Below are 144179 nucleotides of genomic sequence, written 5' to 3' on the forward strand. Positions count from 1 at the left end.
AAGAGTGAGTTTTGCTCAAATATTTACCTCATTTACGTAGTAATTTTGTATAAGTGAATTGTCGTTTGTTGTTGAGTTAGTATAGAATTGAGTTTCTTATTTTCTTTTTTTTGGATTTTAGTTTGTTAGAGTTTCATCCTTGAAATTTTTTGAAGCATGATTTTTTTTGGTAATAACCGCTCATTGTATGGCTTGCTGATTATTTTGCCCCCATGTTAATTCCTTGTAGCTCTCTTAAGTCATGTTTATGACCTCGGCTTTGAAGCAAAGGAAAAGATCAAATTATGCCTAGTTGTTTACCAATAATGTGTAAAAATAAAAAAAATAAAAAAATGAGACTTTATAAGTGCCTTTGTGCTAGGTTGTATTATCAAATTTTATTATCTTTTCAACCTAAAAGTGGAGATTTTATTGTAAGCAACCTATTGTCAACATACATAGTCATTCATTTGATTAAAAGCTAATAACAATTGCATGTTCTATTTCAATGGCTATTGTCAAGAATGCCTTCTCTGATTATTGTTGTTTACTGTCTGGTCTAGGTATTTAATATATGTTTATCCTATTCATGCATGCTAGATTATAGGGTTGCCCCCATTTGGTTGATTATTAATACCAATGTGATATTCCCTAGTGGAATGAACATGTGTGATGCATTTTCTTAGTATAATAGGCAGTGATGTCTCTTGGTTGATCAACTTAAGTAAAATGTGGTTTCTTATTGTCAAGTGTATGCTTCTTCTTTTCTTAATTTGTGTCTCTTTGAAATCTACTAAGTAACATTGGCTGTAGCTTTATTTTGTTGTGAAGTGTCTAGTTGACTTTGTTATAAATTAAAGTCATGCCTTTTAATTTTTTTTTACTAAGGATGCTATTCTTGTGAATAAGTTTAAGTGTGAATGCTAATCTTATGACTCTTTCTTTGCATGTGAAACCTACCTCGAGTCTATTTTGGACTCTCATCTCCTATCCTTGCATCTCCTCGTTGGGCCGAAGGCCCAACTTTACATCTTATCGAGTCAGCCAAAGCAATAGAACAAAAATGCAGGGTTGGAAATCCAGATTGCAGGTGTCCGAAAGTCCTAAGATGGACTGTATACTGAATGTATACACTATATACATTCAGTATACATCAATATACATGTCAAAAATGTGGGAATACAGGACTGAGGCGAAACACAAGTGTTCGTAAGCAGGAAATACATGAAAAGAGTTGATATATATGCTCATATATACTAATATACATCCGTTGTATATGCAAAAATGGGAATTGGGTTGAAGCCCAAAAATTTGCAGCGAAATTGGCCCAAGAAGGGGACCAATTTCCTTATCTCTTTTATTGTTCTAATTGTTTTGATTATGCTTGACTAATTTTATTTAACTCTGACCATAGAATATATTAACTAACTTAATTAGATTCCCAAAAAGATGAGTTATTTTCTTTGTGTTGGTTTGCTTTAAATACTTTTTTTGTGTTGTGGTCATTTATTTTATTAATCAAATATTGGTCAAATTTTACATCCTCAATTAAGTTAAATCGTTTGTTCTTAAAAAAAATGTGTTATTTTAGGTCCCTTTCTCTAATAAAATAAAATGCGTCATTTATTTAATTATTTTCCCAAAGTTAATCAAATATTGTAAAATATTATTTTAAAATCATTTCTCCAAAAAATAGTTAAATATTTAATCTAAGTCGTGGGATAACCGCGTGTTAGTGGGCGCTTCAAATACCTTAAAAACCTTTTTGAAGCGTAAATAAGAACCTCTTACCCATTTTCTCTAAATTTATAAAGATTCAATCTGTTATAGTGTTTTTAAATTAAGTTTTCTTAATTTCTTTAAAAAATTAAGTGGCGACTCTTTTCTAAGTATTTTTCTCAATTTGTTTTATACTTAGAACATTTCAAAAAGTGATTTTTCTAAAGTTAGTAAAATTATGGCATAACAGAAATGGAGACTCTGCTGGGAAATTAATAGGTTCTAACCATAACAGACTTAGGTTAATTATTAAGGTTTTTAGCATATGCTTACTTGCTTGCTTTATTTTACATGCCTAATGCTTTATTTTTCACGCTTATGTGATATAAATTGCTTATTTGTTATTGTTTATCTAAAATGTTTATTTGTTACTGCTTTATATAAAATATATATTTGTTACTGCTTTATAAACTGCCATTTCGTTCATACTTCCTCCAATTCTGGAAAATTTACACAATCACACGTACACGCGAGCTGTGTTTGTGCACCCGCAAATTTCTTTCAAAATCCCAAAAGTTAGGAGAGTTGGCATATGTGCGGGGTGTCTGGATCTTTTTTCGTGTGATCGCGTAGCCTCCTAACTCGAGTTGTCCACTCGGTAACCTTGTGTCTAGTAAGCCAAATCTTAGAAAACATAAGATAGAGCTAAACCACCTCTCAATTTAAGTCATGCATGCATATACCTTAGGTGGATCAATCCTGGGTATCGATTCCATATTTAAGAAGTCCACCCTCATGTCGACGGGTTTCATGACCCAACGACCAAGAGCATGTTTTGTGCAACGTGATAATGATAGACGGATCCAAGACTAATTTTGACATAGTGAGTTTGGAAATTATGTGTTCATTTTATTTTGATTTGTAGGATGGATTCAGTCCCCCCAAGTGCCCATTATTAGAATGGTCGAGGGTTTCTAGCACAAAGTGAGGGCATGGTGGGAAAATTTCACTCCAAGTGAAAAACTAGCAATTGCAAGATGGTTGGGGTTCCTCCCTAAGCTATTCAAGGTTAACCTGGACAAACATGTGATTAGAGCATTAATTCAGTTTTGGGATCCAGACCGTGTTGTGTTCGCATTCAAAGACTTTGAACTAACACCTACATTGGAGGAAATCTGTTATTTCACCAGTTTGAAGTATCAAGGAAGAGGTCAAATTATTCCACACAATCAATCAAGGAAGAAATTTCTTCGCTACTTAGGATTGAAAAATGAAAAGAAATTTTGATGCTTCGAACATAATTGGGTTTCTTTGGATTACTTATATGAAAGGTAAGGACACTCGGATAGTTACAAAGTGTTCAGGAAATAATTCTCTTGCACTTATGTTCATTGGAAAGTTACACGTCCTATCGCATTTGTTGTGGCTTTACTAGGGACTTTTGTGTTTCCACGAGAACATGGTCATATTAGCACCTGCATATGTTCTGTGGCTTGAGTACTTTTTGAAGGTGTTAATGGCGAAGAACTCACTCTGGTTCCCATGATTTTAGCAGAAATATTTCCAACTCTTGGGAAATGTAAAAGAGGGGAAGCAAACTTCTTTTACAAATGTGGGCAATGGAACATTTTCACCAGCGTAAAAATATGGATGACATATGCTTTAGTAACGCAAATCATATTGACAGTTTTTACGACAGGATGAGAAGGTTTGTGTCTTCGATTAGTATTGATGACCGGTATGGATATCTGGCCTCCCACACCAGTAACCAAATTCAGTAGAAATATCCATTACTCCCACGTTCCCCGGCCTATATAAGATGCATGAGATTTTACTACATCTAGCTTATTGGGTTGAAAGGTCTCTACTTATTGGGTTGAAAGGTCTCTAGCCATATGCTCCGGTGTGCGTACTTCAACAGTTTGGTCAAGCACAAGTAATCCCTCTTCGAGCAAACATGAGGATTTTTGAAATTTCCTTCGGACCAAACTTTGAAGTCCCTAGAGCCAGAGAGATTCTTCATGAATGGAACAATATTCTCACGATAGATATAGGAAATGGGCCAGAAACAGAAATTCCAGAATATCAGGTGTGACTTCAAGAAGATCGCAATAACATGAGTCTAGAAGGTGAACAAGGTTTTGAGGATATTGGGATGACGATCTGGATAAGACATTCTCATCTTGGAGCCAAAGTGGTCACTCCTGAAATGTGGGCTCAAATGGAAAATATAACGCAATATTTGGACAATGCGGGAGGAGGGCCTAGCAACGTGGGAGCGTCATCTTCACTTCCTCCACCAGCGTGATTGATAGCAAGATTTAGGCAAAGTCTTAGATTTGTTTATTCTCTCTTCGATGTACTCTTTTATTAGTATTTAATGAAAACTTGGGGGGTCTTTGTTTTCCAAACTCGAGTTGTCAAAAATTAATGGTTTGGATCAACCTATCATAATCATGTTATGTTTGACGTTTAGGTCTACCTCTGGCATAAAAAGGTCACAAATCTAGGGCGCGATATAAACTGTTTGTGTGTTGCTTGATATAATTGCTTTGTGTTGTGATGTATCATTTTGTCTAAGGCAGAATTAATCCACTCTTGTTTCTTAGAACACCATAAGCATATATTAAATCCATAGCAACAAAGTCCGTCCAAATTACTCCTGAAGTGTTGCCCAAGTTTCTCATAAATGTATAAACCATTTACTCTAAATATCTTCTAAATTTCCATTCGTCTGTCTCAGGAAGGTTGACTTGGTAGATTTCGAACTACTTCGGGCCTGAATTCCTTGGAGGGATACGTAGGCAGCCTATTTAAGGCTCGGTCCCTATTTTTAAAAATTTTATTCTCCCTTATTAATGAAGGATTCTGAAGATCTCACTTACAAAAGCATATGAGTGGAAGAAGTTAGCATGACTCTATGCAAGTTGACTTTCCTAATTCAATCAAATAAATTAGCATACAAAAAAAAAATCTTCCCTTTGAGTCCTCTTTTCATTGAAAATACATTTGTGGATTAGTCTGCTATTGAAGCAAAATGACACTTATATGTTTTTATTATGTCATTTTACTTGCATATCTCGTTTAAAACAAAAACTAACATATATGTCTTTTGAGTTGTTCTCTAACATATATGTCTTTTGAGTTGTTCTTCTCTACAGGTAAAAACTAATCTGTGTTGAAATCAAACTGGTCGACCAGCCTTACTTCACAAGATCTAAGACAATCATACCATCCTTCCTTGATCATTCTTTGGATAAAGGCAAAAGCAAAATGACTGGTACTTCTTAGGAAACAGGAATATTGGATGTGACCATTAGAAATGTTGAACTCACCGATCAAAGTGAGTTGATCTCTCAATTAATGCAACGAATTGCAGACATGTAGGAAGAGCTTCAACAGACCAAAGGTCTGGCCAAACTGGCTATTGCATCGAATGAACCCCCCTCGAAACTAGAAAACCTCTTCCTCCTTTTCCATCACTAAGTTCTCCATTACCCAATTACTTTCCTACCCATATGACATGACCCATCACTTCCACTCCTAACCCTCCTACCATCAACTTTATTGCATCCAATGCTCTTTACGTTAGCACTTCCTACCAAACACCACCACTGCTACCAAATCAGAACCAAGCACCCAACACTAATCACTCCCAAAATTTCACACCAACCTACCAAATCCCACCCCAGTATCGAATAATCCACATGTTTTACCTAGCCAACCTATACACCCTTCCGTAACATTCCAAACTCCACCAGCCTATATAATTCCTGAGCCATGTTCAATCGAAGCTGGATCACTATGAAGAAATGGAGAAGGAGTGGAGGTTGAGAGAAGAAAAATGTGAACAAGAAATGAATGTCACGAAGGAGGCCATATCTGAAGCAGTTAAAAGTGTCCAATATTCAAGGAAAATCACATGACTTGAGTATGAGGACCTTTGCATGCACCCTGACTTGGAAATACCTGAAGGTTACAAAATTCCAAAATTTGAAACTTTCAATGGTATTGGGAACCCCATGGCTCACCTACGACTTTATTGTGACAAACTTGTGGGTATCAGGAAAAATGATGCATTAATGATGAGGTTGTTTAGTCGAAGCCTCAGTGGCGAGGCATTAGAATGGTTCACATCTCAAGAACTCCGTCAGTGGTCTACATGGGGGGCTTTGGCCAAAGATTTTTTGGAAAGATTACAGTTTAATGTTGAAGTTGTACCTGACAGGTATTATTTGGAAAAAATCAAGCAAAAGACCACGGAGGACTATCGTGAATATGCATGCCACTGGAGGAAGGAAGCTGCGAAGGTACAACCTGTGATGACTGAAAGTGAAATAACTTTTGTTTTTATTCGAGCTCAGGAGCCTGAGTATTATGAAAGGATGTTGCCCATGATGGGACAACAGTTTTTGGAACTGATTAAGATGGGAGAAGCCTTAGAGGATGGCCTTAAGTCTGGAAATGTTACAAGTCCCACTGCTCTGCAAGCCGCCAACAAATCCTCACCGTCTATGGCCACATGATTCGCTAGGAAAAAGAAAGAGGACGTGTCTGTTGTATCTTTTATCCCGAGGCCAAGACCACAAAGGTATTTTGGGTCTAGTTCTACCATTGGAAACTCCAACTAATTCTCCAGGTCAAATAATTACCCCCCATCTCCACAAGCTCCAATTCTATTCTACTATGCACAACCGAACTACCAAGCATCCCCACCTATCTACCAAAATCAACCACCAACATACCAAAATACACTACCAAATTACCATTATAGATTGTTCATCGAGCTTCTTAAATTTCAAACAATTTAAAATAACTAGTTTTATAAAATTTCAATAGTTTGCAAGTTATTTATAATTTTTAAATAATATATGTGTTTTATATAATTATGTATATAATTAGTATATTTTAAGAATATTCGAAAATCATCTCAAAAAGATTTTTGCTTTAGTTAAGTATTTTTTTTATTAGTTTAAGTTATGTTTATATTTTTGAGTAACTAAATTAATTATTTTATTTGATTAAGATTAAGAAGCTTATTAATTAATTTATATTAATTCATCTTATTCAACTTTTAGTCAAATTCACCAATTAATCCAAATCGGCTATATCGTTAACTTCACTTGGCCAAATTTGCAATCCATTTGGTTATTTTTCAAGTTCAAATACAACCAATATATGACTCTAATTCTTGGACTATTTTTAGATCAACTTGTGCCCATTTTTCTTGGCCCATCAATTTCATCAGCAATGCCAATTCTCTCAACAATACTCAACACCAACAATTCTTTAAACCGACCCAGGCCCAATTCTTCAAACTTCAGCCCAACAATACATTCAACAATGTAATAACAACCCGACCCAACCCTGCAATGTCTTCTTCTCCAGCAAAAATTGAGAACAGTGACCCTGCTTTCTTTTCTTCTTCATCGCAGCGGAAATCACGAACAACAATAGAAAATCGTGAGCTGTACCAAACCCGACCCCACCCCTGCATCTTCTTCGCGAGAAATGCCAGAGAAGAAACCCAAAATCACATGCCTCTTCTTCTTTGCGAAGATATTGGTACGTGACCCATCTGCACACCCATAACCCTAGCAACCTAATCCATCACGTCGTTGTTCACTTTTCCCCATTTTCAGGGATCTTCAAATCTCTTTCACTGTTGATCTTGGAAAGGAGGAAAGAAATAAAAAATTTTGTTTGAATTTTTTCAACGGATTTCCCCCCTAAATCACCCCATTTTTCGTATAAAAAACCCTCTACACTCAAGTGAAGGGGGACGGTTTTTTTAGTTTAGTTTTGAAGCAATAGTCATTTTACACTTGAAAAATTTCAAGCGATTCTCTAATCCTAGGTTCCGAGGAAATCTCTGTTCATAGTTGGTTTTGAATTTCTTGGCTTGCTATTAGTATTTGAATCTTGTGGTAGAAGAATCACTGTCCAAAGCTCGTCGTTCCTAGTTCGCTACCCCAGGAAAGGTAACCCTCCTTTTATAATTTTAGTCTCTTTGTCGTGGATTAACAGTAGTTTAGTTTTATGGTCTAGTTATGTGATTTTTCTGCTAAACCGATGTGAGACTGGTTGCTTATTAATCATTATGAGATATTTTAATATTAGTATCTTGCGAGTGTTGCGACTCATTGTTGATTGCGGCAGTTTAAATAGCTTATGGTTGGAATGTTGTTGTTTGGTTTTGTTTGTTCGAAGTCTTGATGATTTTATCTGATGTCAGGTAAATTTCTCCCTGTTAAGGTATTTTATCTCGCTATTAATCTAGTATTGTTGACTGTGGATTGGTAGGTCAGTCATGAAGTTCAAAATTGCCTTCTATAGAAGATCTCGTCTTTTGAATCGATATATGAAGGTTATCTGTTTCAAGCTGTTGGAGAATTTTTCTTGTGTTAAATTCTCACTGTCAAAATGTGTTGCTATGCTAATTAGTTTTTTCACTTATATACCTTTATCATATTCACCCTTAAAACATGCTAAAAATGAAATTTCGTTGTTGGTATCTAAGTTAGCTGCAACTTAAATGGTGTTCGGCTGCCCTTTTCTTCCTTTCCCCATTATTGTTCGGGTTTCGTTGCTTCACTGTCTAAGAGTGAGCTTTGCTCAAATCTTTACCTCATTTACTTAGTAATTTTGTATAAGTGAATTGTCGTTTGTTGTTGAGTTAGTATAGAATTGAGTTTCTTATTTTCTTTTTTTTTAGATTTTAGTTTGTTAGAGTTTCATCCTTGAAATTATTTGAAACATTATTTTTTTGGGTATTAACCGCTCATTGTATGGCTTGCTGATTATTTTGCCCCCCAGGTTAATCCCCTGTAGCTCTCTTAAGTCCTGTTTATGGCCTCTGCTTTGAAGCAAAGGAAAAGATCAAATTATGCCTAGTTGTTTACCAATAATGTGTAAAAAAAATAAAATAAAAAAATGAGACTTTATAAGAGCCTCTGTGCCAGATTGTGTTATCAAATTTTATTATCTTTTCAACCTAAATGTGAAGATTTTATTGTAAGCAACCTATTGTCAACATACATAGTCATTAATTTGATTAAAAGCTAATAACAATTGCATGTTCTATTTCAATGGCTATTGTCAAGAATGTCTTCTCTGATTGTTGTTGTTTACTGTCTGGTCTAGATATTTAATATATTTTTATCCTATTCATGCATGCTAGATTATAGTGTTGTTCCCATTTGGTTGATTATTAATACCAATGTGATATTCCCTGGTGGAATGAACATGTGTGATGCATTTTCTTAGTATAATAGACAGTGATGTCTCTTGGTTGATCAACTTAAGTAAAATGTGGTTTCTTATTGTTAAGTGTATGCTTCTTTTTTTCTTAATTTGTGTCTCTTTGAAATCTACTAAGTAACATTGGCTGTAGCTTTATTTTGTTGTGAAGTGTCTAGTTGGCTTTGTTATAAATTAAAGTCATGCCTTTTAATTTTATTTTTTTACTAAGGATGCTATTCTTGTGAATAAGTTTAAGTGTGAATGCTAATCTTATGACTCTTTCTTTGCATGTGAAACCTGCCTCGAGTCTATTTTGGACTCTCATCTCCTATCCTTGCATCTCCTCGTTGGGCCAAAGGCCCAACTTTATCTCTTATCGAGTCAGCCAAAGCAATAGAACGGAAATACAGGGCTGGAAATCCAGATTGCAGGTGTCCAAAAGTCCTAAGATGGACTTTATACATTCAGTATACATCAATATACAAGTAAAAAATGTGGGAATACAGGGCTGAGGCGAAACACAGGTGTTCAGAAGCAGGAAATACATGAAAAGAGCTGATATATATACTCATATACACTGATATACATCCGGTATATATGCAAAAATGGGAATTGGGTTGAAGCCCAAAAATTTGCAACAAAATTGGCCCAAGAAAGGGTCCAATTTCCTTATCTCTTTTACTTTTCTAATTGTTTTGATTATGCTTGACTAATTTTATTTAATTCTAATCATAGAATATTTTAATTAGCTTAATTAGATTCCCCAAAAGATGAGTTATTTTCTTTGTGTTGTGGTTATTTATTTTATTAATCAAATATTGGTCAAATTTTACATCCTCAATTAAGTTAAATCGTTTGTTCTTAAAGAATGTATTATTTAATGCTTCTTCACAATTTTTACTCATTCTAAAATTATTTTAAGTATAGTTTTTTTCTCCAAAAAACTTTAAAAAGTGGCTTTCCTTTACTTTGTCACTTTCTCAGAAGTTAGTCAAAACTTGTTTTTATTCTTCAATTAATAGTCTTCCTGCTTTAGTCGACCCAAATTGACTCAAATTGTTATTTCTAAATTATTCAAATAAATTTTGATTAATTTGGTTTTGTTAAAATTCTATTCACTTGCATTTTAATTCAAATGTTTCATTTTAGGTCCCTTTCTCTAAAAAATAAATAAAATAAAATGCGTCATTTATTTAATTATTTTCCCAAAGTTAATCAAATATTGTAAAATATTATTTTAAAATCATTTCTCCAAAAAATAGTCAAATATTTAATCTAGGTCGTACGATAACCGCGTTTTAGCGGGCGCTTCAAATGCCTTAAAAACCTTCTTGAAGCGTAAATAAAAACCTCTTACCCATTTTTTCTAAATTTATAAAGATTCAATCTGTTATAGTCTTTTTAAATTAAGCTTTTTCTTAATTTCTTTAAAAAATTAAGTAGCGACTCTTTTCTAAGTATTTTTCTCAATTTGTTTTATACTTGGAACATTTCAAAAAGTAATTTTTCGAAAGATAGTGAAATTATGGCATAACAAATAGCATGACCCCAAACAGTAGTGGGCAACTTAGTTTTCATAAGTAGAGGTGGTCTTGCTATCAATTATAAGCGCTTAATAAATGACTCAGCAAGGCCATTTTGAGTATGAACATGAGCTGCATGATGTTCAATTCTTATCCAATTGATAAGCAATAATCATCAAAAGCTTGGGATGTAAATTCTCCAGCATTATCAAGGCGAATGGCCTTAATAGGATAATTTGGAAATTGCGCTCTTAATCGTATCATTTGTGCCAATAATTTTGCAAACGCTAGGTTGCGAGATGATAAGAGGCACACATGAGACCATCTTGAAGATGCATCTATTAGGACTATAAAATATCGAAACAACCCACTAGATGGGTGAATAAGTCCACAAATGTCCCATGTATACGTTCTAAAAATTGAGGGGATTCAATGTTAACCTTCATTGGTGATGGCTTAGTAATCAATTTTCCTTGACAACAAGGAGCACATGAAAATTCATCATTTGTAAGAATCTTCAGGTTCTTCAACGGATGTCCATTTGAATTTACAATAATTCGTCTCATCATTATTGATTCAGGATGACCTATTTGGTCATGCCAAAGCACAAAAGTTTTTAAGTCAGCAAACTTCTGGTTTACGATAGAGTGTGCTTCAGTTGTACTTATTTTTGCATAATATAATCCAGAAGATAAAGTTGATAATTTCTCCAACACATATTTCTGGTCTGAGACAATCTTGGTAATACTAAGATTTTCAACATTCATTTCATTTATTGTCTTAACATGATATCCATTTCGGCGAATATCTTTAAAACTTAACAGGTTTCTTGGGGATTTAGAAGAGAACAATGTATCTTCTATAACAAGTTTTGTCCCCTTAGGCAGAAATATAGTAGCTCTTCTGGAGCCTTCGATTAAGTTCGAATTATCAGAAATTTTAGTAACATTTGCTTTCCTTCTAAGCAAGTAAGAAAAGTATTTCTCATCTTTGAATATGGCATGCGTTGTTCCACTATCAATTACACAAATATCTTCATGGTTGATCATTGATCCAAACAAAATTTGAGAGGTATCTATATATTCTTCAAGATAAAAGATATAAACGAAGTAAACATTATAATATTTATTACTAAAAAGAAAAAACATTACACAACCTTTTATTTATTTACAAGACTAGGAAAACATATTCATACTAGTTCATACAAATGATGGAAATGAAATATATTTACATTATTACAGACCCATCACCTATCAGGTGATCTATTTTTCCTTCGGGATTCTCAAAGAAATCCGCTACATCTAGATGCATGGGTTCAATATTATCTTCACATATAAAGTTAGTTTCTGCGTTATTTTTCATCTCCTTCAGGGAAACTTGATACAGCTCAACCAGGTGCCTTGGCGAACGACAGGTATGTGACCAATGCCCTTTTCCACCACATCGATAACATTTGTTGTCTGAATTTTTCTTCTGCACCATTTCATGCTTTTCATCCTTCTTTTTACACTGCTGGTGGTGAAGGTTATTATTTAGTGCAAGACGATCACCATGATTGAAATTTCTTCTTCGACCACGGCCACGACTGGGGCCACGACCTTTTCCACACTTAGATTGGTGAAAATTTATCGTATTTACTTCAGGAAATGGCATAGAACCAGTAGGTCGACTTTCATGGGTTTTCATCAGTAAGTCATTATGTTGTTTAACAACAAGGAGATGTGAAATTAATTTTGAATATTTTTTAAATCCCATTTCTCGGTATTGCTACAGGAGCATACTCGAGGTAGGGAAAGTGGAAAATGTTTTCTCCAGCATATCATGGTCAGTGATATTTTCTCCGCATAATTTTAATTGTGAGATGATTTTAAACATGGAAGAGTTATACTCAATGATAGATTTAAAATCTTGAAGTCTCAAATGGATCCAGTCATAACGTGCTTGTGGAAGGACGACCAACTTCAGGTGGTCATATCTATCTTTTAGATTATTCCACAACACCAGAGGATCTTTAACAGTGAGATAATCCATTTTTAAACCCTCATCAAGGTGATGATGGAGAAATATCATTGCCTTAGCACGATTTTGATTCGATGCATGGTTTTTTTGTTGGATGGTGTTTGCCAGACCCATCGCATCAAGATGAATTTATGCATCAAGTACCCATGATAGATAGCCTTTTCCCGATATGTCAAAAGCAAAAAATTCAAGTTTAGAAAGATTTGACATTATTTAAGAAAGGAAAATTTATACCTTCGAGGCTTTTAAAGGCGGAGACTTGTGCTGATAACGTGTTAAAAAATAACTAAACTTAGCCAACTATATTAATGAACTAATAAACAAGAAGAACAAAACTAAAATTGAGAGGCAAAACACTTAAAGTATAGAAGAGAGAGAGAATTAGATTGTTATTATCGTGTATCCTTTCTAAATAAATTTGATGCCTATTTATAGGCCAAACACACGTGGCAATGTGTGGCTTGCAAAAGTTAACCACACTTTGGCATGAGTTAATGCATTCCTAGAATGCTAACTCCACACTTAATCACATGGCATCCACCATTTCACAACAATGATAACTTACAATACTATATAAACCTCCCCCCCCCCTTTTATTACTCTTCCAATGTTTTTCAACAAAACAAAAAAATATATTTAAAAAAAGAAGAAAGAAGAGTTTAGTAAAAGAAAAAATCTCTACATGTTTTTCAAGGAGGGTTTTTTTTAATAATTAAGAAGTGAACTAAAAAAAACTATATTTAGTTAGGCAGACATTTCTACATGTTCCACAAAAGGAATCAATGAGAAAGTATAGATTTCTTTTAGAAAAAAGACATAAACTCACCATTTAAGTTGTCCCGAATTTTTAAAAAGACACTTTAACTTTGCAACCGTCCTATCACCCCACTAAACAATTTTGAACGGATATTATAATATCATTTTTCGATCAACCCCAGATTTTAAGAAGCAAGTGTGTTCACACACCAATCATTACATGACATCGTGTTAATTTAATTAAAAATGTAATTTTTTTTCATTTTAAGTTTTATCTTTATTTATCTCTCTCTTACTTTTTGACTTATTTTAATTTTGATTTCATTTTAAATTCCACTTCATCTTCCACCCCCTACTTTCTAGTGATCCATCCCTCAATTTTTTTTCCTTTTTCTTCACCTCCCACCCTCACCCCACCCTCCACGTCAAGTTGAACCCCTCTCCCTTTTTTTTTCTTTTCTTTTTCTTCTTCTCCAGTCAAATTCTTTATTTCAGTAATTATATTTCTAAGAAAATTTAATATTTTGAAGGTATCATCAATTACTCCTTTTCATATAACTTCAAAATTAGAAATGACAATTTTAAAAGAATCAATGAATTCCCCGAAATTGAAAGAACTTAATTGAAATGGGATAAAAAAAACTATATTATACTTCCTAATCATCTTGAAATCTAATGGGTTTATCAAATTGTTCGAAATGTAAGAAAATATTTAGGTTAACTTTTAAATTTAAAGAGAGTAAAACTAATAGTAGTAAAAAAGGAAGGTGAAGTTGTGGTAAAAATGATGACATTGAAAGTGAGATGCTTCAATGGAGATGACAATAAATTTTGAAGAAGAAATAAGAAAGAAAGAGAAAGAATAAAAAGGACAAAAAGTTAAAATAATAAGAAAAATAAGAAATTATATTTATAATAAAATACTTGTAAAGATAAAATTATATTAGTTATTTTAGGTTGTTCACTCTCTTTGAGAGAGTGTGTGATATCAATCCAAGATTGTTTAGTGGGTAATAGGATATCCGCATAGTTAAGGTATCTTTTTGAAAATTTGGGGCAAGTTCAGGTGTCACTTTATGACTTTTCCCTTTCTTTTATAAAAAGAAACAAAATCACGTTTACAAAAAAAAGCATTCACACAAAAGAAAACAAAACTTCATCCTTCTTTAATAAAGGAAAGTAGTATACATAGGACTAGTACTTCATTTAAAGACAAATTTTTTTTCTCCTTTAATAAAGTATAATAGTACATATAGGACAAGTACTGCATTTTCTTTTAAAAAATGAACAAAAAACATACAAATCAATAACAAAACACACTTATCTCCATCAATACATCATTTCAATAAAACAACGTACAAGACCCCGCTTATTCCATTCATCTTGCCATTTTATTCTTTTTTTAAAAATATATATTTCATGAATCAGTTATTTCCACAAATTTGATTTAAAAAAAAAAGGAAAAACAAAAGGATGAACACAGTTATGATATTTTGCGTGAAGGAATGATGAAAAAAATTTCTTTGAATGCGAAACACAACAAATTTCAGATTAATTGATAGTTTCGAACACAAAATTATGCAAAAAAAAAAAACAATCTAACCATGCTCTGATACCATTTAAAGATTTAAACAATACTCCCGTTTCAAAAAGAATGACATCCTTTCCTTTTTAGTTTGTTTCTAAAAGAATGACCTATTTCCTTATTTGGTAACATTTTAATTTCAGCTTTTCACGTGGCATATTTAAAGCCACAAGATTGAAGGACAATTTAGTACATTTGACATAACTTTAATTTAGAACCACAAGATTCAAAAATATTCTTTATTTTCTAAAATTCTATGCCAAGTAAGAGTGGCAATTGGACCGATTTTAGGCTGTTCCGGTCCCGTTCCCGTACCGGTAAGTCCGGTACCGGTTGAATCGGTAAGGAACCGGTCTTATAGGTACCGGAACTGGTACCGAAACGGAACCGGGTTTTTTATCCGGTTGATCCGGTTCGGTCCGGAACCGGACCGGTTGATCCGGTTCAACGGTCAATTAATTTTTTTTTTTTTTTTTTAAAGTTGAACGTTATATAGCCGTTGGGCTGGGGGCCCAAAACGGCTCGAAACAACCCCCACCCCTCTCTAACCCCTTAACACTATAAATATACCCATATTTTTACATTTCAATCACAAATTCACAAACTATTTCATTAACATCTTATAAAATCTCTTAATTTTCAATCTCTCATAAATTCATAATTATTATTTTGTGATATTGACTTGGAGTTCGGAGATTTATTTGAAGTAAATCGGAAGCTTCAATTGGCATCTCTCAATTCCGGCTTTGGTTATACGTCTACTTTTACGTAGACATTCGATACATTCGTTCCAACTTTAATTTTTTATTTGTTTATTAATTAAGTTATTTTATTTTGTTATATTATCTTGCTTGTTTTTCATAATATTTAATTATTTTAAACTTGAACATGAATTTGGAAAGAAATAGTGGTAAAAGACCAATGTCGGAAAGAAAAAATAATAGGGGAGGAGGAGGAAATAGTTCTAGTTCTAAAAATTTGGCACCTAGATTTAAAATTAATACTAATGATTATACTCATGTTGATGAAACTTCTTTTACACGAGACTGACGACCTATTGAATTTAATTTCGAAAATATAGTAGATCATGAGACTTTAAACAGATGTTTTACTAATTTTGAGGAAGAATTAGATGAGGAAGTAGAAATAAATGAAGAAGATGATGAGATCCCTACTCCTACTCGCTATCGAATTACCAGAACAAGATGAAGTCCCCTCGTTACCTACTTTTTCAAAGGCCGCTGTACGTGTTAAAAAATCTTTAGTATGGAAATTTTTGGTACAAAATGAGGAAAAAAACTACCGTTACTTGCACGGAATGTAAATTGACCATGAAACATGTGACTACGGGTACACAAGGGGGAACGGGACGACTAAGAACGCATTTGAGAAAGTGTAATAAAGAATTTGCTCACCTAGATGATATAGAAAGGGCTCATAGAAGTGGAATACCCATACCTGAAAATTCTATGGGAATTGGAGATTCTAATATGGTTCAAAGTGTATTAAATATGACTAACCCGGCTAGCCGAAGCACACACCGCACATATAGTAAAGAAAAAGATCATAGAGAATTAGCTAAAATGATTGTTGTTTGTGGTTTGCCTTTTTCATTTCCTTCACATCCTGGTTTTATTCAGTATATTCGGGAATTGTATAACCCAGATTATGAAGGTATTCCAAGAAGTACAATTAAAAGTGATCTTTTTAAATATCAAAAAGAATATTGTCATTTTCTTCGTTGTTTATTTGTTTATTATGATGGTAGATTATCTATTACTTCTGATATGAGACGTAGTCCTAATGGTAATGATTATTTTACAATTACTGTCCATTGGATTGACCATGAATGGAACATGCAAAAATGAATATTAGGATATAAATAGGTTGAAGAAACTAAACCGGTTCTTATATAGCAACAAAAATAAGCTCTATTTTACAATTTTATGGAATATGTGATAAAATAATGAGTGTCACTTTAGATAATGCTTCTAATAATTTAAAAGTAATTGATTATTTAAAATGTAGACTTTGTCCAATTGATAATGATTCTTTTCATATTAAGTGTGCCGCACATGTGTATAATTTGATAGTAAAAGATGGTATTTCTCAATTTGGAATTCTTGTGAAAAAATTAGACTTGCTTGTAATTGGATTTTTAAAGCTAAAATAAAAGCTAGAATTACAGAATTAAAAATCGTTGTAAAAAATGTGGACTTGAATATAGAAAAGTTTCAAAAGAAGTATGCACTAGATGGAATTCTTTATTTGAAATGCTTCAAGTTGCTTATATTTATCAAGAGTCGGTACAATTAGTTTTTAATGCTCATAATGCGGACCCAAATTTGAGAATTGGCTATGAAGATTGGGAAAATACAAAATAACTTATTGAATTTTTAAGTGTTTTTTATAAAGCAACAAATGATGCTTCTGGTAAATATTATCCAACTATTTCTTCTATTTTAGTAAATATTTGTGCTATTTCATCTGAATTTGCAAAATATAAAGGAAAAAATCAATTTGAAGATTCCCTTGCTTTTATGATTGAAAAATTCAAAAAATATTTTTCCCTATTCCTCAAATCTATTTGACTGCTACTACTTTCAACCCAAATTACAAATTAAAAGGTGTTGAAAGAATGGTTGAAAAGATTTATTCAAACTTAGAAATTAAAGATGATGAAACTCCTAGTGTTGAAGATTGTAAAAGTAGCATATATATAAAAGCTAGAGAGTTATATAATACATATAAATCTATGGAAAAAAATATTTCAATAGTTGAACCTCCATCTTGTAGGCCTAGAAGTGATGATACGGATGATTGGATGGATAATTATCTTGAGCTTGAATCATCTACTAATAATGATTTTGATTTATATTTCAATCAGGCACGAGAAAAGATTAGGCATGAAGAAGGACAACTTCAAGCTCCAATATTAGTATGGTGGAAGAATCGTGAAAATCAATTTTCGACCCTTGCTAGGATTGTTCGAGATGTGCTAGCGATTCAAGCATCACCGATCGCTTCAGAGCAAACCTTTAGTGCGGCGAGATTTATGATTGGAGATCATCGATATTCATTAGCAAAGGATAGTTTGGAAATATCGGTGTTGTTTCGAGATTGGGTTAATGCCGAAAGAAGAAATACCGGACTACCACAATTAAATAGCCAAATAGAAGACGAAATAGATGAAATATTTGGTGATAATAGTGATGATGGCATGGAAGCAATGGAAGAAGAACGACAAATACAAGTTCCAAAAAATGTTTCTTTTGAAATGATACAAAAGTTACGAATTTTTTTTAAAAAAAGTTTCAATTGTTAGTAGTTAGTAGTTAGTACAATAATTAATATTCAATACCTAGATTACGTACTCTTTGTCTCTTTCTAATATTTGTATTGTATAATTTATTTATTTGAATAAATATACGGCTATTCGCCTTGATTTTCTTTTAAAATAGTCTTTTATATTTAATCCAACTATCCAAGGCATTTTACAAATTTAATTTTCAATTATTTTAATATTAGTTTAAACTTTAAACTTTAATATAAAATTGAATTTTAAGGTTTAAACTTTAAATTCAATATAAACTTTAAAGTCAATTTTAAACTTTAAATTCAAATTTTCAATATAAACTTTAAACTTTAAAGTTTAAAGTCAATTTTAAACTTTAAAGTTTAAACTTAAATTCAATTGAAACTTTAAACTTTAAAGTTTTAAATTGAAGTTTTTTAATAATATAATATTATATAATAATTAAAGTTAAATAAAATAAAAAAAATACCGGTACACAATGATCCGGTAAGAACCGGTTTCGGTCCGGTCCAAACCGGTTCCTATCCGGGTACTAACGGACCGGGTGGAACCTTTGGGAATTTCCGGTAAAACCGGTTCCGATAAGATCCGGTTCCGGTAAATAAATTTGGTAACGTGTCCCGGTTCCGATACTGGTTCCGATAAAACCGGTCCTGTCCAATTGTCAGCCTTAGTGTCAAGTCAAACCAGGTCACTCTTTTTGAAACAGAGGAAGTATTTTGGTACAAGATTTGTTGGATATTTTAAATTAATTTGAAACATATTAGTTTATGACATAAGTGCTTAGGTCATAAACTAATGTCTCAAATTAATTTAAAATATCCAACAAATCTTGTACCAAAATATTGATGATTAATGTGCATATGTCATAAACTTAATCACCTAGTATTAATTTCATTTACTTCCAAGTATTAATTCCCTTTGTCCTCCAAGTAATATTTTCCTCTTTCCAAGCTTCAAGGCATAAACTCTCCTATATATAAGTTGGTGTAGTCTTGAGGACAAACAACCAAGTGAAGTAGTAAAACTTAGCAAATTTCTAAATATCCTCTTCCGACTTGCTTATTTTGTAGTATTTATATTTTGTTGATTCATGTGTCCTCTAATTAATTAGAGAAGGCTTGTTTAATCCTGAGAAAATATTTCACACTGTTGAAATAGTTTCTTAGGACAGTTCCTAGCATGACTCAAGTATTATATATATATATATATATATATATATATATATGTCTTACTTACGAATATTATTGTAGTAGTATTTATCCTAATTCTTGTATTATTATTTTGATATTATATTTTCCCCATATATTTTCCAACAAGATTTGTGTACCTTTGATTGTTGCAGCGGAATATTTCACGAACTGAATTGCTCCAGATCCTTCTTTGTATCACTAGGAAACAAAGATAGTGCTTCACAAACTAAGGGCCCGTTTGGCTATGCGATATGGTATCATGATATGGAATCATAAGATGAAATTGAAGGTTTGTTTGGACATGCGATATGAAATTTTTGTGTTGTATATTTTCTCATAAACATAAAAATCTCATAAGTTGTAAAACTATTAAAATAGCCCCAATTGTTTATTCAATCTTATCAAATAAACAAAAATTATAAAATCGCATAATAAATTATTACAAAGTTATTTGTTCTTCAATTAAATAATTGTTTCATCTAACTTTAATTTAATTAAAAAAATTGAACATAAATTGTACTTGATATGCTCATATCTCTCAACTACTCTTACAAATAACCTATAAAGTAGAAAAAAACCATGCATTAGTGAGTAAATATTAACTTAGAAGTTAAATGCACTAAGATAAAAATTAACAAACATCACTAACTTCTAACTATTTACAAGAAAAATCAATAGTTAAATATTATTGAATAACAAAATTTTAAAAAGTTACCACAAGTTTGAGTCAAAAACACTTCTAATAAAATTTAATCAAAAAAATTATAACTAGTCCACTTGACTAAATATTAATAACTGATTGATCAAATTTTCCCAAGTCCTCAATCAATTGGACTTGATATCCTTCAGTCATGTGAACGAACATTTTGCAAATACTAAGATTAAGAAAGTGCGGCACCGCCAATGAAAATTGTCTTTTATCAATATTATGCTTAGTCATAAGATTAAGATGTTTTTTTTTTATTATGAAAAATCAAAAAAGTATTACTCCCTTCGTTCTCATTTATATTCACCAAATGAATTTCTACTTTATCATTTATATTCACCAAATTTAAAGTGATAATAAATTTTATATTGGTGAGAATAATAAATTTTAAAAAGTAATGATGTGATTATAAATTTTATTTACATATGAAACAAATGGTTAGTAGATATAAATGTGGGGTTGTTTTAACAAAATATAAACTCATAGATCAATTATTGTATTAAAATATCTCAAATCATGATATGGAATCACATGGTGATTCCATAACATGGTTTTTGGAGAATATGGTATCACCTCTCATGCTATGGAATCAGCGTAAAATCGCATGTCCAAACGACGATTCCATCTCACGATACCATATCGTGATATGGTATCGCATGGCCAAACGCCTACTAAATGTCCCTTTTGTTGGATGCCTTTTTCTTATAAGAAGATGCCACCTTTTTGTTGAGTTTTTTGTTTTGTTTTGTTTTTCAATCTCTTTTCAGAAGAGCGTAAAACATATATTTAAAAAATGGATTGTTTACATTAGAGTAGTTGTTGGAAAACTATATGCACAACGTAAATATACCATAATCATACAACTTACATGAATAATAGACAACACATTGTTTATACTAGAACAAGTACAATCATGTTAGGGCATATAAAGTTTCTGAATTTAATTTCAGAATTACCTCTTGAAGCGTGAGCCGATACCTTCAAGTGAATCTACAAGCTAGTCGACACTAGAAACTTCAAGCAAATTCATAAGCTAGTCCACAAACTAGACCACAGTTCTACGGTCTTCTACAGTGATCCCAAGTTCACTTCCAAACCCTCTCAATACTTGGGTGGACAAGTATTTTATGGAAAAAATTATCTGTTTTTCAAGGGTTAGAAGAATCCCTATTTATAGAGATTTCTTCTTAGTCCAAGGAAAAGGAATACCATGTCTTTCCTTAGAATAGAAAGACATGTACATCTCCCTTTCCTTAGAAAAGAAAAAGTCATGTCCTTCTTCCTTTCCTTAGAATAGAAAAAGTGATATACTTCTCCCTTGCCTTAGAACATAGAAAGATACATACTTCTCCCTTTCCTTAGAATAGAGAAAGACACATACTTCTCTTTTTTCCCTTTACAATAAATTCTGAGTTCTAGATAAATATGGGTACGGTAAGGACCATATAATTAATTACCGAGGCTTTCTATTATGAAAATAATTCCAAATAATTAATTTGAATTATTTTTACCATAATAAATTACAAATCATTCCACTAGAAATTCGTAATTGCACTCCTCTATTTATATTTCGGAATTCCCCATTAGACACATATGTAATTCCCCATGTTAAGATTACAGATACTAATCAATAAATTAAATTATTGACGAATTTAATTCAATGATCAATTTCCTTTAGAGCATTACTTAACTTATTTCATGTGTCGGATTCTTAAATCCACTAGCAAGGTTTGAAGCGATGAAAACTTTTAAGCTTCTCAAAAAGGCATATCATCAATCTCTATATTGAGACATGGATTCCATCAACTAACTTATTATTTCACCAATATTTATTATCATCATCCAATCTACCAAGAATATTGACCCATCTTAGAATCTCACCTTTTAATAAATCAAAACGATGATTAACATATACAGATCATAATAGTTATATCAGGATTAAGAATATAAGTACATTTAATAGTTTAGAGAATTGCTTTTGTCAGTTAGTCTAAAGCAACTATGTCTACTCGGTCCCGTTCAATACATACAAAATGCACTAGCACAAGAAGTTGGAACTATACCATTCCCATAATCAAGATAAACTACATATAATCTTGTGCTACAATCGTACCGATGGCATGTCCAATTTCCATCTTAGATTGTGAACAAAAAAAACTTTATACTTATAAGAACCGATGATTTAATCCTCTGTGTATAACCTTAAACTCTATACACTAAATCACTTACTATATAAGTAAACAAGCACCATAAACGAATATATGATTTATTAAAATAAATAAATAATTATTCTATAATAAATACTATATCTAAACACGTGGTTAATAGTATATATCCCAACAATCTCCCACTTAGACTTTTAACCATCACGATTGTTATAATGTACTATATCTAAATGCATGGTCAATAGTATATACCCTAACAATCTCCCACTAAGATATTTAATCTTGAAAATTATTAGAATACTATTTTTAAACACGTGATTAATAATATATGCCCTAACAATCTCCCACTTAGACTGTTAACAATGCATTTACAACTTTCACAAATATTCATTTTATATTTCTTTTCAAAAGGATCTTACAAAGTTATTTTCTTATGCACTTCGTCTAGTAATGTTGAGTCGTAACTTATCGGTTTTGTATTAGATCTTCAGAGGTTTATCATGAAAGTGCTCTTAAATATACAAAATCAATCAATCTTTGTTATGATTCTCCCACTACGACTAAGTATTACTACAATAGTCACACTTTCATGTTCTTGAGTCTTAATATTTTCCTCAAAACCTTTCGGTAATGAAATATTAACTACTTTTCATGTAGTGTTCTTTAATTTGTCCAACATTACTTGCACTACTTGAGGTAGTAGTATTGTTATGTCTAATAATGTTTCTCCCACTACGTAAATGCAATGGAACGTCAATTCTGACCTACTAGTTAGATGTTCTTGAGTGTCTGAATTTACAACTGACTCATATGTTATTTCTTTGTTCAATTCCTGTAAAACTAGTTTACTTCTAGGAACATGGTTTACTAAATGATCCTTTTCTAGAAATCAGTCTTATTTTCTTTAGGACACTATAATAAACCTTCTTTCATTCTTTAGGATATCTAATTAACACACATATTTTGTTCTTAATCCCAATTTTCTTATTCTCTCACTCAGCACATATGCTGAACAATCCTATATCTGAACATGTCACAGATTAGACTTACGTCAAATCCAACTAGTTCTATAGTTGTTCAAGGTACTGATTTGAAAGAAATTGAATTCAGAATGTGATATGTAGTTATTAGAACCTATCCCAAAAGAAACAAAATAACTAATAATAAATCAATAATTAATCTTATCATCTTCATAAGAGTCTATTTCTTTTCTCTTCTACAGCAATCTATTATAGAGTGTCTGGTGTAGACAGTTGAAATGCAATTATTCTATAAGATAAGTGACTTATGAGCTCTGCAGAGAGGTTTACGTCAGTACAATTAGATTGCAGTGACTTTATATATTTTTCATGATGCTATTTTCATGTGTCTTAAATATTTTGAGTTTATCAAGACATTTAGACTTACAAAACATCAAAAAATATATCCATATCATGAGTAACCTTCTTGAAAACTCAGAATACTCAAATTCACCGCTTGCCCAAATGCTCATTTATTACACAAATCAGAATAGATTAATTATAACTTATCACTACCTCTTTTTCCTTTTCTAAGAGGAAAGGTCTCTTAGTCATTTTTCCTTCTAAACAAGACTCATATGTTGGTAGTGACTTCACTTTCAATGAACCGTTATGTTCATCCATTAACCAACCTCAAAATTCTATTCAGAATAAATGACTTAGACACTAATGTACAGATAATTTTCATTCAATTTAAAAGATATTTTTCCTTATGAGACAGATTAATATAATTCAATTCATGAGAAATAATACTAATAAAAGAATCACGTATCAATATACCACAAAAAATAAAATATTCATCAAACTCAATGATAGGAGAGTTACAATCAAAAATATTAAACACTCATCTCTTATCTAGTGAGAAACTGAAAATAATTCCTTTTAACATAAGGTACATGTACAATGCATTCTTTGAATTAATATCTTTATCTCTACCAAAAGAAAAGCTTAAGTAGTACTAAGTGGGTGTGTAAAGTCTGTTGAGAATATGAGATATAATACTTTAAATAGATCATAATATTTCAAATAATCCTAAATAACAAAATTTAGGGCTCATTTATACATATATATCCATGCATCTCGAATAGCCAATCGATGGAATTGGAGAACTACTCATGCAATACACATGTACAATGATCGATTATTCATTCCTTAAACTTTTACAGACCTAACTCAGATGGAGAGTCTACTGTTAGTTTAAGTCAAGTGAAAATCCTCTAGTTACATTGATCCAATCTTATATTACTCAGTTTAGGAGAGTTAATACAAATTATCAAAACTAGACGATTAAATACATAGTGCCTTATATCAATTTCATCCGATAGGGAGGAAGGTCTAAGCCAACACATAAAAGTAATACTTCACTACTATTTAATCAAATATGACCAAAAACTCATATAACGATCCAAAAAAAATTAGTTTCTTACAAAGTCGTTCTTATGAATCTACCAAATTCCAGATCAATCAGAGTTCTTTTTTTTTTCGAATTCCAAAATTATGATCAATTTGGTTGAAAACGTTGTTTGGCCAAAGTAGAATTTAAGATTTTCCCGCTCAGTAATTCCTTATCATATATCATCATTTTGTGAAATAGATACACGAATTAAGAATAAAGAACGAAATTCTAAAATTCCAAAAGAAAAGCATGTTTATGTATACATTGAATATTAAAATTCAAAAACACACCTCATAGATATCAATGCATCTTGAACAATAAATTTTGATGAAAAAATGACTACTCATGCAACATACATATGTGGTGTCAGATATTCACTTCAACAAATTTAGAACAAAAGCTAACTCAGATGGAGAGTATATGTTATTTTAAGTCAAGTGAATATCATTATCCGTAGATCCATTGATCCAATCAAATATTACTCAGTTTAGGAGAGTCAATACAGATAATCAAAATTAGAGATTAAATTTTAATGACTTGTATTAATTTCATCAATTATGGAGGAAGGTCTAAGCCAACACATGAACTTAATACTTCACTAAAATTTAGTCATGAAGACCATAGAGAACAAACTCTATCACCTCTGTATCATAGTCGACTAATTTTCATTTAAATTAATTTTCAAGATACAAAAATATATAAAATAAAATAAAATAACTTCATCTAAACGACCTCAAATTGCCAAATCACTTCATAACTATGAATATTTTTAATTTGACTGTTTCTGATGAACCTACTGAATTTCAGATCAATTAGAGTTTAAAAATAATATTAATCTCCAAAGTTATGATCAAATTCAGATTGAAACGATTTAAGAAAAATAATCAGATCCATATCCTTATCATATATCAATTCATGTTAACTCATCATGTGTAATCATGTACCACATTTAACATAAATAAAACTGATATAAAGGATTATATTATCACATTTTAATTACAAAGAGTGACTTAAAAACCATTTTAAGAGCCTCAAAACTATAACCACATAGCAATGAGTATTTCTTACTAGTCCATCACCAATGAACTTACCAAATTTCAGGTCAATTGGAGTCTATAAAATATATTTCCAAAGCTATGACCAAATTCAAATTCAAGTGGTTTAAGTATCTTTAGGAATTAAAACAATATGACTTTATCATATTCAGATCAAATTTTAATCTGACAAACTACCTAAAACCCATCTAAATAATTTTCGATGAAACTATCAAATTTCAAGTCAATCAGAGATAAAAAAATTCATGACCACCTAAAATATGACCAAATTTGAAAAACAGTCATTTTAGACCACAGTTAAAAATTAAAATAACATGATTCAAATTTTCATTCTCTTTTTATAATTATCTCATGAGCATGAAACATATGTTGTGTCATTCCTTTGGCTGAGGCACTCAATACCTTCTTATAATAAATTATTCTCTAAATTAATACACTTGAGAATCCAAGATATTATATTTATCTCTTTTGACTGAAAAACTCGATATCTCTTCTCATGAATTAATTAAGCATTACTAGTATTTTAAGGTAAATCAACATTTACGTAAATAAATATTTACCACTAATATTCACTTAGAATAATTTATACTTGGTGAATTGAGGATGTTCTAATGACTCAAATACATAGATCATTTTAGGGAATCCTATTTATTAATCATAATTCTCAATTCATCTATTACAAAATATATTATCACATGTATAAAGTCTAAAGAATTTTCAACAATTTCAAATAAATAAATCGCTTAAGTGATAACTATTTATTAACCAAAAAAATCTTAATTTATACAAATTGATATATATGTAATGAATAACATGCTCAAATAATTATTGAACAAAAATAAAATAAAATTCAATTGACCTGAAGAGTGACTACCACCACCACTTAACAAGGTTTGGAGTCAACAATTAGTCAAGAACAAAATTTATTAAGTTGAAAAAAAAACTTCACAATCAGTTCAATGATAATTTGTTCATCAACAACCTCTATGATTCCCTTTCTTATCAAGCTTTGCAAATTTGATGGATTAATAAGAGACAACCCAAAAAAAATTGCAACTAGCCGCCAAAACAAAAAATCAATTACATGTGCAGAAGTTCGTACTTTTATTTATTAAATAAAACAAATTCATTGAACTTTAATTTTTCTTTTAACTGATGAAAAGTTTTCAATTTGGGTTCCATTAATTTAAAAAATAAAGGACTTCAAATAATCATTAGGAAAAATGTTTACTATTATTGTCCATTCCCACGTGAAAGTGAAAAATTGTCGCCAACACATTTTGCCCTCTTGATCATCTCAAAATTTAAGAGCGTATGTACTTTAGTCAACGAATCAAAAACCTTAAAGTTTCATCTGATTCATCTTTTTTTCGCGATAAAAATATATTTACCAACCATGAATCATACATACAGTTGCACATACATATATTTTATCTTATCTATAAAGATGTAAGTATGGCTCTGATACCAATTGTTGGAAAACTATATGCACAGCGGAAACATACCATAGTCATACAACTTACATGAATAATAGACAACACATTGTTTATACTAGAACAAGTACAATCATGTTAGGGCATATAAAGTTTCTGAATTTAATTTCAGAATTACCTTTTGAAGCGTGAGCCGATACCTTCAAGTGAATCTACAAGCTAGTCGACACTAGAAACTTCAAGCAAATTCATAAGCTAGTCCACAAACTAGACCACAGTTCTACGGTCTTCTACAGTGATCCCAAGTTCACTTCCGAACCCTCTCAATACTTGGGTGGACAAGTATTTTATGGAAAAAATTATCCTTTTTTCAAGTGTTAGAAGAATTCCTATTTATAGAGATTTCTTCTTAGTCTAAGGAAAAGGAATACCATGTCTTTCCTTAGAATAGAAAGACATGTACATCTCCCTTTCCTTAGAAAAGAAAAAGTCATGTCCTTCTTCCTTTCCTTAGAATAGAAAAAGTGATATACTTCTCCCTTGCCTTAGAACATAGAAAGATACATACTTCTCCCTTTCCTTAGAATAGAGAAAGACACATACTTCTCCTTTTTCCCTTTACAATAAATTATGAGTTCTAGATAAATATGGGCACGGTAGTGTTAGCATTAATGTTTTGATAATGATTGCAGGACATAAGATCAGTTGGACTCACAAAAAAGGAAAAGTAACATCAACAGGATAAACATGAAAGGAAATATATTTAGAGCAGAGGATCATGAAGACAAATTAGCAAGGAACAAATCAAGGCTAACAAATCTAAAAGATTTACTCAGACAAATGGAAGGAATCAACATGGAGCAAATCAAGGCTAATGAATCATAAAATCAATAATCTGTACAAGGCAGATTCTCACAAAGAAGGAAGGAGAATATTTACACGAACATATCTGATATGGACGTGTTTACACTCAATCAAGGAATCCTTACAAATCCTTGATTGAAAGAAAATCCCTTGGGTTTTCCTTGAAGAGCAGAATTATCATCCATCTCCAACAATATAAATTATCTGCACCCTCAGCATAGAGAATTACGAACTTCACTTGAACTTGTATTGTAGCTTTCTTTTATCTTTGAGAAAAACCTTGTAGTCTGTCTAGTCTACAATTGTAACAGAAAAGAGAGAATTATCTCTAGTATAGGTTTTACAAGTAGAGGTTGTGTCAAGATAAGAAGTCTGATCTGCATATCAGACAAGTACTGAATACTCCAACATTGTATCACCAAGTTCACTCAAAGCTCTTAAGGAAACCCTTGTAACCCAAGGGGACTGGAAGTAGGCACCACATTGGTGTTCCGAACCAGGATAAAGTTTTCTGTCTCTTTACATTCTGTCATTATATTTTATATCGTTTGAAATTACTAACATGCATGTCAGTTGACTCTCACCCTTGAGTAGTCGACTCGAAGAAAATTTCAATTCACCCCCCCTCTTGACTTTCAATTGGTATCAGAGCAGGTCTCACATTTGAAAGTGCTTAACCACACGTGAGAAAAGATCTATGGCAAACTACCAAATTCCTGGTGCAATCCTTCAAGACGGTCACTCATCAAATCGTCCTCCGTACTTCAATGGCCAACACTACTCCCATTGGAAGGACAGGTTCAGAATCTTTGTCCAATCAAATGACTTTCAAGCATGGGTAGTAATCAAGAAGGGACCAAAACCAATCCCAGGCCTAACTGGAAAGGAAGCTGCTGGAAAAGAAATTGATCTAGAGTCTTTTGAGATAACCAAGGAACAACAAGAGGTATTGCAAACTAATGCTAGAGCTATAAGTCTTTTGTATTGTGCAGTTAGCGGAGCAGAATACGACAAGATTTCAACATGTGAAACTGCAAAGGAAATGTGGGATAAGCTTGAAGTTACCTATGAAGGAACCAGCAAAGTCAAGGAAGCCAGAATCAGCTCTCTCGTAAATGAATACGAATTATTCAAAATGGCAGATGATGAGAATGTTGAGAAAATGTTCTCTAGATTCAGTAAGATTGTATGTGAACTCAAATCCTTAGGGATGGTCTACTCAAATGGTCTACAAGTAAGAAAACTTATAAGAAGCCTTCCAAAAGCTTGGGAAACTAAAGCAGCTATTCTAGATGATGGAAATCTCCAATTGATGACTTATGATGAACTTAGGGGAAATCTCATGGCATATGAACAGAATCACATTAACAGGTATAATAAAGATGAGAAAAAGAAAACTGTTGCTTTTAATGCAGAAGTCTATGAAGTAGAAGAAGAAGTCGATGAAGCAAGTAGTGAAGGAATGGCTCTCATAACTCGAGGAGTCAGACAAATGCTAAGACAAAGAAAACAAAGACCTCAACAAGAATCAAGAAACAACAGCTACTCAAGAAATGATGATCGATGCTATCATTGTGGAAAACCAGGACACATCAGGCAAAATTGTCCTGAACTAAAAAGAAAGAATTACGGGAGGAATGATAATCCAAAATCTCTTGGAGCTTGGAGCGAGGAAGATGTATCTGAAGAAGATCTTTCAGAATCGGCTAACATATGTTTCATGGCTCTAGAAGAAACTAATCAACAAAACAAGAACGATGCATCTGAAGAAGATCCCTCAGAATCAACTGATGTATGCTTCATGGCACTAGGAGAAACTAGTGAGGTAAGAATGCAAATTTGTCATAACTGTATAAACTTGCAAAATTCTTTAGACATGATTACTGATGAACTTCAAAAGGTCATCGATGAATATAACAAACTGGCAAATGAAAAGAAAAACTGGCAAATTTCTCTGGAAGTAAGTCAAGTGGAAATCGACTTACTTCTTGAAGAACTTGGTGAACTTAAGATGCAACTAAACAGTGTCAAGAAATCACCAAGTCATAGTCCAGTTCGCTCTAACAAATCTTTCTCAAAATTCCTCTTTTTACAGTGCTAAATCTTCTTTCAAACCTAGCTGTTATACTTGTGGAAAAATTGGTCATAAATCCTTTAATTTCAAAGCCCACTCTTCTAGCAAATGGGTATGGCGACCCAAAAATGTCAACTCTAACCCTCCAGGACCCAACCAGACTTGGGTACCTAAAAGAAACTAAATTATTTGTTTTGCAGGAGCGTACTAAGAGGACCTACAAAAAGGGAATGTGGGTAATCGATAGTGGATGCTCCAGACACATGACTGGAAAGAAAGAAAACTTCAATAAAGTAGAACAAATTGATGGAGGCTATGTAAGGTTCGGAGATAATGCTAAAGGAAAAGTCACAGGGATCGGAACTATAACTATCAGCCCTTCATGTGACCTTGTAGAAGTATACCTTGTTGATGGATTGAAACATAATCTCCTGAGTATCAGTCAATTATGTGATGCCGGCTTTGACGTTCATTTCAATGCAGTACAATGCATCATAAGCAACTCAGAAAAGGACATAACAATAATTGGAGAACGAATAGAAAACATCTATGTTCTGAACAATGTTGATCTACCAACGCTAACTTGTCTCACAGCTATCTCCAGTGATCCATGGCTCTGGCATAGAAAACTTGGACACGCAAGTATGCATGCTCTAGAAAAACTTTCTAGACTGGAACTAGTTATTGGTCTACCAAAGCTCAAATTTGAGAAAGATCATATCTGTGATGCGTGTCAACTCGGTAAACAAACTCGATCGTCCTTTAAAGTAAAGGACATTGTGAGCAGTTCTAAACCTTTGCAATTATTACATATGGATCTTTTTGGTCCTACTAAAACTGCAAGCATTGGTGGTAAAAGATATGCATTTGTAATCGTTGATGATTATTCACGTTTTACTTGGGTTATTTTCTTATCTCATAAACATGAAGTTTTTACTAATTTTGAAGTATTCTGTAGAAAAGTCCAAAGAGAAGCAGGCTATTTTATTTCCACCATTCACAGTGATCATGGAGGAGAATTCGAAAACAAATCTTTTGAGGAATTTTGCAACCAACAGGGATACACTCAAAATTTCTCATCTCCCCGATCTCCTCAACAAAATGGTGTAGTGGAACGAAAGAATCGATCTCTCCAGGATACAGCCAGAACTATGCTTCTCGATCGAAGTCTACCAGATCACTTCTGGGCAGAAGCCGTAAGTACTGCATGTCATATCTTAAACAGATGCTTGATCAGACCTATCCTGAAAAAGACCCCTTACGAGCTATGGAAAGGTAAGAAGCCTAACATTAGTTACTTTCACCCTTTCGGATGCAAATGCTACATTCACAACAATGGTAAGAATAATCTTGGTAAGTTCGACCCTCGAAGTGATGAAGGAATATTCTTAGGATATTCCCCTTCTAGTCGAGCTTTTAGAGTTTTTAATAAGCGAACTCTAAGTGTTGAAGAATCTATTCATGTTGTTTTTGATGAAACTAATCCAAGAATGCAGGCTATAGATTCAATTTTTCAGGAAGAAGAACCTATATCTCATACCTCTTCAACTAGCCAAGAACCAACAGTAGTCGACTATGACACTTCCTCAAAACTGACTAATTCTGAAGAAGAGTCAACTTTCAACATAGAAAAGTCGAATGTTCCAAGAGAATGGAGACACAGTTCAAGTTTTCCAAATGATTTTATTATCGGAAACCCATCAGAGAAAATGCAAACCAGAGCCTCCATTAGAAAACAAGCGTCTGTAGCTCTCATCTCACAAATTGAACCAAAACGAATTGATGAGGCCTTAGCTGATGAATCATGGATTGAAGCTATGAAAGAAGAATTAGAACAGTTTGAAAGAAATCAAGTTTGGACTCTCATTAAAAGACCAAAGAACTGTTCAGTAATCGGCACAAAATGGGTTTTTCGAAACAAACTCAATGAAGAAGGTAAAGTTATCATAAATAAAGCCAGATTAGTTGCACAAGGCTACTCTCAGCAAGAAGGTATTGATTATGATGAAACTTTTGCTCCTGTAGCAAGGTTAGAATCTATACGAATTCTTCTTGCATATGCATCATTTAACAAATTCAAATTATTTCAAATGGATGTAAAAAGTGCTTTTTTGAATGGCTTTATAAATGAAGAAGTTTTTGTTAAACAACCTCCCGGTTTTGAAAATCCTTCATGTCCTGATTATGTTTTCAAACTTTCTAAGGCACTTTATGGTCTTAAACAAGCCCCTAAAGCTTGGTATGAAAGACTAAGTACCTTTTTGCTCAAAAATAATTTTCAACGAGGAAAAATTGATACTACTCTTTTTACGCAAGCTCTTAATTCAAGTCTCTCATTGTTCAAATTTATGTTGATGACATTATATTTGGAAGCTCTAACATCTCTTTGTGTGAGAATTTTGCAAATCTTATGAAAGGAGAATTCGAAATGAGTCTTATGGGAGAACTCTCATTTTTCCTTGGACTTCAAATCAAGCAGTCTCATGATGGAACGTTTATTAACCAAAGCAAATATGCAAAGGAGTTAATAAAAAAAATTGGAATGGAAAAGGGAAAGGCTTTCGGAACTCCTATGAGTCCATCCACATGTTTGGAAACAGATAACGCAGGAAAAGACGTGGACGAAAAACTTTATCGTGGAATGATCGGATCACTGCTTTACTTAACAGCCAGTCGACCTGACATTATGTATAGTGTGTGCAAATGTGCAAGATTTCAATCCGCTCCAAAGGAATCTCATCTCACTGCTGTAAAAAGAATTATTCGATACTTGATCGGTACTTCAGAGATGGGACTATGGTATCCTTGCTCATCTAATTTTGAATTATCTGGATTTTCTGATGCTGATTTTGCAGGAGACAAAAATGATAGAAAAAGTACTAGTGGTACTTGTCAATTTCTTGGAAAATCTTTAATTTCCTGGCATAGCAAAAAACAATCCTCTGTTGCTCTCTCAACTACTGAATCTGAATATCTTGCCATTGGTAGTTGTGGAACTCAATTATTATGGATTATGCATCAATTGCTTGATTTTAATTTATGCTATGAAAGTGTACCCATTTTCTGTGATAATACCAGTGCAATTAGCTTGTCAAAATATACTGTGCATCATTCTAGAGCTAAACACATTGATATTAAGCATCATTTTATTAGAGATCATGTAGAAAATGGAGATTTCGTTCTAGAATTTGTTAATTCTGAAAATCAACTTGCTGATATTTTTACAAAACCTTTACTTGAAGAAAGATTTTGTTTTCTTAGAAAATCCTTAGGAATTATTGCTATGTGATTTTTTTCTTGCCTTAATTATGTACTTTGATGTGATTGTGTTTCCTTTCCTGTCTTTTCAACTCTTTTTCTGACTACCGTCTCTTTTTCTTCTCTTAACCCTTCATCTTCCTCTTTCCTTTAAACTTCAAAATCTCCTAAGTCCCTTTCATCTTCCTTACCCATTCTTCTTCTTTTCTCTCCACCATGACTAGAACTCGTTCAATGACTGCTCCAAAAAATCTCGTCAATGATCACGGCTCCACTGAGGTTGACCTTCTTTCCCTCTCCTCTAATTCTGATATAGCAGAATCCTCTGCTAGACCCTTCTCTTCAAAGAAGAGGACTTCATCAGTCAAGAAGAAAAGTTGTAAAAAGGCTCGCTCAGATCCATCAATCTCTTTTGAACCAGAGGACATGCATAAATTTTGGGGAGTTGAACAAAAGCGAAAGTTCGAAGCTTTCAAGAAGCGTCCTATTGTGTCATGACGAGTAATAAACTTAGAACAATTGGAAGATTCTCACTGTCCGGTAACCTCTCTTTTCAGAACTCAAAAATTATCTCTGTTGCTTCGCCTATGTGGTCTTGAACTTTATGAAGAACCTGTCAGATTGTTCTATGCTAACCTCCGTATTTCTGAAGATAGTGGAGATCTGGAAACCCTAGTGTTAGGAAGTCGCATTGTTATTAATGATTCTATGTTTAAAGATGTTTTTGGCTCTGAGTTCTTTGATGATGTTCCCTATATGAATGGGGTGTGGCCTGAAAATTTTGAAGTCTCTTTTGAAGCTGCAAAAGTAGCAGTTGCTGAACCTAATACTGATTTATCGAATTTTGGTCCTCTGTCGTTATGTTTTGAAAATCGTATCATTGCTCATATTGTGGCTACAACCTTGGTTCCTCGAAAGGGCTCTCTTAGCAATATCTCAACTAGAGATGTATTCATTCTTTACTGCTTGGTGAAAAAGTACCGTATTAACTGGGCTGCCTGGATTCGTGAATATATGTTGGAAAGTGTTGAAGATTCAAATCCCTCTGCCAGTTTACCCTATGGGTTGCTTGTTTCTCGTATCATAGTCGACTCACTAGTTGATCTATCTAACTACAAGCCTGTTGAAATCAATGCTACTTATGACACTAAGACTTTTTCAAGTATGGGATATGTTCTGGTAAATGATAAATGGCACAAGAAGGAATCCCTCCAGGCTAGGGCTGAGACTCCCAAAGCTACTCGAGTGTCAGCAGACTCTGCATCAGTTCTTCTCCAGGAAGTTGGAGACATCAAGACTCATCTGACCCGTCTTGAATCAAATGTAATGATCATGCAGGACTGTCTGAATAAGAGCCTTCAGCACAGCAAGGATACTAGCACTGATGTAAGCAAAATTAAGCTTGCAATGGAAGATTTGAAAAAGGAAGGTGTAAAGACTGTTAACAGGTTAATCAAACAGGTGGTCTCCATCAAGGCAGGAGTTGACTCCTCGAACAATGAGCTAGCTGTCTCAGTTCAGACTTCGTACTCTAACTTTTCAAAGGATGTTGAACGTTCCTACAACTCTTTTTGCAGGAACATTCTCAACACTCTCAAGTATTTCCTTGGCCGTCGCTGAAAACTCTGTTTCCTTCTCTCTTTTGCTCAGACTTTATTCAAAAGGGATATGTCCTCCTCATCTTAAACTGTTTTAACTTGTTTTGTCTAAAACTGTGATTGTCTTGTCTGTTATCTATGGTACCAAACTCTGTCTTGTCTGTCATTTTGTTTTCCTTTTTGATTATGCCAATGGGGAGAAATAAAAGCAGTCATATAACCATACGCAGCAGAATACAGAAATGCACTTAAACAGGGGAAGCGCAGAACGGAGCCTAGAGACAGGGGGAGCAAATAACACGGAAGTTAAAATGATCACATTCACTCGCATAGTTATATTATGTGTCATTATCAAAAAGGGGGAGATTGTTAGCATTAATGTTTTGATAATGATTGCAGGACATAAGATCAGTTGGACTCACAAAAAAGGAAAAGTAACATCAACAGGATAAACATGGAAGGAAATATATTTAGAGCAGAGGATCATGAAGACAGATTAGCAAGGAACAAATCAAGGCTAACAAATCTAAAGATTTACTCAGACAAATGGAAGGAATCAGCATGGAGCAAATCAAGGCTAATGAATCATAAAATCAATAATCTGTACAAGGCAGATTCTCACAAAGAAGGAAGGAGAATATTTACACGAACATATCTGATATGGACGTGTTTACACTCAATCAAGGAATCCTTACAAATCCTTGATTGAAAGAAAATCCCTTGGGTTTTCCTTGAAGAGCAGAATTATCATCCATCTCCAACAATATAAATTATCCGCACCCTCAGCATAGAGAATTACGAACTTCACTTGAACTTGTATTGTAGCTTTCTTTTATCTTTGAGAAAAACCTTGTAGTCTGTCTAGTCTACAATTGTAACAGAAAAGAGAAAGAATTATCTCTAGTATAGGTTTTACAAGTAGAGGTTGCGTCAAGATAAGAAGTCTGATCTGCATATCAGACAAGTACTGAATACTCCAACATTGTATCACCAAGTTCACTCAAAGCTCTTAAGGAAACCCTTGTAACCCAAGGGGACTGGAAGTAGGCACCACATCGGTGTTCCGAACCAGGATAAAGTTTTCTGTCTCTTTACATTCTGTCATTATATTTTATATCGTTTGAAATTACTAACTTGCAGGTCAGTTGACTCTCACCCTTGAGTAGTCGACTCGAAGAAAAATTTAATTCACCCCCCCTCTTGACTTTCAGGTAGGGACCACATAATTAATTACCGAGGCTTTCTATTATGAAAATAATTCCAAATAATTAATTTGAATTATTTTTACCATAATAAATTACAAATCATTCCACTAGAAATTCGTAGTTGCACTCCTCTATTTATATTTCGGAATTTCCCATTAGACACATATGTAACTCCCCATGTTAAGATTACAGATACTAATCAATAAATCAAATTACTGACGAACTTAATTCAATGATCAATTTCCTTTAGAGCATTGCTTAACTTATTTCATGTGTCGGATTCTTAAATCCACTTGCAAGGTTTGACACAATGAAAACTTTTAAGCTTCTCAAAAAGGCATATCATCAATCTCTATATCGAGACATGGATTCCATCAACTAACTTATTATTTCACCAATATCTATTATCATCATCCAATCTACCAAGAATATTGACCCATCTTAGAATCTCACCTTTTAATAAATCAAAACGATGATTAACATATACAGATCATAATAGTTATATCAGGATTAAGAATATAAGTACATTTAATAGTTTAGAGAATTGCTTTTGTCAGTTAGTCTAAAGCAACTATCTCTACTCGGTCCCGTTCAATACATACAAAATGCACTAGCACAAGAAGTTGGAACTATATCATTCCCATAATCAAGATAAACTACATATAATCTTGTGCTACAATCGTACCAATGGCATGTCCAATTTCCAACTTAGATTGTGAACAAAAAAAACTTTATACTTATAAGAACCGATGATTTAATCCTCTGTGTATAAGCTTAAACGCTATACACTAAATCATCTACTATATAAGTAAACAAGCACCATAAACGAATATATGATCTATTAAAATAAATAAATAATTATTCTATAATAAATACTATATCTAAACACGTGGTTAATAGTATATATCCCAACAGTAATTACTATATAACTGTTCTCACCCCTATTTTAAATTAGCACTGAACCATTTTACAGACAACAACTTCGGGTCGGTTGGGTTAGATCAGATCAGATCAGATCGGTCCACATGAACGACCCACGACCCAAAATTTAGAGATTCAATACATGGAAGATCTAAATTTTCATCAAAAGTATTTTAAAATAATAAGTATTACAACTCATATTTTAACCGGAAACATTTTAAGACTCAAACTCACGAAGTTTTTTTTCCTTACTAGAAGGTTGATCATTTCAATTGTAGCAAGTTTTCATTACTTGAGAGTTTATCACCAAGTAATGTTGATAAATGTATTAATTATTTGTGGTGCTAGTGTTGGTTGCCTCTAAATATTTTTATTATTTTGGTGTTTTATTCTATGTCTGGTATTATTGGAGTACGATTAAATTTAGGTTTGCACAGAGAAGTTTTGGGTTGGAGGCAATTTTGTATTGCCTTGTGTTGCCAAATGCTTTTTAAGTTTAATTTTAGATTGTGATAATTTGGTCCTCATTTGCATAAAAAAATGTTTTAGAAATATCGAATCAAATTAAATTGAATTTGAATTTTTTTTTAATCGAGCCAGATTGATTTGGTTTGATATTTGGTGTACACTTTTTTAAAATCAAAGAATCAAATTGAAAATTTAATAAAATCGAATTGAAGAACCGTACATCCAGCCAACGTAGGCTGTGTTTAGTTTTAAATTTTTTTCATGTTTAATTCGTCAAAATATTTTGATTTTTTTCTAGAAAAGAGGACACCTTGAAAATAAAAATAAAAATAAAATATAGGGAAAACAAATTTCATAACTAATTTTCAAGTTTATTGTCTTCGCTCCCTATCCATTCAGTATCCCCAACCCCAACCCCCTCTTTTGATCATTCAACCCCTGAACCCACCCCCACTCTCCGTCCCATTCCACCCTCATAATTTTTTACTAATTTACATATAAATATTTTTAAGATAAATTTTTTATTTACTTGTTAAACACTAAAAAATAAGTTAAAAAATCATTTATTTTTCAAAAAATATTTTTCTAGAAGGAAAACATTTTTCTTTGTGCCAAACACAATCATTATTGTGTTTGGTGTAGTAGGAATTTGATTTCAATTATTCTCATTATTATTATTATATAATATTGTTATGTCTTTGTCATGTACATCTATTCAATCTACCAAGAATTTCAATCCCTCAAATATTCTTCTGTTTTACTTTTAGTTCTAAAAAATGTATAATGTTATCTTTGAATTATATTGATTTTAGTTTCATAAAAATATCTTCGATGTTATTCTTATGTATTATATATTTGTCTTTTTCTTTTTTCAATTCGACAGGTGAAATTCTCAATATTTTTTTCGTTAATATGCATATAAGTTGACATGTTATGAAGAACACATGTAATTAAGATATGTTGATATAAAAGAAAATTAATCACCAAAAAGGAGACATTTCTCTCCCATTCAATGATTCAATCTATCATAATCCATGAATAGCTATATGGTTTACTAATTAACAATCATTAGATTTGCAAAAGCATGTAGAGGGATTAAAAATGTATATTTCAATTACTTGAAAGTTAAATATGATTGTTTAAATACTAGAAGGATTGGAATCAATGTTTATCAAGATTAGAGGACTAAACCTGCAATAGTGTTAATTAATCACTTCCATCCTTGTTAAACCACTAAGTCAACACCTTCATTTTCAACTTTTGTTTAGTTTCAACAAACAAAAATGATTGTACTAAGCATTGAAATATACAGAAAATCATACATAAGCTAGAACATAATTAGAAAGCAAAATAGAATTAAAAAAAATTACTAAAGTAATTAAATTGTGGCTATCTATCATCTATGTATATGGTTAGGATAGTTATAATAACCTCATATATTGTATACACAAAATTTATGCACAAGTCTCCCAGTGGGCCCTCTTGGCCACCCACGACGTTGGCTTTTTAGAGAATCTCGCTCCTGTGTCATAAGATTTGTAGCTTGGAAGTCCACCAGTGGATTTGTTTATCCATCCAATTTCGAGTGTCTTCTTGGATAGTTATAGCGGCCCATAGGATCGAGATGTACCTTATGGGGGAGGGGGGGCCTGGACATAGTTTTCAGGCAGTGGTTGTTTAGTCCATGGTCTGTTGGATGGACAGTGCAAGGCCAGAAACTAGAACACATTGATTCCGTTCGTTCCCGTCCTTTGCTTCATTGCATGCTTGTCGGTGTGGTCAGTACTCCATAATGTCGGGCAGTGAAGCTTACACTTCTTCACTAATTATGACAGTTCACCAGGGCCTCTTTCCTCCTCCCTTTTCTGCTTACTTGAAGCGGTCGGGACCCCAAAAAGGAGAAATGAGTTGACTGAACATCTCAACCGTTGGTGGGAATTTCTCCCGCATCCGTTCCCCGATTCTTATTCACCCCAGATGATCGTGTTGGGTGAATTATGACCTCGTGCAATCGTATCTGGTGAGCAACAATCCTTTCGTCACAATACTTAGTTATGAGCTAATAGGTCACACTTTGACCAAGTATCCTACAAAGAGACTCCGAGAGCTAGAATTATTGAAGGAATGGTTATAACAATGGGCGCATCATGACATCGTAAGATGTCTCACCTGAATGAATTAGTTAGTACTAGAAATATTAGAAAAGTGAACAAAAGGAGTAATAGTAAGTGAAAAGGACAGAGACACTTCCCAACCAGAAAGCAAAGTTCCCCCAATGATACACTTAGTGTAACCGAGCTCTAAGATCACATCTTTGGAATAGAATTCAGTTGGAAAATGAAATCCAATTAGAGATAAACTTCTCATAAGCATCATGTCATAATTAAAAGGGAATTAGGAGGCAAGCCTCCAATCTTCTGCATATCTTGCTCATCTGATATGGAATGAATAATCGAACCTACACTCAGGAATAGTAATGCAATAAAAAAGCGCGATTCATTAAGTGAAAGATGCTAACTTTCAACCCAATCTACCACCTACGTGCCCTTTATGCCCAGTCATTCCGAAGAACACTTTCCCTCTCTTACCGTCTTACCGCGACTACTGACACAGAGTTAGTCGAGGCTTCTTCCTCAACTCATGTCATGATTGGACACTCGACGAAATAGATTTACAAGCGGCATTAACTTTCTTCACTCACGTGATATTGTTGGATTGAGCTTTCACCAATTGTCTAAGATTCCCCACTACTGCCCTCCATGAGAGTCCGGGCCGTGTCTCAGTCCCAGTATGCCTGATCACCGAAAAGACCAGCTAAGCATCATTGGCTTGGTCAGCCTTACCTGAACATCTACCTAATACTATATGTAAGCTCATTAAACAATGTTTTTAGCTTTCAGGATTTGACCCAAACTGTTCGGTAGATTCCCACACGTTACGCACCCGTTCGCCACTTTGTTCTCAACTCTTCTCACTTCCTGGGCGAGAAAAAACTACCTTTCGACTTGCATTTTTTAAGCATATAGCTAGCGTTGTTTCTGAGCCAGGGTCAAACTTTTTTTTGAGTATGATTGGTCCCTACAATGGTAGAACCTGGTGAAGCGGGCGTACTATTTCCTAACCTTTTGTGAACATTTCTTCTCTTATGATTTTTGCTTAAGTAGAGGTTCTTTACCGGTGACCCAATTGATTCGCCCCCACTATCCTTAAGGATAAAATAAGATCTCTTACTTTGCTCACAAGCCCTACTAGTGTAGCAAATCTAGTCGCTGGTGTGTTGTTTGTTCTAGCTATAGGCTCCAAGCGCGATTCTGATTCTCAATTTGATTTTCTGTTCTGAAATGAATTTGTTCAACTTATGTCAGTCATCATAACTTCATTTATATACAAATTTAGGTTTGAGGTTGTGGAGGTTACAAGAGTTCACTTACTTATTAAAAATTGATATATACTTTACATTATTTTCAAGTGTTATAGGCCAATTATATTACATATATGCATATTTTTCAGAAAGAAATGTATTTACGTGTAAATGAATATTACTTTCGCTGACTAAGATTATATGGATCACTAATCAATCTTATATATGTCTAACCCATAAACTATAAAGTATGGAATATGGATTCTACCTCAATTGCTACTTCAATTGAATTCTTGTATGGATTATATATTAGCTCATATTTCATAAATTACAATTGATCATAACCTACAAGAATTAAGAGAGATATTCATGGTATATATCTTAATAATAGAGTAAAATTAAAATATGTGGTGACCATTTACATAATTTCATCTTGTACTAATTAAAGATGAGCCATGTTGTTAACCAATATTGAATATACTAATTACTAACCCAAATGGATTATGGACATCTACATTATTGGTCATTACATCGCATGTAATGGCCTGCCACCATCAAAAACAATTATTGTCAACTAGTTATCAGTGGTAAAGTCTTCACTTTTACAAAGATATATCAAAATATAAGAGACATCAAGGGAAATTAATATATTATATAATTAAACTTTTCCATAGTGAAAACATTTGTCTAAAAAATTTATAGTGAAAACATTTGTCTAAAAATTTTATGATTGTTATTGATATTTAAATAAAATACATATATTTAACTATTTTAAAGATCTCATATGTGTTCTTTTGTCATCACTTGATCATTATTATAATTGTTGTGTGCTTATTACATGTGTTTCTTTGCATATCAAATTTGTCAGAATTAATAGGCATGTTTGGAGCAAAAATAGACTTGTTAACTTTGAAGTCTGAGTAGAAGTTCAATGAAATGATCAAGATCGCATCCGATAGTCATTGAGCTAAATGAATATAGAAAAATGAAGAGAAACTTGACAAGGGCATATGCGCAGCAGCTATGCTACCAGGCCGGTGCCGCACCAGTTGAAAAGAAAAAAGAGAAAAGCAAAAAAATTGGCTTCTAGAAATTTGATCATGCACAGAGCGGCCACACTACCTGGCCCACATAGCATAGGGCCAACAAGATGAGTGGGTAGAATTTATTTTGGCTGAAGGTTATATTTGTCCATAGATTAAATATGTGCGGTATAAATATCTTTGCATATCAAATATGTCAGAACTAATAGGCACGTTTGGAGCAAAAATAGACTTGTTAGCTTTGAAGTCTAAGTAGAAATTCAATGAAATGATCAAGATCGCATCCGATAGTCATTGAGCTAAATGAATATAGAAAAATGAAGAAAAACTTGACAAGGGCATATGCGCAGCAGCTACGCTACCAGGCCGGTGCCGCACCAGTTGAAAAGAAAAAAGAGAAAAGCAAAAAAATTGGCTTCTAGAAATTTGATCATCTGGCCCACATAGCATAGGGCCAAAAAGATGAGTGGGTAGAATTTATTTTGGCTGAAGGTTATATTTGTCCATAGATTAAATATGTGCGGTATAAATATCTTTGCATATTACATATGTCAGAACTAATAGGCATGTTTGGAGCAAAAATAGACTTGTTAGCTTTGAAGTCTGAGTTTCAATGAAATGATCATGATTGCATCCGATAGTCATTGAGCTAAATGAATATAGAAAAATGAAGAAAAAGTTGACAAGGGCATATGCGCAGCAGCTACGCTACCAGGCCAGTGCCGCACCAGTTGAAAAGAAAAAAGAGAAAAGCAAAAAAATTGGCTTCTAGAAATTTGATCATGCACAGAGCGGCCACACTACCTGGCCCACAGAGCATAGGGCCAAAAAGATGAGTGGGTAGAATTTATTTTGGTTGAAGGCTATATTTGTCCATAGATTAAATATGTGCGGTATAAATATCTTTGCATATCAAATATGTCAGAACTAATAGGCATGTTTGGAGCAAAAATAGACTTGTTAGCTTTGAAGTCTGAGTAGAAGTTCAATGAAATGATCAAGATCGCATCCCGTAGTCATTGAGCTAAATGAATATAGAAAAATGAAGAAAAACTTGACAAGGGCGTATGCGCGGAAGCTACGTTACCAGGCCTGTGTCGCACCAGTTGAAAAGAAAAAGAGAAAAATAAAAAAATTGGCTTCTGGAAATTTGATCATGCGTAGGGCGGCCACACTACCTGACCCGCATAGCATAAGGCCAAAAAGATGAGCGGGTCGAATTTATTTTGGCTAAGGGTTATATTTGTGCATATATTAAATATCTGCGATATAAATAGTGAATTAATTCAATATTTAAAGGGTTACACAATTTTTGAGAGGAAATAATACACTACAAGAAGTGGCGGACCCAAGATTTCTGTAAAGGGGGTTCAAGGTATAAAGAAGTAAACACGTGAAAATTACAAGATGATAAATCAACCCAACCCGCGTTTAGATTCTTTCTACTTTTACCCTACTCCATCGAGCTTTTAAAATTTCTAGTGTTTTTTTCTTTTATTTTGCAATGTTCTACATTTTTTACTTTTTCTAAATTTTGAATTAGTGCTCATTCAATTATATGTTACTTTAAAAACCACCAAGATTCTTTAAAAATGTGTAAATATTGAGTTACTAATATTATAATGCATATTCAAAAGATACATAAATAACATCGTCAATTTTTTTTAGTTCATTTAATTCAATTTACTACGTTAATCATTTATAAAAAGACAAATGATGAATAAATCAAATAAGTTTAGTTTAGTTTTCATCTTTTATTTTAATCGAATTGAAAAAAAAAATAAGAAAGAGATACTATGAAATTAAGAAGAAAAAAATTAATTAAATATATTTTGTTAAAAGGATATTCACGACTTTTAAATTTTTCCATTCGATTAATCTTAATTTATTTTATTTTACATAATATTTTTTTAATTCAATTTTCAAGTATAATAATAATTCATCATTTTTTAGAAGAGTTTCTTTGAATTAGTACATGAAAAGAGAGTTATGTGGAAACAAAATGAGCAATATAAATAAGAAGAATAAAAATAAGAATATAAAAGAAAATGTGGCTAGTAAATTTAAAAGACATTAAGAAAAAGAAATAGCATAAAGAAAAATATGATGAAAAATAAAAATATACAACTTTAGATTGAATCTAAAAACAATAGGCCTTTTACTGGGTATTCTAAGCCCAAAATTAGAGCCCATCTGAGCCTTTTCAAAGGAAAAAAAGGTGGAAAAATGTTGCATACAACAGGAATTGAACTCAGACCATTTTGGTTATCAATGAACCCCTTAGTCAGTGAGCTACGCTTCTCTTCAGTGTTGAGGAGTTCCTTTTAAGTTATATACTCACAAAAGCAGAAGGTTATCTTATATATACAGTGTAATTTTTTTACCCAAGGAGTTAGGGTGAACCCCCTAACTTCCACGTAGGTCCGCCCTTGACTACAAGAAATTCTTGAATTAATAACAATTTTTTAGCAACAACTATATTATTGTTTGCTTATATTAATATAAATAGCAACAACTTGATTTAATTGTTGGTATATCTTTTAATTTTTCCCCTTTTTGCAACAAACATGAAATTGTTGTCCAATTTTAATAAATGGCAACAATTTAATTAATTTTTTGTTATTTAAAAAAAATGGTAATGATATTTGTTTATTGTTGCTAATTTTCTTTTTCAGTTTTCCGTCAAAAAATTGCGATATTTTTGTTTCCGTCAAAAAGTTGTAGAAGTTTCCCTATTTTTTATTTTCTATTTCCACAAGTTTAAGTTGCGCCTCTTTCATTTTTCCAAAAAACTGAAGCTAGGTTTTTTCTTTCATTGTTTCACTGAGAAGCAGGTTGTTCTTGAAGTCATTTTTGGTAAGTTTCCTTAATTTGATTTAGTCTCTTTTCACAAAGTTTGGTGAATTCTTGCATATGATTATCTTATGATTTAGTATCTTTATTAGTATTAAAAAAAATGTCTCTTTAATTATTGTGTTCTTGTTTTTTAGTTAAAAATCCTTCATAAGACTTTGTTAAATTTCAATTGTCTTTTATTTTTGATACTTTTTTTTAACCCTCCCTAGGAGCTCCCACCCCTTTTGCTCCCTTGGTGACTCGAACTTGCAATCTTCAGATTGGAAGTGCGGGGTGCTTACCATCCGAGCAACTTACTTTCCAATAGAAAAAGGTTTTTTTTTTTATTTGTGGGTATTTGAATCTGTTTGAACTACTTTGTTCGATTTTTTATTTATTTTTTGGATTGGTCCTATTTCGATTCTTAGGTAAAGATCTATTAATAATATTAGCAACACTTAATAAACTTATGTTGCTCGGACTTTTCAAAAATATCAAACGACATATGTCGGATACTACTCCAAATGCAAGGTTGATACTCGCAATATGTCCTAGTACTACCGAATTTCAACATCTCCAATATGAATTTTCTGTAATTTCATAGTTGCACCACTCCTTTAAACTTAAAAATTGCTAACGACAGTCCTCTATTGTTGAGTCTGCACCAGAAAATGGGCAAGTTCACACTTAGCTGCATAACCAAATTTTTATATGTTGTATTTCTTATGTATCCCTATTATTTTTTCTATTGATGCCTTCTTGTGATAGCCCATAATCGATTTCGACCACTCCTTAAACAACAATGATAGAAAAATAAGTAACAAAATAAGAAGAGCAAGGTTGAGTTAGAAGATTACTCAAAATGGAGTGTTATTAGACTCACAAAAGTGGATCTTCAGAGTAACTGAAAGAGTTGATTTGGTCCATTGTGGGTTCAAACCCAATGAAAGAAAATTTCATGTGTCAATTTACTTGACTAAGAATTAAACTTGGAGAGTAAGGTAACACAAATTTTGTATTTCTTTTCTTTGTGCTTGGAGTCCAAGTTTGGTCACTTATAAAAGGATGGTCATCCTTCATTGTTAAAATCATTCTAAACTCATAGCAAAATACATTAGAAGAGTAGAAAATTAGTAGAACAATTTTCTTAGATGTATTTGGAATCTCTTTATTTTCTTTGTTAATATACAGGCAGTTGTTCTCTGGTGGACGTAGGATCATTCTAATTCGAACCACGTTAAATATTATTGTTCCTCCTTGTTCTTGATTTTCACATTTTCGTTAACAATTGGTCAAAGTCGAGGTTCTGTCTGAGTATGCTATGTGGTTGCAGCACAGTCTAAACTTCGACATCAACAAAAATTACTTTGATTTTCTGTATTTTCAAATGCTTACAAGTAACGATGAGTTCCATGAAGTTTGAATTAATAGATTTAGTAGGCGCAACAACTTCAATATCTGAAAGATCCAGATGATGACGTTACTACGGAGGGAAGGTTCAATCCATGCTATTGACCGAAAGTACGCCGATGACACATCAAATTCTAACAAGGAGAAGATTGAAGGAGATGCATTAAGTGCAATCCAACTGTCTCTTGCACCTAACGTGCTTTGTGAAGTGAGTACAAGTACCAAAGAGACGGACAAACATTTATAGAAAAGATTGAAAGGGCTTTACCAGGACCATTCGGTGAAAATAAGGATGTTGTTACAACAACGTCTTCACACATTTAAGATGGAGTCATGTACTTTGTTGCAAGACCATCTAGATACGTTCAATAAACTTGTGATGTGCTTATAGACTGCTGGATGAAAAGGGGTGAGGAAATGCTTACATGTGATTTGCTATTTTCATTGAACTCAAAATATCGTGATAATGAGAATTCAATGATGTATAACAAGTAACCCGAGCAAGTGAGGCAAGCACTTAACTCTTGTGATGTGTGGAGGCATTTTGAAAGAGACAAAGACGACGAAGCTAGTAGAATCTTTGTGAGAGGCCGTACTAACCAACAGGGAAGGGGAAAATCAAAATAAAGATCAAAGTCTCATGTGAACAAGAAGAATGCGGAGTGTTGGGGATGTCACAAGAAGGGGCACTTTAAACGAGATTACCCTATGTCAAAGTTCAAAGAGAAGGTGAGTGCATCTTTTGTTGAGCAGGTACATGATTCTGATAATGAATATGTACTGACAACATCATGCAATAGTGGAGTATATGACATCAAATGAGTGTTCGACCCCAATTGTACTCTGCATATGACATTCCAAAAAGATTGATTCAGCAGCTATGAGACAAGTGGAGGAACTGTATTAATGGACAATTATGCAACTTGTAAAATAGTTGACATTGATTCATTCGGGTTCCTTGCCATGGTGAGATCGTGAGGACTATTATAGAAGTCTGTTTTGTTCTTGATCTAAAGAAGAATTTGATCTCCCTGGGTACTCTGGATATACAAGGCTACAAGTACATAAGCGAAAGAGTAACTATGAAAGTGACTAAAGGGTCTTTAGTCATGTTGAAGGCCAAGCTGGAGCATGGCCTCTACACACTAGTAGGAAGCATCATTGTTGGCTTTATAAATGCATCTACAGTGCAGTTAGTTATCTGATGATGACAAGGTAATACTATGGCACATAAGACTAGGTCATATGAGCACACGAAAATGGAGATGTTGAGCAACCACAACCTTTTGAATGGTGAGAAGATCAACACACTTAAATTTTGTAAGCACTGCATCTTAGGGAAGCAGGAGAAGGTCAACTTCAGTACTAACAAGCACAAGATGGGAGAGATGTTGGACTATATTTAGTCAGATTTATGGGGCTCTCTAAGCTTCTATAAAAAAGAGGTAAGAGGTATTTTCTCATATTCATTGATGATTTTTCACGAAGGTTTGGGTGCGATTTTTGAAGGCAAAAAGGTGAGACTTTTGAAGTATTTAAAGAATGGAAGATTTTGATTGATAATCAAATGGAGAGGAAAATCAAGTATCTTTGCACAGACAATGACTTGGAGTTTTGCAGTGAAGAGTTCAATGACTTCTGCAAGGTTCATAGGATCGCAAGACATAAGAAGGTCAAGAACACACCACAACATAGTGAAGTTGCCGAGAGGATAAATAGAAATCTTCTTGAGAAGGCTCGTTGTATGCTCTTACAGGCTAAAATGCATAATGTGTTTTGGGCTTAAGCAGTTCACACTACTTCTCATATTGCTAATTGATCTCCAGCATCACCGATTAACTTTAAGACTCCGAATGAGGTATGATCAGTTGAACCCTCTAACTATTCATACTTGTGAATAATTGGGTATCCAGCTTATTATCATGCTAATGAAGAAAAGCTTGAACCAAGGGCTAGAAGTCCATATTCGTTGGATATATAGATGGAGTAAAATGGTACAAAATTTGGTGTTTATCTTTACTCAAATTTGTAGTTAGTAGAGATGTTACCTTTAATCAATACTCTATACTTGAACCTCATAAAGTTTCTGTGGAGTTATCAGAAAATGAGGATAACGAGCAGGTCAAGCTACCGGTAGAGCTTACCAAGGAAAGGGATCGAGAGACTCAAGTTGATGAGTCAAAATATGAAGATCTTGAAGAACTTATTGCCGATGAACCATAAACAATTGCGAAGGAAAGGGACAAAAGGTAGATACAGAAACCGGAATGTCTTATTATAGAGCAAGAAAACCTGATTGTATATGCCTTCGTAGTTGTAGAAGAAGAGATTAAGAATCTCGAGCCCTCCTCATATATTGAAGCAATTTCTTGCAAGGATGTTGCATAATGGCGGTTAGCCATGATGGAAGAGATGGAGTCTCTTCACAAAAATGAAACATGGATCTTAGTTGAAAGGCCAAAGGGAAGCAGGCAGTTGGATGCAAAGGGGTCTACAGAAAGAATGAGGGTATTCCATAAGTGGAAGATGCTAGGTTCAAGGCAAGATTGGTTGCAAGGGGTTTCAAACAGAATGAGGGAATTGACTACAATTATATCTTCTCTCCAGCCGTGAAACATAGCTCAATTCACGTGCTACTAGCATTTGTTGCACAATTTGATTTAGAGCTTCAACAACTTGAATCAAAACTATTTTCTTACATGGTAATCTAGAAGAGACAATCTATATGGATCAACATGAAGGTTTTCTATATGAGGGAAATGAATATCTTGTATGCCAACTAATGAAGTCATTGTATGGTTTGAAGCAATTCCCTAGACAGTGGTACAAGAGGTTGCATTCATGACTATACATGGATTCTCGAGGAATGCATTTGATAGATGTGTGTATCACAAGAAGATGTCTAGTAACTCTGTGATTTAGTTATTATTGTATGTTGATGATATGCTAATTGTTGCTAACAACATCATAAAGATAAATATTTTGAAGAAACAGTTGAGCAAGGAATTTGATACGAAGGATATGGGAGTTGTAAAGAAAATCCTTGAAATAGATATTTCAAGAGAAGACGGTGTTGTATATCTTTCTCAGAATAGGTATATCGAAAAGGTTCTTGAGATATTCAATATGCATATGAGCAAGCCTATAAGTACACTATGGCTTCTCATTTCAAGGTTTCAGAGTTACAAATGCCTTAATTTGTGTATGGGGTGGAACATATGTCAAAAGTTCATTATGCTACCGCAATTGGTAGCATTAGGTATGCTATGGTATGCACACGTCCATATATTTCTCAATATGTAAGTGTGGTAAGTAGGTACATGATAAATTTCAGGAAAATGCATTGGGAAGATGTCAAGTGGATATTGAGATATCTCAAAGGAGCTTTTGATGTTGGCCTAACCTTTCGGAAAAGTAAAGGTATTTTAGTTTTCAATTATGTTGATAGAAGGCCCACAACTGGATACATATTTACTCTCATTGTTAGTGTCGTTAGTTGGAAATTGACTTTACAGTCGATTGTCGCGGTGTCAACAATATAGGCAGAATATATGGAAGCAATAGAGACAGTGAAAGAAGCTATTTGGTTGAAAGGTTTGATGACATAATTGAGTTTGATTCAATTGGAATAAACTCTAAGATGTGATAGTCAAAGTGCTATTCATTTGATTAAAAATCAAAGATTTCATGAGCGCACCAAAAACATTGATATCAGATTCCATTTCATTTGAGTATTCATTGAAGAGGGAGCTATCAAGGTCGAGAAGGTTATCACAGATGATAAAGTTCTAGACATATTGACGAAGATAGTCCCGCTTGCCAAGTTTGCACACTATAAGGACTTGACGGGAGTATTCATCAACTTATGCAACTCTGGGAGAGAAATTGTCGGTGAAGCTAGTGTGTTCAACAAAGATTTGATTCTTCTTGTTTCTTACAACGGAATTTCCTAGTAAGCTAGAAGTCTTGGTCGGAGTTGTTCATACGCATGCTCAGAACGCAAACTAATATGGAGATTAAAAGAGTTGGTTTGGTCCATTTAGGATCAAACCCAATGGAAGAACATATCATCTGCCAATTTACTTGTCTAGGAATTAAACTTGGACAAAAACCTAAAATTTGTGGAAGACAAATTTTGTATTTCTTTTCTTTGTGCTTGGAGCCCAAGTTTGGCTACCTATAAAAGGATGTTCATCCTCCATTGTTAAAATCACACTAAACTCTTAGCAAAATACATTAGAAGAGTAGAGAATTAGTAGACAAATTCTCTTAGATGTATTTGGGATCTCTCCCCTTTCTTTGTTAATATACAAACAGTTGTTCTCTGGTGGACGTAGGATCATTCTGATCCAAACCACGTTAAATATTGTTGTTCTTCCTTATTCTTTATTTTTATGTTTCTGCTTATAGTAACTTGTATGCACCTCGCACATCTTGCTCCATTATTGGAAACTGTAGAGTGCGGTCTTAGCTGTATAAATTGCTGCAGCAACTATGAAGGATGTTGGAAACTTGAGCATTTCATATTCCATATATGGATTGATGTAGCAACTATGAAGCCTGATTGAAACTTGAGCAAATCATATTCCACAAAGAAAAGCTCGTCCAACATGAAAGATAGTTGTTCAATTTGTCTAAAATCAAGAGTAAAAGTCAAGAAATACTATGTAGATCAATAATATGTTCATTACATGCAAAAATAAGTATAGTACATTCAAAACCCACTACGTTTAAATTATGAATCAGATCCATCGTTGATAGCTCTAACCTTTCAATCACATTGAGCAGCTTTAAGATATCTTCGCATAAAAATATATGTAGTTGGAACTGACATATTAAATTGCAGTCATGTGTTGAGCATCATTCTTTCTTGCTTGATATGCAAAAAGAATTGCAAAAACTACTATTTGCAACTATTATGAGAACATAAATCTACTATTTCAAGAATCTCCTTCCCTTGTAAAGGCATTATCCGAAATCAACACCAAATCTTTCCTCCATCAGTGGAACATAAACTTCCTCATACTTTCATGCTAATAGCATTGCAACCAAACCAACAAGATTGAGCTTCTTTCTAACAATACCTTACTTATCCAAGAGTCGATCTATCAAACTAATGGTCAGGAACATCTCTTTCCCGAGCTCAAACTTGTGATGGACCAAATGATCAAAATGAGAAAGTATTAATTGTCATACTTTGAAAAAATTGATTAACTTACCAGAGGAGACAAATATTATATCTCAATTAGTCAGTCTATTAAGATAAATTGCATTCTCTCGTTGATGTCAACCTGTTGTGCCGTATAATTTGGAGAAGCTCAACCATAAATCCGAATAAAATGGACAATGATTAATCATTTACAAAATACATTGAAGATATTCAACTCATAAAATTGAGTTTTGATTCAGTTCAGTGAAAGAACTCCATAGGCATTTTACATAGATGGAAACTACCAAACAAGTTTGAGAACCACAAAAAATATGATTTCTATATACTCAATAATTTACTAATCATATTACATGAAATTGTTAAACCTTTATGGATATTAGACATGGCAAAAAAGTTTTCTTTAGTTACACACTAATATTTTGTATCTACATTCATTCAGTACTTAATAAGGTTTCATTTAAGCAACAACAGATTCAGAGTAATGGGTATGTGATACCTTATAAATATGTTTTGTCATTATTGGGTCTAAAGAAGATAGAGTGTACGTTTATCTTACACTTACCTCAGAGGTAGAGAGGTGTTCCCGATAGTCCTCTTATTTAAGCCTTTCAAATAAATCTTTTTCACATTTCCAAAATCATTTAAGTTCAAGAACTACTGAAACTCTAAGTGCAAAATTAATTTCAGTGAATCAATATTACAATGCCGGATACCCATTACTCTAAATTTGTTGTTGCTTAAATGGAACCTTTTAAAATACTGAATGGATGTAGATACAAAACATTAGTGTGTTGACTAAAGGAAACTATTTTGGCATGTCTAATACCCACAAAAGTTTAACAATTTCATATTATATGTTTAATAAATCACTCAGTATATAGATTTCTTTTTTTTTTGTGATTCTCAAACTTGTTTGGTAGTTTCCATCTATGTAAAATGTCTAGAGGGTTCTTTCACTGAAAAGAATCAGAACTCAGTCTTATGAGTTGAATGTCTTCATTATATGTTGTAAATGATTAAATCATTGTCCATAATATTCAGGTTTATGATTCTGCTTCTCCAAACTATATGACACAACAGGTTGACATCAGCGAGAGAATTCAATCTATCCTAATAGACTGACTAATTGAGGTATAGTAATTGTTTCCTCTGCTAAGTTAATAGATTTGTTCAAAATATGACATTTAATACTTGCTCATTCTAATCAATTGGTACATCAAAAGTTTGAGCTTGATTAGAGAACAAATATTCCTGACCATTAATTTGATAGACCGATTTTTGGAGAAGCAAGGTATTGTTAGAAAGAAGCTTTATCTTATTGATTTGGCTGAAATGCTATTAGCATGCAAGTATGATGAAGTTTATGTTCCACTGGAGGAGGAAGGATTTGGTGTTGATTTCCGGTAAAGCCTTTATAAGGAAAGGAGGTTTTTGAAATAGTAGATTTATATTCTCATAATAGTTGAAAATAGTATATTTTGCTCTACATTTAGAATATAATTAAAGACAATCTTTTTTCATATCAAGCAGGAAAAAATGATGCTCAACACATGACTACAGTTTAATATGTCAATTTCAACTGCATATGTTTTTATGCAAAGATATCTTAAGGTTTCTCAATGCGTTAGAAAGGTTAGTAACTATCAATGATGAATCAAATTTATAATTTAGACATGGGTTCTGAAAATACTATATTTTACACGTAACGAATGTATTACTGATCTATGTAGTATTTATTAAATTTTACTCTTGATTTTAGAAAACTTGAGTTGTTATCTTTCATGTTGGACGCGCTTTTCTTTGTGGAATATGAAATGCTCAAGTTTTCACCATCCTTCATAATTGTTGCATTAATTTATATGAAATATGAAATGCTCAAGTTTCCAACATCCTTCATAGTTGTTTCAACAATCTATACAGCTCAGACCACATTCTACGGTGTCCAGCAATGAAGCAAGACATGAGAGGTGCATACTAAGTTACTCTGAAGATAAACTTTTATGAGTCTAAAAATTCTCCATTTTGATGAATCTTCCAACTCAATCTTGCTCTTCTTATTTTGTTACTTTTTTTTTTTTATCTTTGTTGTTTAGGGAGTATTCGAAATCGATTATGGGTTATCACTAGAAGGCAGCAACAGAAAAACTAACAGGGGTACATAGGAAATACAACATATCAAAATTTGATAATGCAGCAAAGTGTGAACCTGCCCATTTTCTGAGGCAGACTCAACAATAGAGGACTGTTGTTAGCATTTTCCAAGCTTAAAAGAGTGGTGTAACTATGGAATTACAGGAAATTCATATTTGAGATGTTGAAATTTGGTGGTACTAGGATATATTGTGAGTATCAACCTTGCATATGGAGTAGTATCCGACATATGTCGATTGATATTTTTGAAGAGTTCGAGCAACATAAGTTTATTATATGTTGTTAATATTATTAATAGATATTTATCTAAGAATCGAACTAGGACCAAACCAAACTAAAAAATAAAAATCAAACCTAATCGAACAAGTAGCTTAAACAAATTCAAAGACCCACAAACCCAAAAAAAATAAAACCTTTTTTTACTAGAAATTATCAGTAATCAAAAGCAATTGAAATTAACAAAGTTTATGAAGAATTCTTAAACAAAAAACAAAAACACAAAAATCAAAGTGACTAAATCATAAGATAATCATACGTAAGAATTCACCGCACTTTGTTAAAAGAGACTAAATCGAAAAGAAAACTCACCAGAGATGACTTCAAGACCTGCTTCTCAGTGAAACAATGAAAGAGAAAACCTAGCTTCAGTTTTGGGAAAAACTAAAGAGGCGCAACTTAAACTTATGGAAAATGAAAATAAAAAAATTGGAAACCTTTACAATATTTTTGTGAAAACAAAAAGACTACGATTTTTTGGCGGAAAATTGAAAAAGAAAACTCTATTTTAGCCCACAATAGCATAAATTATTGCTGTTAAATTAAGTACATTAGTAATAACAAAAAGATACTATCGTCAAATATTTTCTAGATAGCAACTAATTAATAAAGTGTTGCTAAAATTGGGCAGCACGTTCATGATTGCTGCAAAAACATTGTTGTAATTTTATTGTATTTGGAATTTATTATATTAATTATTATTAATAACATAATATAGCAACAATAAAAAAGGAACATAAAGGACATGTTACACAAAAACAATTCAATCTTTGCCTTCCAGAGAATTGATTTTCTTTATCGTAGTTCATATTCATATTCTGAAAAATACTTTATTCTCAATCATTAATTTGTCAATTTAATCAATAAAGGCCATCCAATCATCAAGAAATAAGTTTTAAAAGACAATACATGTGACCTAAAGCTCCATTTACAGAATAGGAACATAATTGAGCCAATTTGTTATTATGGAGGATATTCCTTTATCATGTTTTTAATAACTCGAAAGGAATGTTGTCAGACCAACAACCAAACATATGATATTTTTATTCTATTTTTAATAATTCAAAATTTTTTGATCCTTTTTTTTATATTATAAATTTTGATTAAATTTATAAGTTGGTCAAATATATTTATAAGCATTTTAAAATTATTTATGAATTTGATAAACATTAAAGTGCTTATAAGGCAAAAGTCATAAGGTAATCATTCCAACTTATACTCCCTCCGTCAGTGGCGGAGCTAGAATTTTCAATAAGGGAGTTCAAAATCTAAAAAAATAGATACACGAAGTAGTCGAAGGGGGTTCGACATCTACTATATATACCTAAAAAATTATTTTAACCATGTATAAATCATATAATTTTCCGTCGAAGGGGGTTCGGATGAACTCCCTCATTGTAAGATGGCTCCGCCACTTCCCTCTGTCCAACAATACTTGTCCAATTTAGAAAATCAAGAGATAATTTACCTTTTGTGTCTATTTTACCCTTGCTATTAAATACTCCACTATTTATCATCTAACACATTTCTCAAAAATATTAAATTTAATAAAGTCAAAAGATAAAATAGTAATATTACCCCCTACTATTATTTATTGTTTCTTAAAGGATGTGTCAAGTCAATAGTGGACTACTATTGTTGGATAGAGCGAGTATATATTTTTAGATTGTAAGCATTTTGAATTTGATCAAGTATTATATTAGCATAACAGGTATAAGAGAGAACTTTGATGACATTTCTAGTGAACCCAAAAAAGGTCGAAGAGGCCAGCATAGAAGCACAAAAAGTATGTTTAAATAATGCATAATTACTTTTACATTCTTATATGCCTTATACATAATTATACAATATAAACACACATATTTTATGTTTAAATAATGTATCTACACTGTATAAGTATGTATTTGTTTTTGAAAAATTACATAACCAATCAAACATAACTAGTAATTATTTTCTTCTGAAAATTACATAACCCAACGAGAGCTTCCTATTTCTCTAGCAATTTCTTCCTCCAATTTTGATAAACCTATTTTACAAATTAGTATTGTATTTAATGAAGAGGCAAAAATTTTAGCACATAAAATTTATAACTTATTTACCTCAGCTAAGCCAAACAGGCTCTTAACATGGCAAATTTCATTGGGCAATTATGTAAAATGTCAGTCCATCACTTACTATATTTTGGTCATATTTTTTTCCAAAAATTGGCTATGCATCCTTTCTTTATTCTTCTTCTTCTTCTTTTTTTCTTTAAAATTTGGTGTACCACAAAAGTGTTTCAAGCGATTAATATATTAAAAGACTCGAAACATCGAGAGAATTTTATATCTAAAATTTGAGACTATTTAAAGGTGATTTTGAGTTGGTCGAGATTGAATAGTCAGTGTATACTGTATACTTTATGTATAGTTGAGTTATATTCAGTTTTTTAAGTGTATCATAATGTATAGTAAGTGTATAGCTCATGTATAAGTAAACTATATTGTATATTCAGTATATATATTTTTTTATGATTTTTGACATTTTTACGTAAATAAAAACATGACTGTATATTTGAAACTATTACAATCATTTTACATTAAAAAATTTGTGTTTATATATGTTAACAACTTTAAACCCAAAGCTAAAATCAATACATGCATTTTATCTTCTTCTTTTTTTTAAGAAAAAAATATCTACTGGTGTGATTTATATTTTGTAAAGCTAGACGCATTTGTTCTATCAATATTTCACTTTAAAAACAATAATCATATATTTTTATCATATAAAGTCAATGCATCAAAAAGAAGAAGAAAAGCTCGATTGTTTATAGTTGATACTGACAAATGTTTAGATCGTTCATGGTAGAATCACTAGGTTAAATAAATAACATTCAACTCACTTATTAAAAAAATAAATTGAACACCCTTGATGAAATTTCTGGCTCTGCCACTGATCAGAGTTCTCGGATTCGAGCTCTGAATAATTTTTTGTTGGGAGTGCCACCCCGAATGGGCCCTAGAGTGAGCAATCCGAATTTAGTTGGGGCTCTAATGTGGGGTTCGAAGACTGGGTGACAAACAAATTTTAAAAAGGGATAATTGTACATAATAGCAAGCTATTAATTCAAATTAAATGCTATAAATATACTTTGATTTAATTGTACCCTATAGCAAACTATTGCTATTTTCGCCACTCTCCCTGGTGGAATCTCGCTCGCCACTCTCGTTTGGTGGTAGTCTCGCTCGTCTCTCTCGCTTTTATACAAACATAAATGTATAAAATGTGTTTGTGTTTGTATAAAGCGAGAGGAAATTGTATATATACATATATTTTTGTTCCCCTCTCTCCCCTCTCCCAGATCTCGCTCACCACCCTCTCCTCTCTCTCCCCTCTCCCAGATCTCGCTCGCCACCCTCTCCTCTCTCGCTTATACAAACAGAAACGAAATGTATAAATTGCGCTTCTGTTTGTATAAAGCGAAAGAAAATTGTATATACACATGCAAATACATATATCTTCGTCCTATACACTTATAATTATACAATACAAATATTTCTCTGCCCAATTTTCTTTTGTCTTTCTCTCTTTCTCATTTTATACATACACAGATTATACAATTGATCTTTTGTATACAACTGCTTTCTTTTGTATATGTATAACGAATTATACAACTGCTTTCTTTGTATATGTAAAGCGAATTATACAACTATTTTTTTTGTATATGTATAGCGAATTATACATATATATGTTTGCTATGGAGCGCAATTATGCAAACTTTGCTATAACATACAAATATGAATTTAATGTTTGCTATATGCTCTAAAAAAAAAAAAAAAACCCAATTTAGCAAAAAATAACTTTTAAACCTTGTAGTTTCCGTCAGCAGAAGAGAGGAAAAATGGAAGCCGGTGTTCTTCTCAGAGCTCTAAATCCTTTCAAATTCAGAGCAAAGTTTTCTGGATCATACACAATTCGATGTTCTTCATCTTCTTCCTCTATCAACATTCCCACTGGTTCGTTTCAAGGGTTTTTTTCTCTCTTTCTTTTATGCTTTTAATTCCACACTACTCTTATAAAATGTAATCTTGGCACACACCCACTAATTTTTATCTTGAATTATATACATACAGTGTGAAAATATTATTAAGATGCAATCTTGGCACACACCCACTAATTTTTAGCTTGAATTATATACATTTAGTAGAAAATATTATAAAGATGTATATTGTGAAAGTGGGGATTTTAAATCTTGGATTTTATGTTATTAGTAATGTAATGATATTGAATTTCTTGGTAGGGGCAGGGAAAGAAATGGGGAGGAGAGCATATGATGGATTGTTGTTGGATGCAGCAAATACACTTTTGCAATTGACAAAGCCAGTTGAAGAGACTTATGCTGTGATTGGCAAGAAATATGGTTTGTTGGTTCCTTCCTTTAATAGTAATATTTCACTTTCCAAATAGCAAAGGAGAAATCTTTTTTTAATCCCTTTTCCAATCCACTTCTTGGGTGAGACAGAAGTTGAGTTATTTGTTGTTTTGTGTGTGTGGGAGAGAGATGCAAGTTTAACTGGTCTATAGTGTAGAACTTCACCTTATTGATGATTGTAGATATAGCTTCCTCCATGTATCATCGTTGTTAACTGGGATGCCGAACTACACGTTCTGTTAGGATCGGAACCGGAGTAGTGCAGAATTAGCCAAGCAGTGTTGTAATGATAATAACAGTGAGTTAAGAAAATAAAGGACACAAATTTAGCGTGAATTAGTCAATATGACCTAATCCACAAACGTAGAGGAGGAATTTACCATATCAACCGGTACACATGAGAGAGTATAAAATTGGAGTAGATACTCTAATTAACCCAAGAGAATAACCTTACAAAGCCACTCCAAAGAAGAGGCTCACACAAAGTATTATCGAATATTAACTCTAGAATATACTTAACTCTCTATAACAAAAAACACTCAAGGAGACATTCTAACAATTTGTGGGATGATTCAAAGGAAGAAAGAATACCTATACTAATAGTGGAAAGTTCTAGGTCCCAAAGTAAAGAAAAAAGATGAAAGAACACACTTTTATTCTTTGGCTCAAAGTTGTAATGTTTTGAAACCAGGACACTTGTTGAAGTGTGTGACCATCTCATCTAAAAGTTTAAGTTGTTAGAGAGAGCACACTTTTATTATTGGTGTCCCATATCAGCGGGTTAAAAAGTCCTTGATCTCCTTATATGGTCTTGCGATCCTCCCCATGAGTTAAGCTTTTGGGGTTGAATTAAGTTTAGGTGCCATATCTTTACATGGTATCATAGCCAAACCTACCCAATTCATTATTTCCAATGTTGGCCCCCCTGTCTTATATTGTCCATGCTCCAAATGAGCAGTCTTGGGTGTGCTGGGGGAGTTGGTATCCCACATTGGGGGGCTTAAAGATCCTTAGTCTCCTTATATGGTCTTGGGAAATCCTCTCCCCATGAGCTAGATTTTGGGGTTAAAATGACTTAGGAAAAACTAGTAGGTTGTTTAATTTGAGAAAGAGAATTGATATATTATTGATTTGACGTGGACAAAGCAATAAAAGGAAATCGTGTTACAGAAATAAGAGAAGAAAAACAAGTGTCGGACACATTAGAAAAATGGACAATATTGCAAACGTGATCTTCTTAGTATGTAGGGGTCTTGGCAGTAAAAGGAAATCGTGTTACAGAAATAAGAGAAGAAAAATAAGTGTCGGACACATTAGAAAAATGGACAATATTGCAAACGTGATCTTCTTAGTATGTAGGGGTCTTGGTAGATCTGATAGATTTTCTCAAGGTGAAAATTGATAGAAGGGGTAGAAATCAAAGATTGTGAAGGGAAGGGGACTGGATTGATAGGAGGGATGGAAACCAAAGATTGTGAAGGAAGAGTGGGTGTAGGAGGTATCGGAGAAAGTGGATCAGGAGGAAATGAAGAAATAGGTGGAGGAGAGGATATAAAATGAAAATCAGGATCAGGTTTAATTAGTGAATTAGATGAGGAAAAATGGAAACACTAGGTTGAACAGTTGAAAAAGGATATATTTATTAAATTTTAGGTTTAGCAAACATAGAAATCATATTTGTATGCTATAGCTATAGTTTGTATAATTGCGCTCCATAGCAAACTTTATGCTTGCTATGGCTATTAATCTATATATTTGGGTATACATATACGTAAAAAATATGTATTTGGGTCTATTTGTATATTTCGATATACAAATGGGTCCTGCGTTTATATATTTCGGTATACAAATTGGGTCCTGCATTTGTATATTTCGGTATACAAATGGGTCTTGCATTTGTATATTTCGGTATACAAATGGGATGGCAAAAAACATGGATCATTTAATTTGAATTAATAGTTTGCTATTTCATACAATTTTCCCTATATTTATTCATAAAAAACAATATTTCTAGTATCAAAGTATTTTTGAGAATGTAAACTAAGTAACTTATGCCCCCAAGACCTAGCTCAAGTGGCAAAAGGTGGAGGATTTGTGGCTTAGGTCGCAGGTTCAAGCCCCACACCATGCCAAGCGAAGCCCGGTATTTAAGTGGAGAAGGGTAGAGGGGTGGGCCCATTATCTACCGAGTTTAGAAGGCTGTGATTGGTCCAAAGGGCGGGTCACAGACGGATTTCTCGGTTATCAAAAAAAAAAAAAACTAAGTAACTTATATCCCTTTTTCCCAAATGGATACCCAAGAAACATATCAGGCTCAACTCTAGGATCCAATTTAGATCTACCTTGGGAAAGAATAGAAGCAAAACCAAGACAACCAAAACCTTTCAAGTTAGAGTAATTTGGAGGATGACCAAACAGTTTTTCATATGGTGTTTGAAAAGATAATAATTTAGTCGGACATCTATTGATTAAACAAGTGGTTGTCATAAGACAATCCCCCAAAATTTCGGTAGAAGATGAGACTGAAAAAGCAAAGCTCTACAAACTTCCAAAATATGCCTATGTTTCCTCTCAACCACACCATTTTGTTATGGTGTGGCAACACAAGAAGTTTGATGAATGATGCCTTGTGAAGACGAAAATTAGAGGTTTCCAAACTTGAACCCAGTTCCCAAGCGTTGTTAGATCTAATGACCCTAACTTTCTTATTAAATTGTCTTTCGATCATTGCAAGGAACAATTTGAGAATAGAGAATACATTACTTTTAGTGGCTAATAAAAAAGTCCAAGTCTCTCTACTAAAATCATCCACTATTGTTGTAAAAATACTTATAACCATTGTAGGGGTTTTACAAGGCCCCCAAGTATCAATGTGGATTAAATCAAAAATTCGTTGAGATGAAAAATGACTAGTAGGAAAAGGAAGTTGGGATTGCTTTGCTAATCGACAAATAGAACAGAACAAGGAACAAAAAATTTTGAACAAACATAAACATGTATTCCATTGATATTCTGCATATTTGATGAAGGCATATGCCCCAAGCTTACATGTCGTAAGTTGCTTTGAACAACAGAAAGAGAAATACATGGCAAATTGGATTTATCATCCTTTAGGGAATGTAAACTAGAGCTAGGCTTACCCTTCGGGGTGGCCTAGTGGTTTGGGCTTGGGACTTCCATGTTGGAGGTCTCAAGTTCGAAACCCCTTGCCAACGAAAGCAAGGGGTTTGCCTTCTGGGTCGAGCTCGTAGCACCGGGCTTGCCTAGTGTGGGATACCTCTCCTATGTGGTTTGCGAGCTATTGCATAGGAGCGGGGGTTTTACCCTGTGCGCACCCAAAGAGTAGAGGCTATGGGTTTCCCTTATCATTAAAAAAAAAAACTAGAGCTAGACTTAGAGCAAGAATCGGCAGCATAAGAAAAACCGGAAGCCTATTCTTCAAGATTTTGAGACCATTTTGACTTTCACCAAGGAGCATTGGGCTCTTAATTAAAGGGCCCTGCATGAAACAATGAGAAGTAGTGAAAAATAATATATTAGAAAGTTGTTTGCTCAACTTGTGGTACAGACAATAAATTGAAATGGAAACTAGGCACATTCAATACATCATGAAGGCTAAATTTGAGAATATAGATCTTGAATGAGAAACCTTAACCCTTTGTGAATAAGCTAACAAAAGTAATTCTAGGCAATGGTTTTAGATTGAAAAAAAGTTTGTTGTTGCAACTCATGCTCAGTTGCACTTGAGTCTAATATCCACGTCTTTTTAGTGAAGGTTTTACAATTATATGAGTTCAGAGAGAAGGATTAAGGGTTAAAGTAATACCCGCATAGTTGACAAAAGCTATGATATCAGGATTATTCTCTCGATCCTTATTTTTTATCCGCTGAAGCATCTGCATGACCTGTGCAAGTTGCAACCGTGTGAGGAGTTTCATATGCTCCTTTGATTCTGTGCTAGTCATGAAAGAATCTCCCAAAAATTCATGAGAAGTCACAACATTATGAAAATTTCTTTGCTTAGTAAATTTAAAATTAGGTAGAAAACCATGTATTTTATGATATTTTCCAATGGTATGTCTTGTTTTCTTGCAATATCTACATGCAAGAGTAGACTTCTTGTTATCATAGTTCCCTTTTTGTCCCCTGAAATCAGTAGAAAATGGTCTTTGTCCATTGTTTCCCTGATTGACAGCTATGAATGAAGAAGATTCATTGGGAAATTTTATTTTGGACCTCGCTTTGCTTCTCCTTTTACATCAACAATGCATAAGCATTAGGTATGCATTAGGGATAGAAGGGAATGGTGAAATCATAAGTATATTACCTCTAGGTGCACAATAGAAGTCATTAAGTCCCATTAAAAATTGAACCAATCGTTCATCTTGCTTGCTTGGACTTAATGTTCTTTTCCTTTGCTTCGTAGGATCAAGCACAATTGCATGGAATAAAGAAATCCAAAGTATTAGTTCATTCCAAAGACGTTTCATCTTAGTGTAATAAGTAGCAATATGAGATGAACCCTGAACAAGGTGACTGAGTTCCTTTTGAAGCTAGAAAAGCTTAGCACTTGAACTCTGTCCAAACATGCCTTCTAATTCTGCCCACAATCTTTAGTTGTGGAAGAGTATATAACACTTTTAGAAATTTCTCTAGAAAGAGAGTTCAAGAGTCAGAAAATTACCATATTGTTTGCTCTGGACCAGGCACTATGCAAATTTGTACCTGCAGCAGGTTCTTGAGTTGATCCATCAATAAAACCTGACTTGTTTTTCTCGGTCAAGGCTATGAGACTGCCTCTCTTCCATCCCCCAAACTCTTGCCATCAAAAGTTGGATTAACCAAAAACATACTAGCAGAATCAGAAAGAGAACTGAAAGAAGGATGAGAAGGGTTTATGAGCATAACGTCTGTATTAGTCCCAATAAGAATGGGAACTTGAGTTTCACAAGATGTGTTTACAGGATCCACCATCGTAACAAATTATAGATTAGGAGAAATGAAGATAGGAGTAGAGATTGATGAAAATACATCTTTTTTTATGGTCTTGGTGTCCGGCCAACTTCCGTGCACTAATGAAAATACGTCTTGTGATACTCAAATTCCCATTCTTGCTGGAACTAATGCAACCATTGTGCTCATAAACCCTTCTCATCCTTTTTCATTTCTCGTTTTGATTCTCCTGGTATGTTGTTGGTTAATACAACTTTTAATGGCAAGATTTTTGGGGGTTTGGAAGAGAAGGATGCTTATAGCTTTGACTCGAAAAACAAGTTAGGTGTTGTTGATGGATCAACTCAAGAACCTGATACTGGTACAGATCTGCACAGTGTTTGGTCCAGAGCAAACAATATGGTAATTTCGCGGATCTTGAGCTTTCTTTCCAGAGAAATTTCTGAAAGTGTTATATACTCTTTCCACGGCTAAAGATCTGTTGGCAGATTTGGGCAAAGTTCAAGTGCTAAGCTTTTCCCGCTTCAAAAGGAACTCAGTGACCTAGATCATCTCATATTGCTACTTATTACACTAAGATGAAATGTCTTTGGGATGAACTAGATACTTTGGATTTCTTCATTCCATGCAATTGTGCTTCTTTCTTTGCTTCGCGGGAACAAGTAAAGAAAAAGAACATTAAGTCCAAGCAAGACGAATGATTGGTTCAATTTTTAATGGGACTTAATGACTCTTGTTTTGCACCTAAAGGTAATATACTTATGATTTCATCACTCATTTTTATTCCTAATGCTTATGCATCAATTCAGATTTTTGTGGTCCTTCTTTAACCACATTGAAAGGTGGTGTCAAGTGTAAGCTAGTAATGATTATTCAAGGAAAATTTGGATTTATTTTCTAAAACATCGAAGTGATGTTTTTCTAACTGCCAAACAATGGAAAGTTTTGATTGAAGGAAAACAACTTAAGCGGTTTAGAACAAATAATGACTTGGGATTTTGTAATTCTGAGTTTAACGAGTTTTGCGAGAATGAAGGAATTGCTCGACACCACAATGTGAGGATGACCCTCAACAAAATGGTGTTGCAGAACGGATCAACAAAATTCTTTTGGAAAGAACTCATTGCATGTTTTCAAAAGTTGGGTTGACAAATGCCTTTTTGGGTAGAGGCTATATGGAAGATCTAGAATCAGTAATGAATGCTTTAGGCACCTTGTAATTTTTGTTATTTAGGATTGAAGATCTTCCTGATACTCTCCTTTTATTTGTAATTAGTAAACCTCAGGTTTGATTTTTTGGAATATAATACAAGACTGTTACCTTCTCAAAAAAAAAAAGAGGCTATATCTACAACACGTTGTATTGTCAATCGTGCTCCATCTACACCTTTGAACTTTGGTTAGGTGCTCCTGTTGATTATTATGGTTTAAAAATATCTGGTTGCTAAGCACACGTGCTTGTAAATGATTGAAATTTGGAGGCAAGGGCTAAAAAGAGCATTTTCCTAGGGTATGCATTTGGAGAGAAAGGATGCATACTATGGTGTGTCCTGATCCCATGTCACTAAAATTTATAATTTGAGAGATGTAACCTTTGATGGTGTCCTGATCCTATCCCAAAAGAGAGTCTTCTAGTTTTTGTAATACAGGTAAAGGAAGACTACATAGGAACAGGGCCAAATACGATATACAAGTGGGACCTGCACTATGAGCAAGCTGTGCGAAAAACTGCTGCGCCTCAACGCATTTCGGGGAGAACCAGCTAGCTCTGGGTTTGAGTGGCATTTCACCCCTAACCACAACTCATCCGCTGATTCTTCAACATCAGTCGGTTCGGAGGCGCTTCGAGTTAGCGAAGCGCTGGAGTAGCGCTGGAGTAGCGCCGAAGCCCTATGTGCTATAATGCTGAGCCAAGGACGCTCCGCCTTCTCTATAGAAGCAGTCAACTGAGTTCTGAACGAATTAGCTCAAGGTTGAGATCAACATTCCTTATGAGCCAAGCTCATCAACTGTGGAACAAAATACAGTTGAAAACCTGAAGATGAACCAAAAGTTAAACTCCAGAAGTCGCAACTTCTATATTCCATATTCACGCATAGACCAAGAAGACAATCCAAAACCAGGAAGCTGTGGAGATTATATTGCATTTGCTTTTTAAGTTGCACAAGAAACTGAAGAAATCGGAGAACCATCAAAGCACTCTGAAGCAATTTTGAGCGTGGATTCAGCCAAAAGGCTGATTGCAAGGAATGAAGAAATCAAGTCTCTCCACAAAATAGTACTTGGTCTTTTGTGAAGCCACCATCAGAAAAGATAATTGTTAGTTGCAAATGGGTCTTAAAGAAAAAATAAAGGTATTCCAGGGGTTGCAAATGAAAGGTATAAGTTACGGTTAGTTACAAAGAGCTATATTCAGGTAAAAGGGGTTGAAGCCACAGAATAGAAGTATTTTCTTTTTTCTTTACTTGGGGACCATAAACTTTCCGCTGTAAGAATAAGTCTTCTTTCTATGCTGTTTCAGAAGCGGAAGACTTTCTGACTGTGTCTACCTTTATATCAGATCAATATTTTAGCAGAAGATGGCCTTGTTATTCAGCCAAGAGTCAGCTATAAGCTAAAGGATCAAACATGTAGTACTAGTATTCGACTTGTATCTACATGAAGTCCTAAATTGTGCAGCAGAAAACAATAGCAATTATGTGAACCAACTTCAGAATAGTTTCCCTGGAACGTTGTAGTGAGCCTAAATGTGTTTTTCCTTATCCTTTTCTTCAAGCAAGCGTTTTTATCCAGTGCAGAAAAAGTCAAGAGAGCACATAAATATCTCTATGTTTTTTCAGAACGATTGCTAAAAGTACTTTGTCTAATTTTAGGGCTGACAACTTCTCCAGCCGAAATAAAGCAAGGTTTCAAAAGAGCTTTTTCTGCTCCCTGGCCAGAAAATCTTCGTTATCAGGTTGCAACTTTGCTGGAGTTTATGCTCATTTGTCACATGTGAAAAATCAGTCTCTTTTGACTGGGAAAATCCAACATGCCTGATGTCATTAAGTATTTGTTTATTTGAAAACTGGAACTTTTTCTTATATTCTCATGTTATATGTTTCCTCTTCTTGGTCTTACCCCTCCTTCGCTTTCTCTCGTTGGGTTTCCCATGCAAATATTAGCAAGCCATTTTAGCTTGTGATGACTTAGTTCTTACATGTAATATTGTAGAAATGACTAGCTAAAGAGATTGATAGTTTGAAATGAGGTAATTTGGCCTTCCCCTGCCTTTGTTGTGGACAGAGCACTTTAAACATGATTCAGCAATGAGAAAATTATGCTGGTATCCTGAGTTAATTTTGGATACAAAGATGAATAAACTCTTGGAATACTGATTACTTGTGGAAAGTTGTCCTTTTTGAAATGTACTATGTCGGTGTATTCTGCATATCTGTATGAATCGGATGTGGTTTTTCTTTATGAAGCAAAAAAGTTGCAGTCCGTGCACCTCCATTTGTCCAGTCACTGAATTATTTAAAATGTCCTAAAATTGAATTGTTGGTTAAAGTTCATATTTCCATTATAATGTTTACTGTTCCTTTGACATTATTAATCAACTGAAGATTATGTACAATTGGCAGGATGATGGACGGCCTTTCTGGAAGCTTGTAGTTTCTGAAGCAACTGGTTGTAGTGACGATACCTACTTTGAAGAAGTATACCAGGTCATTTCTTGCTAGTAGCTACCTTGATGAAGTCTAAAACATTTTATAGAAATTTGAAGTTAGAAATGACTGCTTTACCTGAAGTGTTTGCTTTAATCAGCACTATGCAAGTGGCGAGGCATGGCATCTTCCAGCTGGAGCTTATGACACAATACTGATTCTGAAACGTTCAGGAGGTTATCGAGTATCTGCATTACTTCACTTCTGACATAAGATTTGTGTAATGAACTTCTCTTGCCATCCTTTTGTTTCTGAATTACTGAACCTTGGGACAGTCAAACTGGCCGTTGTATCCAACTTTGACACCCGGTTGAGGAAGATTTTGAAAGATCTGAATGTGTTGGATCTGTAAGCATCAATCCTTTCTTATATTTTTTCCCCGTTATTAAAGAACAGTTGGAGCTTAAACCACTTTATGTCGGTTGTCAATTATATTCCTTGATCTTGAATGTCAGTACCTAATTACATAGCAAACTAAATGGTCTTTGAGCCTTGCAATGAATTTAACCCCTTCAAATTTACTAAGAATTCTCCTCGGCATGAAATGGCAGGGGCAATGCCTGCTTGAAATTTTGAAGATGCGTTGTTTACTTTTGTGTTCTCTCTATCCACAGATTTGATGCTGTCATCATATCGTCAGAGGTTGGACATGAAAAACCAGATACAAAGATATTCAGAGCTGCTTTAGGTATGTGGTACAAATACTTGTACATCTTTCATTAACACAGTGATAGAAGGTATCTCTACTTTAGCATTGTTCTTTTTTTGTTTAATATTTTAATCTGACTTCTTTAACAACTCTTTCGAGTTATATTATGACCCTGGGTGAGGCTTATTAAAATTATAAATTGATACTAATACATTTGTCAAATAAACCTGATACTGGATACAAGAAGTTCCACTTACCATGTTCTGCAATGTTGTAGATCAGATCAGTGTGGAAGCAATGAAAACTGTTCATGTCGGAGATGATGAAAAGGCTGATAAAGGGGGAGCAAATGCTGCTGGAATTGACTGCTGGTGAGCTTCTGAAAGTCTTGTTATATTTAAATTTCGATAACTTCCTTAGCAAATGTCTAGTGCAACAAAAAGATAGTGCTAATGTTGTAGTTGCCCCATAAAAACCGTTCACTTTAATATTTTTAACTGTTGAATATCAATTATCAGCAAGACAAAATTTAAGTCTTCTGTTACTTTTCACCAACCATACAAAGGATGTCAACATGTCTTATGGTTTTGAAATTTTCGTTCACAAAAATGTGCCTTTCAGGCTATGGGGTGTAGATGTTAAATCATTTGCAGATATACAGAACCGCATTCTAACAGGGCCCTAGCTTTTTTTCATATTGGCTCTGACATTTGAATGGTAAGCAAAAGAGCTTCTGTTCCTTTTCCTTTTTCATTTCCATGTAAAACGGCATCTCATTCGAATAAAAGACACTAATATCTCGCCATTGTTTGCAGATACAACTGGACTACAATCACGTATTACTTTTAGAGGGAAGCGTCAAAATCTTGTTGTTTTTGGGTGATCAGTACGTTATCGATTAATCATCTGTTTCAATTCTAAATTACAAAGTTTAATGTTTGGCTATAGGGGCTTTTCATAAGCTTCATACTTGTAGTTTTGCATAGTTGTATTGTTATTAGACCATCGTAATAAGAGAAACATCTATGAGCAGTCGAAATTGTCTCTCTTCTTAGGGAATGATTCAGTAAGCAATCTTGATGCAAAATTGCTTTGGTTACCGTTTGTTGCTACTGTTCTCTCCTACTTCAGTTTTAGCATGGCTTCTTCACTACTGTATTTCCTTTCAATATTTGTTATTATGCTTTACTTGACCTTAGGGTCTGTTGGAAACATCTCTACCTTCACAACGTAGAGGCAAGGATGCGTACACACTACCCTTCCTAAACCTCACTTATGAGGTTACGCTGAGTATGTTATTGTTGATTAAGTAAGCAATCTGAAAATTCACCCTAATGTTCATTCCTTTTGAATTCCCAGTTCTGTCGACTTATTTTGGTTGTACTTTCCCTCCTTACAACTTTGAGTATTTGTTGCTTAGTGTGATTTACCAAACTAGTTGAAGTAAGTAGCATGTAAAGCTAATTGGAGAAGCTCAATTTTCTCTTCTTTACTTTGTAGCCTTTCTCTGGGCCTTGCAAAATGCTTTGTGCACCAAGCTTGACGTTTTTCCCACTTTGTGGCTTATCTATACATCTTAACTTTGAAACAGAAAGTACAACTGAGCAAGCAACTCACAGTGGAACTTATTTCAAAAGCATATGATCATGTCATTGGAGCTCATTATTTCACCTGCAAACTTCAAATATAAATTTTGAATTTTAAAAAACTATTTTCAGAGTTCTTCCAAGTTTTTACTCATAAAACTTCAATTCTACTTTTTCATGTTTCAACCAAATCGTGTAAACACCTACTAATTCTTTCACACGTCCACTTAAAACTAGAGTGGGAAGGCTGGACTCTAAACAAGCTGTCACAAAACGCCATCAGCCCGGATCAAACGGCTTGAAAGAATCGTTATTCTAATTACCCTTTAAATGACCTGATAGATTGAAAATATTTATAATTCTGTGAAATCTCAAAACTAGATATCAAATGAAGGACTGGAACAAGCAAAATGTATGACATAGCCTTCATAACAAGGGCCCCTGCAGCTAACATATCAACTGAGGCTAACCATGACATGTTATAGCTCATTCCATTAAATGTTTTAGCAAGCATTATGATACTTTGCATGTAATCTGCAGAAACAACTGCATCCACTGAAGCTCTATTACTGGTACAGAAATATAAGGGGTAGAGAATATTCCAGTATTAATTATATCAACTCTACCAATAAGCTTAAGAAAGTCGCTAATTATGACTTGCTCAAAGTTCCTAAAGACAAGTCCAGGTGAAGAATTTCTTATGCAAGGTAGCGATACAATCGTCTATCTGCATTATCCCTTTCCAAGAAATCTCTCTCAATAAGTGACTCAATCCGTTTCTTAATCTCCCCTGGATTTGCCAAGAAACGAGATTGCAATTGCTTTGTAACTTCAGCAATGATGTTGTTGTGATCTAATACCTTTCTGGATTTCATGATCCTCACTATAGCAGCTTCAATCTGGGGCTTTCTGTCTTCTTCCACCCTCTGACGTGTCTCCTGCTTTTCAGGCTCGGATTCCTTCTGTGCAACTACAGTTCCTATCTTGACCTTGTAAAACTTGCTTGTAAACTTATCATTGACGAAAAAGGCATCATCCTCCCCGATATCCTTACTCATCGGTTCTTTCCGGAGAACATTCTTTCCCTTAACACATGCCAGGGACTGCAAGCACCTTTTCAGATCAGATGAAGGGATCTCCGTGGCCTGTTCAATCTCCTTGTACATTAGCCGATCAGCATTGTTGAAGAGCATGAGTACACACATTTGGTAAGTAGAGACATTAAGCTCATGCTTCTGGCCCTTCCCAAATGTCGCTTTTAAATCAGCAGTGCCCATGTTAGTTTGCCAGGATAACCGTCGGCCGGTATGGGTCCCAAGGTAATATGACCGGAACTTCTCACACAGAGCTGATAATTCAGCTGGCAAATTGCAGGTGACACCAGGTTGAGTAGGCCACGATCCCGTAGTGAGAACCTGGACAACCAATGAGGGGCCATCTCCCAATTCAGTACCATATGCTGTATGAAATCCTTGCATTGTGTCCTGAGAGGTTTTCATGTCAGTAAACATGCCCTCTAATTTGGAAGTGAACTGATAACCACATTCTGTCTTCAACTTAACAATCAGACTTCTCTCAGCATCATCAGAAACTGTTTTTCCTGAAAGCAGTCGCTTTGCCAAGTGCTGTTTATAGTACTTCTCAAATACATCTTTTTCTTGTAAGTAACGGAAGAGCATCATCACCTTGTCAAGAATAACTTCAACATCTTCCTCACTGACTCCTTTAAGGCCTTTCCGCAATTTTTCATCCACAAATAATGAAATAAACTCAGGAGAACGTGGATTGAGGTTAATGAAGAACTCAAAAGATGAGTTTAAGGCATTTTGGAAAGTCTTGTCATTATTGAATGCCAAGATTATTACGTTATCATATTTATCCTTCTCATTCAAGAGACACTGGACAAATTCGACAGGATCTTTCAGCTTCTCAGGATCGGTAACGAGCTGTTTACCTATCTCTCTGATGTGAGAAGTCATTACATCTCTTATTGTTGCAAGGCCATTAGTAACTCTACGGAATAAGTTGTACATTCTTCTCAAATCCTCATATTTATCATCAAGAAGCATATTCACCAAACCTGAGTTTTCCATATGGACAAGCCTAGGCATATGGTTCTCAATCATCTCTTTCTCCACCACATTAGTGATCTTCGCTTCAGTCTTCGGATCCAAGTAGTGTGACACCCTCTCAATTTCTTCGGTTAAACGCTTTTCAGCTTTCTTGAGGTAGTCTCCACAGTCGCAACATTCAATGAACTTCTGAGACTCGGCTCTGTAAAAATCAGCTGATATTTCAAGGAAAGGTTTTTCAAAGTCTTCCTGGTACACAGATGGTCCTAAATCCATAAACATTTTAATTATATTTCTCATCAGTCCCCGGTTAATTACTTCACCATCCCTTTCTTTGAGTATAAGTTCAAGAAGCGTACTCAGAAGTCTCATCTGAATATTACTCGAACGTACTATGTTATCGCGCCAAAGATTCAGCCCAAGCTCATGAACAGGGGTTTTATGGGTACTCGGAATGAAGGTCCTGTCCATGTACATCAGAATGTCCCGTATCATTTGCAATGCCTTATTATGATCTGCCCATTGCCTATTCAGCTCTTCCAAGAATAAATCACCTTGGGCGGACTCTATGGATTTAGAGATACGTTGTAGGTGGAAAGTAATTGTAAATACAAGTCCAGAATACAGCTTCTCACCAAATTTGTGTAACACCATATTATAAGCATTTCTGCATTGACAGAAGATATCCCAATATCAAAAATAGTCTATTCAAGCATGCAAAAAAAAGAAAGGAACTAAAGAGTTTTGGAAACGAAAGTGAAGAGAAGGAGCAGGACAACCACAAAGCAACAGATCATTAAGACTGTAAAGGTGTCTTTATATATCAACAAAATGACAACAGTTAGACCAAGCAAAGGAGTCGATGATGCTCAGGATATGGTAAGCGTTAAAATTTAGGCTTTAGGAAAGTCTAGATCACCCTAAGACATCTAATAGCCTCAGTTGAGAAGGAAGAATGAAGCTAACAGCAAGAAGGGGCACATTCTCTGCTAGACTGATGATTTCTCTATGAACAGAACCAATAAAGATCTTTGTCTTTCTTTACCTCAGTAACAAATTAAAACAGTCCATAACCAAACAGCCTTTCCAGTTTAATTATCTATTCAAGTTGCAGGAAAAAAAAGAACAAAAGACAGTGGAATTGTGAATCGCTGAACTTGACCCAATGCAATCCATGGCCGCTGACAATTTATTAATACTCTAAGGGGTCGTTTGGTTGGGACAAGTTATCTGGGATAAGTTGTTCCACCATGTATATGTGATAACTTATCCCATCACTAAGGTATAACCGGTGGAATAAACAATCCCAGGATTGCCTAATACCTCCAACCAAACATAGGATAAAATAGTCCTGCATTTTATCCCTGGGATTATTATGCCTTATACCTCACACCAAACGACTCCTAAGCGCTGGATTTCTGCCTGATTTTGAATTCTAAAATCGTTTAGCTTTTCGAGAAAAGAGTCTCAAAAAATGTAATCCTACCTATGGACCTTAATGCTCATATTTTATGCATTACTTCTCCTACACTATATAAGTCACATTAAAACATGATATATATTCTCATCGGGGCGTAGAGGCGTGGTGGGCAGTAAAATAGATGCCTGGATTTATTGACATAGCCAGTTTGGTCATTGAAGTTGAAAAAAGTATTTGGAAGCTGATGAATTGTGTTTGGACATGAATTTCACTTGGGGTGTGTGTGTGTGTGTGTGAGGGGGGGGGGGGGGGGGGCGTAGATTTATGGGTTAAAATCATTTCACTTGGAGATACTCCTCAAACTAGCTTTTTGACTTTAAATTCTCTATTTCAATTTCAATTTCAATTGAAAAACAAATATTGATTTACAAATAATGAAATATTTGCAGATAATAAGTATGTTCAGACGTCAGCTTATCATCTCTGTGTGGAATTTCCTTATTAGCTTTTCTAGTAATTACACATTGAATAACCTTTATGGCAGATGGATTGTGAGCTTAAAATTATGACACTTTAGTAATCTCAAACTCCACGCCCAACTCGTCTTGTTCAAGGATTACTACACAAGTGAATTTTGATGCACCAGAACCATTTCATTCCAGAGCTTGGTGATGGAGTTTGAATGAAATGAAAATAGTATAAATGACTGGAACACAAAACTGTGAACTTTTATATAGGAGAGAAAAAGCCAGCAAACGATATCAAGGTGAGGTAGATTTAGAGGAATGGAAAGAGTTAGTAGGAAGAAATCCTTGTCAAAGAGACTAGTAGAGCATTCGAAGGGAGGGGAAGGAAACTAACTGTCAAGGGGGAGTAGGGGCAGTTGAGGAGAATTGGTGGGGGAAGGGTCAATGGTTATCTGGTCGCGATTTTCAGGAGAAGGCCGAGGATAGAAAGGACATCTCATACTCATAGTCTATTCTTGATTCCATCCTTCAATGGATTGAAACTTCTCCCCGCTTGACAAATGAATGAAAACTTGTCATTTCGACAAAATAGAATGCATCCTGAAATAATGACACTGAATCCAGATAGCAACCATCACCATAGAAATGGAATTGTATTTTATTTTGTAATAATTGGCCACCTAACAGGTTGTAAGATCATAAGTTTTTCCCCAAAAAAGAAAAATTAAAGAACTTACCTGCTACAATTGAGACTAATCAAAGCTCTTTTTAAAAACAAATTGAGACTCTAATCAAAACTCTTTTAGCTTTTGAGTTTCTGAATCTAGATACCGCACATGGAAGCAAAATATCTATATAAGATATAGTATTTACACTTACCTCAGTACAGTGTCTCCATGATTAGGGTTTAGTGCAGTGTTTTTAAAGTGAAATACTAAACACGTATAGATTCAGCACTATAATCATCCAGTTGTAATATAACTAATTTCAGCACACCCAAGGGTGTGACCTAGTGGTCAATGAAGTGGGTTGAGAACCATAAGGTCTCGGGTTCAAATTCCAACACAGACAAAAACACCAGCATCACATCTGTCCTAGCCGAACAAAGTTGCCTGGTTTCTATTGTTTGTGGGTGGTGGCGGGTATCCCATGGAATTAGTCGAGGTGTGTAAAAGTTGGTACGTACACCACAGTCATAAAAAAACAACTAATTTCAGCATTTAATAAACGATAACACATACATTAATTCAAATCCTCAGAACTGAGATTCCAAAAACTAACCACTTCTTGTTGATAGCACTTTGCACTTCAAGTGCACACTTCTCTAAAGCACATGACTTCACTCGTAAAGCGACAACCCCTAGTTTCACATTGCCAAATTGACCTTAACAAGAAAATACTAATTTATGAGCGAAGTAGTATTGGAATAACTTGGACTCAATTAGAGTAGAACGATTTCAGTTCCCAACTCCCTTTTATTATCAAAAAAATCAGTAAAGAAGGAAGGTTATCTGACAAGATGTGCAACTTGATGAAAAGAAAACATCGATTTACACAAGCTGATCATGGAAGTTGACATATATTCCTTATAATCAATTTTCACATGTTAAATCAGACTCAAAAATTTCAATTTCTTGATTAGTAAGAAGAGTATAGAAGGGGGAAAAATAGTTTTGTCTTTTGTAAAGCTCAAATTCTCTTCATGGTAAAAGCCATAAAGGTTCGAGATTGGTCTGTGGTTCACAAAAGGCTATACCACAACGAATTTGTTTGGACAAATCAGTACTACACTAATTTACGTGAAAAATCATAAAAAACTTTTCTATGTATGCACAGCATACAGAACAGAAGAAGATTAGTGTTCACTTCACTACAACATTATACCAGCACAGCGGAGTCATTAAAGAGTATGATTTTACTGCTCAAGTTTGTTAAAGTATGTCCAGTGGAAAAGCAACTTTTGCTTTTATGAGCATTTGAACCATTCATTTTCATTTCTATCTGATTAGTGGATTATTTTCTAATTCCACACTCTGTTATATATAGTTTCACCACTGTCCAATGCTATAGGCTGGTATTTCTAGCATCATTACGGTCTAAAGCTTCAAGAACGTATCACCCTTTCTGGCTCCACTTACAAAGTTCTTTGCAATTTTTTAAAAGAACGATAAATCTCCTATGATTAGCTGGCACATGGTTTGAAACTCGGTTGCTAATGGGTCAGCCTCTCTATCCTTCTCTGCTTAACTAACAGGCTTTTGTTAGTCTAGTCTCCAGAACTCAGGAACTCTTTTTAACAAAAAGAATTCCAGCATAACGCAGATTTTACAACCTCGCAGTTAGGGGCTACTTTTCCATGTGGTCTTGCATTTAGAAAATTACACATCTTAGTTGTAGTTAAAGATGGCCAAGGTAACCCCAGAATGAATCACCTAAGCTCCTATAGGCTCGAATTATCTTTTAAATGAAAAAGACAAATGAGGAAAGAAAACTTGATTAGGTCAAGTATCAATGGCTGGGTAAAAGTTTTAGAATCATTTAATCAGTTTCAACAACGATAGTATATATAAAATCAGGCATATTGAGGTACTGGTGTGCATCGGTCGGTTTAATTTATCGGTTTTTGGTTTGTGAACTCAAACCAGTAAGATATTTATTATTAGTTTTCGATTAATCGATTTTTGGTTTAACCAATAAGAAAATAAAAAAATAAAAAAATATAATCATATATACACGATGTTCAAAAAATAGAAATAATAGTAGCAAGAATAGAAGTGCATCACAAATTTCTACATTGATCACTTATGTTTTAAGACAGAATTGTTTGAATACCTTCAAAAGACTCATGCAATGAATTGCAGAAATAACATTAATTGTTTGTCTTTGTCACAATCAAATCTAAAATTGAGAAGAGAGAAGGTATCATAATAGAGAGACAGAGAGGCTAGTTTGTGTTGTCAAAGATATAACACATCGATTTCTGTGATCTATGATATATCAAACACGACAAAGATGTCGGATAACCTTTCTTTTAGGATAAGCACAAAGATCAAACAAAATGACAAAAAAGCACCTAGATACCAATCAAGAAGACAAGCAAGCATTTCCCTGTCCACAGTTTCATTACAACCAAATAATGTAGGTTGATGCCAGGGGCAGAGCTACGATAATTCCAGGGTGGTCAGCCAAACCACCTTCGCCGGAAAATTACACAATATAGAGGTCAAATCTTACTTTATATTGGTATATGTAGCATTTTGAACACCCTTAGAACCAATATAAAACATTAGCTCAATGGCAAAGGTGTGCGCAAAGTTTACACGGAGCCCAGGACTTCAATTAACTATCCAAAGTTTGAACACCCTTGGTGAAATTTCTGACTACGCCACAACTTGTTGCATACATCCGCCAAACATTAATTGGATCTATATTTTTTCTCCACATTCTCAGTCTTGAAGAAACTTGAGGTACTAACAAGGGGAGGAAACTGAACAAGAAACTACGTGATGCTTCATTCACAAGCTAGTTGGAATTGGCTTTTAAATTCTCTCTAAACATTCGCACTCTATTCGGAGCTCATTCCCATACATTTAACACTACATAGGGGGTGTTGATATAGTGCTTCACACTAGACACGGAGATTCAGGATTTAAACTTTATGAATTCTGAATTGTAGAACAATGACCTCAAGTGCTAACATCTAGGTTCTAAACTTAATTTTTTTGTACATATTTAGTGATTTCTTAACACCGATTTAAAAAATTTCAGCCAAAGCTACTGGATTCTGCGGAACCACCTTTATGGCGGGCATACCCAACTAATCCAGAATTAGAGGATTCATCCAAAGTTACAAGTTAAGCAGTCAATTAAGCAATCTCCTACTCTATCAATAGACAATTTAAGAAACGAAATTAATTTAGACCTGTAAAGCTCTTCAAAGCTGAGGCCACTGGCGTTGTGATTATAAATCTCATGAATAGCATGCTCCAGTATTTTCCAAGTCTTGTCTGCATATTTCGGATCAACCACTACTTTGTGCTTAAACGCCTCTATCTGAAAATTCCTCTTTTTCTGATTACTACTCATTCTATATCCAATTTCTATCTAAAAAAAAAACCAGAAAAAGAAAAGCTGAACTAAAGCTATAATAATGGTGAATCTATCAATTCTGATGGAATTTAACACAAAACAAGCACTAAAGATTCAAGATTTCCCTTTTAATGGTATATTTTATACAAACCAGATAAAGAAAAATCAAGAAAACAGATTACAGAGATTTATGAGATGATGTTTTCTTGAAAAAAGTTGAGATTTTTAAAGCACAAAATTTGAGAACTAGGGTTATGAAAATGGTGGGGGTAGGGGTGGGGTGGTGGGGAGGAAGAATAAAGAGCAAGATTGAGTGATAAGTAAAAGTAATCCAACCAATTGGGTTAAAGATTTTTTGAAAGAAAACTTGAAATAGAAGAAGAGGTATATGCATTGAAAAAAAAATTTATATCAAAGAGTATATTTATAGTAATAAAAGAAAATTTCAATTATTTTTATAGTAAAATCATTGCTTCTAATTCATGAATTTTAATTAATTATTCTATTTATTTCAAAATACGTGATAGATAGAAGTGTATAAAAAGATTTATCTATTTTCTTTTATTGTAGACTTATAGTTATAGAGTTGCTTTCGGAATAGAATAAAGATAGATACAACATTTGATATGAATCTATAAATAAATGTCCAATGTTATTTTTATATGTAAATATCAATTTCATATATGAGATGGACATTGCATCCAACTTTATTTATTTGATGCATCAATTTGTTCCGATCAATCTGAATCATTTCTATATTTTATAATTTGAATTACGATATTTTTTGTTTTCGATATGAATATCAATATTTTTTAGAGGAATCTAATCAATAAAGCAAAAGTGATAGATACAAGCATATTCAAAAAATCACATAGAATTTTTTTTGTAATTTGAATATATCCATTTAAAAAGTATACACTCTTAAAAAAGTAAAGGGATTTTCTTTCACTTGCCGTTAGTCAGATATCTTTAAAAAAAAATTATGTAAAATTTTATTTATTTAAACAAGGATAAAATTGGAAGAAAAAAACAAAAATCTTCTTCAATTATGAACCACTATTTTGAAGTAAAATGAAAAAATTAAAGTACAACTTATTTAAAAATGAATGAAATACTTAAATAGTAAATAAATCTTAATAAATTCTAAGCTACCTCTCAAATTAACTAGTAAGTAACTAATGGCTATTTCTTTTGATTAAGAAGTGAGATTTAGAGCCCATTTCACTTAACTTTTAAAAAATAGTTTTTTAAAAATAATTTTTAAAAAATCAAATTTGAATAATTTTCAAGTTAAAAATATAAAATAGGGAAATATTAATTTTTAACTTTTAACTTTTTTTAAGTCATTTTAAATTTATTTTTAATTTTGTCAAATGCTCCCAAAAATTAAAAATAACTTAAAATTAAATTTTGACCAATTTTTAAGCCAATTTAAACAATGATAAGGGGTATTTTGAAAATTTTGAATTGACATAATACATAAACACGACCCTTAACTTGGCTTCAACAGACAACTATGTGTCACGACCCGATTTCTCAAGTCATGATGGCACCTACTATAACCCACCAGCAGGTAAGCCAACCCGGAACAACAAGTAATGGGTATGAGGGTAGAAACTAAACAAGAGTAGGCAAATAACAATATAAACAGGCAGAAGCAAACCAAAACATATATACAAATAAAGATCCCTCCCAGAACTTAGAAGTCACTAGTACAGAGCTACTACAAAATGAGTACAAGTCCCAAAAGTGGACAACAGAGATTGGACTGTCTCGGAAGGTAAAAGAAAAGTCTATATATACAGATGGAGACTGAAATAGTACAAAACGTCGTGTGCTCACTCCCATCTCCGGATCAGTCTGCTCCAAGCTCGATCAACGTTGGCTACTAGTGCCCGGACCTGCATCACGAAACAGAAGCAGAGCGTAGCATGAGTACCAAAACAACAGGTACCAGTAGGCATCATAGGCCGACTAAACTTGAAAAGTAAAGGCAGTATGAAAAGAAGGAATAACACAAACCGAAGTCAAGAACGAAAATCTAACTAACAATGGAATGCACACGAGTGTAGAAAGAACTAATTGAAGCAATCTATAAGCTAACTACACCTAACTGGACCCCCATAAGCCCAGAAGGTACACTTGTGCGCAAGTTAAATAAAAACCCAAACGGACCCCCATAAGCCCGACGGGTACACAGACTAACTATCACTAAAGAGAATTGCATATGAGAACCCAATAACGGAGAACACGAATCAGAACCTCAACACCACGACGTTATCCTCGAAAAACCACTCAAGATAGCCTCAAAAATCACTGAAATCGGACCTAGAATGGCTGAGAAAACAAGTCTCAAAATTTTCCAAAATCAAGCTCATAAAAAGGGTCGTGGCAGCAGGTATTTTATGAAAATTACCTAAAACGGGGACCCCAAATCACTATCTGAGCTCACCAACGCGTTCCTTGCGAAAAACCTCACAAAATGAACCTTTGAATCACTGAATTTGGACTTGAAATGAGAGAGTTGTGAGGGTTTGAAGTTTGAGAAATGTTGCTGATTTTCTACATTTATAGCATATTTTCTGCAATAATTTCCAAAACTAAAAAAACTCCGACGGGGCGCTCCGAACTCGTTCAGAACCCCGTGCACTCAAACGAAATATGCAACCATACTAAATTTGATATTCTGGACTCAATGGCACAATCAAAATTTTCATACGAGGTAATCTTGACAAAAAAGTGGGTCCCACACCCAAATGTCATTTTAAGTCAAAAACTACAAAAGAGTTCCGAAAAAATATCGAAAACCTCGAGACACAAAAGAAAGGTCAATCTAGACCAAACTTGACATTATAGAGCTAACCGCACTAACGGAATTTTTATCCGAGCGCGTTTACTCAGAATGTTGACCAAAGTCAAACTTAGGCTTAAACTTAAAGTTAAAACGCCTAATCGCACCGACTCACACTGAAAACCTCGGGAGTCATGTCGACCATTCTACTAGCTTAAAATGACCTTTCCAGAGCTGATGGAATCGTCAGAATTGGATTCCGATGTCATCTTCTCGAATTTTTGATCGAAAATGATCGTTCAAGGTTCATAAGCTCCAAAACACTAAAACTCACATTATAACCAAACGAACGACCAGGTGACCGAACTGTCAGTCCCAGCAAGTCATAAATGACTTGGGATCGCTACAGGAATGCTCTAAATGACACACAGAAGGCAAGATACAGAAATGACCAGGAGGGTCATTACACTATCCACTACTAAAAAGGACTTTCGTCCTCGAAAGTAAGAATAAGGATATACCTGAAGTATCGAATAAGCTGGGGAACTGCTCTCGCATCTCCTGCTTGGTCTCCTAGGTAGCCTCCTCGACTGGACGGTGTCTCCAACGGACCTTAACAACAGGGATGGCTCTCGACCGCAACTGTCTGACATCTCTGACTAGAATGACAACCAACTCCTCTATAAAGGTCAGACGATCATCCAACTCAACCGAATCATACTGGAGCACATGAGACTCATTTGGAACATACCGTCGCAGCATCGAAACATGAAACACTGGGTGGATAACCGATAGTGCTGGAGGTAAAGCTAACTCATAGGCAACCTCGCCAATTGCTCTCAAAATCTCAAAAGGGCCTATATACCTGGGGCTAAGCTTGCCCCGCCTCCCAAATCTCATCACGCCCTTCATGGGAGATACTCGAAGAAATACCCGATCACCAATTGCAAACCTCAACGGCCGACGCCTATGATCCGCGTAACCCTGATGTCTACTCTGAGCCGTCCTAAGCCTATCCTGAATCACCCGCACCTGATCCAAGGCCTCCTGAAGCAAATTTGTACCACGCGGCCTAGGCTCTGTAGACTCAAACCAACCAACTGGAAAGCGACAACGCCTACCATATAAGGCCTCAAACGGGGACATCTGAATACTAGAGTGGTAGCTGTTGTGTACGCAAACTCCGCCAAAGGCAGGAACGGGTCCCACTGACCTCCAAAATCCATAACACAGGCCCGCAACATATCCTCAAGGATCTGAATAGTACTCTCTGAATGACCATCCGTCTGTGGGTGAAATGATGTGCTAAGGTGGACACGGGTGCCCAACTCCTCCTGAAAAGCCCTCCAAAAGCTGGAAGTGAACTGTGAACCCCGGTCTGAAATGATAGAAACATGCACGCCATGAAGACGGACCACCTCCCTAATGTAGATACGAGCCAACCTCTCGGCACTGAAAGTAGTATGAACAGGAAGGAAGTGTGCTGACTTGGTCAATCGATCCACGATTACCCAAATGTTGTCAACACCTCTAGAAGTCTGAGGCAACCCCACAACGAAGTCCATAGTGATACACTCCCACTTCCACTCCGGAATGGGTAATCTCTGGAACTCGCCACCAGGCCTCAAATGCTCAGCCTTCACCTGCCCGGATGGATGGAGTATCTGGAATCATGGGCCTCGCTCAAGATCAACTGAATCAAACCCCCAGCTCTCGGAACACACAACCGGCCATCGAATCTCAAAACCCCATCCGAATCTAAGGTAGCCTATTTAGCATCACCTACAAACACCCTATCTCTGAGTGCCACCAAAGACTCATCCTCAAATTGACAACCACAGATCCTATCTAGCAAAGACGACTGAACTCCCAAATAGGCTAACACCTGCCTGGAATCTGAAATATCAAGACTGATCATCCCGTTAACTAAGGACTGGATGTCCAAAGCCAACGGTCGCTCCGAAACAGAAAGGAAGGCTAGACTACCCATACTCCCCGCCTTCCGGCTCAAGGCGTCCGCTACTACATTCGCCTTGCCTGGATGGTAGAGAATAGAGAGGTCATAGTCCTTCAGGAGCTCAATCCAACGACGTTGCCTCGAATTAAGGTCTCTTTGACTCATAAGATACTGGAGGCTCCGGTGATCAATATAGATCTCACAACGAACCCCATATAGATAGTGCCTCCAAATCTTAAGCGCAAAAACTACCGCCGCCAGCTCCAAATCATGGGTGGGGTAGTTGCGTTCATGGATCTTAAGCTGCCTCGACGCATAAGCTATAACCCGACCCTGCTGCATCAAAACACAACCCAAACCAACGCTGGATGCGTCACAATAAACCGTGAAACCCTCGCCCTTAACTGTAAGAGTCAATATATGAGCGATGGTCAATAACTCCTTAAGCCTCAAAAAGCTCGCCTCACACTCCTCTGACCAAACAAAGGGAACATAAACACGAGTCAATCGAGTCAACGGGGCTGCAATAGTAGAAAAGCCCTTAATGAAGCGTCTGTAGTAACTCGCTAACCCGACGAAGCTACGAACCTCAGTAACAGAAGTGGGCCTATCCCAATCACGTATAGCCTTAATCTTCACCGGATCAACCCCAATACCATTCTTGGACAACACGTGCCCCAAGAATGCTACAGACTCAAGCCAAAACTCGCACTTTGAGAACTTGTCATAAAGCCGATGATCTCTCAAAGTCTGGAGCACTATCCTCAAATGTTGTTCATGCTCACTCCGGCTCCGCGAATATACCAGTATGTCATCAATGAAGACGATAACAAATAAATCAAGGTATGGCCTGAACACACGTGTCATCAAGTCCATGAAGGCAGCAGGGGGATTAGTCAACCCAAATGACATCACCAAGAACTCATAATGGCCATAATGGGTCCTAAATGCAGTCTTAGGGATGTCTGCTGCACTAATCCTCAGCTGATGGTACCCGGACCTCAAATCAATCTTAGAAAACATGGTGGCACCCTGAAGTTGATCAAACAAATCATCAATACGAGGCATGGGGTAACGGTTCTTCACCGTCACTTTGTTCAGCTGCCTGTAGTCAATGCACATCCTCATAGTCCCCTTCTTCTTCACAAACAGAACAAGAGCACCCCAAGGCGACACACTCGGACGGATGAACCCTTTACCTAAGAGATCCTCTAACTGCACATTGAGCTCCCTGAGCTCTGCAGGAGCCATCCGGTAAGGCGGAATAGAAATAAGACGAGTGTCGAGTTCCAAATCTATGGAAAAATCAGTCCCGATCTGGGGGTAAGCCAGGTAGGTCTGTAGGGAACACAAATACAAACTCTCTAACCACAAGAACTGAGTCAACTGAAGGGCCCTCCCTACTCACATCTCGCACATAGGCTAAATAAGCTAAACACCCAGAAGCAACCAACCGCCTAGCTCGCATAAAAGAGATGATCCCCGTCGGTGTGTGACTATAAGCACCCTGCCACAACACTGGGAGAATGCCATGCATCACTAAGATAAAGGGATAACCAGTCCATGCCCAGAATCACATCGAAATTAACCATATCTAGAAAAATAAGATCAACTCTAGTATCATAACCTTGGATAGTCACTAAGCAAGATCGCAATACCTGATCCACTACTAAGGACTCACCCACCGGGGTCGAAACATGAATCGGCTCTACCAAAGGCTCAGACCTCATACCCAATCGGGGAGCAAATTAAACAGATACATGTGAGAATGTGGACCCGGGATCAAATAATATTGTAGCAGGCTGATGGCATAATAAAAGTGTACTTGTAATGACATCGTCAGATGCCTCAGGCGCCGCCCTCGCCGGGGCTGCATAGAAATGGCCCTGAGCACCTCTGCCCGATGCATCTGATCTACTACCTAACCTGCCTCCCCGAGCTCTGCCTCTGGTACCCTGTCGGCTATCTCGACGATCCTGGCCCTGACAACCACCTCTAAATGGAGGGGGCACTGCTGAAATTGGTCTAGGTGCAAGGGGAGCTGGTACAATCGCCCCTCGCCTTCGTCGGGGGCACCCTCTGGACCAATGGTCAAGTGCACCGCACTCAAAACACCTCAAAACTGAACGCCCTGAAGTAACCCGACCGAGGTAGGAAGGGAGGGAATCTGATCCCCTCGAACTCTGGCCCGTACTAGGACCACTCTGCTGATGCTGGCCTCCCTCAGAATTAGGTAATGCTGCCTGAATAGGTCGACTGGACTGACCCTGCTGGAACCCCTGGCGGGGCCTATCATAGGAGTCCCACCCTCTAGTTTGGGACCCGCTGTAGCTGCCCTGGTAGCATGCCCTCTTATCGCTGCCCCATTGGGCCTCGCGATGAATATGCTTCATGGATCGGGCATGGTTGACTACATCAAGAAATAAACGGCAGGCCGAAACTAAATGCTCTGTGTCGACCCTCAGACTGTACCGCAACCCACGTACAAAACAACGAACTCTCTCCTCCTCTGTGGGTAGGATCATGGTAGCATGTCGAGACAACTCATGGAATCTCGTCTCGTACTCTGAGACAGTCATAGGGCCCTGTTCCAATCTGGAGAACTAATCACGAAGCCTATCCCTGATGCTCCGTGGCATGAATCGGGCCAAGAAAGCCTCTGAGAACTCACTCCAAGATACATGAGGCGATCCAGCTGGTCTGGACTCTCGATACGAGCGCCATCACTGCCTGGCTGGCCCACGAAACTGATAAGCGGTGAAGTCGGCTCCTCTCGACTCCAAGAGGCCTAATGACTGTAGCTGCTCCTGACAAGTGAGCTGGAACTCGTGGGCATCCTCCCCAATCGCCCCTGAGAATATCGACGGTGCCAACCTCTGGAATACCCCGAGCATCTTCTGCTCGTGGAGTGGCATCTCCCCGTCCTTTAAGTCTGACACGACAGCCACATGAACTGGTGGCGGCTGAACCTCTAGTGCCGCTGCAGCAGGCTGACCCTGTGGCGCTGGAGATGGTGCTGGGGCTGGTGCCTCTCGCATCTCCCCAATAGCTACTAGTATCTGAGTCAGCAGAGCATGAAGATCAGGAGCTGTAGCTGCAGTTGGTGCAGGTGGTGGTTGGGGAGGTATATATGCTGCCTGAGACTCCTTCTCCCTTTCTCGGGCTGGTGCTGCGGCTTTGCCTTGACCTCGGGGTCGGCGTCTACTCCAAGCTGAGGCTCTGCCTGCAGGCCCGGGTGCGCTACCCCTGGCCGCGCCACCGAGCGAGCGAGCCATCCCGCGAAAGAGTGAAATAAGTGAGATTTCCAGAAACCAATAAGACACACGCTGCACGAAAGCGAAACAAATAGGAAATTTTCCTAAGGACATCCTGTAGCCTCCCAAAGATAAGTTACAGACCTCTCCGCACCGATCCGCAGGACTCTACTAGACGTTAGCTCTCTACAAGTGAGACCGATAAACCTGGGTCTCTGATACCAACTTGTCACGACCCAATTTCTCAAGTCATGATGGCACATAAAATAACCCACCAGCAGGTAAGCCAACCCGTAACCTGGAACAACAAGTAATGGGTCTGAGGGTAGAAACTAAACAAGAGTAGGCAAATAACAATATAAACAGGAAGAAGCAAACCAAAACATATATACAAATAAAGATCCCTCCCAGAACTTAGAAGTCACTAGTACAGAGCTACTACAAAATGAGTACAAGTCCTAAAGTGGACAACAGAGATTGGACTGTCTCGAAAGGTAAAAGACAAGGCTATATATACATATGGAGACTGAAATAGTACAAAACGCCGTGTGCTCACGCCTGTCTCCGGATCAGTCTGCTCTAAGCTCGATCAACGCTGGCTACTAGTGCCCGGACCTGTATCACAAAATAGATGCAAAGTGTAGCATGAGTACCAAAACAACAGGTACCCAGTAGGCATCATAGGCTGACTGAACTTGAAAAGTAAAGGCAGTATGAAAAGAGGGAATAACACAAACCGAAGTCAAGAACGAAAATCTAACTAACAATGGAATGCACACGAGTGTAGAAAGAACTAACTGAAGCTATCTATAAGCTAACTACACCTAACTGGACCCCATAAGCCCAGAAGGTACACTTGTGCACAAGTTAAATAAAAACCCGAACGGACCCTCATAAGCCCGACGAGTACACAGAATAACTATAACTAAAGAGAATTGCATATGAGAACCCAAGAACGGAGAACACGAATCAGAACCTCAACCCCAATTTGTAAAATCTGACAGTACGGAGGCCGGACCTCGAACCGGATGCTCACCAGAAGTACCCAAGTAACCAATCACAAGTATCAAGTATTTGAGGCCGGAACTCTAACCGGATGCTCTATATAAGTATCTGGGCAATAGAGGCCGAAACTCTAACCGGATGCTCTATATAAGTATCTGGGTAATAGAGGCCGGAACTCTAACTAGATGCTCTATAAAGGTGCCAATGTAGCTGCTGAAAGAGTCCAAATCGATCTATTCTCATAAATGTCTGTGGATCGCCGTCCACACCTAGCCAATCAATGTAAGTCCTTGGAACCGAATCGAAAATCAAATTCAAATCGCGAAGCAGAACTAGTGTCGTCGACGTAACTCTTGAAGCTGTAACATCGGGGAAATAAGGATAACTATCATCGGAGCAAACATATCACCTAGCTAAGGCCCAAACTATTAGGCTTAAGTCTGCTACACCAATCTACAGGGATCTAAACCGGCTGAGCGGCGTTGGGGCAAAACTAAGGCCTATCGGATCTGAATCATGTATTTCTAAGGCAAACCCTAATCAAACCTAAACTAAGGCCCAAATGCTTCAACAAATAGTCATCGAGCATACAAGTACTCCACATAGCAAAGATAGACAATTAATAACACAAAACATGCTCACAGTTCCTCGATAATTCCTGAAATAGGCCGAAAACATGATTTCTAAACACCTATGCATGATTCATTCACTATCAACCCAAATCCCAACTAATCAACATGCATTCACACTCTCAAGCTCAATCTAAGAAAGAGAAACCGTAGCCTACCTGTAGGCCGATCACATGCGCTCCAAAATCACTTCTCCGGAGCTTTCCCTTTCCGAACGTCCTCGAAATGTTGTCCCGCTATCAAAAATAGAGTCACAACATTATTACGGTCGTTTAGACACCAAAATCACAATAAACAGAGACGGACCAATTTCGGGGTCAAAACGGGGAAAGTGGGACCCACACTAGATCCGGAATTAACCCCAAAAGTGGGTCCTAACCGGTTCCCCCAGCTCATGTCCCAAAATGGGACACAATTCGGGGCTCGGAAACAACACAATATCAACATGCAACCAAAACCCAAATTTTCTCAAAAACTAGAAATGGGACAACAGTTGAATCAGTATATTTACCAGAAACTGGAGGTCTACAGTGAAATGTGACAACACCACGACGTTCTCCTCGAAAAACCACTCAATATAGCCTAAAAATTCACTGAAATCGAACCTAGAATGGCTGAGAAAACAAGTCTCAAAATTTTCCAAAATCAAGCTCATAAAAATGGTCGTGGCAGCAGGTATTTTACGAAAATCACCTCAAACGGGGACCCCAAATCACTATCTGAGCTCACCAACGCGTTCCTTGCGAAAAACCTCACAAAATAAACGTTTGAATCACTGAATTTGGACTTGAAATGAGAGAGTTGTGAGGGATTGAAGTTTGGGAAATGTTGCTGATTTTCTGCATTTATAGCAGATTTTTTGCAATAATTTTCAAAACTAAAAAAACTCCGACGAGGCGCTCCGAACTCGTTCGAAACCCCGTGCACGCAAACGAGATATGCAACCATACTAAATTTGATATTCCGAACTCAATGGCACAGTCAAAATTTCCATACGAAGTCATCTTGACAAAAAAGTGGGTCCCACACCCAAATGTCATTTTAAGTCAAAAACTACAAAAGAGCTCGGAAAAAATATCGAAAACCTCGAGACACAAAAGAAAGGTCAATTTAGACCAAACTTGACATTCTGGAGCTAACCGCGCTAAACAAAATTTTCATCCGAGCGCGTTTACTCAGAATGTTGACCAAAGTCAAACTTAGGCTTAAACTTAAAGTTAAAACGCCTAATCGCACCGCTTCACACTGAAAACCTCGGGAGTCATGCCGACCATGCTACTAGCCTAAAATGACCCTTCCGGAGCTGATGGAATCGTCAAAATTGGATTCCGATGTCATCTTCTTGAACTTTTGATCGAAAATGATCGTTCAAGGTTCATAAGCTCCAAAACACTAAAACTCACACCATAACAAAACGAACGACCATGTGACCGAACTGTCAGTCCAGCAAGTCATAAATGACTTGGGGTCGCTACAGGACACACAGAAGGCAAGATACAGAAATGACCAGGAGGGTCATTACACTATGCCCTCCAACTTTGAGTGTGCACAAGTAGACACTTAAACTTGTATAAAATTGAACAAGTAGACACACGTGTCCTACATGGCATAAATCATAATACATGTAGGACGCCACGTAGGACACAAAATTGTCATGTAGGGCGAATGTATATTTATTCAATTTTATACAAGTTTAAGTGTCTATTTGTGTACAACCAAAATTAAGGGTCATAATTATCAGCGAACGTCAAGTTAAGGGTCTTGCAACCTTACACCTCAAATAGGATACACCTGTCATATACGTGTCACCATAAAGTTATTTATTTAAGTTTCTTTGTGTTCAAAACTTTTAATTAAAGAGTTATTTTCTCTCACATTAATCTTCACTAATAGTATAAGTTGTATTAAGTTTCAATAATTTTTTCTTCGTTTCAATGCAATCAGTTACTCACTTGTAGGGTTGTTCATGATTATGGTTAAAAGAATCAAACTAAATCGCAATTCGAATCAAATTGATTTAAATTTTGATATTTGGTTTGGTTTGATTAGGTTTGGTTTTAAATTTTGGAAATCGATACTATTTGATTTGATTTTGATTTTACTAAAAAAATAACAACAAAAATAACTAAACCGAACCGATAAATTAGATATATAAGTTTTATAATTATTTATATATTATATACATAAATAAAATATAAATATTTTGTTAAATTTTGATTAACTTAAGTATTTAACTTTACCATTTTCTCAAGTCTAACACTTAAATTTTAGCTTAACCATTACAATTCTTGGTCGAAGTCCATCAAAATTCATACTTTAGTTTTTACCTACCCTACATCACATAAGATAGTCACACTTTCTCTTAATTGAATCACTTTGTTCGTGGAATGATAACTTTAGTATTGCTTAATTGAACCGACAGTAGCTTTCTTGTGGATTGTTCATGTACTAATTTGTGTTTATCGAGATATGTATGCCCTCAAAAAATTTATTACTTTCAAATTGAAAAAATCAGAAAAACTGAACCAAACCGAACCAAACCAACAATAACCAAATCGGTGGTTTTTATTTGTTTGGTTTTAGAAATTTAAAAAACCGACTAGATTGGTTTGGTTTTAACCAATAACCGATCCAAACCAAACCACGAGCACCCCTACTCCTCCGATCCCATATTAGTTGATCATTTTACTAAATATCGTGTTTTCATATTAGTTGTCCACCTTATTAAATTAAGAAAACATTAATTAATTTTTTTCTATATTATCTTTGCAATTAATTTTTTTTTTGAAAGTGTTCACATTTGTTTGTAAAAATCTCAAGAAGTTTTTAAAAAGGTAAATTAGTAAACTTATCTTCTTATTTATGATTTCTTAATATACATGTAAAAAATAAAATAATCAATTAATATAGAACGGAGGGAGTTATTAATAAGACTCTGATGCTAATTTTTATGTTCTCTGAAAATTTCTTCTTAGTAATATCAGATTTGTACATGCATGTTCGAAAATAAATTATTATATACATATTTTTTATACCTGAATTCAAAGCTATTTGTTTTTGTTGTAATTAAATTGAATGTTAAGGCCTCATTTCTTTTTATTAAGATTAAGATATTTGAATTTGAATTTTCATCAGAATATTAAGATATATATTAAGATTTAGAGATCTGAGTTTGTAAGATGTTGCATTAAGATTTGATTATTAAATAGTTTAGATTGTTTGTTTTCTCGAAATCTGAATATATAATTTTTTTCTTCATTTAAAAAATAACAAATATTTTAAGTATAAAATAGATCTAATATTATATCTATAAAATATTTTAAAAATTTTATATGATAATTGACAATTGTGATGATTAACGATGGTGATTGTATGAGTCAATTTGAGATGATGTTGACTAATGATAGTGATTGTGGATAGTAGTTTATGGTATAATGGCTAACAGTAGTGATTAACTATAGTTGTTGTTGTTGGCGACTAATAATTAGTAGTGAAATGATATTGATATCTAATGGTTGTATATTGTGATGAATGATGACAACGGTTAGCGATATACAATGTTGACTTAATTGTGGTAATTATTGATAGTAATTAGTGGATGTAGTAGCAATGGTTGATGGTACAATTGCAAATGATGGCTAATAGTGATGAAAATTGATTTTGGTGATTGACGGTAGTGGTTGTGATTGGGGTGAGGATGGTAAGTGGTGGTGAATAGTTATGGTTGAAATGATGGTTATACATGGTGGGTGAAAGAAGATTGAGTAGCGGTAACAATCATATTTGTAAGAAATTCTTAAATAGACATCTTAATAATGTTAAAACTTTGTTATAGATCTTAATAATTCAGACTCATTAAGTGATTGTAAAATAAGAAAAACAAACGCACTAAATCATTAAGATTCAGACCTTGAAAATAAACAAACTTGATAACTATGATCTGAACCATGCAGATTTAGACCTCTATTAAGCGTAAACAAATGAAACCTTAATTTCTTTTCCTCTTAAATCTGTGACGAATTTTACCTTCAATTGTAAGGTGATTTTTTTTTTACCTTGTTGATTGGTCAATGATCTTTTCAAAAAAATAAAAATAAATATCATGTTGGAGTGTTTGAGTTCTTGATCTTGCAATCAAAAGGTAATCAATTGGGAAAGAGAAATTTGCACATTGAAGACATTATTTGTCAAATCTGTTTCGAAAATAAAATTATTTAAGAATTTGAAAAATGCAAAAAAGAGAATCCCCTTGAATGTTTTTAGCATACAAAATTTCTCTATTACAAATTTACAATTTATATCCATCGAATTATTTAAAGTTTTTGATGAGAAACATTATAACAACATTATCAGAGTGGCGCAGCGGAAGCGTGGTGGGCCCATAACCCACAGGTCCCAGGATCGAAACCTGGCTCTGATACTTTCTTTATTTTTTATTTAAACTTAGCATTTTTTATTTTTTTTCCAACTATGTTTTTTTTTTAAAAATAAATAAATTTGTAAACAAAAATTTGAACTTGCGTTCAAATCAAGCTGTTGCAGTTTATTTTTTCTTGTTTTAAATAATTTTTTTTTTTTGAATTTGGCGTTAAAAGCAAGCATTATCGTTGAAGAATTCATTGCAGTATAGTATATATTTTCTGGGTTTGTCTAGTTCTTTCTACTTACTACTATAATATTTTATATTTATATATTACATAGAATTTTTCTTGGGTAAAAGTTAGAATTTTGAATATGGCTGGTGATTCTACTGCTGATCGTTCTCTCTTCGGTGGCGCTGTTTCCACTACTTTCCCTATCCGTTTCCAGGTTTTTTTTCCTTTTCAAAATGATAATTTTATATGATTTTGCAATTTTTTCATATTAATTAAGGGTTTTGCTTCGATTTCATTCGTTTTGCAGGATGTTAGTAATGTTCGTCAAGTTCCTGATCATCAGGTTTGTTGAGCCAACCTTTGTTTTATCTGTAAATTAGTATAGTTGAATTTTTAAGTATGGTGGTTTAAGGGCACACAGATTGGAAACAAGGTAGCTCAATAGAAAAAGTAATATGTACTGTGTAGTGTTTTATTAGAATTCTGGAACCCCTAATACAAAATGGCTTAGTGGTTTTTTTTTTATAGAGAAATAATAGGGAGTAGCTTTTTGTAGAATTTACCCTTTTGTGGTAGTTTCACATTACTGGGTCAGAAACTCTGATGTTTGTGTACTGCTAGTGAGAATCTCTGTACTTTCTGTGATTTGTGGATTGTCAAGCCTATCTTATTGTTGTCTTGCTCGGTTGTGGTTCTGCTTTTGGTCCCATGTCTTTGGAGCTAGATGAGCCTTAACGGCAAGACATGGGTCTCGGAATCTTCCCCGAAGTGGGTTGCACTCATTTGTCATGTACCCGAGGTGTTATTCAGTGCTCCTTACTGTGGACTGCAGTAACCTGTTATCTATGTTTCTTTTCTCTCCAAAAATGTTGTCGTACGCTTGTACCTGTGTTGGATCTCCAAAAATGCACTACTTCTGGAGAATCGGGGTGACATTTTTGAAAAAACCGATCAACATAGTGTGTTATTGCTCGCCATGTGTTGCCGCATCAGTCCTCCACATACTTGAGACCGTGTTCCCCTATACATGATACAACCTCATTTGCAATTTCCTTTGTAAAAGTTCAGTCTTGGATGAAATTTCTGGGATTATTTTATTTTTGATTGTGTTACATCCTTTTGTTCAGATTTGCTTTGTTTTATTTGTTTAAGTTATACGAGGTTTGTTGCCTTTGTTCTTGGTTACCTTTGATTGAATAGGAAAAGTACACCTGTATTGTTATTTATAAAAGTTCAATCTTGGAAGAGAAAATGGATTTTTTTATTATTTTGGATAGTGTCTCATTATTTTTTTCTAATCTTCTGTTTGAATTTGTTTTTACTTTGATTGTTTGAATGCAGGAGGTGTTTGTGGACCCTGAGCGCGATGAGAGTTTGATAATTGAGCTTCTGGATCTGAAGATGGATGTAGCAGACAGTGGAAGTGCCACTTGGTTTATTCAAGACCTTGCCAATGAACAAGAGGCTGAGGGAACTACAGTAAGCTCTTCTCCTATCTTCAGAGAAGATCAACTGTTTTGGGATTACATAATTTTTGTTCTCTTCGTTTCTGTTTGATTAACATTTTATATGCTTTTCGAGATAGTGAATATGTAGGGAGATGACCACATGCCAACGACTACCATTCTTTGACTTGTTCATATGGACTGTTGTTATTTATTTGTTACCTTTTTTTCTCAATACTTTCTTTGGATCTCTCAAATAATTCAAAATTGAGCATAACGGGTACAAATAATTTATGTATCCAACCCAATTAGTTTTGGACTGAGGCACTGACTGAACAAATAGTTCTCCAAGGGTTTTACCCAAACGAAAAAGTTTTAAATGGAACACGGAGGCACTGCAAAACTGAACGAGCTAGATGGGACCTAATTTGTATCAGGTGTTTGGTATTAAAAACTATTGCGACTCTTGTTCCTGATTCAAAACCCAGCTACCTTGTGTTTCTCAAGTTTTAGGTGTGAATTCTCATGCGCTACTCAGGCATTTTGGTAATCCGTTTAAATACTGATCACAGAGGGTAGAGTGACTTTTTTTCCCCTTTGAAATGGTAAGCAGGGCAGAGTAAAATGGAATTTGTCTTCTTTTTCCCATTAACTGGTCCTAGCAAAACCAGGAAGGAAGCTTACATAAGAAAAAGACCATTACTTCCTTGGGATAGAAAGAATGAATTGCAACCAGACATAAGGGTTGAAGGATCAACATTTGGCTTTTTCGTTGGGCATTGCTTCCTGGAGTGCTCTATTTGATTTGCTGGTCTGGAGATCTCCAACGTCATCTTTCTCGTTTTCATACGTCCCAAGTGAATAATGCATCTTTCCCAGAGCTTAAGCTAATGATTGATCCAAACTGAATTGTCTATCCAATGCTGCTAGTCAGCTTTGTAGTGCTGGTAGTAAATCAATGGATTTCCTCCATATATCACTGTTTAGTTCTCTGTTTTAATTTCAGTTTTTTCAAATGAATTTATGATTTCCGGTATTATCTCTTTGAGCTTGGTTAAAGTAGTTCAGTACTCTGACAACTCTCGGAGTTTTTCTTCAAGGTCCAGTATTGCATTGCAAAATAATTGTTCTTGTATTTACACACTCATATAAATGGGAATTCTTTTACATGAAATGTGAGATATTGAACTTGTTCATTTCTCTGAAGCTTGCAGTTTGCTTATTGGTTAAGCCCAGGTTAGGTTACACATCTCAGATATTATCTTGTTGATTTTTTTCGGTTTATATCTACAGATCACTGAGCAGTCAGCAGTGTTTGAGGCCCCTGAATTGTGCTATAGAAACATGCCTTCTGTCATCACCACCGCTGTTGGTCAAATGGTATGTTAGTGTTATTTTAGAAGTGCTTATGTATGATCTCAACTTCAATTGGTATCTTATTTCTATGGATCTTCATGTGTATGACATTGTTTCGATGGCAACAAAAGCTGTTTTAGTGTTTAAAGAAAATGCTGTTTTCATCTGTCATCATGGGGAAGTTATCATGAAGGTCATATACCATTAGGGAGAAGCATCGTTTTTGCTTAATGACTAGTTAGCATCTCTAGAAATCCTAAGAACTTCCATTCTCTTACACCACGATTATCAAAAAGAAAAAAAAAAGAAGGAACGTTCATTCTCTTTACAGTAAATTCCATAGTTTGTGCTCCTGTATGAAACAAGTTTTAGAATTTGTAGTTTTCTTCACAAAGTTGGCAGATCCATTGTCTAATTTTTGATAGATATGGCACTCTCAAGAGGGGAGCATTGCCAAGTCCATATAACTATATAAGGAGACAAGTTGCCATCCCCAATACCAATATGTGATAACGATTTTCTGAAAGTTATGACTCATGGCCTTGATGACTTGAATTTGCTTTGAATATAACAGACAGATGAGATTGGTCCCTATATCAACTCCACAGTTTGGCCATCTTCTCTATATTTTTTACATGTAGTATATTCATCAAGTGACCTGGCAAGATGCACATGAATTTTTTTGTTGGATTAGGAACTTAGTATGGTGCTCCTCTATAATGTTATTCGACAATGTTCTGAAATGCATGTTCTCAGAAGAGGATTTATAGTTCTCTAGCCACATACTTTCCTCTCCTTTTACTTTTAATAGGTAGATATTTTCGTAAAGGAAAGTTATCTTCCTTATTCCTTCACATTTGCATGAATTTTTTTTTCTGGAAAAATGAAAGTAGATGTGAAGATTGTTAGTTCTCCCAACACACAAACTTTCACCTAGGATGAGAGTCATCGACATAAAAGCCAGCAAGTTGTAAAATTTCATAAATTTCTTTAATTAGTTGGTAAAATTTATCATTTCATGTTGTCAAGCTAATCCTGATCAACCATATTCAATTCATAGGCAGTTGCTAAGGGAAGACAAGGGAGGGAAGCACAGAACTTGGTTAAGGTAAGTGTGTACATTCCCTTTCCACCCCATCACACCTTCCCCGATGCAGTTTTAACTGCAAGATGAGATCTGATCGTGTCCCATTCAGGTGTACCTGGCAAACATTCGCCTTAAGGAAGTTGGGACTGATGTACTGATAACTGCATATGAGCCTCTAGTAATTAAGTAAGTTTGGACGTTAACTCGGTTTACTCCTGCTGTTCCTAAAGCTATAAATTAGCTTGCTGTCTTAACATTTTCTTTGTTTACCTTTGTGATTGTAGCCCCTTGAGTGAGAGTGCTACCGCAGTCGGGGCAGGCATTGCTGTACCTGCTGCACAGTCTGGAGTTATGCCAATGGCTGAAGTTTTTAAACTTGCAGTCTCTAATTTCAAAGTGCACAACTGGAGTCTCTTTGGTTCTGCTGCTGCTTGAGTTGCAGTTACACACTGGTTGATTATTGGTCCATTTTCGAAGAGCCCGATTTTTTTTTTTCGTATTCAATTAGTTGCTTAGATGGTTCCTGTTTTAGTAGACTGAGGGATATAGAAAGTGCAGTATTTCTACTTTTTGTTCTGAATTTGGTGTATAATATTCTGTAATCTCTTTGCTTTCCTTGGTTAAGTTAATGAGTAAAGTATACACTTCACTACAAAAGGCTTGAAGTTATAGTATAACTAGTGACCGTATCCGCGCGAACTATATGGAATATTTATAAGATAATAATGTGTAATATTTATATTTAATGTTAGTATCAAATATATAGATAATATTAATATTTCTCTTCATCTGCAATATCATACGTTTTTTCATTTTTTTTAAACATATAAAATATAATGTATTTTTTTGTATATGTATATAGTAGAACAAAATATTCATCGTGGTGAAGTAAATGGAATAAGAGGTCATATGTTGAAATAACAATATATTGTATCACGTTGTAAATATTTTATATGTTTCAACTTCCTCTATCTTTTGTAGGAGTACTAAGATTTCTATAATAACTTTGATTTCGTAAAAACAAAATTGAAATTTTTGTTGTCTTTATTATTACATTTGTATATTATAATTTTCTAAACATTAATTAAATATTATTAAGAATTATGAAAAATGAAACATACAATAGTTATGAATAATATTTAATATTAGAAGTTACAAATAAGATGAAGAGACACGAGTTATAAATAATTTAAATGTATAATTTTATTAGACATTAAATGTATTACTAATTACACATTGATTTTATTTGTAAAATAAATAAATAAAAATAAGGGGTGAAAATACAAAAAATGAACAAAGAAAATATAATAATCGGTGACTGCATAAAATTTATAAATACATTTCAAACCAAAAAGGATGGCGAAGAAAACAGATTGTTACATACACAAAAAAAAATGGCATCATGAAACTAATATTTTATTTTTCAATAACATTTTTTGCAAGTATAATAAAAATGAAACTCCTAATCATCATAGTTTGTTGTTGTTGTTGAAATGTGACAATTATATTAATTTTGCTTCATAACAAAGAAAAAGTAGAATAGTAAAGGATCAAATGATTGGTGTTGACAATACATTTAGCTAAATTATTTATACAAACCAAAATTTTAAAAATTCTAGCAAAAGTAACTAAGTTACTAATACAAGTCTAAGTGGAAAAAAAAATCTAGCAAAAATAAGAGATAAGTGGTTAAAACACACCTAAGCTATGCCTTTTTTTTGAGTTTCATACCCAAACTATTGAAAGTGTGAGAAACACACCTAAACTATTACACTTTAGTTTGAAAAACACACCTCTGTGCTGACTGGACCAAATGTGTGTGTACACACTCTTTTGCGCGCGTGTGGCCTTGATTTTCGTCCACATGGCATCTTCTTTTTAAAAAAATAAAGAGATAAGTGGTTAAAACACACCTAAACTATACATTTTTTTTGAGTTTCATACCCAAACTATTGAAAGTGTGAGAAACATACCTAAACTATTTCACTTTAGTTTGAAAAACACACCTCAAATAAAATATGATAGTGTGTGTATTACACTCTCTCAATTATTATTTTTTAAATGCCACATAGATTGCCACATGGAAACAAATTCCACCATGTCAAAAGATTAAAGTTTAACCTTCAACGTGTAGAAGCATCTTTCTCTGTTTCTCAGCTGAGTCTCTTTGGTGTGTGAAAATTTTGAGTAAAATTAGGGTTTTAACGATTAATTCACAAATTCATCATGGTTTGAAGGTTAGTTACTCATTTGTCAAAAAATGTTAGGGTTCTTATTTTTGTCTCAAAATATTAATGATTTTGTATAATTTTTTAGGTTTTGATTCATACCATCTGAAAAGAGTTGAAAGGAGAAGAAATTGACTACATAAGGTACTCTTTCTTTACTCCTGAACTTAATTTTCGTACTGGTGGCAATTTTTAGTTACTGATTTCATGAACAATAGTTGGCTTATTAAACTTTGCATATTTCAATTGTTCTAAGGTAATGGGCACTAAGTACGTAAATTTGAGGTTTCACATCGGTGGTATATTTGTGAGTGAGGTAGGACCTACTTATATTGGGGGGGGCGGGGGGAAAGAATATGCGTTCAATGTTGATATAAACCATTTGTCTATTCCAGAAGTGAATGACTATTGCAGGGATTTTGGGGTTACCAATATAGAAAAAATATATATTGGAGCTGCTCAAGTTGGCAATTTGGTAGAATTGGTTAAATATAGGGATTTGTTGGTCTTAGCCAATTTGTTGGTTGCTGGGGGTACTATGGACATTTATATCTGCCATAAAGGGGAAGTTTTTATCAAAACAACACATGTGACCAATGAGTCTTTTGAGACCACATGCAATGAATTTGATAGACCTAATAAAGAATCTACCAACAAAGTTGGTGAAGGTCTCAATGCACCTTTAGGGAAAGAAATAACATTTATTGATGGTAGAGATCAAATTGTCGGGGTCCAACAATCAAATCTAATAGAAAATGGCAGCAGAAACACAAATGAAGTTGAAGATGAATTTAAGTTTTCTAGTGAAGATGAATATTCGGAGGAAGATGAAGTAGAAACTATTGTGCATAGTGATGCTGAAAGTGATGAGAATGTTGACTTTTCTAGTGACGAGGATGGTTATGGGACTGATATTCATGAAGAGCTGAGCATAGTTAAGAAGGATTTGAAGAAACAAAAGAGCCAAGGAAAAAAAAATTGCTGAGTGTTTTTTGGGAGAAGTTGGCATAGATCCTGGTTTTAAAGACATTGATAAACCCAAGAAAAATTTAACTGGTAAGCTAGTAGGTGATGAGCCTTTTTACGACAGTTCTGATGCCGATAGTTTTGAAAGTGAAAGTGAGGGGGAAATAGATGTTGAAAGATATGATATTTTAAGGGCAAGAAAGAAGGACAAAAGGGTCTCATATAATCCAACATGGAAAAAAGTTGTGTGGCAACTTAATATGGTATTTGAAAATGTGAAAAAATTCAGAGAAGCTTTGAGCAAGTATGCAATTGAGAGAGGTTGTCAACTGGATAAGATCCACAATGATCAAAGAAGGGTCAGAGTAAAATGCAAAGCTAATGACTGTCCTTGGATACTTTATGCAAACAAAGATTTCAAATCTTCTGATTTCATTATAAAAACCTACAATCCTAGACATAAGTGTTATAGGACCAATATCAACACAATGTGCAACTCTAAGTTTTTGGCTAAGTACTATAAAAGTAGAATTGTTTCTCAACCTTGCATAAAAGGATGGGAAATACAAGATTTGGTTAGGACAGACATGGGATTGTATGTTGGTAAGTTCGTGTGTTTGAAGGCCAAAAAAATGGTGTTGAAAAAGATAATGGGTGATCATGTTGCTGAGTTTAGTAGAATCTATGACTACAGAGATATGCTTCTTGAATAAAATCCAGGAAGCACTTGTGTGGTGAAAGTGACAAATTGTGATGATGGAAAAAAATTCTTTCATTCCTTTCATATTTGTTTTTCAGCTTTGAAAAAAGGATTCATTGAGGGTTGTAGAAATTGCATTGGGTTAGATGGTTGCTTTTTGAAGGGAATATCTAAAGGCCAGCTACTTGTTGCTATTGCAAAGGATGGGAATAATCAGATGTTCCCAATAGCATGGGCTGTTGTTGGAACTGAAAGTAGAGAAACTTGGACTTGGTTTTTGAGAATCTTGAAATCTGATTTGGACATTAATGATGAAGGAGAAGGATTGACTATCATAAGTGATATGCAAAAGGTACGATTTTTAGCCTCTGGTTTCAACTTTTTTAGCCAATATTAGCTGCTATTTTCAGCTTTTTTAGCTACTAATTTTACAAGTTTTAGTTAATGTGTTTTAAGTAATTTTAACTACTAATTTAAGCTCTTTTTTAACCTCTGTTTCATCTCTAATAATCCAATTTTAAGTACTGATTTCATGATTTTTTTAGCTGATGTGTTATAAGTAGTTTTTAACTATTGATTTCAGCATTTTGTAAGGACCTTTTGATAGTCCATAACAACATTCTATCTTGTCCACAAAATTACAAACTCTAGCGGTACTTTGTTATTCAACTTGTTTAGCTATTATTATTTTTTTTGCTACTATTTTCATCCCTTTTAGCTTTAGTTGTTAAGTGATTTTAGTCTTAGTTGTGCGTATTCTTCACTTTTGATGCCACACTTGTATTGGATTAACAAAAAATATATTATTTTTGGCTAATTCAACATGCCCTCATTGACATTTTTGAAGAGTCCAAGCAACATATATTTTAGTTATTGTTTTGAGTGGTACATAAGTTTTTCAGGGATTATATTTAGCTGTTCAGGAGTTGCTTCCAGAATGTGAACAAAGAATGTGTGCAAGACATATACTTGCAAACTGGTCAAAAAACTGGAAAGGTGTTGAGGAAAGAAAGAGGTTTTAGGCTTGTGCTAGATCAACATTTGAAGCTGAACTCAGGAAGAACTTGGATAAATTAGCACAATTAGGCAAATATATTTCTAATGACTTGGCAAACTTCAATCCTAATAGATGGTCCAAAGCACAGTTTAGGACATCCTCAAAATGTGACAGTGTGGATAACAATATGCTGAAAGTTTTAATGCTTGGGTGTTGGGTGCTAGGCACAAGACTATCATCAGTATGCTTGAAGAAATAAGGAAAAAGGTAATTAATAGATTCACTAAAGTGACAACATTTGTAAATAGTTGGACTCATGACATATCTCCAATGGCAATGTTGGTGCTAACTACAAATGTGAAGAAGTCAATGAGGGTGGAAATTAGTTGGAATGGTGACATTGGGTATGAAGTGAAAGATAGTCCATATATACATATGGTTGACCTAATTCAAGGAACTTGCACTTGTAGAAGTTGGGGATTGAAAGGGATTCCTTGTGCACATGCAATAGCAGTTATACATCACGATGAAGCTAATCTCCTTGACTCGATTTGTAAGTAGTACAAAAAAGAAACCTACCTTAAAGCTTATAAACATTTTTTACAACCAGTAACAAACATGAAGATGTGGCCCGAGACATCGAATTCAAAAGTTGAGCCACCTCCTGTTAGGAAAATGCTGGGAAGGCCTGGTAAAAAAAGAAAGAAGGAGCTTGGAGAGGTACCAAGTTCTGGAAAGCTTCCAAAGAGGGGAAAAACCATGAGTTGCTCCGCTTGTAAGTCTAAAGGTCACAATATAAGAACATGTCCAAACAAACCTCCAGCCACTTCAGAGGTACATTTGATTTCTATTAACGTTTATTTATAGTGTATTAATACCGTTAACACTTTCAAAATTATTCTTTGCATAGGGTATTACTACATCACAAGCATCTGCCGGTAGTAAAAGAAGTGGCAAGAAAAAATCTCACCCCACTCAAGCAGTACAACAATCTCAATCTTCTGAACCATCTCAAGCAATAGTGCAAAGTGACAGTGGTAATAGAAAAGGTGCAAATAATGCATTTAAGAGTCCAAGAGTAGTGAGTCATGGAGTATTTGTGAGCAAAGATGGTTTTATTTGTGTCGAGGTAAAAACGAGAGTTAATAAGCTTATATTCTTGATTAAACTTCTTAAAAATAATTTAACAACTCTTTATTACTTTACAACAAGGAAGATCTATTAGTAGGGTAATCAAGAGTGGAGCACAAGAGAAACTGATAAGTTCAGCTATTGTCACCGGTGACCTTGGGTATGCACCAAGTAAAGGTCTTAAATGGAAGGGGAAAATTGCTATCACAGGAAGACAACTTCAACATAAAAGTGTTTTGCTTAGATAGAAGAACATCAAGTCACAAACTTCATCACAAGGTGCAGCAAGAACTGAAGGTGTTTAGGGATGATGTGGCTGATTTTTCATGTGGCTCGAACTATTTTTAAGTCGCATATTTTGGTTGTGAATAGGACGATATCGACTTTTAGTTGTGAACTTTGATGTTACTAAATACGGTGACTGATTTGCAGTCCAAGTAGTTATTGTAAGCTACTAAACATGGTGACTGATTTTTATGTGGTTCGAACTGTTCTTAAGTCGTGTATTTTGGTTGTGAATAGGATGGTGTCGAATTTTGGTTGTGAATAGGATGATATACTGATTTGCAGCCCAAGTAATTTAATATCGTTGTAGGTTGCTCGGCAAATTGAAGCATTACTTGATTTCAGTGTTTCTATACTATACAAACTAGAGCCGATCAATTTTTTACTTCGAGCTACTAAAAATGCTTTGGTGACTTCTGTCCTTAGCTGCTCATAGTTGTTTAAATAATCGTAATCAGAAAATGATAGATGAAGTAGTCTGTAAAAAGCGACAATTCAATAGAAAGAAAATATGCTCTATTTGGTGGCATAATGATACCACAAATATAGTCTAACCAGTTATTAAACAAAAAAAAATAAATAGAATCTGATGTCATGGACAATTACTCACCCCTCAAATTTTAAAGCTACCAAAGGGCGTCGTGGATTCCTTGTATGGCATCATTGATATACAAATATCAGTCCCTTTTGAGCGAGCTTAAGCAACTAGTGTAACATATAATTTAAGGTGTGTTTCTCAAATTTATGAATGATAGTTTAGGTGTGTTTTCTCACTCTCCTAATAGTTTAGGTGGGAAAGTAGTCAAACAATTTTATAGTTTAGGTGTGTTTTGATATTTTATTTTTGAGATAAGTGGTTAAAACACACCTAAACTATGCCTTTTTTTGAGTTTCAAACCCAAACTATTGAAAGTGTGAGAAACACACCTAAACTATTACACTTTAGTTTGAAAAACACACCTTTGTGCTGACTGGACCAAATGTGTGTGTACACACTCTTTTGCGCGCGTGTGGCCTTGATTTTTGTCCACATGGCTTCTTCTTTTTCAAAAAATAAAATAAAAGACTGTGGAAAGGATCATGTTGCTAAGTGTATTACTTGTAGTAAATGTAAAATAACAAAGAAACCTTTTAAGTCTGTTGAAAGGATATCCACACTTTTGGAGTTAATCCATACTGATATTTGTGAGATGGATTGTTTATCACGTCATGGAAAGAGATATTTTATCACTTTCATTGACGATTACTCAAGGTATACATATGTCTTTCCATTAAAAACAAAAGATGAGGCATTTGAGACTTTTAAAACATATAAAGCAGAAGTTGAAAATAAATTGAGTTTGAAGATTAAATCAATTAGATCTGACAGAGGTGAAGAATATTTAAAATAAGATTTTATTGATTTTTGTGAAAAAAAGGCATTGAGAAATAATTGACTATGTCTTATACACCACAACAAAATGGTGTAGCAGAAAGAAAAAATAGAGCTTTCATTGAAATGGTTAACTCTATGCTTTATGGTACTGGTATCACTGAAAATTTGCGGACTGAAGCCTTATTTTCTGCATGTCATATTTTGAATCGAATTCCTTCCAAGAAACACGATTCATCTCCGTATGAACTTTGAAAAAATCGAAAGCCAAATATAAATTATTTTAAAGTATGGAGTTGTTTGGCTCATGTTAGATTACTAGATCAACATTTGACTAAGATTGGCTATAGAGGAGTAGATTGTGTATTTGTTGGTTATTCACAAACCAGTAAGGCTTATAGATTTTTGAATCTTAGACCCCAAGCCCTCACACAATTATTGAATCGTTGCATGCTAACTTTTTTGAGCATATATTTTCTAAGTAAAAAGAACCTTTGGAACAAGATACAAGTTCTTCTATATCTCCTCTTAAAAGGAAAATAGTTGAGCCTTTGGAAAAAAGTCAATCAAGACGGAGTGCAAGATCAGCCAAACCAAGAGACTTTGGACCTAATTTTCCAGTCTATTTAGTTGAAAAGGATTCTGAAAGTTATGCTGAAGCAATGTCTTCATATGATGCTCCTTTTTGGCATGAAGCTATTGATGATGAAATGCACTCTATTATGTCAAATAATACATGGATTTTATCAGACCTCCCTCCTAGATGTAAGTCTATTAGTTGTAGATGGATCTTCAGAAAGAAATTGAAATCTGATGGTACCGTAGATAAGTACAAAGCTTGCTTGGTAGCAAAAGCTTTTACTCAATTGAAAGATATTAATTATTTTGATACCTTTGCACCTGTAGCTTGAATGACTTCTATCCGACGCTTGATTGCTTTAGCTGCAATTCTTAGTCTGATAATACATCAAATGGATGTGAAAACTACATTTCTGAATAGAGATCTAGATGAAGAAGTTTACATGAAACAACCAGAAGGATTTGTTGTTCCTGGTCAAGAACACAAAGTTTGTAACCTTCTTAAATCTCTTTATGGATTAAAACAAGCTCCAAAACAATGGAATGAGATATTTAGAAGAGTAATGATTTCTAATGGCTACTTAATCAATGGTGGTGATATTTGCATATTTAGCAAATTTCAAGAAAAATTTGGTGTTATAATATGTCTTTATGTAGATGATATGTTGATCTTTGGAACTGATATTGAATGAGTCAAAGAAACAAAATCTTTTCTAGCTTCTCAATTTGAAATGAAAGATCTTGGAGAAGCTGATGTAATTTTGGGTATTAAAATCATGAGATCAGCGAATGGCTTGACTATTACTCAATTAAGTTATATTGAGAAAGTTCTAAAGAGGTTTGGTCACTTTGACGACAAACCTGCTCCTGCACCATTTGATCTTTGCATCAAACTAATGCGGAACTCTAGTGATGTTCTTGATTAGTTGACTTATTCTCAGATTGTTGGGAGTCTTATGTATGCCATGCATTGTACCAGGCCGGATATTGGTTACGCAGTAGGGACTTTGAGCAAGTTTACTAGTAATCCTGGAGATGAACATTGGAGTGCCTTAATTCGTGTTTTAAGATATCTGAAGGGTACAATTAATGTTGGCCTACATTATTCTACATTTCCAGCTGTTATTGAAGGCTATAGCGATGCTACTTGAAATTCTGATCCGAATGACTCTAAATCTATTACTGCTTGGATTTTCACTTTGGCTGGAGCAACGATCTCTTGAAAATAAAAGAAGCAGACATGTATTACTCACTCAACCATGGAGTCAGAATTTATAGCTATGTCTTCTGCTGGAGAAGAAGCTGATTGGCTACGATCTATGCTGTTAGATATTCCTTTGTGGAGCAAGCCAGTACCACCTTTAATTATCTATTGTGATAATCAAACTGCTATATATCGGGCTTCAAGTGATTGCTACAATGGCAAGTCAAGACAAGTTCGTCTCAAACACAATCATGTGAGGAGATTATTGGAGGAAGGCGTGATAACACTTCAATATGTGAAGTCCAAATTTAATTTTGCGGATCTTTGTCTAAAGGGTTAGGCAAATAGTTAGTGGTGGAAACTTGTAATGCGATGGGAATAAAGCTTGTTGTAAATTAATTGTACTTTATGGTAACCCTACCTAATGATGTAATCTTGGGTTCAAAGGGAACAACAAGTAAAGTTACAATTGTGAAGCACATCAATAAAATTCCCATTTTCAAAATAAAATGAAATAAGCAGATGTGCATGATTGAGATTCTTTTCTCTTAATAAATTTATAAGATCGATCTCGGTTGGAGTTAGTAAGAAAAGTCTTGATACTTTTTTTTTCAATATTCCTACTAAAGAGAAGGATGATATTATATTCTCTTAATAAGTCTATAAACCGATTTCGGTTGGAGTGTGTAGGAATACTCTTGATAGATTTACCGTTACTTTATTGTAAAGGAGGATGAGATTAATTTCTCTTAATGAAATTCATAGAGTATTTGGTCAGAGTATGCAAAGTTACTCTTGCTGAATTCACCGCACTAAGTGCGATGTTGAGGCCGCTTCAACAAGATTTTAACAGGGAAATCTTAAAGCACTTGGCTAAAAGGATTCAAGACACATGGCCGTAAGGTGTCAAAGGATTTCAATTTTAACCGGAACATAGTGATATGCGTGGAGTATTTTTCTATTTCATTTAATGAACCACTTAGTTCAAGATTCGTTCACTAAGTAGTCAATGATTTAGAAAGCCTTCACTAGCTAATGGTTCTAGTCCAAAAGACACCATTATTGATGCATGTTGCTAGATTAGTGTCTCAAAATATTTTTTGGATTTTTCAAAGATAAAAATTTCTTAAAACAAGTGGGGGATTGTAAGAGTTAGTGTTTCAATTAATTTTGAAACAAATTCATCCGTTAAAAGTTTTGAAATACCCCCCGTTTTTTGGTTCCCATTGGGTTTACCTTGTTCAGAGGTCGACCCCATGGCAGCAAGAAAAGGTGATCTTGCGCTATACTCCGGTGATATCTTTTCTACCGGGACACGCAAACTCCCATCGTGTCCCAGATCACATTCCGTGAAAATACTGAATGTGAGTTGTAAAATTCATTTTTATTTTAATTCTAGGGAAAAGGCATAAGTACCCCCCTAGACTATGACCGAAATCTCAGAGACACACCTTAACTAAAGTAAGGTCCTATTACCTCACTGAACTCATTTTTTTATATAATTTTGTACACCTTTTGGATTATGTGGCACACTCCATGACTCCATGCAGTTCAAGCGCGTGAGAGATATTTGGATGCCACGTAAGCCAAAAAGGTGTACAAAATTACAAAAAACAAATGTGTTCAAGGGGTAATAGGACCTTAGTTTGATTAAGGTGTGTATCTGGGATTTCGGTAATAGTCTAGGGGGATACTTGTACCTTTTCCCTTAATTCTACGTTATAGACTTTTTGTAAGACACTTTTAAAATTCTACGTTATAGGTGTTTGGAAGTTAAGTTTTTCTTTTCAATTCATGAACCTATAATAAATACTACTCCCTCTGTCTCAATTTATGTGACTTACTTTCCTTTTTAGTCAGTCCCAAAAAGAATGACACATTTCTATAATAAGTAACAATTTAACTATAAAATGTCTATTTTACACTTACTGAAATAATTTACAGCCACACAAATTTCTATCATTCATTTTGGACCATAAGTTTTAAAAGTCTACCTTTTTTTCTTAAACTCCGTGCCGAGTCAAAGTACCTCACATAAAATGGGACGGAGGGAGTATTTAATTAAAAGTCTTTTCTTGCAAAACTTTTGTCCTATAAATTGAGTTTCTTTTGGTTGAAAAGAACAAGCACTCAAAAACTACTTTCCCTTGACAAATAATTGCGAGACATTAATCAAAAGGTGAAATCACCAATTCAAGAATAGAAGAGCAACATTTTTGAATGTTGCTTGTTTTGTGGCTTAGAATCCCGAAGATAGAGTTGTTATTTATTCTCCCAATTGCTCGTGGGAGAGATTCCAACTATCTTCAAGAAATGTATTAACGTGCCTCTAAGCCAAACAACTTTTGTTTTGGATTCCTTATATTTTTATCATTCTTGTTCAGTTGTTCTAACACAAAAGACTGCAAATCGGGGACAAAGTTGTTAAAATATATCTGCTCAAATTTCGACATGCATTTTTTGAGTTAAAGTTTAGCATGTTGTGCATGTTTAACGTGTTCATATTTGTTATATATCATTCATGTAAGCAAAATGTATAGAGACAGATCAAGGATTAGAAGTTTTGGGGTTAAAATTTTAAGACAAACGAGAAACATGTAGTTCTTGAGTTAAAGTTAGCACATTGTGCATGTTTAACGTGTTTGTGTTTGTTATATATCATTCATCTAAACAATATGTATAGAGGCGGGGCCAGGATTAGAAGTTTTGGGGTTCTAAATTTTATGACAGAAGAAAAACATGTATTTCTTGAGTTAAAGTTTAGCATGTTGTACATTTTTAACATGTTCGTGTTTGTTATATATCATTCATGTAAGCAATATGTACAGAGGTGGAGCCAACATGCTTCCTTTAAAAAGGAAAAGAAATTTTTTTGTTGATAGTGAGGTTCAAACCCACAATACTAGTGTGAAAAACAATTTCACCACTCTTTCTTACCACTGAGCTGGCAATCAATGTTGTTAGGGGATTCACAAGTTTATATACATGTATATTTATTTAATTTTCTAAGGGATAAAGCGCAAGTACCTCTCTAGACTATGACCGAAATCCCAGAGAAACACTTTAACTAAATAAGGTCCTATTATCCTCATGAACTCATTTTTTTTTATAATTTTGTACACCTTTTAGCTTATGTGACACACCCCGTGACTCCACGCAGTTGAGGCGTGTGAGAGATATTTGGATGCCATGTAAGCCAAAAAGGTGTACAAAATTACCAAAAAATGAGTTACGGGGTAATATGACCTTAGTTTAGTTCAAGTGTGTCTCTGGGATTTTGGTCATAGTAGGGTGGTACTTGTACCTTATCTCATTTTTCTAATACAAATACAGTGTTTATGAAAAAGCTAGTGGGTTCATTTGAACCCATGAACCCACCTAGCTTCGCCTTTGAATATGTATTGTGGACTGTGATTAACATTTCAAACACATCTCATCCAATTCTAGGTGCATACGATCGTTAGTCAGTATAAAACCCAACAAAGAGTTGGGGTCAAACCCACATATAGCGGTAGGTGTTCAAATTCAATCAGGAAGTATGAGTATGATCTAACTAGTTATAGGAATAGAAATTATCGAAAAAACATTTAACAAATTAAAGAGGGGTGACACGAATGTCAGAAGGGGGGTTGGTTTGCAATTATCAACTACAAAGCAGTAAAAAACAATTTGAAATAGCAATAAGGAGAAGAATTCTTGGGATGTGATTGATTATAGGCAAATTTTGATATGTGGGTAATTGAAACTACTAGTAAACAACTAAAAACCAGTGAGTAGGCTAGACTATAAGGGAGATAGCTTTCTCTCGAACAACTATCCCGAATCAGGTGATTTCTTTTGAACATCAACAAACATGACAATGAAGAACAACCTACACCTTAATTCATCCACTCTTTCGAGCTAGATGGGTAGGATTGGGTTTAGGATTTACTCTCTCGAGCTGAACCCAACTCAACCCAATACCTACAAATCATTGATCAATAATCTTAGTTCTAAAACATCTCACTCGAGCAAGCCAAGAACACAAAAATAGAACTGCATTTGCAACTACAATTCATAAATTGAACCATAATTAATGATTAAATTCACTTTAATTTTGCATTTAAACTAGTAATTAATAATACCCATAAACTAATTCAACCCATAATCACATGATCATGCCCTAAGAATTGGGGTTTTAGCCAAACATCATAAAAAGGTAGAAACAGTTACCAAATTGATTAGCCATCAACTCGGTAAGAGTAATTTAGTCTTTACAATGCCTCAATTTGAAGAAAATTCGAAACCTACTTGCAAAATCTCCAAATTGGATCTCCAAAATTCTTCAAGTCTAATGAGAAGCTCTCAAAAACTCAAGAGAAAACTATTCTAAACTAATTAAGTCTTAGTCAACATATTAAATTAACTGTTCAAAATCTAATTTATAGTCGCCAAAAATAAGCCACGAAGGGCCATTAGGTGAAGTAAGTCGAGTTCACCGAACCACTCGGTGAACCACCCAATGCTCTCTTCTATCACCTTTTTGCCTTGACATTCAACATCCTTAAGTTCTGTAACTTTTGGCGATCTCTCTTTGCATCGCGGAACTGCTCGGCGATTCGCCGACTGCCCTTTTTTATCGTCGACTTGGTTTCTTCCCTCAAGGCTTGGCACACTAGAACTTTAGGCAATCAGATTAGCCACTCGGCAATTAGCCAAGTGCTCTTGGCGATCACCATGCTTGCCTTTCTTCAATTCTTCAGTTTGTTTTGTTCTTTTTTGTCTGTTAGTGTCCTTACTTTGTTCCTCAATCCATATACCTGAAAATCAAGGCTTTAAGATCAGTTTATGGCACAAATTAAGCATTTGAGGATACTAAATCTATATAAACAAAGCCCCAAATGAGTCCAAATCCCAGAGCCAACTTAAACTTTTGCTTGTCCTCAAGTAAAACTAGAGATCAGCAGTTCAAAAAGGATGTCTCAAATAGTGCTGCATAAGACTCAACATGAATGCACACAACAAGGTTCAACTTACTCATGCAATGATCAATTGTACACTCAAAGATTCAAATTGTGACTCACCATTATCAAAAGTGCTCAAGTTCACAATACTTGCTTCAAATGCAAGTTCAAGCTCAACAAAGGTACTCAAATGCCCTCACAAGAAAGATAATTCCCTATTCTCATAAAGTTCTTCAACAATTTATAGTTCCGGAATCACACACGACTCTCACACTCACAAACATGAATACATGCATGACTTCACCCATATGTTTTCCCTTATTTTCCAATCAACATTCGTTTCAGCTTACTCAAGATCACAAAGGTCTTTTCAAGGCTTGTAACGGGGCTGAGTGTAGAGCTATAGTCATTTAGGCTCAGTGGCTGCTATCTTTATGAAGTGTGGTCTGAACATCACTTTCTTCCTTTTCTTTACCATTTTGATAATGCTCATAATTCACCCCCATTATTCAACTTCAAATGCACTACCGGATACCCCATTTCTTTTGCAACTTCCACTACTTTATTTCACAACTTTTTCATTCTTTTTCTTTGCTTTCTTCTTTTCTCTTCTCTTTTTTTTTATATGGAGGGGTTCCATATTTTCAAAACCATTACTAAAGGGGGATTTTCTCACACTTCATGATTTTCCTTCTCTCTTCACCACACCCCCAAATTAGGCTTTTGGCCTAAGTTGGCTATTCAAACAAATCACACTTCATGAAGGTTACAGGTGAATAGATAAAGAGAGGTCATAATTGCTCAAGTTTCTTCCAAGAAAACGATAAGGCTTAAGAGGGTTCAAGAAAGGTTAACACATCTCACAAGGTTGGCCACAAAAGAGGTATATAGTCAAATTGTTTCACTCTTCAAAATTTTTGCCTAAGATCAATTCAAGTGCTTGCATCACTTAGTCAACCGGACCAACGGGGCAAATTCTAGGTGTCATCACACACAATGTTCAAGGTAATCTCATCACACAAGGCATTGGCACCAATATCAAACAAGCCTCCACACTTTCTAGCTAGTGTGCAATGTTCATCACAAGAGGCTTATTCGATAACCGGCTAGTCACAACGAGATACTAAAAGTTCACACATTGTCTATGCAACTTCATTTGGCCTCATCGTAGCCGCACATTCATTTTGTTTAATTAAGAGTACTATTCAAGTCATCGGTATTGATCATAACTGATACTCAAATTCGCACAAGAACAACCATCACAAATATTAGAGGTGGCACAAATTTTAAAAATAGGTCAAAACCATTTCCATTCAAAACAAGAAGCCACAAGCTCAAGCATCCACAAGATTACAATCAAAACACAAATATAGATCACACAACCCAATATTCACAAATAAAACAGAATCACAAGAGGTAGGTATGGAAATACCTCACCCCCACCCACAAAAGAAAAGCAGTTGTCCTCAAATGCAAATAAAACAAAATTAGTCAAGAAAAGAAATATTCTACTTAATTCAATCCCGATGATGGAAGCTTCATTCAATAAAATATTTATCTATTATTACATGCTGCACAAGTAAATATAAATAATTGTAATTGAAATAGTTATCGATAATTATTCCTTCCCTTCTAATTGAATTAGACTTAGCACATATGACGTGTTGTTAAATATTGTATGAATTGACGCATTACCACTTGAATGTATTCCTTCATAAATATTATTGAGTTCTTTTTACAATCCTTTTGAAATCAATATTTTCGTCAATCTTGTATGTGATCTCATAACAATGTGCATCTAGAAACTTCATTCTAAAATTATCTAAGCCTAATCACCCAAATTCAAGCTGACGTATCTGAAGGTTTTTTTCAAGAATTATTCTTATCATAAAAGATATGATTTTTTAATTTTTTTTTTGGTATATACTAATTCATAAGTTCATAATCACATTATTACTATAAATGCCTAGTTATATGCGATCTCCAAACAATGTACATTTGATAACTTTATCCTAAAATTATTTACTTGTCATTACCAAAATTCAAGTTGATATATCTATACATTTTTCAAAAGTCATTGATCTTATCCTAAAAGATATCAATATTTCTTAATATGGTATGATGATTAATAAGTCCACAAATACATTTTACTATAAATGCTCAATGCAATCACTTTCAAAACCACCATCAAGAAAAATATATTCTTTTACATAGTTTATTACATCTCAAGCAAGGTTTCTACTTATTAACTTTATATTTATAAGATTTTTTAATGTATGAGTGTACGCATGAGTGGTTTTCATGAGATTATTTACTATTTTAAACTAATTAATATAATTTTATTTTATGTGTAGCTAAAATGAATACTTTCATCAACAACAACAACATGTTCAACAAGAAGAAAGTGGTGTTCATAATGGGAGCAACATGAACGGGAAAATCTCGTCTCTCTGTTAACCTTACCACCCATTTTCGAGGAGTAATAATCAACTCGGACAAAATGCAAGTGTATATGGGACTTGAAATCGTGACCAACAAGATCACACACACTGAGAAACAAGGTGTACGACACTATTTGCTAGGTATACATATTTGAAAAAGACATTTTTTTGTGATTACTTTATTTTAATGTGAATTTTAATTGACAATTATTTTGTTTCCCAATTTTTTAGGTGAAATTGAGGCAGATTCAAATTTCACGGCTGAAGATTTCTGTCTCAAGTCCACTGTTTACATAGAATTTTTTTTGAAGACTCAATGTGTTCCAATTATTGTTGGAGGGTCAAATTCGTATATTGAAAAACTTGTGGAACACCCTGTATTCACATTCAAGACATAAGTATGACAATTGCTTTATTTGGATTGATGTAGAGCAATCAGTCTTAAATCGTAGAGTTTGTAACACCCAGTATCCGAAACGGACCAAAAATGCAGATTTTGAGAAGTTGCAGGTGCAACTTACGGTCACCATCCACGGATCGTAGGTCAGACCACGGCCCGTGCTGGTAGTCCGTGGTTCGCCACTGCAACCCCTCCCCAGCCAACTCAGAAAAAATTTGGCTAAGTCTCTACCCACGGACAGACCCACGGTCCGTAGATCAGACCACGGTCCGTGGTCTGTGTCCGTGGATCAAGACCTCCTTTACCCAGCCTCTGACACGAACTACGGTTGACCAGCACGGACCGTCGTTCGATCCACGACCCATAGGTCTGACCGTAGATCGAACGTTAGCAGCTAGTTAGATGAAAAATATTGATAGGTCAACTTCAGATGGTCATAACTTTTATCACAAAATGAATTATGTGTCCCATGACCTATGGTTAGATAGATAATTGAATTATCTTTCCAACGCCACAAAGTTTGCTATATTTCGATATCCGAGTAAAAGGTTATGCCCGTTTTAGTGAAGCCCTGTCGGGCAGACTCGACCTACGGACCCAATCGACGGACCATCGATTGATTGACGGACCGTCAGTCACTCCGACAACAGCTAATTCAAGGGTCTTTTGGTCTTTTCCTATTTCGTTTAACCCCTAAGATACGTCGTTTAAACCCTAAATCATGAGATTTTAATCAGTTTAAGCCTAGAAACATAACTAGAACTTACCTAAGTCAAATCATTAATCAAACTTAGAAGAATTAGAACGCTAAGAGGAGAAAATAGGTCAAGAACCCTAGTTCAAGAACGCAACAAGTTTCCTTCAGTTCCAGCCCTAAAATTGAAAGATTTCTCCGTGGAATTCGTCACTAGGTATGTGGGATTTCACTAGTGGGTTCCTTTCGCCCATTAGGTCCCTAGAATTCAGTCAGATTCTTGATTCCCTTATTATGAATAGACCTAGGGTTTCTAGAATTACAGCAGATCATCATGAATTAGTTATTTAAATGTTCCAAATCAGATTATCATTTTATTGCTCAGTTTATCGCATGAATTTCAGAATCCTAGCTATGTATTTCTTTAGTTCTTGAATTACACATGCTAGGTCAGATATTTCAGTATTCAGTTTTACATGCCTCAGTTTATGAATGCATCATTATCAGATTAATTGTTGCATTCTCAGTTTGCATGTTCAGTTTCGAGCTATCCAGTATTTACAGAAATTCAGTCATAACTAGTTAACCACTTAATTCATTGGGAGTAGCATAATACCGAGTTGGACTAGGGTTTCAGCGTACCCATATAGTCCTAGAACTAAGAGCCACGTAGGTGTAAGTCCCCTCTGTGGGCAACATCAGTTTAGTGATCACGCCAGCATGCCTCTATACTTCTGGCAGGGTATATTGGGTCTTCTCGATGGGGCGTATACGTCGGACTCCACATTTAGCTCATGTGGTTTTATGTCGGTTATTAGTAGCTTCCACAGTTCAGTCAGACTCTATTGCATTGACCACATTTACAGTTCAGTCAGTATTCAGTCTCAGCATGTTATAAATTTGGTCATTGCATCAGTTAGCTCAGTATTCAGTATTTTCAGTATCTATATTATGTTCAGATTATTTCATTGCTTTATTGGTTTGTTCAGTTATATGTTCTTTGAGCTTTACTCTATCCTACATGCTTAGTACCCTTCAAGTACTGACGCATACGTGCGCTACATCTTCTCGTGATGTAGGTTCAGTTTCTCAGTATCTAGATCACGCTTAGATCGGTTCTCGATCTTCAGTTAAGCAGCATCAGTAGTGAGTCCTCATTCTTCGAGGACTAGTGACATGTTTATCTTTATCGCTTTTAGTCTTTAGTTTCAGTTTTGCTAGATCTAGTTGTGGCATGTCCCAACATTTCTAGTCAGTTTAGAGGCTTATTTCAGACATAGTTAGATTCAGCTTAGTGTCTTGAGTTTGGTATTTCTTTTGTATTAAACTCTCAGATTTGATATATTCAGTTATAATATATAGGTATTACCCATCTTTTCAGATTTATTTATGAATTAGCTTCCGCATCAGTTTATTATCTTTAGTATGCTCATGATCATGCCAGCAGGGTTAGCTTGGGATCACTTGTGGTCCTAGGTCTCGTGTCCGCGTCTTGAGGGTAGCTAGGGGCGTGACAAACTTGGTATCAAAGCATTAGGTTTAAGTGTCCTAGGATATCTGAAAAGCCGCACTAAGTAGAGTCCTTTTCATGGGTGTGAAGTGCACCACATCTAATGAGAGGGAAACTATAAAGTGTTTTAGGAAAACTTCACTTTCTTGATATTCTATCGTGTGTTGGTATGATCTCCTTTATAATCCATCGTTATGCGCTTAAGATCATGCCTCCCCGTAGAGCTAACGCCAGGAATGCTAACGCAATTCCTCTAGTCCCAGACCATGAGGTTAAGAATGAAGAGTTTCAGAATGCGATCCAACTATTGGCTCAGAGTATGACCAACAAGAACAATGAGCAAGTTCAAGCTCCTATGAATGCAAATGGTGGATCAGCAGCAGCAAGGGTCCGTGACTTTGTTAGGATGAATCCTCCAGAGTTCTTAGGATCGCAGACTAGTGAAGATCCCCAGAATTTCTTGGATGAGATCAAGAAGATCTTTGAGGTAATGCAGGTCACTGGGAATGATCGGGTTGAGTTAGCATCTTACCAACTTAAGGATGTGGCTCATATCTGGTATACTCAGTGGAAGGAGAACAGGGGTACAAATGTCGCTCCTATTACTTGGGAATGTTTCAGCGAAACCTTTTTAGACAGGTTTTTCCCTATAGAGTTGAGAGAAGCAAGGGCCCAGGAATTTATGAACTTAAGGCAGGGTAACATGACTGTCCAAGAGTATGGGCTCAAGTTTAACCAACTCTCCAGGTATGCTCCTCACATGGTTGCTGATTCCAGGGCTCAGATGAATAAGTTTCTCTATGGAGTGTCAGACTTAGTGAAAACAGAGTGCAGGAATGCTATGTTGTTGGGAGACATGAACATCTCTAGGCTCATGACTCATGCTCAGCAGGTTGAGGGTGATAAGCTTAGGGAACAGGCTAAGGATACTAAGAAAGCAAGAACATGTAACTATGAGTATTCCCAACAGAAATCGGGTGGTGGAAACCGCTCGCATTTTCAGCAGAAGTCTTCGACTCCAGTCCCTTCATCAGCTAGTGTTCCATCCCCCAGGTTCCGTAATGATCAGAAAGGTAGGGCGTCAGGCTCTAAGTCTCAAGATAGTGTTTCAGGCACCAAAACCTACCCAACTTGCCCGAAATGTAGTAGGAACCATCCGGGCGAGTGCTTTGCACGTAAGGAAGGATGCTTTGGGTGTGGCCAGTCTGGTCATAGATTGAAGGATTGTCCTTCAAGACAGGGTCAAAGAGCAAATAATGGTAGAGCTCAGTCTACAACTTCAGCAGCACCAGCAGGTCGCCTGACTCAGCAGGGTAACTCTTCTGGTACGGGTGGCGGACAGCGCCAAAACAGGCTCTATGCTCTTCAAGCTCGTCAATATCAGGAAGATTCTCCTGATGTAGTCACTGGTACGTTACGAGTCTTTGATCTTGATGTTTATGCATTGTTAGATCCAGGGGCTACTTTGTCTTTTGTAACTCCTTACATAACAGTCCAATTCAGTGTTAGCCCAGAAACCCTTTCAGAACCTTTCTCAGTCTCTACTCCAGTCGGTGACCCAGTTATAGCTAGACGGGTATACAGAAATTGCCCTGTCACAGTGTCTCAGAAAGTCACCTCAGCAGATCTTGTAGAGTTAGACATGGTAGACTTCGATGTCATTCTAGGTATGGATTGGTTACATTCATGTTATGCCTCAGTTGATTGTAGAACTAGGATTGTTCATTTTCAGTTTCCAGACGAACCAATTCTAGAATGGAAGGGTAGTAGCTTAGCGCCTATGGGTCGATTCATTTCTTACCTTAAGGCCAGAAAGATGATCTCTAAGGGTTATCTCTATCATCTAGTTCGGGTTAAGGATTCTAGTTCCGAATCCCCAACTCTTAAGTCAGTTCCTGTAGTCAGTGAGTTTCCAGAAGTGTTCCCAGAAGATCTTCCTGGAGTTCCTCCCGAAAGGGAAATAGACTTTGGAATTGATCTCCTTCCAGATACCCACCCTATCTCTATCCCTCCTTACAGAATGGCTCCAGCTGAGCTTAAGGAATTGAAAGAGCAGTTGAAAGACCTTCTAGATAAGGGCTTCATCAGACCCAGTATTTCGCCATAGGGTGCACCAGTGTTGTTCGTGAAGAAGAAATATGGTTCTCTCAGAATGTGTATTGACTATAGGCAATTGAACAAAGTCACAATCAAGAATAAGTATCCTATCCCCAGGATTGATGACTTGTTTGACCAACTTCAGGGTGCTAGTCATTTCTCAAAGATAGACCTCAGATCAGGTTATCATCAGCTTAGAGTCAGAGATAGTGACATTCCGAAGACAGCCTTCAGGATTTGGTATGGTCATTACGAATTTGTAGTTATGTCATTTGGACTAACCAATGCTCCTGCAGCTTTCATGGATTTGATGAACAGAGTGTTCAAGCAGTACTTGGACTTGTTCGTTATCGTTTTTATTGATGATATCCTCATTTATTCTAGGAATGAGGAAGAACATGCGAGTCATTTGAGAGTTGTTCTACAAACTCTTAAAGATCGCCAGTTATTTGCAAAATTTAACAAGTGTGAGTTTTGGTTACAATCAGTTGCCTTCCTTGGGCATATTGTGTCTAGTGAAGGAATTCGAGTAGATTCCCAGAAGATAGAAGCAGTGAAACAATGCCCCAGACCTACCTCTGCTACAGATATCAGAAGTTTCTTGGGTTTAGCAGGCTATTACAGACGGTTTGTGGAAGGATTTTCATCCATAGCCTCTCCATTGACTAAGTTAACTCAGAAAAAGGTTAAGTTCCAATGGTCAGATGATTGTGAGAAAAGCTTTGCAGAACTGAAAACTAGGTTGACTACAGCTCCTGTCTTGACTGTACTAGAGGGTTCAGATGGTTATGTGATCTATTGTGATGCATCCAGAGTCGGCCTAGGTTGTGTGTTGATGTAGCGAGGTAAGTTATAGCTTATGCTTCTAGATAGCTTAAGGTACATGAGAAGAATTATCCAACTCATGACCTCGAGCTAGCAGCAGTGGTGTTTGCACTTAAGATTTGGAGACACTACTTGTATGGTGTTCATGTAGATATGTTCACAGACCATAAGAGCCTCCAGTATGTATTCACCCAGAAAGAGTTGAATCTTCGCCAGAGAAGATGGCTTGAGTTCCTCAAAGATTATGATATGAGTGTGCATTACCATCCTGGTAAGGCAAATGTAGTAGCAACTGCCCTTAGCAGACTATCTATGGGTAGTGTAGCACATGTTGAGGAAGAAAGAAAAGAGCTAGCAAAGGATGTTCACAGACTTGCTCGCCTAGGAGTTCGTCTTATGAGCATATCAGAGGGTGGTGTAACGGTTCAGAATGGGGCAGAATCTTCTTTGGTAGTAGAGGTTAAGGAAAAGCAAGATAGTGATCCAATCTTGCTTGAACTTAAGGGTACAGTCCACAATCAGAGAGTGGAGGTTTTCTCCCAAGGGGGAGGTGGTGTACTTCGCTATCAAGGTAGATTGTGTGTTCCTGATGTGGGTGAATTGAGACAACATATTCTCGCAGAAGCCCACAATTCCAGATATTCTATTCATCCAGGTGCCACTAAGATGTACCGTGATCTGCGGGAAGTCTATTGGTGGAATGGTATGAAAAGAGATATAACAGATTTTGTGGCTAAGTGCCCTAATTGCCAGCAAGTCAAGGTAGAACATCAGAAACTAGGAGGTATGACTCAAGAGATTGACATTCCTACTTAGAAGTGGGAAGTGATCAACATGGACTTCATCACAGGTTTACCTCGTACTCGCAGACAGCATGACTCCATTTGGGTGATTGTTGATAGGGTTACTAAGTCTTCTCGCTTTTGGCGGTCAAGACTACAGATTCGGCGGAGGATTACGCCAAGTTGTACATTAATGAGATCGTGAGGTTGCATGAAGTTCTTTGTCTATCATCTCAGATAGAGGTCCTCAGTTTACCTCTCATTTCTGGAAGTCATTTCAGAAAGGTCTTAGTACTCAGGTTAATCTTAGCACAACATTTCATCCACAGACGGATGGTCAGGCAGAGCTTACCATTCAGACCTTAGAGGACATGTTGAAAGCTTGTGTGATCGACTTCAAGGGTAGTTGGGACGATCACCTTCCTCTTATTGAGTTCGCCTACAACAATAGTTACCATTCCAGCATTCAGATGGCCCCTTATGAGGCATTGTATGGGCGTAGATGTAGATCTCCAGTTGGTTGGTTTGAAGTAGGTGAAGCAGCCTTGATAGGACCAGATTCAGTCTTTGATGCTATGGAGAAAGTGCAACTCATTAGAGATAGACTCAAGACTGCTCAGAGTCGCCAGAAGTCTTATGCAGATGTGAGAAGAAGGGAACTAGAGTTCCAAGTTGATGATTGGGTTTTCTTGAAAGTGTCACCTATGAAAGGGGTGATGATATTTGGCAAGAAATGGAAGCTCAGTCCCAGATATGTAGGCCCTTACCGGATCTTGAAAAGGATTGGTAAAGTGGCTTATGAGTTAGAGTTGCCAGCAGACTTAGCAGCAGTGCATCCAGTCGTTCACAGTTCTCTTTTGAAGAAGTGTGTGGGTGATCCAACATCCATTGTGCCATTAGAGAGTGTGGCCGTGAAAGATAGCCTTTCATATGAGGATATACCAGTTGAGATTCTCGATCGTCAGGTTAGAAGGTTGAGAAACAAAGAAGTCGCTTCAGTCAAGGTTTTGTGGAGGAGTCAGTCCGTAGAGGGAGCTACTTGGGAAGCAGAAGCCGCCATGAAGTCCAAGTATCCTCACCTCTTTCCTTCCGATTCCATTCCAACTTGAGGTAATAGTTCCTCATCAGTTTTTCAGTCATTCATGCGAAAATTCAGTCTCATAATCATGTTCCTTCATTTTGTACTTGCATTTTCAGCGTATTTGCATGTTCTTGGAACTCAGTTCAATTTGAAATTCAGTTCTCAGTGTTTAGTGGTAGGGATTGCAGCCCTCTCCCTCTATTTCAGCTAGTTTAGTCTTCATTCGAGGATGAATGGTCCCAATGGGGAGATAATGTAACACCCCGTATCCGAAACGGACCAAAAATGCAGATTTTGAGAAGTTGCAGGTGCAACTTACGGTCACCATCCACGGACCGTAGGTCAGACCACGGCCCGTGCTGGTGGTCCGTGGTTCGCCACTGCAACCCCTCCCCAGCCAACTCAGAAAAAAATTGGCTAAGTCTCGACCCATGGACAGACCCACGGTCCGTAGATCAGACCACGGTCCATGGTCTGTGTCCGTGGATCAAGACCTCCTTTACCCAGCCTCTGACATGAACTACGGTTGACCAGCACGGACCGTCGTTCGATCCACGGCCCGTAGGTCTGACCGTAGATCAAAGGTTAGCAGCTAGTTAGATGAAAAATATTGATAGGTCAACTTTAGATGGTCATAACTTTTAGCACAAAATGAATTATGTGTCCCATGACCTATGGTTAGATAGATAATTGAATTATCTTTCCAACTCCACCGAGTTTGCTATATTTCGACATCCGAGTAAAAAGTTATGTCCGTTTTAGTGAAGCCCTGTCGGGCAGACTCGACCTACGGACCCAATCGACGGACCGTCGATTGATTGACGGACCGTCAGTCAGGTCCGTCAATCACTCCGACAGCAGCTAATTCAAGGGTCTTTTGGTCTTTTTCTATTTCGTTTAACCCCTAAGATACGCCGTTTAAACCCTAAATCATGAGATTTTAATCAGTTTAAGCCTAGAAACATAACTAGAACTTACCTAAGTCAAATCATTAATCAAACTTAGAAGAATTAGAACGCTAAGAGGAGAAAAGAGGTCAAGAACCCTAGTTCAAGAACGCAGCAAGTTTCCTTCAGTTCCAGCCCCGAAATTGAAAGATTTCTCCGTGGAATTCGTCACTAGGTATGTGGGATTTCACTAGTGGGTTCCTTTCGCCCATTAGGTCCCTAGAATTCAGTCAGATTCTTGATTCCCTTATTATGAATAGACCTAGGGTTTCTAGAATTACAGCAGATCATCATGAATTAGTTATTTAAATGTTCCAAATCAGATTATCATGTTATTGCTCAGTTTATCGCATGAATTTCAAAACCCTAGCTATATATTTCTTTAGTTCTTGAATTACACATGCTAGGTCAGATATTTCAGTATTCAGTTTTACATGCCTTAGTTTATGAATGCATCATTATCAGATTAATTGTTGCATTCTCAGTTTGCATGTTCAGTTTCGAGCTATCCAGTATTTACAGAAATTCAGTCATAACTAGTTAACCACTTAATTCATTGGGAGTAGCATAATACTGAGTTGGACTAGGGTTTCAGCGTACCCATATAGTCCTAGAACTACGAGCCACGTAGGTGTAAGTCCCCTCTGTGGGCAACATCAGTTTAGTGATCACGCCAGCATGCCTCTATACCTCTGGCAGGGTATATTGGGTCCTCTCGATGGGGCGTATACATCAGACTCCACATTTAGCTCATGTGGTTTTATGTCGGTTATTAGTAGCTTCCACAGTTCAGTCAGACTCTATTGCATTGACCACATTTACAGTTCAGTCAGTATTCAGTCTCAGCATGTTATAAATTTGGTCATTGCATCAGTTAGCTCAGTATTCAGTATTTTCAGTATCTATATTATGTTCAGATTATTTCATTGCTTTATTGCTTTGTTCTGTTATATGTTCTTTGAGCTTTACTCTATCCTACATGCTTAGTACCCTTCAAGTACTGACGCATACGTGCGCTACATCTTCTCGTGATGTAGGTTCAGGTTCTCAGTATCCAGATCACGCTTAGATCGGTTCTCGATCTTCAGTTCAGCAGCATCAGTGGTGAGTCCTCATTCTTCGAGGACTAGTGACATGTTTATCTTTATCGCTTTTAGTCTTTAGTTTCAGTTTTGCTAGATCTAGTTGAGGCATGTCCCAACATTTCTAGTCAGTTTAGAGGCTTATTTCAGACATAGTTAGATTCAGCTTAGTGTTTTGAGTTTGATATTTCTTTTGTATTAAACTCTCAGATTTGATATATTCAGTTATAATATATGGGTATTCCCTATCTTTTCAGATTTATTTATGAATTAGCTTCCGCATCAGTTTATTATCTTTAGTATGCTCATGATCATGCCAGCAGGGTTAGCTTGGGATCACTTGTGGTCCTAGGTCCCGTGTCCGCGTCTTGGGGGTAGCTCGGGGCGTGACAGAGTTGATACGAGGGTTGATGAAATCGTCAATGTAGGTAGTTTTTGTAGTTATTTTATATATGAATCAAAATATAATAATGACTAACTAAAACTTTTCATATATAGTTTTCTTAATAATACTTTTGGTTTTCAAATATATGTTCACCTAAATAAAACTATTCTTAAATTTATGTTTCAGCTGGTGGATGAGGTGTGACAAATTTTCATTCCAGATGCAGATTATACCAAAGGAATTCGACGGTCCATTGGTATCCCTGAAATGGGTAAATATTTAAGGGAAGAACAAAAATATAGATGGAAATGATGAATCAAAGAAGATGATTCTTCAAGCTTCAATTTCAAGTATCAAGCATAATACTCGTTTATTAATTTGAAACCAACTTGATAAGATTCAACGATTAATAAATGAGAAAATGTGGTCGGTGCATCATATTATTGCTACTGACGTTTTCAAAGGAGATAGAAAAGAAGCTGTTGACGAAGCATGGGGGAATACTCTTTTGCAACCATGCCTAGATATTATGGAAAGATTTCTCAAAAATGATGATCACAATAATAATATTGAGTGTACATAAACTATCATTATTTCTATCTTGTGTTATTTTTTCTCTTGGTCACTTTAATTTTTGACCTATTTTGTACAGTTTGTATCGAATTACAGATATATATACTATTCTTGTCTGTAAAATCATTGTTATTCATAGAGTATATATTTTAGCTTTATAAAAATATTTATTTTAAGGTCCGATCCATGTCCAAGCGCCAAGTCCAAGTCCAAGACTTTTATATTTAATATATATTAATATAAATACGTACTTACACAGTTACATGAGATCATTCTTAATGTAAAGGTAATAGAGTGAGAAAATAAATGACTATAAATGTTTGGTAAGATTCTAACCTTAAAGAATTTTAAAGAATAACATTCTTAACTACAAATTTAAAATTGTTACATAGACAAAGAAGAGAAAATAATAAATTTGCAACCTATCGGTAAAGATCATTTAAGGAAATATATTCTACCTAATTCAATCACAATGATGGAAGCTTCATTTAATAGAACATTTATCTATTATTACATGCTGTACAAGTAAATATAAATAATTGTAGTAGAAATAGTTATCGATAATTGTTCCTTCCCTTCTGATTCAAATAGACTTAACACTTATGACGTGTTGTTAAATAGTGTATAAATTGACGCATTACGCTTGAATGTGTTCGTTCAGAAATATTATTGAGTTCTTTTTACAATGCTTTTGAAATCTATATTTTCGTCAATCATGTATGTGATCTCATAACAATGGGCATCTATAAACTTCATTCTAAAATTATTTAAGCCTAATCACCCTAATTCAAGCTGACGTATCTGTAGGTTTTTTTCAAGAATTATTCATAACTTAAAAGTATTAATTTTTTTTTAAATTTGGTATATAACAATTCATAAGTTCATAATCACATTTTTACTATAAGTACCCAGTTATATGCGATCTCCAAACAATGTACATTTGATAGCTTTATCCTAAAATTATTTACTTGTCATTACCAAAATTCCAGTTGACATATCTATACATTTTCAGAAGTCATTGATCTTATCTTAAAAGATATCAATATTTCTGAATATGGTATGATAATTAATAAGTCCACAAATACATTTTACTATAAATGCTCAATGCAATATCTTTCATAACCACCATCAAGAAAAATATATTATTTTATATAGTTTGTTATATCTCAAGGAAGGTTTCTACTTATTAACTTTATATTTATAAAATTTTTTAATGTATGAGTGTATGCATGATTGGTTTTCATGAGATTATTTACTATTTTAAACTAATTATTTGTCACGACCCGATTTATCAAGTCATGATGGCACCTACTATAACCCACCAGCAGGTAAGCCAACCCGTAACCCGGAACAACAAGTAATGGGTCTGAGGGTAGAAATTAAACAAGAGTAGGAAAATAACAACATAAACAGGCAGAAGCAACCCAAAACATATATACAAATAAAGATCCCTCCCAGAACCTGGAAGTCACCAGTACAGAGCTACTACAAAATGAGTACAAGTCCCAAAACTGGACAACAGCGACTGGACTGTCTCGAAAGGAAAAAGACAAGTCTATATATACAGATGGAGACTGAAATAGTACAAAACGCTGTGTGCTCACCCTCGTCTCCGGATAAGTCTACTCCAAGCTCGATCAACGCTGGCTACTAGTGCTCGGACCTGCATCACAAATAGATGCAAAGCGTATCATGAGTACCAAAACAACAGGTACCAAGTAGACATCATAGGCCGACTGAGTAAGATAAGCAAAAGTGAACTGAAATGCAAATAAAGGGTCACATCAAGTGCAAAGAGTAGTAAATGGGGGTATGTACACGAGCGTACAGGCAACAAAGACAAGTAATCTAACTAACTCCGCACAATAAAAGAAACCACCTGCACGGACCCCCATAAGCCCGGCAGATGCACCGGCAGTTGAAGTAAAATAATGGAGCTAGAAGGTCTATCACAATCTTACCAATTTCCGGACTTTTAACTGAACCATTCCCAGTCATATTCCAGGATCTCATTACGTCTCGGACTTTAATCGGAATCTCTCCAACCTCCAAAACCTCAACCTACAGATGAGAGTAATCAAGACTAAACTGAAGCTTTAGTGAGGAATTGGGAATACACCACGTGCAAGCTGGACCACGGACTCGAACCGGGTACTATAGCTAATGAGTCAACCTATATGGGCTGGACCACGGACTCGAACCGGGTGCTGTAGCCAAAGGTCGGGCACGGGTGGGCTGGACCACGGACTCTAACCGGGTACTGTAGCCAAAACCAGATCACAGGTAAGCTGGACCATAGATTCTAACCGGGTACTGTAGCTAAGCCTGGACATAAGTAAGCTGGACCACGGACTCTAACCGGGTACTGTAGCTAATAGAAAAGCAGGGCATTATGGATACAAGGTCATAAGCTGAGTTACCGACTATCAGACTCAAGTCTGCTATATCAGTCTACAAGGAGCTGACCGTCCGAAACGACGTCGGAAAAAGTTCTACTGCCCAACGACATCCAAAATCTCGCAAGTCTATGGCAACACTAGTCTAAGCCTAGACTAAGGCCAAACATACTTCAAATCAATATTATCATATACACCACAAGGTATGGATGTTCAATAATATCAAGAGACATGCTGTCATAATCCAACACTTTCCCGAAATAAGGTCTAAGGCAGGGATTATAAAAATTTAGCATGCTCGACACCCGAACCCCTCCATACTCAAGCAAATCAATAAACAAATGCCTAAACATGCTCAATCTCACGAGGGAAAGCCGTAGCCTACCTGAAAGCCGACCACGAGTGCTCCAACTCACGGTACCGGAACTTTTCCCTTCCGAACGGTCTCCAAATGCTTACCTACTAACAAAAGGTTAATCACCTCGTCATTACGAATATATTGACACTAAAATTATATTTTTCGGAGACGGACCCAAAATCGGGTCTAAAACGGGATTGTGGGACCCACAATTGGAATCCCAAAAACGAATCCGTGAAAACGTCCCAAATACCTTACTAAACTAGTACCCCAAAATTTAGCACAAACAGATGCCTAAAACATAGCAAATCAGCCACAACAATTAACACTAGCAGCCCCTTGATCACCCATTTCTGAAAAAACGAGACCCTTCCAACCCAAACAGATTATACCACGACGATCCTTGCGAAAAACTCTACAAGTTAGCCTCAAGAATGACTCAAAACGGACCTAAGATGATCAAGATCTCACATTTCAAAATTCAACAACAATTCAATCCGAAAATCACCCTAGCAGTAGCTAAAATCGATTTCTTACCTCAAATGAAGCCTCCCCTCGCGTTCCTGAGATCACCTCTAGATTTCCCACGAAATTCTCTTGAAGTTAGCCTTTTGAATCACTTAATTCGGGCTTAAAATGGAGGAGAAATCTTATGTTGAAGATGTGAAAGAAATAATGGACGAAATTCGTCCTAAAATCTGGAAATTTCCAGATTTCCATCCGCTGCCACGTGGCGTCGCGTGGCTCTGCCACGTCACCACCGCGTTAGAATTCTACAACCCTTCAAACTTAAATTTCGATGTTCCGGACTCGTTCGGAGTCGGAAAAATACAAATCATATATGGAATCTGATTGAAAATGATATTTTGGACTCAACGGTGAAGGCGGAATTTCCATTTGGAGATCGCTTCGATGAAAAGTGGGTCCCACACCCAGTATCGTTTTGAGCCAGATTCCACAACTACCATCTAAAGCCTCGGGAAGTGAACAAAGGGTCGTTCTAGACCAAAATCGTTATTCCGAAGCTAACCTAGCTGTCAGAATTTTCATCTGAGCACGTCTTCCAAGAAGGTTGACCAAAGTTAACTTTTCAAGTTATAAAATCTCCAAAACAGGGAAACGGGCCTAAAACCCAAACGAACGACCAGGCGACCGAACAGTCAGTGCCAGCAAGTCATAAATGACTTGGGGTCGCTATAGGAATGCTCTATACGAGGGAAAGAGTTCTTTAATTTAAAAATGACCTGGAGGGTCATTACATTATTATTATAATTTTTTTTTATGTGTAGCTAAAATTAATAATTACATCAACAACAACAAGTTCAACAAGAAGAGAGTGGTGTTCATAATGTGAGCAACAAGAACGGGATAATCTCGTCTCTCTGTTGACCTTGCAACACTTTTTCGAGGAGAAATAATCAACTCGGATAAAATGCAAGTGTATATGGGACTTGAAATCGTGACCAACAAGATCACACACGCTGAGAAACAAGGTGTACGCCACTATTTGTTAGGTATACATATTTGAAAAAGACATTTTTTGTGATATCTTTATTTTAATGTGAATATTAATTGACAATTATTTTGTTTCACAATTTTTTAGGTGAAATTGAGCCAGATTCCAACTTCACGACCGAAGATTTCTGTCTGAAGTCCACTGTCTACATAGAAATTTTTTTGAACACTCAATGTGTTGCAATTATTGTTGGAGTGTCAAATTCGTATATTGAAAAACTTGTGGAACACCCTGTATTCATGTTCAAACATAAGTATGACAGTTGCTTTATTTGGATTGATGTAGACCAATCAATCTTGAACCCTAGAGTTGACATGAGGGTGATGAAATGGTCAATGAAGTTAGTTTTTATAGTTATTTTATATATGAATCAAAATATAATACTGACTCTAACTAAAACTATTCTTATATAGTTTTCTTAATAATACTTTTGGTTTTCAAATATATGTTCACCTAAATAAAACTATTCTTAAATTTATGTTGCATGAAAGGCTGGTGGATGAGGTGCGGTAAATTTTCATTCCAGATGCAAATTGCACCAAAGGAATCCGATTGTCCATTGGTGTCGCTGAAATGGCCAAATATTTAAGGGAAGAAAAAAATTTAGACGGAGATGATGAATCAAAGAAGATGATTCTTCAAGCTTCAATTTCAAGTATCAAGTGTAATACTCGTATATTAATTTGTAACCAACTTGACAAAATTCAACGATTAATAAATGAGAAAATGTGGTCGGTGCATCATATTATTGCTATTGACATTTTCAAAGAAGATAGAAAAGAAGCTGTTGACGAAGCATGGAGGAATACTGTTTTGCAACCATGCCTAGATATTGTGGAAAGATTTCTCAAAAATGATGATCACAATATTAGTATTGAGTGTACACAAAATATCATTATTTCTATCTTGTGTTATTTTTTCTCTTGGTCACTTTAATTTTTGACCTATTTTTTACAGTTTGTATCGAACTACAGATATATATACTATTCTTGTTTGTAAAATCATTGTTTTTATAGAGTATATATTTAAGCTTTATAAAAATATTTATTTTAAGGTTCGATTCAAGCCCAAGCGCCAAGTCCTAGTCCAAGTCCAAGCCTTTAATATTTAATATATATTAATATAAATACGTACTTACACAATTACATGAGATCATTCTTAATGTCAAGATAATAGAGTGAAAAAATAAATGACTATAAATGTTTGGGAAGATTCTAACCTGAAAGAATTTTAAAGAATAACATTCTTAACTCCAAATTTAATATTGTTGCAAACACAAAGAAGAGAAAATAATAAATTTGCAATCTATCGGTAAGGATCATTTAAGGAAATATATTCTACCTAATTCAATCATGATGATGGATGCTTCATTCAATAAAATAGTTATCTATTATTACATGCTGCACAAGTAAATATAAATAGTTGTAATTGAAATAGTTATTGATAATTGTTCCTTCCCTTCTAATTGAATTAGACTTAGCACTGATGACATGTTGTTAAATAGTGTATGAATTGACTCATTATCACTTCAATGTATTCCTTCAGAAATATTATTGAGTTCTTTTTACAATCCTTTTGAAATCCATATTTTCGTCAATCTTGTATATGATCTCATAACTATGTGCATCTCGAAACTTCATCCTAAAATTATTTAAGCCTAATCACCCTAATTCAAGCTGACGTATCTATAGGTTTTTTTCAAGAATTATTCTTATCCTAAAAGATATGAATTTTTTAAAATTTGGTATGTACCAATTCATAAGTTCATAATGACATTTTTACTATAAATGCCCAGTTATATGCGATCTCCAAACAATGTACATTTAATAACTTTATCCGAAAATTATTTACTTGTCATTACCAAAATTCCAGTTGACATATCTATACATTTTTCAAAAGTCATTGATCTTATCCGAAAATATATCAGTATTTCTGAATATGGTATGATAATTAATAAGTCCACAAATACATTTTACTATAAGTGCTCAATGCAATCAGTTTCATAACCACCATCAAGAAAAATATATTATTTTACATAGATTATTACATCTCAAGCAAGGTTTCTACTTATTAACTTTATATTTATAAGATTTTTTAATGTATGAGTGTATGCATGAGTGGTTTTCATGAGATTATTTACTATTTTAAACTAATTATTATTATCATTTTATTTTATGTGTAGCTAAAATGAATACTTTCATCATCAACAACAACAAGTTCAACAAGAAGAAATTAGTGTTCATAATGGGAGCAACAGGAACGGGAAAAGCTTGTCTCTCTGTTGACCTTGCCACCCAATTTCGAGGAGAAATAATTAACTGAACAAAATGCAAGTATATAAGGGACTTGAAATCGTGACCAACAAGATCACACACGTCGAGAAACAAGGCGTACGACACTATTTTCTAGTTATACATATTTGAAAAAGACAGCTTTTGTGAATCCTTTATTTTAATGTGAATATTAATTGACAATTATTTTGTTTCACAATTTTTTAGGTGAAATTGAGCCAGATTCCATATTCACAGCGGAAGATTTCTGTCTGAAGTACATTGTCTACATAGAAACAAATTTGAAGACTCAATGTGTTACAATTATTGTTGGAGGGTCAAATTCGTATATTGAAAAACTTGTGGAAGACCCTGTATTCATGTTCGAACATAAGTTTGATAGTTGCTTTATTTGGATTATTGTAGAGCAATCAGTCATGAATCGTAGAGTTGACACGAGGGTTGATGAAATGGTCAATGCAGGTAGTTTTTGGAGTTATTTTGTATGTGAATCAAAATATAATAATGACTCTAACTAAAACTTTTCTTAATAATACTTTTGGTTTTCAAATATATGTTCACCTAAATAAAACTATTCTTAAATTTATGTTGCATGCAGGGCTAGTGGATGAGGTGCGGCAAATTTTCAATTCAGATGCAGATTACACCAAAGGAATCCGACAGTCCATTGGTGTCCCTTAAATGGACAAATATTAATGGGAAGAAAAAAATATTGACGGATATGATGAATTAAAGAAGATGATTCTTCAAGCTTCAATTTCAAGTATCAAGCGTAATACTTGTATTTTAATTTGTAACCAACTTGACAATATTTAACGATTAATAAATGAGAAAATGTGGTCGGAGCATCATATTATTGCTACTAACGTTTTCAAAGAATATAGAAATGAAGTTGTTGACGAAGCATGGAGGAATACTGTTTTGCAACCATGCCTAGATCTTGTCAAAAGATTTCTCAAAAATGATGATCACAATATTAGTATTGAGTGTACATAAACTATCATTATCTCTATCTTGTGTTATTTTTTCTCTTGGTCACTTTAATTTTTGACCTATTTTGTACAGTTTGTATCGAACTACAGATATATATATATATATACTATTCTTGTCTGTAAAATCATTATTATTTATAGAGTAAATATTTAAGCTTTATAAAAATATTTATTTTAAGGGCTGATCCAAGCCCAAGCGCCAAGTCCAAGTCTTTGATATTTAATATATCTATCTATCTATATCTTCTTTGCTACCTTAAAAGCATGAACTCCCTAAATTGAATGTTAAATTACTATAATACCCCCAACTTAAAACACCCAATTAAGTATATATTATATATTTTATAATATATTTATTTATTTGTTCTTAATTATATTAAAACCTGACATATTTTCACATTGATGTGTAGTGACTTTTCTGAATGATTGTGACTTTTTCATACATTTATAACTTTTCGATGAGTTATGACATTTCTGAAAAGTTGTGATTTTTTTTGAAGGGTTGCGACTTATCTGATAAGGCACGGTAAATACCTTGTCATACTATAGTTTGTTGTCTATAAATAGAGGAGTTTTACTCCCACTTTTAAACTACAATTTTGTAAGTTTTGTATTCTTCTTCTTATAACAAGAGAGATTGTGAGAGTTGTTCATTTTAAAATTACAATATTTTTTGTGGGTAAATAAGACAGATCAACAAAAAATTATGCGAAAAGGAGAATGGAATAACTCAGCTTCAAACGAGAAGACTATCTAGATAATTAAAATGTACTCATTTTCATAGCAATAAATATACTTTTTCAGCACCTTCTACATGACAAAAAGTTCAATGATTTTCTATTGCACAAACTACAACTTGGTGTTCAAGCTGTGAAAAGTCTCAAATTGTTGGCGAAAAAGGATTTGATCAAATACATGTTTGAAGATTCCAAACTAGAAGTAATAAGTACTCCTATGTTTCAAATTTATTCGTTGTACTTTTATTTTTATTCAGTTTAATATGAAATGTTCTTTTTTCTGGGGTGGGTGTTGGGGAGCATCTTTAAAACCACAAAGTTAAAAGATATTTTTATATATTCTACATTCCTTAAATTAAATGTCTTCTTTATTTATTAAAATTTCATATCAAATCAAAATTAGACAAATCTGTATCTTTCTTTTTTATCTATATCTATACTACCTTAAAAGAAGGAACTACCTACCTTAAATGTTAAATTGTTATAACACCCAAACTTAAAACACAAAATTTAATATATCTTCTAAATTTTATATTGCATTATATTTATTTATTTACATTATATTATAAGCAGAAACCTTTTCATATTGAAGGGTTGTGACATTTCAAAAGAGTTACAACTGTTTTGATGAGTTGTAACCTTTATGAAGGGTTGTGACTTTTCTACAGGGTTGCGACTTTTCCGAAGAGTTGTGATTTTTCTGAAGGATTGTGACTTTTTCAAAGAGTTATGATTTTTTTGATGAGTTGTGACCTTTTCGAAGTGTTGCGAATTTTCTTTTATAAGGTACAATACACATTTTTTTCATACAGTACAGTTTATTGACTATAAAAAGAGGGGCTTCCTCATATTTTAAAACTACAGTGTTTAAAGTTTTTCGTTGTTCTTCTTTTTCTTCTTCATAAAACATTTATATTTAAAGCAAACACCTTTTCACATTGAATCGTTACAGATTTTTAAAAAAGATGTGACTTTTCCAATGAGTTGTGACCTTTACGAAGGGTTGTAGCTTTTTATGATAAGAAATATGCACATGCTCATACTACCCTTTCATAACTATAAATTGAGGGGTTTCCTCACATTTTAAAAATGTGATCTTTTTATGTTTTCTATTCTTATCTTCTTAAAAACTCAAGTTTGATTTACATACGTTGACATTCTCAAAGTTTAGTGAAATTTGAACTTTCCTTAACATGAATGTTAAATTAAAATAATACTCCAACAAAAAACATCCAATTTCGTATATCTTCTATATTTTATTTCAATATTTATTTATATTATTATATTATATTAAAAGTATGAACTCCAACAATACAGTAATAACTAAGTAATGAACCATGGGGAGGGAGGAGAAAGTATATGTAACTAACAGATTTTTAGAGTGACTAACTTTCAGTAGTAATCATAAGAAAAATTGTATCCACTATTAATATGAACTTATAATTTATCATTAATTTTATAATTATTTACTAAATATTTTTATTTAATAATATTAAATTATTTTTAAAAATAGTGTAGTACATGGTTTATATTCATGTGCAACACATGTGCATTAAAACTAATAGTAATATAAATACGTACTTACACAATTACATGAGATCATTCTTAATGTCAAGGTAATAGAGTGAAAAAATAAATGACGATGATGGAAGCTTCATTCAATAAAACATTTATCTATTATTACAGCCAGCACAAGTAAATATAAATAATTGTGATTGAAATAGTTATCGATAATTGTTCCTTCCCTTCTAATTGAATTAGACTTAGCACTTATGACGTGTTGTTAAATAGTGTATGAATTGACGCATTATCACTTCAATGTATTCCTTCAGAAATATTATTGAATTCTTTGTATAATCCTTTTGAAATCCATATTTTCGTCAATCTTGTATGTGATCTCATAACAATGTGCATCTAGAAACTTCATCCTAAAATTATTAAAGACGAATCACCCAAATTCACACTGACGTATCTGTAGGTATTTTTCAAGAATTATTCTTATCCTAAAAGATATGATTTTTTTTAAAATTTGGTATATACCAATTCATAAGTTCATAATCACATTTTTACGATAAATGTCCAGTTATATGCAATCTCCAAACAATGTACATTTGATAACTTTATCTTAAAATTATTTACTTGTCATTACCAAAATTCCAGTTGACATATCTATACATTTTTCAAAAGTCATTGATCTTATCCTAAAAGTTATTAGTATTTCTGAATATGGTACGATAATTAATAAATCCACAAATACATTTTACTATAAATGCTCAATGCAATCTCTTTTATAACCACCATCAAGAAAAATATATTATTTTACATAGTTTATTACATCTCAAGCAAGGTTATTCTACTTAGTAAGCTTATATTTATAAGATTTTTTAATGTATGAGTGTATGCATGAGTAGTTTTCATGAGATTATTTACTATTTTAAACTAATTATTATTATAATTTTATTTTATGTGTAGCTAAAATAAATACTTTCATCAACAACAACAACAAGTTCATCAAGAAGAAAGTGGTGTTCATAATGGGAGCAACAGGAACGGGAAAATCTTATCTCTCTGTTGACCTTCCCCCCATTTTCGAGGAGAAATAATCAACTCGAACAAAATGCAAGTATATAAGGGACTTGAAATCGTGACCAACTAGATCACACACGCTGAGAAACAAGGTGTACGACACTGTCACGACCCGAGCCTACACCCTGGAAGTGGCCGGCACTCGAGAACCATTGCTAGTCCCCAAGCGAACAATCATCCTGGCTGACTACAAGCGGAAAACTGATTCAAGCATACAAAACCTTAAAAATTGAATATAATTCATGAAACTTAAGCATAAGCTTTAACTCAAAAGAAAACTGAATTAAAATAAATTATACAACTCGCCATAAAATAGGCAACTTAAGTCTTTAAAACATTTAATGAAATAAATGATACAGACTTCTCAATTATACTGACTATCTATGAAGCCTCTAACTGATAATGATGGAAGTCGGGACAAGACCCACCACATCTTGACTGAACTTAAAATTAAATGAAATCCTACGAAAGCAAGAAGGCTCACCATAGCTAACTCGAACTCTCGGATGTATCAACGAAGCTCCTGCTGATAATCCTGAATACATGTGTCTACAACATGAGAAGATGCAGGCCAAATAGCTTAGCACGTGGAATGTACGAGCATGTAAGAGAAATTCTAAAGCATAATATCAACTTGAAACTTGATAAGAAGGAAACATACTTACCTCTTTTCAATCTTACTCAACTCAAGGAATACTCCAAACCACTCAAAACTATTCAAACTTACACAACTCAGAAGTACTCAATGATAAGATACTCAACTCAAGGATATGATATTCGACTTTGGGTACTCAACTCTGGATACTGAGCTCAAGATAAAGCAACAATACACATGCAATATATGGAAAACTTTATAAAATAGTAAAACAGCTCAGTTCGTTAAAGAAAATGCAATAACAAACTCAACTTTTCTCATATAAGAAAATAATATAATTTATGCGAGAGTTTCTCTAATCAACAACAATAACTTAAGAGCTATAGTGATGATACAACACTTTACCTCACGCTGCCAAGGACTATCCTATACCTTGCCATCAGTATAGGACCTGAACTACTAAGTGGATCCACTAGTCTATTGTGAAAAAGGTTCATCTAAAATGTATGACCCTTTTCTACCCATGGTGGCTACACGGTTTTATGGAGACGTGAGTTATCTGAACTCATACTCGCCCCCAATTCGGTGCTCAATACTACTCCCAAAATAAGATACTAGCTCTTTATGTTTAAAACATACTTCTTTCTATGATTTGAGATAATTGCTCAAAACTTAGCTCAAAGGCTATCTTGGAAATCTCAGTTTCCCCCTTGCTTCATTTAGAAAGATATACTCTTTTCTGAAAACTAGCCCGAAGGCTCTTTGGAATTCTCAGTTTCCGTTCTTATTTAAATATGAAAACATTTTAAATCTCTTTGGGAATACATTGTCCCCATATACTCTTTGAAGAAAGAACTTCAACTTTACTCTCTACTGAACTCAAAACGTAAGTCTTAAAACAAAATTAAAACGTTTGTAAAAGACTTCTTAAAATATGGTTCATGCCGAATTACGGACATGAAGTACTCAATGCAAGGTTTTCAATAACTATAGATAGAACTCAAATACTTGGAACTAAAGAACTTCAATGATACTACTCATTTCAAGAATGCTCAACTCAGAGTTCATGCGGAATTATGATCATGAACTACTCAACTCAATGACTCAAAGATACTTCTCATATCAAGACTATTGGATTTATAATGTTCATGCGAAATTATTAGCATAAAATATTCAACTCAAGGACTCAAAGATACTTTTCAAAAGGGATTAGGAACTCAACACTTAAAGGCTTAGAACTTAAGGATACTACTCCATTCAAAGATACTAAATTGATGGAGTTCATGCGGAAATTATGGGCATGAGCAACTTGACTCAAGTGTCAAAATATCAATAAGGAACTCAGGTATATGACTCTTCTCATTCTCTTTGAATTACTTTCTCAAAACTTAGTTCAAATCGATAGTTGTTCTCAAGGATTCACAATTGAACTCAAAGGCTTTCTTGAACTCTACCCTTAACTCTCTCGTAAATGTGAATTATGAATTCAAGAGTTATGGTTCATGATATGAAGGATCTTGTAATGATAAAGTGGACTCATGAATACATTCTTCTCACTCATACTCAGTTGCTCGAGTCTTGTAACAAATTATTAGAATTTGTAAAAGACTCATCAAAAGGACTAAAATGGAATTTCTCAAAATGTTCGAAAGAACTCTCAAGACTTAACTTTTAATTCTACCTTGAATTTGAATTATGGATTCTAGGTTGTGACTTGTGATAGGAAAGGCCTTACGTTGTTTAGGAATGATTGCTAATAGTTAAACATGAGAAAAGTTGCGACGCCGAGATAGTTTAAAATAATACTCGCGAAATTAAATATTTGAGACAGAGGAGTCCACGTCCAAACCACAACGTGGAGCAAGATTTATTTCATCGGGGTAGCAAGTCCGCGACACGGACTTGGGTGCCAGATCGCAGTCGACTTTCTCCTTCTTCGTTTCCCAGCCCCAATTCACCTAAATTCGGTTTTTTTTCTCAATCTCTCTTTAGATTTAGATACCCAACACATGTACACTAGAATCTAACTCTAACCACTCTATAAATCGACACATTAACCTCAAGAACTCCTCAATCTCAATCCAATTCAAAAATGGAAACAAATTCATGAATACAAAACAAGAATATCAAAGCTACATCTTTTAAAACGAATTTAAAGATGAAATTAACATGATTGGCTTGTGGATCAACAAACCCAACACTATGAAAGCTTACATACCCAAAAGAATTATCCTCTTGAAGCAACTTGAAGGAAAACCTTTGAAGAAGAACCCTAGCCTTAGCTTTTCTTGATTTTCTTGAGCGTAGAATCTTTGGAATGAATGAGAGGGTTTTGATTTAAGAAAACTGATTTTCTACACGTTTAGGGCAATTTAGATGACCTCCTAAGGGATTTTAGGACTAAAATACCCCTAAAGGAATAAATAAGACGAGTTGGGAGTTGGAATCATTTTTCACCAGGCAATGAGGTCCGTATTGGCTCCGCGTTGCGGAGCTGCTGCCAGGTTTGTGCGACGTTAGTAAATCACACATAACTTCATACTTAGAACTCCGAATTGAGCAACCTCAGTGGAGTTAGAAAGAGGACTCGAAGGGCTTTAACTTCCTATCTTATAGCTTATCAAACTCATTCGGTACTAGGAGTTATGGTCTTTTGAAGTTGGCCCAAAACTTAAGAATGACTTGAATGCTTTTTTCTTGGGTTCTTCTTAGAACTTAAGGTGCTACATCTAGTGACCTTAACACTCAAGAAATTTTAAATTCCTTGCAGAATCTAAGTCACTATGAAGAACGGTACGAGTCTTAGTTCGAAAAAAAATTCTGGGGTGTTACAATACCTCCCCCTTGGGATCATTCGTCCTCGAATGATGACTGAACTGGGTATAGAATGGTTTACTCTTACTAAGGTCTGAGTGTAATGGTCTTCTCTTACAATATTCAAGGATAACCCAAATTCTTAAAGTTGGATTTTATACTTCTCTATAGTGAATCTCATCTCAAACTATTACTCTTTACCCACACATTCAATCTTAGTACTCTAACAACTCTATGGACTCCTACTAACCAACTCCTTAAGAAATTCTCAACACTTGATCTGATTTCTCATCTTATCATCTCCCCCTTAGGTCTAAAGCTAACACTTGAAATCAATGGACCTATTCGACATTAACAACACAATTATGCTATCTAGGCACTATGGAAAATCATAACTTAATTGCAACCTCATCTGGTAACATACCATCTTGGCACACCTGTTAATGCTCTTGTTACTCTTATGACTTAGCCAAACTTCACTGCAGTTATCTAAACGTTAGGGTCTGTCACTTGTACAACTCATATATATTACAACTAATTACCTCAATTCCTCACCTACTCTATGTCAAGTCTTCTAGATTGAATCTCAAGACTAACATCATCACCCTAATGTTGCCATTCTTTTGATCATGACACTCACCTTGAATTCAAGCTTAATATTTATTACTAAACCCGAATATCAATATGATTGCTCGCTTACGATACTAACTTACATCTACTAGATACAAATTCAGAAACACTCGTCCACTAGGACCTTATGACAAATTGTCAATCCTCGCCTCTTAGTATTCTTACTTATAATATACTGTCAGATTTCCCTTCACAACTTGAGTACTATTCACTCATTCACTATACATCAATGCATAATTAGTTCTATAACACTTTGAATATTACGAGCTTTATCTTAAAGTTTATAAGCCTAGCTTAGAGCTATTCACCACTTACACTTGGTCATTACAAACACAATGACACATCCTCCTAACCATTTTCTAGTAAAGGTATATTCTGACTCATCTTGACTTGCAACTCTTACTATACCTCCTATCCCAAGCTCTTCACAACTCATCACTTCTTAGTCTACCCATAAGGAAAAACTCCTCATCAAAACTTACTGGGTGCATGACTATAATAACACACCTTGCCTCATCACTATCTCCCTTTGTAGGATTACTAAACTTTTGCGTACTTTCCTCCAACACTGGGCACTTTCACTACTATTGCTCATGATCTCATAACTCATGCTACCTTTTTGGGTGAAAATACTGCTCAAGCTCTAAACATACCTTTTAAAATGGATCTCTGCTGAAACAAGGCATAAGGAAAAGTGTACAACTTGCTGTTAGCTCAAATGAACGATTCATATGAATATTAGGGCATTACGTTGAAACTTTACACTTAACCTACTCTTGGAATTCTCTTAAGCCCCTCAGGAGTCTCATGACTTCCTCAAAACTCTTGCTAAGAACAACTCATCGACAAAGAACTGACTCTGCTTTTTAACCACCTCTAGTATGATGGGTAGTCGAAGGAATAGGAGAACACCCGAGTTAGAATAAGTCTCTATGGCATAGCTCTATTGCACGATTAAAAGTATGAAAGAAGGGAAACTTTTCTTAAATGTGTGTAGTCCCTCATTTATAGAACTGGGACCCTCACAACCATAAATAAGATCCTACTTGACACGGCTTAATAGACACCTAGGACACTTAAACTCTGTGCTCTGATATGAAGTTTGTCACTATCCGAGCCTACACCCTGGACGTGGCCGGCACTCGAGAACCATTGCCGGTCCCCAAGAGAACCCTCATCCTGGTTGACTTCAAGTCGAAAACTGATTCAAGCATACAAAAACATAAAAATTGAATAAAATTCATGAAACTTAAACACAAGCTTTAACTCAAAAGAAAACTGAATAAAAATAAATTATTCAACTCGCCATAAAATAGGCAATTTAAGTCTTTAAAACATTTAATAAAATAAATGATACAGATTTTTGAACTACACTGAAAGTCATGAAATCACCGTCTTGGAACCCTCATCCTGGCTGACTAAAAGTCATGAAATCACCGTCTTGGAACAAGTCTGAAAGAATTATCCTCTTAAAGCAACTTGAAGGAAAACCTTTGAAGAATATGCCTAGCTTTAGCTTTTCTTTAGCGTGTAATCTTTGGAGTGATGAGAGGGTTTTGATTTAAGAAAACTGATTTTCTACACGTTTAGGGCAATTTAGATGACCTCCTAAGGGTTTTTAGGACTAAAATACCCCTATATAAATAAATAAGACGAGCTAGGAGTCGGAATGATTTTTCACCAAGCAGTGAGGTCCGTATTGGCTCCACGTCGCGGAGCTATCGCGGAGCTGCTGCCAGGTTTGTGCGACATTAGTAAATTACTCATAACTTATTATTCAGAATCGGAATTGAGAAAACTCAGTGGCGTTGGAAAGAGGACTCGAAGGGATTTAATTTTCTATTTTGTATCTCACCTAACTCATCTTTTACTAGTAGTTATGGTCATTTGAAGTTGACCCAAAACTTAAGAATGACTTGAATGCCTTTCTCTTGGGTTCTTCTTAGAACTTAAGGTGCTACATCTAGTGACCTTAACAATCAAGAAATTTTAAATTCCTTGCAAAATCTGACTCACTACAAAGAACGGCTTGATTCTCGGATCGAAAAAAATTTCTTAGGTGTTACAATATCTCCCCCTTGGGATCATTCGTCCTCGAATGATAATTGGACTGGGTATAAAATGGTTTACTCTTACTAAGGTCTGAGTGTAATGGTCTGATCTTACTATATTCTAGCTTAACCCAAATTCTTAAGTTCGGATTTTCTACTTCTCTATAGGGAATCTCATCACAAACTATTACTCCTTACCACCACATTCAATCTTAGTACTCTAACAACTCTATGGACTCCTACTAACCAGCTCCTTAAGAAATTATCAACACTTGACGTGATTTCTCATCTTATCATCTCCCCCTTAGGTCTAAAGCTAACACTTGAAATCTATTGACCTATTCCACATTAACAACTCAATTATGCTATCTTGGCACTAATGGAAAATCATAACTTAATTGCAACCTCATCTGGTAACATACCGTCTTGGCACACATGTTAATGCTCTTGTTACTCTTGTGACTTAGCCAAACTTCACTGCCCTTATCTAAACGTTATGGTCTCTCACTTGTACCACTGATATCTATTACAACTAATCACCTCAATTCCTCACCTACTCTATGTCAAGTCTTCTAGATTAAATCTCAAGACTAACATCATCACCCTAATGTTGCCATTCTTTTGATCATGACACTCATCTCGAAGTCAAGCTTAATATTTATGACTAAACTCGAATATCAATATGATTGCTCGCTTACTATACTAACTTACAACTAGTAGATACAAATTTACACACACTCGTCCACTAGGACCTTATGACAAATTGCCAATCCTCACCTCTTAGTATTCATACTTATAATTTACTATCACATTTCCCTTCACAACTTGAGTACTATTCACTCATTCACTATACATCAATGCATAATTAGTTCTATAACACTTTGAATATTACGGGCTTTCTCTTAAAGATTATAAGCCTAGCTTAGAGCTATCACCTCATGAATACTCTTGCTCTTCTATTCACCACTTACACTTGGTCATTATAAACACAATGACACATCCTCATAACCCTTTTCTAGTTAAGGTATACATTAACTCATCTTGACTTGCAACTCTTACTCTATCTCCTATCCTGAGCTCTTCACCACTCATAACTTCTTAGTCTACCCATAAGGAAAAACTCCTCATCAAAACTTACTGGGTGCATGACTATAATAACATAGCTTGCCTCATCACTATCTCCCTTTCTAGGATTACTAAACCTCTGCATACTTTCCTCTAACTCTGAGCACTTTCACTACTATTGCTCATGATCTCATAACTCATGCTACCTTTTTGTGTGAAAATACTACTCAAGCTGTAAACATACCTCTTAAAAAGGATCTCAGCTGAAACAAGGTATAAGGAAAAGAGTACAATTTGATTTTAGGTCAAATGCACGATTCCTATGAATATGAGGGCATTACTCTGAAACTTTACACTTAACTTACTCTTGGACTTCTCTTAAGCCCCTCTGGAGTCTCATGACTTCCTCAAAACTCTTTCTAAGAACAACTCATCGACAAAGAACTGACTTTGCTTTTTAACCACCTTTAGTATGATGGGTAGTCAAAGGAATATGAGAACACACAAGTTAGAATAAGTCTCTACGACATAGCTCTATTGCACGATTAAGAGTATGAAAGAAGGGAAACTTTTCTTAAATGTCTGTAGTCCCTCATTTATAGAAGTGGGGCCCTCACAACCATAAATAAGATCCTACTTGACACGGCTTCATAGACACGTAGGACACTTAAACTCTGTGCACTGCTACCAAGTTTTTCACGACCCGAGCCTACAACCTAGACGTGGACGACACTTGAGAACCATTTCTGGTCCCCAAGAGAACCCTTATCCTGGCTGACTACAAGCAGAAAACTGATTCGAGCATATAAAATCTTTAAAATTGAATAAAATTCATGAAACTTAAACACAAGTTTTAACTTGAAAGAAAACTGAATAAAAATAAATTATTCAACTCGTCATAAAATAGGCAACTTAAGTCTTTAAAACATTTAATAAAATAAATGATAAAGACTTCTCAACTATACAGACTATCTATGAAGTATCTAACTGATAAAGATGTAAGTCGAGACAAGACCCACGACATCCTGACTGAACTGAAAAGTAAATGAAATCCTCCGGAAGCAAGGAGGCTCACTCGAACTCCTCGGATGTATCAACGAAGCTCCTATTGATGATCCTGAATACCTATGTCTGCATCATGAGAAGATACAGGCCAAATGGCTCAGTACGTGGAATGTACGAGCATGTAAGAGGAATTCTAAAGCATAACATAAGCTTGAAACTGTCACTCCCCGAGCCTACACCCTGGGAGAGCCTGGCACTCGAAGACCATTACTGGCCCCAAGCGAACCCTTGGTCTGGCTTACTTGACTCAGCGGAAAACTTAACTCAACATAATAACTCCATGCAATAAAAGGTCATAAAACAACCTATATGTTAAAATCTGGCCAAAAGGCAACTCGTGTCTCAAAATAGAATACATATATAAATATATATATAGATGAGAGACTCAATACTAACTGTCTGATTGTCTATGAAGCCTCTATAACACTAAGATGGATGTTGGGACAGACCCCACAACATCCTAGTAAAGCAAAACTAGGAAAACAACATAACAGAGTCCTCCAGAATGCAAAAAGGCTCACCACTGACTCTGGAGTGCTTAGCTGGATCAACGACGTGCTGGATGCTAATCCTGGTTACCTGTGTTTGCATCATTATAATATGCAGGCCAATTGGTATCAGTACATTGAATGTACGAGTATGTGAGCTGGAAGGCTAAACAACAACTTAAGCTTGAAAAGAGTACAAATGAACACTTACCTTGACTCTGTTCAACTCATGAATAACTGAACCCAGTATAAAGCAATAAGAGACATGCAATATGTAAAGCTTGTAAAACAGTGTAAACAACTTAGTTCGTTAAGGATAAAGAGATAACAAACTCAACTTTGCTTATATAAAAGTAATATAACTTTAGTGGGAGATTCTTTAACCGACAACCACCACTATGAGCCCTAGTGATGATACAACGTTTTACCTCACATTGCCCAAGGACCATCCTATACCTTGCTGTGATATAGGACCTTACTTAACTTAGTGGATCCACTAGCTTAACTTACGTGATCATCTAAAAAGAATGACCCGTTAGATCCCATGTTGGCTACATGGTTCTTATGGAAAGTTGAGTTAATATGAACTCGGATCCCCAATTCGGTGCTCAATACTACTCCCAAAATACTTTAGCCCATAATTGTTTTAAACACATCTTTCTTTAATTTGAGATAATTGCTCAAAGCTTAGCCCAAAGGCTCTCTTGGAAAAACATAGTTCATTTCTTATTCAAATGTGAAAAACATTTATAAACTTCTTTGGGAATACTTAGTTCCCTAATAACTTTTGAGAAATGAACTCAACTCTATACTTTGCTTGAAACCTGAGCCTTAAAACGAAGTTTAAACGTTCATTAAAGACTCTAGAAAACTTAAAAAAAAAACTTGCTCTGACTTACTTCTTAACTTCTAGACTTAACTCTAACTTCACTTGACTTTGATCCTAACTTTCCTCGAATTGGATTATGGATTCAAGGTTCATGATCTCATGTTTATGAATAAGTTCGTGATGTTTAGATGTACCTTAGAGTGTTGAAATCAACTAGAAAACATAGGTACATTATCAAGAAACATGTATGAAAAAGTGGGGAAGGAATGGGGAGGATTGGCGTCCTTGGCGCTCTGAGAGGCGCGGGGCGTCAGTCCACAAGTTCAAGATGGCCTGCTGGGCGCAGTGCATGGCGTGCTGCCCCAAGGGGGGGAACTTCAGAGTCCCTTTTGGATCGCGCTGGCTGGCGCGATTCCCCAACCTTTTACCCAGAAAATCCAACTTTTCTCCTTAGTTTCTCCAACTCTAAACTCTCTCAACAACAAAGGTTCTTTCCCCAAACACTCCTAATCATTAAAACCCTCAATATACAATAGCTTCAACTCAAAATTCCATCTGGAAACATGTACCAAAACAACAAGAGACTTCAACACAACCACAAGAATTCAACAAACACAACCAATCTCTTTTTTTTTCCGAAATAATTGAAACAAATTTGGCGTGTGGGGGAACTGAACCAACCCAACACTAAGTCATCTCCCATACCTTAATAGGGATCACCCCCGACGAAAACCACAACGATCTTGACAAACCTTACTTCTTCTTCACTTTCTCCTCTTCCTTCTCTCTTCTCTCTCAAACCCTAACTCTCACTTTTAAAAGGGAAAACTGATTTAAAATCAGCTTAGACCCTTAATATAACCAAAAGAAATGGTTAGGGAAAAGACCAAACTACCCTTAAAATTTCGGATTGAACTTCCTTATGCCAACAACCCAACTTCCAAAGGGCATAACTCACTCATACGAACTCGGAATTGAGCAAACTCAGCTACGTTGGAAAGATCATTCCAAGAGCTTTCCAAAAATAATTGGAAGTACACCTAACTCATCCTGAGCTATGAGTTATGACTATTTGAAGTTGACCAAAAACTCATTTTTTTCCATACTTAAACTAAATTTCCCGATTTTTTGTATTCTTTCCAAAAATGACTATTTCCAATTATAAGCTTCTTCATAGTTATTTCAATTTGCAAGATGTTACAATATCTCCCCCTTGGGAACATTCGTCCTCGAATGAGATTACTCTGACTAGGCTAAGGGTGTAACATCGAACTCAAACACCCCATAAACTATCATGCAAATAACAACAACAACAACAACATGCTCACTAT

General features: G+C 35.1%; 5 protein-coding genes, 1 long non-coding RNA gene, 1 other non-coding gene and 3 pseudogenes across 8 annotated transcripts; 8 read left to right on the forward strand and 2 right to left on the reverse strand.

The window, feature by feature from the left end:
* The first annotated feature begins 5645 nt into the window (after positions 1-5645).
* LOC125834290 (uncharacterized) lies at positions 5646-6224 on the forward strand. Its single transcript, XM_049513453.1, has one exon. The coding sequence runs from the start codon at positions 5646-5648 to the stop codon at positions 6222-6224; it is 579 nt and encodes a 192-aa protein (XP_049369410.1).
* A 39938-nt stretch (positions 6225-46162) lies between these two features.
* On the forward strand, positions 46163-50711 carry LOC125834291 (uncharacterized; annotated as a pseudogene).
* A 1083-nt stretch (positions 50712-51794) lies between these two features.
* On the forward strand, positions 51795-53551 carry LOC125834292 (G2/mitotic-specific cyclin-1-like; annotated as a pseudogene).
* A 4055-nt stretch (positions 53552-57606) lies between these two features.
* On the forward strand, positions 57607-68559 carry LOC125834235 (uncharacterized). 2 transcript variants are annotated; one of them, XM_049513404.1, is made up of 10 exons: positions 57607-57735; positions 58026-58139; positions 65978-66060; positions 66728-66811; positions 66912-66987; positions 67087-67159; positions 67426-67499; positions 67738-67831; positions 68082-68177; positions 68276-68559. In XM_049513404.1, the coding sequence occupies exons 1-9, from the start codon at positions 57621-57623 to the stop codon at positions 68143-68145; spliced, it is 777 nt and encodes a 258-aa protein (XP_049369361.1). In that variant the 5' UTR covers positions 57607-57620; the 3' UTR covers positions 68146-68177; positions 68276-68559. The 2 variants fall into 2 exon arrangements, with proteins under 2 accessions (XP_049369361.1, XP_049369360.1); XM_049513403.1 differs by having other exon boundaries at positions 57610-57735; positions 58020-58139.
* A 1011-nt stretch (positions 68560-69570) lies between these two features.
* On the reverse strand, positions 69571-77356 carry LOC125834233 (cullin-3A-like). The gene is made up of 2 exons (XM_049513401.1): positions 76928-77356; positions 69571-71785 (listed from the first exon to the last, which is right to left on the reverse strand). The coding sequence occupies exons 1-2, from the start codon at positions 77089-77091 to the stop codon at positions 69745-69747; spliced, it is 2205 nt and encodes a 734-aa protein (XP_049369358.1). The 5' UTR covers positions 77092-77356; the 3' UTR covers positions 69571-69744.
* Positions 77357-79510: 2154 nt separating this feature from the next.
* LOC125834293 (uncharacterized) lies at positions 79511-87734 on the reverse strand (annotated as a pseudogene).
* Positions 87735-91078: 3344 nt separating this feature from the next.
* Positions 91079-91150, forward strand: TRNAM-CAU (transfer RNA methionine (anticodon CAU)). The gene has a single exon. It is a non-coding gene; the product is annotated as a tRNA-Met (tRNA).
* Positions 91151-91438: 288 nt separating this feature from the next.
* Positions 91439-95870, forward strand: LOC125834238 (uncharacterized). Its single transcript, XM_049513407.1, has 7 exons — positions 91439-91539; positions 91633-91668; positions 92667-92804; positions 94064-94150; positions 95187-95234; positions 95323-95399; positions 95498-95870. Exons 1-7 carry the CDS (start codon positions 91465-91467, stop codon positions 95646-95648), a joined length of 612 nt encoding a protein of 203 aa, XP_049369364.1. The 5' UTR covers positions 91439-91464; the 3' UTR covers positions 95649-95870.
* Positions 95871-97347: 1477 nt separating this feature from the next.
* LOC125834243 (uncharacterized) lies at positions 97348-100154 on the forward strand. Its single transcript, XR_007443343.1, has 4 exons — positions 97348-97450; positions 97530-97585; positions 99206-99459; positions 100010-100154. It is a non-coding gene; the product is annotated as an uncharacterized LOC125834243 (long non-coding RNA).
* Positions 100155-100863: 709 nt separating this feature from the next.
* LOC125834244 (uncharacterized) lies at positions 100864-101642 on the forward strand. Its single transcript, XM_049513412.1, has 3 exons — positions 100864-100938; positions 101015-101231; positions 101311-101642. The coding sequence occupies exons 1-3, from the start codon at positions 100864-100866 to the stop codon at positions 101481-101483; spliced, it is 465 nt and encodes a 154-aa protein (XP_049369369.1). The 3' UTR covers positions 101484-101642.
* Positions 101643-144179: the final 42537 nt, after the last annotated feature.

Source organism: Solanum verrucosum, unplaced genomic scaffold, assembly GCF_900185275.1.
Source record: "Solanum verrucosum unplaced genomic scaffold, falcon-dt-bn FXZP01000026.1, whole genome shotgun sequence".
Classification (NCBI taxonomy): domain Eukaryota; kingdom Viridiplantae; phylum Streptophyta; class Magnoliopsida; order Solanales; family Solanaceae; genus Solanum; species Solanum verrucosum.

Bases quoted from the DNA above. Each gene is read 5' to 3' on its own strand.
- LOC125834233 (XM_049513401.1), bottom strand. From the start codon at position 77,091: ATGAGTAGTAATCAGAAAAAGAGGAATTTTCAGATAGAGGCGTTTAAG. The intron at 71,786-76,927 runs GTCTAAATTAAT...CTGTCAATGCAG, and splicing joins AGCTTTGAAGAGCTTTACAG to AAATGCTTATAATATGGTGT.
- LOC125834238 (XM_049513407.1), top strand. From the start codon at position 91,465: ATGGCTGGTGATTCTACTGCTGATCGTTCTCTCTTCGGTGGCGCTGTT. The intron at 91,669-92,666 runs GTTTGTTGAGCC...GTTTGAATGCAG, and splicing joins GTCAAGTTCCTGATCATCAG to GAGGTGTTTGTGGACCCTGA. The intron at 95,400-95,497 runs GTAAGTTTGGAC...TTGTGATTGTAG, and splicing joins TATGAGCCTCTAGTAATTAA to CCCCTTGAGTGAGAGTGCTA.
- LOC125834244 (XM_049513412.1), top strand. From the start codon at position 100,864: ATGAGTTGCTCCGCTTGTAAGTCTAAAGGTCACAATATAAGAACATGT. The intron at 100,939-101,014 runs GTACATTTGATT...TTCTTTGCATAG, and splicing joins AACCTCCAGCCACTTCAGAG to GGTATTACTACATCACAAGC. The intron at 101,232-101,310 runs AGGTAAAAACGA...TTATTACTTTAC, and splicing joins AGATGGTTTTATTTGTGTCG to AACAAGGAAGATCTATTAGT.
- LOC125834235 (XM_049513403.1), top strand. From the start codon at position 57,621: ATGGAAGCCGGTGTTCTTCTCAGAGCTCTAAATCCTTTCAAATTCAGA. The intron at 66,812-66,911 runs GTCATTTCTTGC...TGCTTTAATCAG, and splicing joins ACTTTGAAGAAGTATACCAG to CACTATGCAAGTGGCGAGGC. The intron at 67,500-67,737 runs GTATGTGGTACA...GCAATGTTGTAG, and splicing joins GATATTCAGAGCTGCTTTAG to ATCAGATCAGTGTGGAAGCA.
- LOC125834290 (XM_049513453.1), top strand. From the start codon at position 5,646: ATGCACCCTGACTTGGAAATACCTGAAGGTTACAAAATTCCAAAATTT.